The sequence below is a fragment of the Sabethes cyaneus genome, chromosome 3 (genome assembly GCF_943734655.1).
Source record: "Sabethes cyaneus chromosome 3, idSabCyanKW18_F2, whole genome shotgun sequence".
NCBI classification, from domain to species: domain Eukaryota; kingdom Metazoa; phylum Arthropoda; class Insecta; order Diptera; family Culicidae; genus Sabethes; species Sabethes cyaneus.
The window spans coordinates 85,936,784-86,051,568 of NC_071355.1; the positions used below are offsets into that span (position 1 = coordinate 85,936,784).

General features: G+C 39.4%; 7 protein-coding genes across 8 annotated transcripts; 4 read left to right on the top strand and 3 right to left on the bottom strand.

Annotated features, from left to right (window-relative positions):
• The first annotated feature begins 4,478 nt into the window (after positions 1–4,478).
• LOC128739830 (uncharacterized) lies at positions 4,479–6,028 on the top strand. Its single transcript, XM_053835331.1, has 3 exons — positions 4,479–4,528; positions 4,587–5,461; positions 5,516–6,028. The coding sequence occupies exons 2-3, from the start codon at positions 4,589–4,591 to the stop codon at positions 6,026–6,028; spliced, it is 1,386 nt and encodes a 461-aa protein (XP_053691306.1). The 5' UTR covers positions 4,479–4,528; positions 4,587–4,588.
• Positions 6,029–6,236: 208 nt separating this feature from the next.
• LOC128739831 (uncharacterized) lies at positions 6,237–18,522 on the bottom strand. Its single transcript, XM_053835332.1, has 5 exons — positions 18,190–18,522; positions 8,424–8,576; positions 7,930–8,362; positions 7,502–7,806; positions 6,237–7,441 (listed from the first exon to the last, which is right to left on the bottom strand). The coding sequence occupies exons 2-5, from the start codon at positions 8,533–8,535 to the stop codon at positions 6,237–6,239; spliced, it is 2,055 nt and encodes a 684-aa protein (XP_053691307.1). The 5' UTR covers positions 8,536–8,576; positions 18,190–18,522.
• A 2,567-nt stretch (positions 18,523–21,089) lies between these two features.
• Positions 21,090–32,109, top strand: LOC128743260 (zinc finger protein 567-like). Its single transcript, XM_053839805.1, has 5 exons — positions 21,090–21,833; positions 21,899–22,103; positions 22,181–22,240; positions 22,511–22,906; positions 31,949–32,109. The coding sequence occupies exons 1-5, from the start codon at positions 21,192–21,194 to the stop codon at positions 32,071–32,073; spliced, it is 1,428 nt and encodes a 475-aa protein (XP_053695780.1). The 5' UTR covers positions 21,090–21,191; the 3' UTR covers positions 32,074–32,109.
• A 1,324-nt stretch (positions 32,110–33,433) lies between these two features.
• Positions 33,434–35,190, top strand: LOC128739832 (zinc finger protein 714-like). The gene is made up of 5 exons (XM_053835333.1): positions 33,434–34,263; positions 34,329–34,533; positions 34,620–34,777; positions 34,843–34,901; positions 34,962–35,190. The coding sequence occupies exons 1-5, from the start codon at positions 33,487–33,489 to the stop codon at positions 35,188–35,190; spliced, it is 1,428 nt and encodes a 475-aa protein (XP_053691308.1). The 5' UTR covers positions 33,434–33,486.
• A 95-nt stretch (positions 35,191–35,285) lies between these two features.
• LOC128739833 (uncharacterized) lies at positions 35,286–35,893 on the bottom strand. The gene is made up of 3 exons (XM_053835334.1): positions 35,810–35,893; positions 35,563–35,754; positions 35,286–35,495 (listed from the first exon to the last, which is right to left on the bottom strand). The coding sequence occupies exons 1-3, from the start codon at positions 35,891–35,893 to the stop codon at positions 35,286–35,288; spliced, it is 486 nt and encodes a 161-aa protein (XP_053691309.1).
• Positions 35,894–41,238: 5,345 nt separating this feature from the next.
• Positions 41,239–47,814, bottom strand: LOC128741430 (thialysine N-epsilon-acetyltransferase). 2 transcript variants are annotated; one of them, XM_053837244.1, is made up of 4 exons: positions 47,520–47,814; positions 43,021–43,295; positions 42,753–42,961; positions 41,239–41,770 (listed from the first exon to the last, which is right to left on the bottom strand). In XM_053837244.1, the coding sequence occupies exons 2-4, from the start codon at positions 43,093–43,095 to the stop codon at positions 41,458–41,460; spliced, it is 597 nt and encodes a 198-aa protein (XP_053693219.1). In that variant the 5' UTR covers positions 43,096–43,295; positions 47,520–47,814; the 3' UTR covers positions 41,239–41,457. The 2 variants fall into 2 exon arrangements, with proteins under 2 accessions (XP_053693219.1, XP_053693218.1); XM_053837243.1 differs by lacking the exon at positions 47,520–47,814 and adding an exon at positions 43,433–46,335.
• Positions 47,815–48,203: 389 nt separating this feature from the next.
• LOC128741975 (box A-binding factor-like) lies at positions 48,204–104,706 on the top strand. Its single transcript, XM_053838127.1, has 8 exons — positions 48,204–48,310; positions 78,788–80,207; positions 92,319–92,532; positions 92,628–92,769; positions 98,394–98,485; positions 98,650–98,814; positions 98,951–99,155; positions 103,233–104,706. Exons 1-8 carry the CDS (start codon positions 48,289–48,291, stop codon positions 103,937–103,939), a joined length of 2,967 nt encoding a protein of 988 aa, XP_053694102.1. The 5' UTR covers positions 48,204–48,288; the 3' UTR covers positions 103,940–104,706.
• The last annotated feature ends 10,079 nt before the right edge of the window (positions 104,707–114,785 follow it).

Here is a 114,785-nt window from a genome sequence, read left to right on the forward strand (position 1 = left end):
ACCATGGTTTTTTTCTCAGTGTAGGCATACATTTTCTCCAAAATGAGTAGTTTTTGCTCAGTTTTATTTACTTGGATAAATGGGTGGAAACTACTCATTTTTGAGTAACCGGGCATTTTGTCAAAACAGAGTAGTTTCTACTCAGTTTAATTAACTAGAATAATGGGTGGAAACTACTCATTTTATTGAAGGAAATGGTTAGAAAATACTCATTTCGAATATGTTATTTCAATTAAAATATCTAATTTAGTATGATGTATTATTATGAATATTTATTTGTAATTAACCTTCGTAATGCATCGGAAAAAGTTTCACATTATTTGAACTTAAGTTTTGAGTTTGCCCTCATTCTACCGTTTTCAATCCGAATTTCGTTTTCTTTATTTCGTTTCAAAGATATGACCCAAAACTGGCACCTAAAGTAAGTTGACTAATACTAATCAAGCAAATAGTATTAGTAAGTACTAATCAAGCAAATGGAACAAATTTGTCCTGTGGGGGGTTTAGGAGGCAATACTTTTTGACGTAGGACTACGTCTTTGTTTACTATACTGGTAGCACTGGTAGTCAGATGCTATACATTAGTTGAATAAGCTACTTGTAAACAAAAATGTTTCTCGTGACGTGATTTTGCGGCTGCCGTGCGGGAATGGGATAAGCAATTGCAACAAAATATGTTGGAATGATAGCGTAAACCGAAGATATCAGATGGCTCTGCAACATGTAGGCTGACTGCCTTTTCCCTGAGAGGGCCAGGCTAAAATACTCAGCAGGTTGCTATAGGCATTTCCTTGCAGCATGGAGGATTTCGTCACTTCACAACTTAACTTATCAATTTAATAATTTTTGCAACAAGTATGAGTATGAGTTGCTATTAAAAAATGTGATGTGATTTCATTATTTTTTCGTGCATGAAAATCTTACGTAAGAAATGATTAAACTCCCTCCCCCCATCATGCCTGGAAACAAGCAGTTGTTTTACGATTCATTAATAAATTAATAAATTAAATAACTTATGTAGCCTAAAATCATCCCAAACTCGGGAACCGTATATTATACGACTCCAAAATGTTCCTATTGTACATCAGTCTCATTTCATCATTTGTTCCGGGATCGACGCTGAAGTCGCCATTAGTCAACATCAACAAAATATTCCCCAACTTACTTTAGACGCCAGTTTTGGGTCATATATTTTAAACGAGGCAAAGAAAACAAAATTCGGATTGAAAATGGATGAATGATAGCCAGCTCAAAACTTGGGTCGTTTTCACCCCAATGAATAATGCTCATGAACATGAGGACCACCTACCGGTAGTGTCGTATAAACATGGAGAAACGCTGGCAATGGCTATAGATTGGATAAATTCCAAGATTTTTGAGAAGTAGAAGCTACCAGAGGACTGGATGGAAGGAATGGTTTGTTCCATCTACAAAAAGGGCGATCGGTTCGACTGCTGCTAACCCTAGAAATGAGCGCAAATTCCGCCAATGATCAATTCCAAACAATTCCGGAGCAAAATTTGTGGTAATAACCAAGGTCAGGCTGCAATAGGCCAAGGATACAACATCTTATTCTGCTCCCTGAAAATAGAAAGACGTACCAACTACTAAAGATGTGTAAGAATAAAAAAACAAAAGTAGTAAAGTAGTTGCTTAATAAACCAATACATACATAAAGAAATGATGAGAGTGCATTCATTGCAAAGCTTGGTTAATAAATAATGCATATAAATTGTAACGTCGTGCAACCCCTCGATTGATACGCTGCTGTGCTGCTCTGTCGATTGACACTGATAAGCTGTCAGATAAATTTATCGGTATCATCAGTTCGGTTTATCAGTTACCTACAGCCAAATTGCAAGCATCTCTATAATCTATAATATAAGTTTCCTGAATATTAACTTACAGATTAAACCTAAAGGTATATATTCATTTACGATTCTCACTCAAATTAGTTATTGATAATTATTATAGGATAAAAAGTTAGTAAAAGGAAGTAAAAGGAGGTTCGTTCATTACAATTAATTATAATTGGTACGACATTGCGACCGTGAGTACAATTCAAGCTAAGTTGTAACACGTTTTTCTCTAACCAAAATTTATTACCGCTAATTGTTGAAGGTTGATTAGAAATATTGATTGGGCAGGATTTCATTCATTACACAGATTGTTGGAAAAGGTTTGATTCTATACCGAATTTGTAAGTAGAAATTAAGATAAATTGTGAACAAATTATTGAGTTAAAATAAATTTCAGCTTAAAGCTACATGCATTAAAAAAAGAGCATTGCTATTAAGATTCGGTGATAACAGACTTTAAGAAATTCGCTGCTTGCGCTTCATTAACCATGAGCAAAGTCCCCAGAGAAATCGACCCAATAGAATTGGAGGTTAATTGTGAAATATGCAAATCTCCCGACACTGAGGAGATGGTTGCTTGCGACACCTGTAATGCATGGTTCCATTTTGAATGTGTTGGTGTTGATGCCACAATTGAAAATCACCCCTGGAATTGCTGTAACTGTATAAATCAAAAACTTGGAAAACCGAAAACCCAGCGTAAAGATAAAATTCCTGTGGTTACAGTGACTAAAGCTACTACAGAGAATTCCGCGAAGCTTGATCCGGATGCACCGCAGATCGGCAGCAGGAATAGCAGCCGTCTACGAGCAGAAGAGGAATTAAAAATCATTCAAGAGCAGCAAAAATTGCAGGAACAACGTTTACAATTAGAACGTGAAACAATGGAAAGAAAATTAGAAATTGAAACCGAATACCGTATGAAAAAACTACAAATAAAAAATCAAGCGCTAGAACAACAGAGAAAAGTATTGCAAGCTATGTCTGCCAAAGGCAGCAGTCAAGCGAGTGTTCCCAAGTAACAATTTGGGTTTTATTGTACTCTTATGATGGCATTCAAGACCAAAATTGGTCTTGAAGACCACCGTAAGAGTACAATAAAACTCACATTGTTGCTTGGGTTATCACGTCTGTCGAAGGTCCAAGGAACGTAGTTCAGAAATGGCTAAGCGATATGGAGAAAGTTACCCAAAGTCCGCAAGCCCCCGAACCACCACTTTCATTCACAGACCCCGCACCGCAGCGGCAAAATAAGGCAATCACACCATCAGTTTTCCACGATAGTCGAAATGCTTCCTTTAAGTTATCACCAACACCGCCGTTCGTGCCTAACAGTGGTCCCACGAATCGACAGCTAGCTGCTCGGCAGGTGATGGGCAAAGATTTGCCCACGTTCTCGGGAAACCCGGCAGATTGGCCAATATGGTTTAGTAACTACGAACAATCGACTGAAACCTGTGGCTTCTCAAATGAGGAGAACTTGATCAGATTGCAAAGGAGCCTTAGAGGTAATGCCTTAGACAGTGTCCGTGGCCGATTGTTGCTTCCAGCCAGTGTGCCACATGTCATCGGAATGCTCCGCCGCCGATTTGGACGTCCTGAACAGGTGATACGTACTATGACTGATAGTGTAAGGGAACTGCCTCCGCTACAAACAGACAATCTGGAACATTTGATCGAATTTGGAACTGCCGTAGAAAACTTGGTGGAGCACATTAAAGCTGCGCATCAAGAGGCTCATTTATCAAACCCAACCCAAGCAACCAAAAGTCCGGTTAAAAGTATATTTTTTGCTTGATCAGCCATATGAAAGATCATGAAGAGAATTCTATGCAGCTGACATTTTAAGTAATTAACCGAACTTTCAAGTTTACATTCAATGTTAAAACTTCGTACAGCACGCTTTTCAGCTTGTGAAAGAGACTGTAAAGTTTACAAACGGTTCGGTTATGTTGCTGTTGAGAATGCTATTCAGCACAATAAAAGAGAAAAAAAAATTCAACAAGACTTCTTTTATTATTCGTTTTTTAGTTTCGTTAATTATAGCATGTCTACTTTTAGTTTCATATTATCAACCCTGCTCTGGTGAGGTGAAATGGCATTTATTTTTAATTAGGTCCTTTTTTTAAATTATTTAAGGGTAACACTTACCACGAGTCTCGAACCCAAGTCCTCCTGCTTTGAAAACGGAATACATACCTCTGATCCATGTGAACACTGTGCTATACCATTAGATTTTACTCGAAGTGTTGATTTCATACATTGGAACCTTTAGCGTGATGGGAAAGATTGATCAATAATATCGATAAATATCGATATGTGCGGAAACGAAACGAGCAATGCTGACATTCATTGCTTAACCATTATTGACCAATAATAATACATGTAATAAAAATTAAAAAAAATAGCAATATATTGTTAGAATACTAAAAGAAATCTACATTTCTCTACTTGAGCGATAAATATCTTATAATCAGTTGTTAATATGTACCATATCGATATAATCGATATAGGCTTGTCATCGATTAAATGTATGCTTTCTCATCCATAGTTTTCCCAGTTGTTTACCGCAAAAGTGCATCGAAAACGAAAAGCGTAAATTAAAAATTTGTAAATAGTTGCAATTTGCAATCAATCTCTCGGTTTATTCGGCTATAAATTATGATAAGGTATGAAAATTATTTACAAATTATTTAAAAGCTTTTTAGAATATTCGTCTTTTTGTAGGAATGCCATTCGCCGTTGTTGAAACGATCAACGCTAGAGGTTGTAAGGAGCTGTCGGTGGTTCCGTGTAACTGGCTGCGAACCTCAAGAAGCGGAAATATTGTTCTCTGGCCAAATGCAAAACGCATTGCAGACCAAGAAAAACTGCTCCATGATGAAAACAGTTTCCCGAAAAAATCATGGCTAAAGTACAAATGTACAGTGAAACGTAATGCCATCATGTCATATGCCGCAGCGAAACTCATGTTGGAAGAATTATCAGGAGAGTCATCATCCGACGTGAACCAGCTAATTCGACGAAAGAAAAAACAACACAACCATGACAAAGAAAGTTTTCAGAACATGTTTGTTATGGACAATACACAACATCAAAATGAATCAGCATCGGTTGATGAAATCTCTGACTCTGAGCCAACCGTAGGTGACCAATTTAACATCAACATTGGATCACAAAAATCATCTCCACAGGTTCCTGTCATTGTCGAGGTGACTGAAAATATGCAAAGCGAAATCTTTTCTCAACAAAAAACACCCCCTTCATCATCACCGACTGGCATTCAGAGAATTGAGTACGTAACATATGAAAATTTTCACGAACCTGATACATTGGTTGAAGCAGATAATCCTGTGCAAGAATGTATGAATGAAATTATCAAACTTCGGCAATACATTGAGCAGCGATTAGATCGACTGGAAAAGCGGTCGGCGGATATCTGCATACAAAATGAATTTATTCTGGACGCCCTCCGAAAGAACAGTTCCAGGGTGACCAACATTGAGGAGCCAATATCATTTTGTATTGATCCCATTGAGAACGAGCTACAATTAGCAGACCTGGAACTCAAGTTAGCGGATAAGGATTTCAAATCCAAAATGGTAAATATAATTAACTTTTGCCCATAAGTTGTTATTAATTTTTCATCTTTTAAGGTTAAATGGCTGCGGTTACATGCTAGTGGTGATTGTGCCGAAAATCGCATGTTAGGTGTACTTGATATCCTCTTCAGTAAGGAATTTCAAACGAAATGCACCTGGACTGGAGCTAGTCGGAAGGGGCCGAAAATTGCAATAATGCCAAATCGGAATATCCTTCAACTTTTCACACAGGTCGGAAGTGATGAATACGAAGTAGTCACTCAACAAAAACTAGCAAACTTCTTCATGAAGAAACTGAAAAACTCTCTTAAGCGCTTACTTGCTGCTGGCATGCGTAGAGGAACAAGGCACGTCAGACGTAAACAACGAAATGTTGCTGAAGTGGATGTTGTTGGTGATGTGTTAGTCGACGCGTCATCGAATAAAATGAATGGACAGGCTGATAAACAAGTGAACAGTTGCAGTGAGTCGGAATCAGAAGAATATGCTGGTTCTGTTGTTGATTCTTTGGATGCATTGGATTATGCGGAAATTCTCTCAAACGCCACTCCTGATTTCAGTGAATAAGCAGATACAAAAAACCATTTACTATATTAACGAAGACTTCATATATAAAGATTGGCAATTTAATTTTCACTGTTGTGTTAATAGGTACAATGCTTTTTATTTATATATTTATATGTACCATTGCTATACAGTGGCGTTTGACGGTGAAATGGATTTTGATCGATTTACTTTCTTCTAAGTTCTAAATAACAGAGCGTTAATTTTAATTTTATAAATTGTTTTGTTTAATTAGTGTATGTACTAAAGGAATAAATACATGATTACTACGACGTTCAATTGCAACTAATTTGCATTTAATGTCACTGCAGCTAAACTTAGAATAGGCACCAGATAAGTTACTGTTATTACTACAATATATATTTAGAAAGGATGAAGTAAATGGATAGGTGAAGTAATCATTTTTCTCTTTTACGATTTTGCCGATGATTTTCAGCTGGGGAGCTTCTGTAACATGGTCGAAACGCACAATTTGGTTCTTGTGGGTAAGAAACCAAGCGTTTCTCTCGGAATTGTTTAAGAAACAGTCTTCATTCACGTCGATGACTCTTTCTCCTCCACAAATTCTGACAGAAGGATAATTCTTCGGACGAGTTTTTGATTTTTGTGTGATGTAATATTCTTCAGAATTAATTTCGGAGAGCCTGTTGATGACTTGTTCGAGACCCTTCCATCCACTTCGAAGTAGGCATTTTATTCGCTGTAGGGCATTTTCGAAAGGATATGCTGCAATGGTAGATAACGGTCCGAAGCGTTCAACTTCATCAACAACATGTAGAAGATTGTGCACATTGCTAGTCAAAAACTGTTCGCCATATAGCTCCATATAACCAGTGACAAACTTTTCCAACATTTTCCTTGCAACATGCCAGTTTGATTCGTAGTTCTGTGAACACAACATCGTAATAGAGCAAAAAAAAAGTAGGAAGTGACGATATATGTCGTCAGGAAGAAACTCTTTGAGTACTACTATACTGGCGTAATGTAAGAAGCTGCTAAATTCAGAAGCTTTCCAAAATGACAAGAAGTCCATCCCTCGTAGCTTACGGTGAATTTCAGTAGGCAATTGAATGCCAGCTAAAATTTGCGATATTTCATTAGACTGCTGCGACGACAACTTCGATTTATAACCCAAAGATCCATCTCTCCATCCAAGAAGCAAACGTTTCATGACACCTAGATCGATCAAGTGCAAACGATCTCCAACGATAATGTCTTCAATCATATCCAAGCTTGGTATTTTAAGCAAAGGTGTACTCGACTTTTGATGGAGACTGTATGCATTTTGCCTAAAGTTTTGATCCGTTCGTTTTGCGCTATTAATGGAAGTGAACACGACTGTTCGGGATTCGTGTGAGTACTCGCCTTCGCCGACACACTTTAGACAGCCATTTTTTGAGTTGAAATTTGCGACGCCTGATAAAATATTTGTTCACTATTTAAAAAATCAAATTAATTTAAATCACGCAATCATACCTTTCAGAAATGCGCGTGCGGGTGAATCACAAATAAAACACCTGAGTTTAACGGTGATTTTGTGATTGTTGATAAATATTCCATGGTTTATCACATCAATCAGCTCTTCGACTAACTGTTTTAAGAATGTATCAAGATTAGTTGGTTTAGTTTTTCCATAAAATATGGCAACCGTCATTGGCGCGATTTCAGGCATTTCTGAAATATTGAATAGTATAGGCCAAAATTGCAATTTGCTACTCTTGAAGAGTGGAATTCCATCAATGTTTATGTTTATCGAGATGCTTAGGGATTGTTCTGTTTGTCTGAGGATGAAAAATTAAGCAAAGGATTTAAGTAAAAGTTATTTTATTTATTACCTTTTTAATGGGGCTTTCAACCGGTGGTGGGTTCACCCCAAAAAGGAAAAGTTATAAATGTTTTCTTACCGAAAAAAGTCACTCAAGCATTGCTTGATACCTTTGTACCAGTATTGTCCACCAGCGATTTCGACAATTTCGGTAGTTGCCTGCCGGGATGTCTTTAGCAAAGTTCTTGCAGACCGTGGTAGTTTGGTCCCGTTAGTTTTTCTTCTAATTATTTCCATAATTAGATTTATGGATGCGTGTGATTGATTCGTTTTGAGAGCCCAATACGTAATGCATTCGCTCAAATCCATTCGATCCAATACATCATTATGCTGATCGTTTTCAAATGATGAATATACATCTTCGAATGAATCTACGTTGCTCTGGAAAAATCCTTCTTTGTCGCTATCGTCATATTCGGGACTACTTTCTTCAGATAAAGGTGTATCTTCTGCAAAACTTGCTTCAAATTTCCTTTTGATCGGCATGCTTTTAGACGTAGAAAGTTGATCTTCTAAAATGCAACAAATAGGGGTAATGACAAAAGAAAAAAAATACTAATAAATTTATGCTACCTGTGTTCACAGCTCGGTTCGCAGCTATGTTTTCCGTCTCCCATTTAGCCAACAATTTGTTTCTGTGGTAATAAAATAAACCATTCTTTTTTATAATTTTAGAGAAATTCATTTTTTCGTCTTCTACTTTTCAACACACTTCTATTTTGAAACCTGCAAGATGAAAATTTCTATAAATAACCTAGTTTGACGTTTCTATATGATTTACAAGCTACAACGCTGATTAGTAGTCGAATTGAAAATTTGCCGTGAACTTTCACGCTGATGAAAAGGACGGTCGCTGCTTTCATTGAACTTCGTCAAGCAGAGTTCAAAACAAGTTTCTACGCCCTCAATGTGAACTTAAAAGTTGTATTAAAGAGAATTAAAAAATTGTTTTGAACTTTTTAGTTTCTAACAAATATTTAGCGGTACTTAAGTTCGGTTTATACGTATGGTGCCATATTAAGCAGCCATAAAGTTCTGCGGAACTAATAGTGAACCAAATGTAAACTTCTGAGTTCGTTTTTTAAGTAAAAATCGAACTTTTGGTTGCTTGGGAACATTATTGCAAGAGTTGGTTCGCAAGTTACCAACTAATCTTAAATTGCAATGGTCTGCGTATAAAAGTCAAACGGACGATGTTACGTTGTCTAAATTCGGTGAATTCATGTCCTCACTAGTTGAAATGGCCTGTGAGGTAGTCGATGATACAAGTGATCATTTACAATTATCTTCTAGCGGAAATAGAAAAAATAGATATCAAGATAAAGGATTTGTTCAAGCACACAGTCAAGAAACGAACATCGTCAATAATGAACCCGTGCCGGAGCAAAGACCGCCAAAAATGTGTGCAGTTTGCAGGAGAACTGGACACAAAGTGGCAGACTGTGAAGTCTTCCAATCATATACGTATGAAGACAAAATGAGAGCGGTACAACAGCATACGCTATGTAGAACCTGTTTAAATTATCATGGTAAATGGACATGTAAATCATGGAGAGGTTGCGCGGTAGCTGGTTGTCGTTTACGACACCACACACTGATTCATCCACCAATGACAAATAATCCTACACTTACTACTACGCATCAGGGAAAAAGAGCACATGGCCCACTGTTCCGCATTCTACCCGTTACCATCATTATGCCACAAAAACGTTTAAATATCTTCGCATTCATCGATGAAGGTTCATCGTTGACCTTGATAGAGAGGGCGATAGCTGATGAATTGGCCATCAAGGGACCTGTAGAACCATTACACCTTCAATGGACGGGGAATGTTAAACGAGACGAACCGAAATCTCAGCGTATCAATATAACTATTGCAGGTTCGAAAAAATCTAGTAACTTTAAACTGACTGATGTGCGAACAGTGTAAAACTTACTTCTTCCCAAGCAAACCCTGTCTTATCGAGAGCTAACAAAACAGTTTCCCCACCTCAAAGGCCTCCCGGTGGATGATTATGAAAATGTCCAACCAAAATTGCTCATTGGACTGCAAAACCTCCACTTAACTGTTCCCTTAAAAATCAGAGAAGGTTATAACGGAAATCCGATAGCTACTAAGTGTCGCCTCGGATGGAGTATTTACGGTGGCGATGCTGAGTCGTATTCACCGCGCACTGTATGCAATTTTCATTTTGACTATGCTGTCAACCCGGACCAAGAGCTGAACGATATCATTCGAGAATATCTTACATTAGACGAATCCGGAATTACATCGAAATATACGCACCCGGAATCGAATGAAGATAGAAGGGCCAAGCAGTTACTGAAAAATACAACAAGACGAATTTCGGGCGGATTTGAGACGGGACTTCTTTGGCGGGATGATAACGTTAATTTCCCAAACAGTTATCCTATGGCATTTGGTCGACTTCAGTCACTCGAAAGACGTCTAAGTCGAGATCCTTCTTTGTATGATCGCGTACGTCAACAAATTCAAGAATACCAGGAGAAAAAATATGCTCGTAGGTTAACTAGTGAAGACGCGCGAAGGGCAAAAAAAGAACGAATATGGTATCTACCCTTAGGCATTGTTACGAATCCAAAAAAGCCAGCAAAATTGCGGCTTATATGGGATGCAGCCGCAAAAGTAAACGGGATCTCATTAAACTCAGTCCTGCTTAAAGGACCAGATATGGTGACCTCATTGCCAGCCATTCTGTCGCGTTTTAGACAGTTTCCGGTGGCCTTAACGGGCGATATAAAAGAAATGTTTCATCGTGTCAAAATAATCGAAACTGATCAAAACTCGCAGCGTTTTTTATGGCGAAACTTTCCAAACGAGGAACCACAGATTTATATAATGCAGGTTGCCACATTTGGATCTACCTGTTCTCCGTGCTCCGCACAACACGTAAAAAATGTAAATGCCGAAGAATTCCTCGACCGCTACCCCCAAGCGGTGAAAGCAATAATTGAAAATCATTACGTCGATGATTATCTCGATAGTTTCAAAACGGTGAATGAGGCAATTCAGATAGGATGCCAGGTGAAAATGATCCACAAGGATGGAGGCTTTGAAATCCGGAACTTTTTATCAAATTCACATGCGGTTTTGGAAGGTATCGACGAAGCGGTTTTCCGCGAATGTAAAGAACTGAATCTAGAAACGACTAGTGGTACTGAATCTGTATTGGGCATGAAATGGCTGACTGAGGACGATTGTTTCACCTTTTCGATATCAACACACGCTGAACTACGACAAATTCTAATGGCCTTCCACGTACCTACCAAACGGGAAGTGCTTAAAGTCGTGATGAGTCTCTTTGATCCGTTGGGGTTGATTGCAAACGTCATTATTCATGGTAGAATACTAATGCAAAATATCTGGTCGTCAGGGGCTGAATGGGACGACAAAATCAATCTTGACCTTTTCGAACAATGGCGTCAATGGATTACGATAATTTCAACCTTAGAATGTCTGAAAATACCACGTTGTCTTTTCCCAGCCACTAATATCGATGATTTACACACTTTACAAGTTCATATCTTTGTCGACGCCAGCTCCAGTGCTTATTCCGCGGTAGGCTACTTTCGGATTGTAGGCAAACACGGTCCCCATGTGGCACTGGTGACCGCTAAAACAAAGGTAGCTCCATTAAAAGCAATAACTATACCAAAATTAGAACTATTAGCGGCTGTTCTTGGTACACGTTTGTTGAACAGTATATGTTCTGTGCACACCTTAACTATGATTAAACGCTTTTTGTGGACTGATTCCAGCACGGTGGTGGCGTGGATAAATTCAAAGCAACGAAAATTTAACAGCTACGTTGCCGTTCGCGTAGGAGAAATTCTTGCTACAACTAGTGCGGACGAATGGAGATGGATATCTACTAAAGACAATGTGGCAGACGATGCCACCCGATGGGGAAAGGGCCCGAACGTGACAATAAACAATCGGTGGTTCAACGGACCCGAGTTTTTGTATTTAGACGAAGCGAACTGGCCACAATCAATCTTGAAAGCTACTAACACGGAAGAACATCTCATGATACACCAACACACGTTATCAGAGCCTCTAATTGAAGTGAACCGATTTAGTCGTTGGGAAAAATTGATGCGTGCACAAGCATATGTTCATCGGTTCATCGACAACATCATGAAAAAACATCGAAATATGTCAATTGAGAGAGGAAATATTCTACAAGAAGAGATTATTCGTGCGGAAAATTCGCTTTGGCGACAATCTCAGGCCGAAACTTTCTCTAATGAAATCGTAATATTGGAGAAATCTAAGGGGGAACCGCATATGAAACATCCAAATGTATCCAAATCGAGCAGCATCGCATCGCGTTGGCCGTATATGGATGTGAATGGAATTCTACGTATGAGAGGGCGTATAGATGCTGCTAGCTGGGCAAGTTTCGACGCAAAGTTTCCTGTTATTTTACATCGCAACCATTGGGTCACGTATCTGATTGCAGACTATTATCACAGGAAATATCGCCATGCAAATCGAGAAACCGTCATCAATGAAATTCGTCAGCGCTTCGAAATTCCCAAACTAAGAGCTTTGCTGGGAAAAATAGCAAAAATTTGCACATTTTGCAGAGTTCGATTGACTGTACCTCGACCACCGCCGTTGAGCCCCTTACCAGATGCTCGTCTAGCTACATTTGTCAGGCCGTTTACTTATGTGGGCATTGACTATTTTGGCCCTGTTTTAGTGCGTTTGGGAAGAAGCAATGCTAAGCGATGGATTGCTTTATTCACGTGCTTAACGGTACGGGCTATTCATTTAGAGGTAGTCCACAGCCTTACCACAGAATCATGCGTAATAGCTATCCGACGGTTCGTTTCACGGCGGGGTGCTCCTGTTGAGATATTTACAGATAATGGCACCAATTTTCAAGGAGCCAGCCGACAGTTGAAAGCTGAAATAGCTCAGAGAAACCGTACGATGGCCTCAATATTTACAAATGAAAATACTCGCTGGTCATTTAATCCCCCAGGTGCCCCTCACATGGGAGGGGTCTGGGAAAGGCTAGTTAGATCGGTAAAAAAAGCAGTAGAGGGATTGCAAATTGCAAACAGGAAACCAGATGATGAAACTTTGGAGACAATCATGTTGGAGGCGGAAGCGATGATCAACACACGGCCCCTCACGTACATTCCTTTGGAGTCCGCCGATCAAGAGTCATTGACTCCCAATCATTTTTTATTGGGTAGCTCTTCGGGTGTTAAACAACCTCCAGTCAATTTGATCGACTGCCGCGGAATGCTGAGAAACAACTGGAAACTTGTTCAATTTATAACTGGTGAACTATGGAGAAGATGGATTAAGGAATACACACCGGTCATCACCAAGCGATGCAAGTGGTTTAAAGAAGTGAGAGATATTGTAGTGGGGGATCTAGTACTAATAGTAGGCGAAAACACTAGGAATAAATGGACGAGAGGAAGGGTCGTTAAGGTGTTATTGGGAAAGGATGGCCGTGTTCGACAAGCAGTCGTGAAAACTACATCTGGATTGATAAGACGGGCGGTTACAAGCCTTGCTCTTCTCGACGTCGTAGATAATGGTGAACCGGAATCCCAAGGGCAGTCCGATGACAACGGTTCACGGGTGGGGGAGTGTAACGTCGTGCAACCCCTCGATTGATACGCTGCTGTGCTGCTCTGTCGATTGACACTGATAAGCTGTCAGATAAATTTATCGGTATCATCAGTTCGGTTTATCAGTTACCTACAGCCAAATTGCAAGCATCTCTATAATCTATAATATAAGTTTCCTGAATATTAACTTACAGATTAAACCTAAAGGTATATATTCATTTACGATTCTCACTCAAATTAGTTATTGATAATTATTATAGGATAAAAAGTTAGTAAAAGGAAGTAAAAGGAGGTTCGTTCATTACAATTAATTATAATTGGTACGACATTGCGACCGTGAGTACAATTCAAGCTAAGTTGTAACACGTTTTTCTCTAACCTAAATTTATTACCGCTAATAGAGGTTTTCCGTCAAAAATTTTTTTTTCGGTAAATGTTAGGTTTTGACTCTTAGAAATGATACCCACATGAAACTTTCTTAAATAGAGCCTCTAACTACTGTAAAAATGAAAAAATAAAATACTTATATTTCAACCCGTCACTTCTCGGATTTATTACATGCCTTTTTGTACCAGTGTCCTTTTTTTTCACCACTTCGAAACCATTTGTGCCACTCTTTACTCTTGTGGCAAGCAACACACGAAACGAAAAAGAAGGTAATCATTAGCTTTTCATTCGTGTTGTCCTTTTCGCTCAACCGCTGATACACATATGTCAAAATCTGTTGTGCAATGCTGCCAGAAAAACTAAAAATTTTGATAAACAGTGCTGCCGAAACGAATTTTTCAAAACTCAACATTCGTGATTTGGTGAAAAGAAATTCAACATTCTCGCAATTTGCATTGTTTAAAAAATCGTAGTAAATTCTAGAGTCAACGAAAAAAATATATTTTTGCACCATTGTCACTCGTATTGGGAGTACTTTCGAGAAAAAATAAGAAAAGGAGGGGTATAATCTGACGGAAAACCTCAATTGTTGAAGGTTGATTAGAAATATTGATTGGGCAGGATTTCATTCATTACACAGATTGTTGGAAAAGGTTTGATTCTATACCGAATTTGTAAGTAGAAATTAAGATAAATTGTGAACAAATTATTGAGTTAAAATAAATTTCAGCTTAAAGCTACATGCATTAAAAAAAGAGCATTGCTATTAAGATTCGGTGATAACATAAATTATTATTGATATTCGTGTGCAATAATTGATGTATTCGAAATTGATGCAAGATTACAGAGGTGGGCACTGCTAATCAGCTAACCGCGAACTAGCTAACGCATAGTGCGTTCGTCAGGTTTCAAATGGGTTAGTAGTTTTGTTAGCTTGGTATAATAGGTTTTTATAATCTTATGAACGCATAAGGTAAATGGTAAAAGATGGTAAATGGTTGGATAAAGCGCAAAACAGATCCCATAGTTGTGCTTAGCCTCCTATCCCTACGTCCACGTGATACCAGCCGAAATACGAGCTACCTCAGCGGAGATCCGGTAACCAACCCCGGTAGAAACAGAGGTCGTATACCAACGGGGAAGGAGGCACAGTGTTGTCTCGACACTTTAAGATGGCAACCCCATCACGAGACTTGGTAGCGTAGGCCTTAGTACCGTCTAGTAGTGTCTAAATCTAAAAAACTAAGAGTCAAGAAAATTGTACTCAGAACATTCGGCATAGACAAAGGCGACGAAATAAGGACATGCAATGGAATCTTGGTACTGCAACTGCAACTGGAACTGCAGATCGCTAAATTTCGTTCGGTGGCGACAGAGTGCTACTCGATCAGTTAGAACCCCGATATTTTAGCATCGTGGCACTGCAGGACTGTCGCAAAGGCGAAAAGGTATGCAGGGTCCGTGGCGGCAACGTGCAATTTTACCAGAGCGTCGGAGCGACCAACGAGCTGGGAACGGGCTTCGTAGTGATGGGCAAAATGGAGGATCATAAACATGTATTGTCCACACGAAGGTAGACCCGACGACGAGAAGGAAGCGCTCTATGCGCACCTCTAGGCAACGTACGAGAGCTGCTCACCACGGGACATCAAGATCGTCATCGGGGATATGAACGCCCAGGTCGGCAAGGAAGCAATGTTTAGACACAGAGAATAGACATTCAAGCAAAAGATCCCCACTAGGATAAAACTTATGTCAAATTAGTTGAGAAACTATAGAGATTTTGTCGCTAAAGACGCATAAAATTCTACAATAAACTCACAACAACTAGCTTCTGGCGCTATTGTCACGCTTATATATACTAGCGCCTGAGGAGCCAAAGGTTATCAGTGTGCAAATCAAAAGAGTCATTTAGTTGGGAAACTATAGTCTCTGTGCTATAGTGGTGGTGACGCTAGCACACGCTATGTCCGAAGGTACTTATTATTTAATTTACATACACTTCAGATTTCTCTTCACAGGATTCACAATCCCCCTTGCAGTGACATGCAGTGAAAAATGAGTATTTTCGAAAATCTGATAAGAATGGAGAAGCGTCACTGCAAGGGGGATTGATCAATCCGTACAAAACTTTGAGAAAATGAATGTGGGGTCGAAATGAGCAATTATCCCAAATTTGGTTGAAATCGGAGGTGGTGGAATACAACGGATATGATCACTAGAGAGGGGGTGACCCCTAAATGACCTTAAAAATTGAATTTTGCAAAAAACCTAAGATAAAATATTTTAAGACCTTCATTGAATTAATTGTTTTGACTAATACTAACATCCTGTGAAGAGAAATCTGTGGTGCATGCCGGTTAAATAATAAGTACCTTCGGACATAGCGTGTAGCATATTAGGTGTTTTAATTTGAAATTTTGTCCGAGAATTCCCGAAAAATTTGAGAGTCTAAAATTACTCGAGTTCGATTAGTTGTTGAGTTACGCAAAAATTTCTGTTTTATTTGCATGAGAGTCCTTATCTCCCTACCACAGGGGTAAGGGGTCTCAAACAATCATAAAAAAATCCTGCCTCCAAAACCCCCCAAATGCCAAATTTGGTTCCATTTGCTTGATTAGTTCTTGAGTTATGAGGAAATTTGTATTTCATTTATATAGGAGCCCCACCCCTCCTCAAGTTGGGAGGGGTCCCAATTCACCATAGGAAAAATTCTTGCCTCCAAAAACCTTCACATGCCAAATTTGGTTCCATTTGCTTGATTAGCTCTCGAGTTATGAGCAAATTTGTATTTCATTTGTATGGAAGCCCCCCCTCTTAAAGGGGAGAGAGGTCATAATTCCCCTTCTAAAGAGGGGAGGGGTCTCAATTCAGCATAGAAAATATCCTTGTCTCCAAAAACACCCACATGTCAAATTTTGGGGGGAGGGATCTCTAACCATCATAAGAATCTTCCCCGGCCCCAAAAACCCCTATATGCAAATTTTCACGTCGATCGATTCAGTAGTTTTCGATTCTATAAGGAACATACGGCCAGACAGACAGAAATCCATTTTTATAGGTATAGATTTGTATGGGAGCCCCCCCCCCCTCTTAGTGGGGTAAGAGATCTCTAACCATCATAAGAACCTTCCCTGGCACCAAAAACCTTTACATGCAAATTTTCACTCCGATCGGTTCAGTAGTTTCCGATTCTATAAGGAACATACGGGCAGACAGAAACCCATTTTTATAGGTATAGATTACCAACAAATGCATATTTAATTTTTATCGTAGAAGCCACTCAAAAATCAAAGCGCAGCCTTCACGGTTTAATTGGCTTTGTAAGCGAATATCGTTTGCCAGACACCCAAATAAGTAAAACTGTTTTTAGTAATCATTATAAAATAGATACGATAATAAGAAAACCGCTTAAATAAACAAGAGATAATTTGACAAAACAGATCTTAAAACATTTAAATCAATCAAAAACTGAATTGCTTTCCATCTGGTTCCTCTCTGACGTCACTGTTCTGGGGCAAATTAAGCAGTGTCGTTTGGCCGACTGGCATATAGGCAACACCTCGCGATATCCTCTGCAGCCTCAATTCTTCGCATTTCTACAAAACCGTCATCGCCAATTTAGCCAAAAAAATTCGCTGCTTCAGCATTCCCCTCCGCCGATACGACAGCGGCTTTCTTCTTCTGTTCGGCATTCTCGATTATGAAACGATCTTGTCAGCTTCCCGTTAGGCAACTTGTTACATTTATATCGCTTGGGTAAATTCATTGCCGAAAGTCAAATGAGTAACGGAAATGTGAATTGGCCAGGCTGAAGCCGACTTGCGTGTGTCGAGACGCACAATTAATTGGCTACGAGTAGCGCAGGATTAAGTACAATGGAGAGGAATTCTTGATGCGGCAAGAGCCACCGCGGCTCTCGGCTGGTAAAGAAAAAAGAAAGTTCTGGAAGCCTCCGATAAATTAAATATTTTCAAAATAATAACAAAAATAAGCATGAGATGGAAAAAATGATAAAATTGACCATTGGCGGTCGCGATGCGAGTAAATATAATTGATATAAATAGATAGTTGCATTATTTCCAAAAAAATCCTATACTTATTTAACTAAAGTTTATTTAGTGGAAGCTAATTGGAAGCGTTAACCCATTTAAAACCTAGTGAACATACTATTCGTTAGCTAATTCGCGGTTAGCTGATTAGCGGTGCACACCTCTGCAAAATTAAATTAGTAAAACATAAAAAGTCAAATTTAAAACTATACAATTTACGATTCTGCGTTTAGCACGCAGAACATCGTAGTTATGTGAAATAATTAAGTTCAAAACAATCTCACCGGCACTTACAATATGTTCTCTTGTCCGTTTCATCAGCAGCAGCACATCTATGAATTTGCTGCAGTCCAAAGCAGGTCAAGGTCATCTCCAACAGTAATTAAACAGTCAGCTCTAACCGCTCCAACTCGCGATTTGCACCGAACATCCACCAGCAGTATTTAAAAAGTTTGATGACTCGTGCATCTTGCGTTCACTTTTGTTCACAAAAATAAACCAGTAACTACTTTAAAAAACTTAAAAAAAAACAAACGAGAGCGAACAAGCGTTAAATCAACAACAAATTTTCGCGAAAAAATCTGATTGCGGCAACACTCAATTTTGAGTAGTTTTTGCACAGTGACAATATGCAATTCTACTCATTTTTTGACAGCCCCATACAACGATTAAAAAATGAGTAGTTTCAACTCAGTCACTGAGTAGCCCTGGCTAAGAGCATCCGTAACGGTGCGCTAGTATTTTAGTTGCTCTGGTGACTTTGAACAGCGCTGCTATATTTTTAGTCACTCGTTTTCGTACCGGTCGTTGCTATCGCGGTTGTTATTTTAGTTGTCATATTCCGTACCGGTAAAAACCATACAGCTGTTTTGGAACCAATTTGTAAACCAATGAAAATCAATCATAAATTTAAATAATTGACTATTTAGACATAATGAGGCGGACACAAGTAACAGGTATGGAAGCGGCGGAAATGGTACGTACGCGAGGGAACGAACTGAAAGACGACCGAATCGATCGGTCGGAAGGACGATTACTTCTCGAACAATCCTACATACAGTGCCGAGTAATTCCGCGACCTCTTTCGGACTCATGCATTATTCATGCGCATTGTGAAGGACGTAGAGAAGCTGCCAACCAAGCTGCCAACGCTTATTTCGTTTAGCGGCTGAACTCAAACAGAAGGTTACTGGAAAAAGGATGAATGCCCGAGCTCCCAGAGATGTCGGGATCGTTGAATTGCGGCTACTGGGAATGAAAAAATTGTCACCTTACTTATGTGTTTGTGTCCGCCGGTCCGGTAGAATAAAAGGATGAAATCAAAGATCTCCACTCTCGACCGACCCTCTACACTGTCCTTGCGCAATCCAGTAAGGTGCTTCTCTGCAGATTTCGTTCACTCCTTTCTTCATGGTGTGTCCGATCCGTTTCCCCATACTTCCCCGAATTTTTGTGGCTATCGGCCGTTAAATGATTTATTGTAGGTAACGACTAATAAACAACTACAGGTTTTGTGTTGTCTCCGCTGAGACGCATCACGTTTCGCAGGCATACAGCCAGTAGTACGAATTTATTGTTTGGGTTAAAAATTCGGGTTTTCAAATGTAGAGCGATTTGTACAACAAACGGATATCACCATTGGCGGTAGCGGTTTCTCGTTGTTCGGCTAGAGAGTTAGTCCAGGCTCTGCTCACCTACAATCTCGGTTAACATCTCTTTCTAGTTCGGTGTATCGTTGATGGATAGCTATCTTAGCTGATCAGGTTCACGCTCGCTCTTCCTCTACGTTTCGTCCGAAATCCACTACCTTCGAACGCTGCGCACTTTACCAAGGATTTCGTCACTGGTGCCTGGTGGTGATGAGGGCGTTCTTGTGGCCGTGATGTGTTTCATTTCTATGATAGCGCTCTCTTCCAGATGGGGGAGGGGACTCGAGCCACCATAGAAACATTTCTTGCCTTCAAACACCTCCACATGCCAAATTTGGTTTTATTTGCTTGATTAGTTCTCAAGTTATGCAGAAATTTATGTTTCATTTGTACGAGAGCCCTCCCCCCTTCCAGAAGAGAGAGGGGTCACGAACCATAATAGAAAAAAATCTGGCTCCAAAAATTTCCATATGCTAAATCTAGTTCCATTTGCTTGATCAGTTCCCAAGTTATGCAGAAATGTCTGTTTCATTTGCATGAGAAGCCCCCCCCCCCCCCCCCCCCGCTTCCACTGGGTGGGTTCTCAAGCCATCATAAGAACTTTTCCCGATCAAAAATGCATGCAAATTTTCACGTCGATCCGTTCAGTAGTTTCTGAGTCTGTAAGGTTCATACAGATTGCTATCCGAAAGCAATACTTGCATTAACAACAACAACAATATACTCCGAACCGCAGTTTTTAATAATCATTTGATCCACAATTTTCAATAATAATCCGCATTTGATAATTCTTTGGGTGGGATACACACTTAATCGGTTCGGTAAAATTTTACCGAAATCTAAACAGCAGAACGTTCGGTAAAATTTTTTATTGCACCAAACATTATTAATGATCTGTAAACGTCGATTGGCACCATCGAAATTTTTACCGAACGTTCAGCTGTTTAGATTTCGGTAAAATTTTACCGAATTCGGTACTTTTTGTTAAGTGTGTAGCAGCCTTCTCCAGCGCTGTTATCGGGTTGCTAAATTTGTGCACGCGCTGCTTCCCGAAAGCCCGGTTACTATTTTAGCAGCGCGTTTAGCAGCGACCGGTACGGTACAGAGTGATGACAGAGAGCTGCTAAATTGGGTTTAGCAGCGCACCGTTACGGATGCTCTAAGCGTGCAGGAAAGAATTTGAGATATGTCAAACCTTCAATGTTATAAACAGACGCATAGGCAGGGTTGCCACACGCACCAGATTATTCTGTGTTTAACAGATATTTGAAAGAAATCGCTTGTACAGAATCTGTATGTATAGAATACAGATTTTCGACAAATTACACAGATTAAACAGATTTTTGAGCTTTTACATGAGAGTGAAAGAGACGGAAATAGTCAGCAAAATGACTCTCTATCTCTTTCACTGCACTTTTTGCATTGGACAGATTTTTGCACAGATATTTTTCCTCGCCGTACAGATTGTCAGATCCAACAAAAAACACAGAATTATATGTGGCATCCCTGCGCATAGGCAAGATGGACCAACGATGGTCTTAGCCGTGCCGTCTCAGTGACAACACAAATAAAAAAAACAGACGCATAAATATCTGAAGATCAAAAAGTTCTTTGTTTTAGTTTAGTAGTGCAGAGAAATGGAAGTTGATGATGGAAAATGTTTTATTTGCACTGAGCAAACCGGAGATCATAGTCGAAGTCTTACGCAGCTGGTTACCAAATATTCTGGTACACTAGTTTTGAAAGTGTTCGAACGCTTTTTAGCCAGCGATTTGTCGGAGATTGTTCCGACGTTGATAGCTTCCGTTGTTTGTCAGGAATGTGTTGTGAAAATAAATGATTATGATGCGGCCTACACAAAAGCGCTGATCATCCAAAAGGAATTCACCGATCTGTTGAAGAAAAATGCGGTATTTGTTGGAAGAAATAATCACGGCGAAGTGATTTATTTTAAAGAAGAACCTGATACAGCTTGTCTAGATGAAATGCAAGATTACTCGCATACTCCAGACAAGGCAGAGGAAACGGATTTTCATGTTGAATACATAGATGAAACAGACACTTTCAGTCTTGGAGAGGAATATGTCGAAGAAGAACATTTGAATGAAGATATGTACGAGCAGGTATCATTGGATAATCCTGAGGAAGAAACCCATAGCGAGGACATAAGCAAACCTATTCCAGAGAAGACCACACATGTTGAGAAAAAACAAGCTTTGTCTGGTCCACAGAAATGTAGCGTCTATAAAGTAGATTTTAAAACCAAGAAAAAATTGAAGGTAATATTTCCTCTCCGAGAGCTAGTCCCGTATGTCTCATAGCAATAACAATCTGTTACTTTTAGATGCATATAGAAGAGCATCATCCGGATATCGCAAAAAACGGCAATAATCATAAGTGCGATATTTGTGGCTTAAAAGTCAAGACGAAGTCCAACCTTTTGTCGCATATGGCCAAACATGTTAGAAATAATAAATATACGTGCTCGTTTTGCGGGAGAAATTTTCAGAGTAATGGCGCACTAACGAAACATGTTCCCATGCACACAGGTATTTTTCGTATTACTATGGCTCTAAGCTTAATTTTTTTATATACTATAGCATGTCAGCATGTCATTTATTTTCAGCCGTAAATGATAGCGACGAGAATGTTCCATTAGAGAGCGGAAACCGTATTGAACAATTGGGTATGTTTATTTATTGATTCATTATTATTTTGTTATAGTAAATATAATAGGCCGTATGAATAAAACAGTTTACTATGCTTTTCCCGTTTAAATCGTATGGGAGTATTTGCTCTAACTCTTTTATTCATACGGCCTAATGTGATCCGACATGAATCTCTGCTCTGCTATTTTTTCGCAACATATCTCGCGTATTTTCCTATGCTTATGCTTACGCTACATATATCACGCATTTACCTGCAATCTAACTCAAATATCTTTATCATTTGGTAGTGAAACAACAGAGAGCTCTGTACCGAAAAATTTACCACATAGGCGAAATAATGATGGAAACGCAAAGAAAAATAAATAACATAGAAAATATGATATTAGACCAAAACAGAAATACAAATAGTGAAGTTAAATGGCCAATAACAACAATTGAAGGATTAAAGTTAATCGAGACTGAGATAAAAGCAAACAATATCCAGATGGAAAAGGCACTTAGGAAAAAAATGTCCATGGGGAGCAAACAGTCCTTATATGCTTTCGTCGCATACAGTTTTGAAGGATTACTTTTCCATAACACTCGTTGGACTTGGACGGGCAATGTACCAAATAATGTGATCCCGGGATCAGTGCCCAAATCAGAAGCAGCAAAACATCTGGCCGTTGTAGAACTTTTAAAAGGTAAGAATCAAAGAATCATTATAGAGATAAATATCTTGTTTATTTTTTTGACGTAGGCCGTCGTTGTATATGTAAAATATCCAGCAATTTTATATTAACTTATAATAAGTTTTTATACGCTTAATAGTGAAAATGTATGTGAAGTTTTAAGGTCAAATGTCGCTAACATGAAGGAAAGCGGGGGCAGACTGCAGTGATAGCTACTAGTAAAAGCTTTCCGATGCAGGATTCAGTGAATCGATGCCGATAACCTGCGTGCCTGTTGCCATCAGGTGTGTAAAACTGTCAAAATTTGGCAGACTAAACATCCATAGATGGCGACAATTCTGAAGTAGCCTACATGTCGAAAACAACAGCTAATAACAGTTAAACTATAGATAATAAAACTGTGTTTAACTGCTTTCTGATTAGTTTCAGTTGTTTTAAGATAAATCAACCAGAAAGTAGATACCAGAACCAAAAGTACCGAAACCAATGAGTGGGACATGGATAATGTATATGCAGTTTGACACCCACACCACCCTTCTGGTTGCCATTCATGCCAAAAGGGAAAGACCTCCGACCGGCGATGATATTTGCGATTAACGTGCTTTGGCTTTGGTGTTATTTGTAATCAAAACTGGGTTGATGGGCTCTTATGATTCATTTCTCGTTTATCGTGTTTATAAAATGCATACGCCCGTGTATGCGATTAAACAGACTGTTTTTGAACTTTCATTCTCATAGTCTAGCGTAAAGCTATTGAAAAACAGCGAAGATTCCAGAACTCAAGACTGGGCATAGTAGAAAGTTCGCAAGTATACAGCAAAGACGACACTGCTAACGCCATCTCTTATCTCAAGGAAGTTACTACTGCTCATAAGTGTTAGTGATCGCAACCATCTGAAAGAATGTATGCGTGTGATGTTGATGTATGATGCCATGCAATGATGTAATGATGTCAGTGTGGGTGTGATACTAGAGTGATGGCATATATACAACCTAAAAGTAACCACCGTCATTTGTAGAGGGCTTACTAATCCTGTCCGTCGAGATTTGACAGAATGCCCAGTCTTTCGTTCTGTAGTCTTGGAAAACAGGCTACTCTGCTGGTTGATTATGCGGGAAGTTACGTCAACTATGAAACCATTAGCAGAGTTGCTTTATTTTTCCAAATTTCTCAAATATTTTCGAACAAACACATGTTATTTTTGAGCATATATATTACATAGTGAAGAATGCGTACACACTTAACAAAAAGCACCGAATTCGGTAAAATTTTACCGAAATCTAAACAGCTGAACGTTCGGTAAAAATTTCGATAGTGCCAATCGACGTTTACAGATCATTAGTAATGTTTGGTGCAATAAAAAATTTTACCGAACGTTCAGCTGTTTAGATTTCGGTAAATTTTACCGAATCGTTTAAGTGTGTAGGACCGATAAAGCACATTTTGATCATTTTAGTTTTTACGTCAACTAGGAAATCATGGACAGTAGAGGTGTACATAAGGGGTCTTCCAAGCTTCACGCTTTGGCAAATATCCTAGCAGTAACACTAATATCGACGCTGACGATCCTCCAACTCCTAGGATGCCCCCCTTTATGGCTAATCCGATATCAGCTGCCTCGAACGCCCTGATATATTATCAGAACGTTGGCGGAATTAACACCTCTATTGCTGAGTACCAGTCAGCTTTCGCCGACGGCTGTTTTGACGTCTACGCCCTAACCAAAACCTGGATGAATCAAAATACATCGACAAGCCAGCTGTTTAATGACTCTTACTCCGTTTACCGGCAAGACCGATCGCCTTCGAATAGTCATAAAACCACTGGAGGTGGTGTTTTGTTAGCTGTTCGCTCTAGTTTTAAATCCCGTATAGTAAACCCCCCAGATTGTTCGAAAGTCGAACAATTGTGGGTCGCCATTGCCACTTTTGACGCAGCTATCTACCTTTGTGTAGTCTATATCCCTCCAGATCGGATTAACGAAGATAATCTAATCGATTGACATCTCGAGTCACTCAACTGGGTAGTTTCGCAATTGGAGCCTAGAGATAAAATTATAGTTTTTGTTGATTTCAACCTAAGCGCGATATCTTGGCAGCGTAATTCTTGCAGTTCTCTTTTTGCAAACACCTCTCGTTCCTCTATTGGTACAGCTGCAAAAAAACTACTTGATGCATATAGTACCGCTGGATTTAGACAGATATGCTCGATTGAAAACGAAAATCATCGTATTTTGGATCTGTGCTTCGTTAGTGATGAATTATGTGTAGACTGCACGGTTATGGAGGCTCCGGCACCACTAGTAAAATTCTGCAAGCATCATCCTCCCATACTAACGCAGCTAAAGATTAACCCACAACAACGCTTCCAGGACGTTTCTGAAAGCCTCTCATATGACTACAGAAAGGCTAATTTCAATGGCATGAACGATTTTCTGGCGCATGTTGATTGGGACGAAGTTCTTTGTGATTATGATGCCAGTCTCGCTGCGACGACGATTTCTAGCATCATTGCGTATGCTATCGACCAATTCGTACCCGTAAAATCTAAATACGTACCGGCTAAACCAGCCTCGACAAACGCCGATCTCAAGTGCCTCAAAACAGCTAAACATGCAGCCCTCGGACAATATAGCAAATACCGTACTGACGCGACGAGGATAAGATATGTAGCTGCAAACATTAATTACAAGCAACTCAACGACCGCCTGTACAACGCCTACCAGAATAATCTGCGACGCCGCCTGAAGGTAAACCCTAAAAGTTTCTGGCGATACGTGAATGAACAGCGTAAAGAATCAGGATTGCCCTCTACGATGTCCAATGGACAAATTGAAGCTGATTCAACCGTTGACATTGTCGATTTATTCCGTTCTCACTTCCCAAGCAACCAAAAGTTCGAATATTACTTGACACGCGAACTCGAAAGTACATAATTAGTTCAGATTCAGTTCCGTGGAACTTTCTTGCTGATTAGTAGTGTTTATCAAGTATACGTGGAACTAAATGCTTTAAGAAGTGCTGCGAGTACTTCATAGCTACTTCAAAGCTATTAGGATGCTACATGAAGTTCTGAAGTAACTTTAGTTGCTAACAAGTTCTGCGTGCTGCTTTTTTGTTTATATTTCTGGTGATCAAACCAGCAGAACCTGAAACTATTGGAGATTAATTATTTTTATTTCACTTGAATAAATTTAATCCTCGCACATTTCTAATTACAAATATAAATTAGAATGTAATGCTCTTCATTATTGTGTTGTGTTGTGTAGCATATGCTGTCGGTATCTCACTACTATAGTTAATTGCCTCTTTCCAAACTTTATGTTCTATAATTAACTCGCGCTGCATAAAGCTGCTGCAAGTTCTAAAATGAACTTTTACTTAACAACTCATTGGCAAAATTCACATCGCTTGTATACGGCAAAGGTGACGCAGTGGATCGGTATAGGTTCGCAACGCGGAACACCCGGGTTCAAACCCAACAGCAGGCAAATGCAACGAATATAGAAGTTAGGTAGAAATATAAAAATAGAACATAGAAGTGCTGCTAAATTTGTTTTTTCTTAGTTTTTGACAGTTTATTTCGAAGCTGCTTAGCGTTCTATGCAGTGGACCCAAGACAGCTTGAAAGTTCGGTTAATTACTTAAAAGTGACGCTGCTTAGCAAGTTATAGATTGATATACATAAAGCTGTTTAACCCTTGTTAGACACCATTATTCGAACTTTTGGTTACTTGGGAAGGGTTAAACAGCTTTATGTATATCAATCTATAACTTGCTAAGCAGCGTCACTTTTAAGTAATTAACCGAACTTTCAAGCTGTCTTGGGTCCACTGCATAGAACGCTAAGCAGCTTCGAAATAAACTGTCAAAAACTAAGAAAAAACAAATTTAGCAGCACTTCTATGTTCTATTTTTATATTTCTACCTAACTTCTATATTCGTTGCATTTGCCTGCTGTTGGGTTTGAACCCGGGTGTTCCGCGTTGCGAACCTATACCGATCCACTGCGTCACCTTTGCCGTATACAAGCGATGTGAATTTTGCCAATGAGTTGTTAAGTAAAAGTTCATTTTAGAACTTGCAGCAGCTTTATGCAGCGCGAGTTAATTATAGAACATAAAGTTTGGAAAGAGGCAATTAACTATAGTAGTGAGATACCGACAGCATATGCTACACAACACAACACAATAATGAAGAGCATTACATTCTAATTTATATTTGTAATTAGAAATGTGCGAGGATTAAATTTATTCAAGTGAAATAAAAATAATTAATCTCCAATAGTTTCAGGTTCTGCTGGTTTGATCACCAGAAATATAAACAAAAAAGCAGCACGCAGAACTTGTTAGCAACTAAAGTTACTTCAGAACTTCATGTAGCATCCTAATAGCTTTGAAGTAGCTATGAAGTACTCGCAGCACTTCTTAAAGCATTTAGTTCCACGTATACTTGATAAACACTACTAATCAGCAAGAAAGTTCCACGGAACTGAATCTGAACTAATTATGTACTTTCGAGTTCGCGTGTCAAGTAATATTCGAACTTTTGGTTGCTTGGGAATTGTTAGACACCATTATTCGAACTTTTGGTTACTTGGGTTTAGTAATGTTTTCATTGACGAATATCTCGAACCGCAGGATGTAGCTGTCGCCACTGAAAATGTTCCTCAACTTTCCGTTCCTGCGCTGCCGTTTGTTGTCTCCGCTGATATGGTCACATCAGCTGGAAAAGTATTAAAATCCTCCATGGGATATGGCCCTGACGGTATCCCTTCAATCATTTTGAAGCGCTGTTTGGAGACACTTGCTAAACCGCTTACAACAGTGTTCAACCTATCCTTGGCTACTGGCGTATTTCCAAACTGCTGGAAACAATCATATATTTTTCCTGTTTTTAAAAAAGGTTGCAAGCGAATCGTCTCGAACTATCGGGGCATAGCTGCATTAAGTGCCACGTCTAAATTGTTTGAACTGATAATTCTTCAAGAGCTTACTCAGAGATACAATCACTACATCTCGTCGGATCAGCACGGATTTATGCCCAAACGATCTACAACAACCAACTTGACCTGTTTCACCTCGTTTGTAATACGCCAAATAGAGAAGGGTCATCAAGTAGACGCTATATACACTGACCTATCCGCAGCATTTGATAAAATGAATCATCAAATCGCAATTGCTAAATTTGAACGACTTGGCATGAATGAACATATGCTTCTCTGGCTTCAATCATACCTTAGCGGACGAAGCATGTCTGTAAAAATCAGTGATCACATTTCATCGCCATTTCCAGTTTGTTCTGGTGTTCCACAAGGAAGCCACCTAGGGCCGTCTTTATTCCTATTGTACATGAACGATGTGAACTTTATCTTAAAATGCCTGAAACTCTCGTATGCTGACGATTTGAAAATTTACCATACGATACAGGAGCCTCAAGACACAGTCTTTCTGCAGAAACAGTTGGAAGTCTTCGCTGAATGGTGTCGAATCAATCGTTTATCGCTAAATATATCTAAGTGCTCGGTAATCTCATTTGGTCGAAAACGCTCACTTTTTCACTTTGACTATGCCATAGAAGGCGCACGTTTGCACCGTGAATCCACAGTTAAGGATTTGGGAATTCTGCTGGACACTAAAGTAACATTCAAGGTACATCTCATACGTAGTGACTAAAGCTTCTTCACAGCTGGGCTTCTTATTTCGCTTTGCGAAAAAATTCAGGGATATCTATTGCCTAAAAACATTATATTGCTCAATTGTACGACCTGTGCTGGAATATGCGTCGGTCGTCTGGTCCCCGTATTACCAAAATGAAACTCAACGCGTCGAGGCTATTCAGCGAAAATTCATCCGCTTTGCTTTACGTCATATTAGATGGACGGCTCCATTGAACCTACCCAGCTATAAAAGTTGTTGTATCCTCATCAACTTGGATTTACTAGAGGAGAGACGAAATGTGGCAAAAGCTTGGGCAAAAGCATGTTTTATTGATGATCTTCTGCAGGGTAATATTGATTCCTCTACACTGCTCAGCATACTGGATATCAATATACGTCGCCGTAGTCTTCGATCTCATTCGTTTCTCAACGTTACTCCAGCAAGAACAAATTATGGCTTACATGAGCCAGTACGTAGTATGTCTCGTATTTTCAACACTTGTTACTATGTATTTAATTTTAATGTATCGCGAGAAACAAATAAGTATAGTTTTAGACGTGTTTTATGTTGATTTCTGTTGTATATTTGCTTGTAGTATAATTTATCTGTAGTTGTGTAGTTAGCTCTGTCATTGGGGTAATGGTTTACCTGTTGACTTTCATAATAATAAATAAATAAATAAATAACATTATGCCAAGCATGTCTCTCATTGGCTTCTGAACTGATTTAAACATAATTGACATCGCATTGGCTTCTGAACTGATTTAAACATAATTGACATCGCAAAAAAAATCAGAACCTCACATCTCTAACCATATTTGATAATTTAAATTCAATCCGGTTAATTCAAATTGGTTGTTTCAACTCTAAACTTTAGGCGCAATAAGAAATTATTAATTTTTCCCTTCGATCCATCACTCAGGTCGAAGAAAGCAATGGCTAAAGTTATCACAGTTTTCAATTGGGTATTTTAGTGGTATATTTGGTATTTCCGCATATTCTGACGAGATATGATGCCATTCAATCGCTACATGAAGACTTTTCCGAATTTGACTAATGGAAGTAATGAAAAAACATTTTTTTATATTTGAAAAAAAAATTTGGAATAAGACGATAGCTTATAAGTAAACCACTTTTCTTTTTAGCTCGCCTTAGACAACACAGTGAATAGATACCCTATGGTCATCGAACGATACAGGTTTCATATGAGGGCTTTAAAAGCTCGGTTAAAATGAAAAGCTCTATCAGAGAGGTAGAAGAGAGGGAGAGAACTTCTGACATCAAGTCAATCAATCGGCTTGGTTGATATCTGTCAAACAGCAAATCATTCTAGTTTTGATTTTTATTAATTTTTTCATCGAATATTGACTTAATTGAAATAAAAAAAGAACTGCTAGATTCAGGAAACGACGGGCTATCAAATAAGATAGAAAAATTCACTTTTTTGGGAAAATTAAAATACCCAATTATCTAGTTTGTGTATTCATACCTGAAGACCCTAATCCTATATTCTGCTAGTTCAATTCTTATTCGGTCAGCGCAATTGTGCTGGGATTCAATTAACACTTGTATATAAACAAATATATGCATATATATGTACAATTCTCGGGTAATTTTTCAAATATACTTATGTGACAATGAGAGATTCTCTCCGTGTCTCCTTTCTTCCGTTATTTACAGCGATACTAATGCATTTTAACACATCAGCTTTACATGAATCGGTTGCCGGAGTCACTATAGTTAGCTAAATGTTTTGAAAATTGTCACACAGGCCTATTTAAAAATTACCCGAGAATTATTCCAATCTATAACTTTACTTCGTTGTTCTTATTGAACGCAAGGACGAAGGAAAAAGTCTCATTTTTCTGATCGCGCTTCAAAATAAACAACAAATTTTGCATAATAAATCTGGTTATACCGCATTAAATGATACTGTCTAGTTGACACAGATTTTTTGAATAATGTTCATATATGTCTTCTAAGTATAAAAACGTACACCATTCGGACAGCTGCAAATTCTTTTAATAATTTTGCGCAGTATTTTTGCAAGAAATAACACATACAGTGGACCCCCTGTTCGTTTGAACGATTTCTCATGCAAACTAACGGCAGCGGGGTGCTATCCTTATCTTAACGAACGGTGTTTGACAGTCGACTTAACGAAGGGCGCTATTTGCAGGAAATGCAGGAAATAGCGCCCGTCTGACAGATAAATTTGCTGCCAACCTTGTCGAGATGTGCTGAGGATGTTGGCAACAAAAACATGGCATCCATCGCAAGCCCCTGACTAACGGGGTTAGTTTTTAATTTGAACAACTGGTAACCCTAAGTATGCTGGAACTTGTGTGAACTGGCTGCCCTGCTCTTTGTTATTGTTTTGGTGGTTTGATTCAGTTGGCAGTTGCAAGCAGCAAATATTTCATTCTCCGATCGGATTTTTACCATAATCGTTGGGAAAACGCAATGTGAAATAGTTTAAATACGGTAGATCAGCAGAAACAAATCGTGTTTATATGCATTGTCTGGATAAGCAAATGTTGTCATATTGAGAATGACGTTTGAACCATTTTTAATTTGCACGTCGTGCAAACCAACGGGGTTCAAATTAAAAAGTGTTCAGATTAAAAACGGTCAAACGAACAGGGGTCCACGGTATTTGTTAAACAATGTTTACCTAAAGCATATTTAGATGCATGTCAATAATTTGGGGCAAAGCTTTTCGTTTTCAAGATAGAGTCCATAGAGTTTAAATTGTCTAAAAATAAAGTCAAAAAAGCATTCGGGAGGCTTACTATTAGTTGAAATAAATGTGCTTTCTCGCTTAACTACTGCCTTGTAGGGCCATATACATTCTTTATGATCTATTTCAATCTGTTGGGGTAAAATTAACCAAATTCTCAAATATTCCTGTATGAATCGACTGAAGTTTTTGAAGCGTCTTATTAGATATTTTTTTTTACACGAGCTCGTATTAAGTCAGTTTGATTAGAAATCGAATGATTTCTCATTATAGTTTTGAAATGGTTTCAAAAATTTTTTAATGAGGTTTAAATCTGGACAGAATGCTGTTGTTAAGCGAGAAAAAACGTTTAGTTTAACTTCTTTACAAAAATATTGCGCAAAATTATTAAAAAGAAATTCATGCTCTGCTATCCGAATACTTTTTTGGTTTTCTGTAAGTATTTGGTGTTTAATATTTTCGCAAATTGATATTTCAGTTCATGAGAACGCATTCTTTGTATATCAATATATTTCCAAGAGCAACTTTTTCATTTTGAAAGAGAAAAACTGAAAATCTAGAAGATTACGGAATAATAGAACCGATTATTACAATCTAAATATTATAACTGGACGATGCAGTCTGGTAGATACTAATAGAACTTTTTTTTTGCAGATTTAATACATGACTTGTTCCCAGACGAAACTAATGCTTCTATCGAAACTACTATGAAAAAAGTGTTAAATAATCATAATGAAGCTTTGAAAAAAAAATCAAACAAAAAATCGTTACGCGAATGATATATTAAATGTAAGACCCAATACATTCATTGTTGGTTGAACTGACTGGATGACTGAAAAATAATAAAAATACAGAAAAGTATTCAGTTATTTTTTTTTATTTTTAAAGATGACAATTTCCTATCGATTCAATAACAATAAAAGCCCAAAATAAACCGAATCGGTTCAAAATCGGTTCTATTAGACTATTAGGGCAGAAATCGAACAGAAATCTGGCAGAAAAATCAAAACAAAACCGTTAGGCGAAATTTCTGCCAGAATCGGTTGTTGCATTTCTGCTAGTTTTCACGGGTGACGACGGCCAGAAATCTGGTAGATGTCTGCCCGCTTACGAAAATTTCGGATGCCTGGCAGAAATCGAACAGAACCAGTCTTCATTTTTCGCTCGATTTTCTTTATGTCAAATGTGACACTTTGAGGCAGGAGAAAAGCGGTTCATCAGTTTTGCAGTTTCGTGCAAAAGGTAAGAGAATAATATGGAACATGATAAAGCAGGTATAATTTAATTGTTAACCTGTTTATTGCACGCTTCGTGCTGCTACAGTCCGCTGCTGCTACCCTTCAAAAAAGGAGGGAAAGCTGAATTGGTACAAAACCGGTTTTTATTCGAAACCTCTGGCAGAAATCGAACAGAAAAACCGAGGCGAAATTTCTGCCCGAATCGGATGTCTTTTCTGCTAGTTTTCACGGGTGACGGCGGCCAGAAATCCGGCAGAAAAAGTTTTTCGCTGCCAGATTTTTGTTCGATTTCTGCTAGGCGCACCTAAACGGGAATATGGATGCATTTTTTTCTCGAACGAGAATGGAAACTTGGGAGATAGTTAACAATAAGCCAATCGAAAAAATTAGCCAGAAAAAAACTGTCCTCCCCTTACTTCTGCCCTTTGTCGAAAAAAAGGTATCGACTTATATGTTTCAACGACATTAGAGTGACTATATACAGAGTGGCGCCAAGTCATCCCAAATGGCCTTGCCAGCGTTGAAAGAGATTTCGAAGGCTGCTCGCACTTACAGGAAATCTCGTGCCGAACTGTCTACGCGTGAGTGTTGACAAAAGCAAAAATACTTTCTTTTCTTTTTTTCTCACGCAAAACCCTGAACAATATCAGCAACGCTGGCAAGGCCAAATGTATGCAATGCGGTTTATCCTAGGTTTTTCTTTCTCTTTCCTGCATACGCGTTGGATAGGTTGTCTGCTCGATTGGAATGACACTGACAGATAATTATCATTCCAATTTTGACATTGTCGCCACTCTGTATATAGTCACTCTAAACGACATAACTGAGCATCCCTACATCCCTACACCATCAGGAAAAGAGTTTAAGATATGTCAAACGTTCAATGTTATAAACAGACGCATAAATATCTGAAAGATCAAAAAGTTCTTTCTTTTAATTTAGTAGTGCAGAGAAATGGAAGTTGTTGATGGAAAATGTTTTATTTGCGCTGAGCAATACGGAAATGATAGTCGAAGTATTATGCAGCTGGTTACCAAATATTCTGGTACCCTAGTATTGAAAGTGCTGGAACGCTTTTTAGACAGCGATTTGTCGGAGATTGTTCCGACGTTGATAGCTTCCGTTGTTTGTCAGGAATGTGTTGTGAAACTGAATGATTATGATGCGGCCTACACAAAAGCGCTGATTATCCAAAAGGAATTCACCGATTTGTTGAAGAAAAATGCGGTATTTGTTGGAAGAAATAGTCACGGCGAGGTGATGTATTTTAAAGAAGAACCTGATACAGCTTGTCTAGATTTTTTGGTGGAATGTGATCAAAACTTCGAGGAAAGTATAGAAAAGCCATCAAAATATAATATCATAGATACAAGTGATCGAGGAAAAGTTTCAATGAAATGTAATCTCTGTGGAGAAACCTTTCGTTCCATGCATGAAATGCAAGATCACTCGCATACTCCAGACAAGGCAGAGGAAGTGGATTTTCATGTTGAATACATAGATGAAACAGACACTTTTAGTCTTGGCGAGGAATATGTCGAAGAAGAACATTTGAATGAAGATATGTACGAGCAGGTACCATTGGATAATCCTGAAGAAGAAACCCATAGCGAGGACATAAGCAAACCTATTCCAGAGGAGACCATACATGTTGAGAAAAAACAAGCTTTGTCTGGTCTACAGAAATGTAGCGTCTGTAAAGTAGATTTTAAAACCAAGAAAAAAATGAAGGTAATATTTCCTTTCCGAGAGCTAGTCCCGTATGTCTCATAGCAAAAACAATCTGTTACTTTTAGATGCATATAGAAGAGCATCATCCGGATATCGCAAAAAACGGCAACAATCATAAGTGCGATATTTGTGGCTTAAAAGTCAAGACGAAGTCCAACCTTTTGTCGCATATGGCCAAACATGATAGAAATAATAAATTTACGTGCTCGTTTTGCGGGAGAAATTTTCAGAGTAATGGCGCGCTAACGAGACATCTTCCCATGCACACAGGTATTTTGCGTATTACTATGGCTCTAAGCTTAATTTTTTTTCTATGTTATAGACTTTTAACCAATAAACAAATTGTTCTATTTTAGGTGAAAAACCATACCAATGCGACAAATGCGGGAAACAGTTTTGTCATCAGTCTTCATTTACCATGCACAAATTGATGCACGATGACATTCGTGAGAAGAAATGTGAAATCTGTGGGTTTGCTCTGCGTAATAGCTCCCACTTAAAGCGGCACATGAGGGTAAAAGTGAACTAACAGCGAAGCTTATAATGATCACATTTTTTTAACAAATCTTTCGGTTCTAGATTCATTCCGGAGAAAGGCCTTTTGAGTGTCCGACATGTGGCCAGAGGTTTGCTCAGCGGTATTACTGGCGACAATTAATTTTGATAAACTGCACTAACATTTGTTTTTTTTTTATCAGATACAATATGACAGCTCATTTGAAGGCTCACCAGGGAATCTATCGTGAACAGTCGCGAATCTACAAATGTCCATTTTGTGATCAAGTTTTCCAACGAAAACTCAAACTGCAAGAACATTTGACGCGGCAACACAACACCGTGGTTGATTCTGTTTTACTCAAACCCTCGGAACGCCAGCAGTTGAAAAAATTAAGTATCGAGTACGACAAACCTATTGATAATAAATGATAAGTATACAAATTACGTTAAACATAAGCAATATGTAGGTAGTTTGTGGTCGCACTACTTTAATTACCGAAAATATTCGAAAAATGTTCACCAATTTAGGTTGCCGTTCGGTTTCTCATGTGACTGACTATGATTTGGCACTTATCTTCAGTTTCTTTTAAGCTTAGCACATTAAAAATTAAGTTCACCAAGTAAACTAATACCACCATGAATAGCGAAGTGTTGTACAAGCAGTTAAAACATCCATCGGAAAGTGGTTTGCTACAGCGAAGTCGTCCAAATAGTCCCATGAAGCCATGAATGGACTGTCAACGTAAAAGAAATATCTATGAATCATCTGTGCTAGAATAAATACCTAACTGCGATACGCACCAGCAAAAAGAGGGAAACACCTAATAGAGCCAGCATTATGTAATAGAGAATACCTAGAGTTGGGCCCACCTTTAAGATGTAACATATCTGGCAAATGTTGATAGTAATAAGAGTTAAATCAAAGATACTCTGCGTAAACATGTTGTTAGGATGGTATTTGTTTTTAGTTGGTGCCTTAGATGGTTCTTTTGTCTCCTGAAATTAAATTAAAAATGAATTTTATCTGTTTGGATAGCTTTCTGTTCACCAGTTTACTCACTTGTACAGGATCGCCTATCTCCATCTGGGGAATGGCCCTGTACGTCTCGTTGGTTGTCCAATCTGGTTCCATCCTGCTTCACTAGAGCTTAATAAACGTTTTATTCGAGTATAACTGAAATGAAGGTTAGTAGTTAAAAATGAATATCCAGGCAGCTAGCAGTTACAATACGGTGTACAAATCAGCAAGGTGACTGCTTCTTATCTGAGCGAAGCGGTATTTGGTATCTTTGTCTATTCGCGATTGGATTGAGAGTAAATGAAACAGGCGAGAAATGCAATTTTGACACGTCGTAGATAAAGCGACCATTTTTTATACTGGCTTTTTTACCGTTTGGAAAAATAAATCGTTTACAGATGTACCATATTATTTAAAGTATATCACTTTTTACAAAAATTTACTTACTAGAACATTTAAATTCAAGCTTTGTAAAATTTTACAAAATGTCTTAAGGAAATTGGATAAAATCCAACTAAAAATCACCTCTATTCTGCCTACCGATTGGTCCGGTGCGAATCAAAAATTTCGCCCTGGCCAGAATCAAACACGTAGATTGGAATTCAGAAAATTGTTGCTGATGTAATGTAATGTGCGATCGAAATGTAGAATCGAGGCGATAGGAGGTCTCACATTGCATTTTTTCATCAAGTTTGTGTCGGGGGAGTGAAAATAATATGCCAATTGAATTCAATAATATGACTATTTGATTGCAATTGCATTGACGGAGATGTTATTATTTTTGCAGTTCTCATGTGACGCCACTCTCCGGCGGCAGCAAGCTGGATTCCGTGCTGGCTGATTATATGTAGATCATATCACAACACTTCGCATTATATTGGAGCAACGGAGATCAACGAATTCCAGGACTCTCTTCTGCTGGTGTTCGTTGACTTCGAAAAGCCTTCGACCGACTCAACCACGAAAACATCTGGGACGCACTTAGTCGTAGAGTTCCAGATAAGCTAGTCCATCTCATCGAGGCTCAGTACGAGGCGTTCTCGTGCAAGGTTTTGCACGACGGCGTCTTGTCCGACCCCATAAGGGTTAGTGCTGGCGTGAGACAGGGCTGCATTTTATCACCGCTTCTGTTTCTCATCGTTTTGGATGAGATATTAGTTGGAGCAATTGACAGTAGACCCATTTCCAAGATTGCCTTGGAATCCTCTAACGATGGAGCAGCTAAATGACCTCGATCTAGCCGACGACATTGTCTTGCTCGCACAACGCCGAAACGATGTGCAGAGCAAGTTAGATGACCTCTCCAAGAGCTCAGCAGATCTCACAGGCAATGTTGCGAAAACTCAGTCTATGGTAGTGAACACTGACAATTCCAGTGCTGAACTTCACAGTAGTGGGACAACAAGTTGAGCAGATAGACGCCTTTCAATATCTGGGTAGCCAGACAACGCCCGATGGTGGTACCAAGACTGATATAGCCACACGGATCAGGAAGGCCAGAGGTGCCTTTGAGGGTCTTCGAAACATTTGGCGCTCAAACCAGATCACTCTACGTACGTAAACCCGAATCATTAATTCAAACGGTAAATCCGTACTGCTGTATGTCTGCGAAACGTGGTGCGTCTCAGCGGAGACAACGCAAAAACTGCAGGTATTCATTAACCGGTGCCTGCGATACATCATTCGTGCCTGGTGGCCTGATAACTGGATATCCAATGAGGAAGTCCATCGTCGGAGTCATCAACGGTCGATAGCCACTGAAATTCGCGAACGTAGGTGGAAGTGGATCGAACACACCTTGAGGAAAGGAGTGAACGAGGTCTGCAGAGAAGCACGCGACTGGAATCCACAAGGACAGCGTATAAGAGGCAGATCCAGAGGCTCATGGCGACGCAGCCTAGCCAACGACATCCAGGCTGTAGACGAGAACCTGTCCTGGAGACAGGTAAAAGCCATGGCGGGTAACCGTCAGCAGTGGAGATCTCTGATTTCATCCCTTTGTTCTGCTGGACCGGCGGACATGGACACATAAGTAAGTAAGTAAGTAAGTAAGTAATGTTGCAAATCGAGCGAGAAACCAACTATGCTCATTCACACGCGAGAAAGTATGAGAAGCATAGCATTCAACGCGTACATCCCTTACGTAAGCGTAGAACATATAGCCGACGTTGCTGTGTGCAGACATTCTGCTACCTGCACACTTGCGAATGCACAGATTCATATCACCTATATATACAAAACAGAGCGTGAGTATGTTTGTATGTTCCACCATAACTCCAGAACGCCTTGACCGATCTCCACCAAACTTAGCACATATGTTCCTTGATATAAGGAAATCAGCACTGGGGGGTTGATAAGAGGAGGGTCGTAACTGGTGGGGGGGAGGTTGGTCCATAACTTCGAAAGGAAAGGCCTGGACGGTTCTTCATCAAACTTGATTTATATGTTCCTTGACATAAGGGAATCAGTACTAAAGGGTTAACAAGAAGTGGAGGGGGTGGGGGTTCATAAATGGGGGGAGGCCATAACTCCGGAATACCAGGACAATTGTTCATCAAACTTGGCACACATGTTCCTTAGTACTTGGGAATCAGCACTGGGAAATTGACAAAATCGGGGGAATGCCTAACAAGGGGGGAGAGATCTAAATAAGTAAAAGGGGTTACGTTTCTGTTGCATTTGAACCGATTGCAGTTGTGCTACGGATTTTGAGAAAAGAGGGGGGTTGCACCGAGGAGGAATATATGGTAAATAAACCTTTGTTTCGTTTCCATTATAGCGATTTTCATTGAGCAAACCGATGCATAATTAGCTACGTGACAAAACAGGGACCTGATTGGGTAGGAACCAGCATGTAGGAGGACGAGGAACGTGAGTATGAATGTGTGTACCGCCATAGCTCCGGAACTTCTGGACTGTTCTTCATCAAACGTCGTTTGTCAAACACATGTTTTTTGGCATAAAAGAATCAGTACCGGGGGTTGCCAAAAGAGGGAGACGGTCTCTTACCAGGGGAGAGAAAGGTTCGAATAGGTAAAGGAGTGTGTATTGTAAGTTTCATTGAAAATTATTTATCGCGCAACTCAAAAATGAAATGCTCTTGCATAGTTGCCGGGTCGATTTTGGTATTATTGGAAGAAATTACACAGAAATCATAAAGTTTTAGTTACTTTTGACGACCCCGTTAGGTGAACAACATGCCTGTTTACAGCAATCTGGCAACAGTTCTAGCGCGGTATTTGCTTTAAGCGCGGTGTTTCCTTTAAACCGCGTTTAACTTTGGGCAAAGCACCCATGAGTGTGTTTTTCTTGCATTTGGAACGATAGCAGTTGTAAAAGTTGTTTTATTTCTGAAAAGGGGAATATGGTGGCATTAAAAAGGGGGAGATTCAAAAGCGTAAAAAAGGTTTTGTGTCGATTTATAGAGATTACCGAGAAAAAGACAGATTTACAAGTGCTTGGGGGACAACGTGAGAGGAACTGACAAAGAGATTAGACATATTCAAATGATAAAAAAGGGTTTTGTTTCTTGCATTATGTGAGTTTTCGTTACAAAAACAGATGTACAAGTGACTGAGTGACGAAGGGGCCCCGAGTAAGATCGGGCAATCATCTAGTCTTTCTCTATAGCATAACCGTGAGTGAAATAACTCGTTAGAAACCAACTACCCGTGAGGGCTAGTGGCGCACTGGGATACAGATTTTGCATTACTTTTTCTTTTCTTCTTCATCTTCGCCCTCGATTTTACTCACGGGTGGAAGTGCGAGCCCTCGTGAGTAATCGGTATCGGCAGCTCGGGCTGCAATGGCGAACGAGAGTGACGACCGTAGTGCCCATGGATGCATAGTTGACGTAAAAACCAAAATGACCAAAATGTACTTTTTCGGTCCTACGCACTCTTAACTATGTTGTTTACATGCCCAATACTCAAACAACATATGTTTGTTCGAAAATATTCGAGAAATTTAGAAAAATTGAACTACTCTGCTATTGGTTTCACGTAATGCTAATGGTTGACGTAATTCCCCGCATAATCAATCAGCATAGTAACCTATTTGTTTTTGAAGTTTTACGCCAAGTTATGTTAATAATCGTTCAAAAAACAATCTGTTTATTCGCATAAACTGGCGTTCGCATTTTTTAAACACAATAAATTAGGAATGAATCATAAAACCCCATCAGTCCTGTTTTGATTAATAAACTCTTCTAAATTGACAGATTATTCGATTGAAAGAATTTATAGCAAGGATTATATGGCTTTAAACGTTTTTCACGATAAAAATGCGTTTTCTCAACAATCATGGTGCTGGTCGTTACGTCGACCATGCATCCATGGGCAGCGTAGCTGTTAGCTAAATACCCACTTGAGAAAACTCGTCGCAACTGGTGACAATCATGGATGATGACACTTACGTAAAGGCGGACTTCCAGCGCTACTGTTCTTCACCGGCCAGCACAAGTTTGATGTGGAGGTCAAATCTGAGAAATACATGAAGTAAAAGCGGGTTTCCGTACAGTAGAAGCTGCAGCCAGATGTTGTATAGATCCTTATGTGTGGAGTTAAGGGTAAGGTGCGAGCATACGGTTATGGTATTGAAGTTGAATGAAATAAATATGCCAAAAACTTACTAATGGGTTATATTTTATTGTCCGCAAGTTTGAAAAGGATCGGTCAACTTGGTAATTTTCTACAGCGTTTTTTCCGTAATGCAAAATGATGTGGGACACCCTTCAAGGCCTTAAAATCGACATTTTTAACAAATGAGGGCCCATTAGATGGCCATTAGTGACCCATGCAAAATACACTAGAATTCCTATAATGGGCTTGGTCCTCATCCTATTGTAAACCGTAAAAGGACACCGGACATTCCAATTTGTTTTGAAAAATATGTAAAATATAGAGATTTGCAACATAAACTGACATTTTTAGACTTAATCGAAATTACTATAGTATTGTAAATTCTATCGGTTGGGCATAAAGCATTACCAGTCCAAAACAATTCATAGAATAAGACAAATCAAGCACTAAAGTGTCCACTGCTGGTTAATTTACCATATCTTTCAACCCATTTCTATTCAATTACCTAAACTGCTTTGAAATGAAGTTTAAAAAGTTGTTCTCTCATTTTTAATTTAATCCTCTAGTTCCCAACCCCGTTATTTACCCCGGCTTCAGAGAAATCATTTATACGCAGTGAAGTTGATACTTCATTATTTTATGTTAGTATATGCTCACATTTCTTTTATCTATTTGTATTACGTAACTTAAAACATCTATTTCTTGTGAGATTGAAAAAAAAATCGAAAAACCGAATTGAATATATTAAATTCTATGCTCTGATCATCTACATTATTTAACATTGTTATGCTGGACTGTTCCTGAAATGTCCTTACTAGTATGATCAGAATGATCAGAGAAAAATATTTATCTTTCAATTGACTTTAAATTTGTGAAATCAGTTTGTTTTTGGAATACAGATTTAAGATAGTATTGTGATATACTATAAATTCTATTAAAACTATTGTGGCGTCTTAAATAATGGAAGAAAAATTAGAAGTTTTTCGCTTTCAATTAATTGAGTTCGTAGTTATGAGGATGTTTATCTATTTCCTTAAGAGTTTCGACAGTTTCTATTCATTATATCATATCACATTGTTTGCCGTTGTGCACTGCCATTCAAGATTGACTCTTGATAAGTGCATCCATTTTTTCCCGTGACAAGCGGTAGAATTCCCATCGTTCGCTCTCGGTTAAATTTTCGGCGCCCATACGATTGTAGAATTGCTTTGCAGGATTCCAGGCTAGCACATGAAAGTCGAACCGGGCGCAATCATTTTCCCGCGCATGTCGAATCAGCGTTTTGAACAGCAACTCTCCGTAGCCTCGCTTGCGATAGTTTGGTTTTACGTATATGTCTTCTAGAAAAAAGGATTTACCCTGCCATGTCGAGTATGAGTAGAAGCAGATTGCGTACCCAATTAATCTGGTGCTGGGGAGAACAGAACATAATTAACGAGAAATTAGAAACTTAAACAGTCATAATTCAAACGTGGACAGAGGACCTAATTAAACAATGAAATTGATTAGGAATAAGATGTTTTGATTGCGTCCAGTCTTGGATTCTGAAGAGGCAGTCTGACGGCAAGCAAAATCATTGAATGTAACCCAACCAACCCAACGGTTTACACTTGTTAAATATGTTTAGTGATAAGATAAGCGCTTTTGACGAGGAATATGCTCGTTCGTCTCAGTTGTGTTCAACCCAAAGTCGTACAATATTTGTTATCACCAGCTGTGTGGTTTTCCATGCACTAAAGGTCCGAGGTCTCATCGAGGTTCGGTTCTACAGTCGTTAATGCTGATGAACAAACAGAGCGACGGACAGGACGAAATGGATGAACTTCATGTTAATGTTATAGCCTGCAGAGCAGAAGACTTTTATAACCGTAAGCAAACCAGTTCAGGCATGGATGAGTAAAAAATTCAACATCAAATTGATTGTTGGATTGCACATAGAATCACGGAAACCCTGTGATCTGTAAAATAGGTTAAATATGTAATATAATGTTACATTTCTCAAAGACTTCAAAAATTCGATACACTTTGAAATCTTAGTATACATCCAACATAGAAGATGCAGTGTAAAAGTTGTGGACAAAATGTCCTATTCTTATATGTTGATTCACCTTACCAACTGCCCAGAGTTGGTAATGCGTCATAACCATTCCCGTACGGTACCAACAGAGAAGAACGTCAAATGAGCAAGGCATGGAAATGAAAGTAGGTATAGAAAACAAATAAAGCGCTGCTGAAAAACAAGAAATTATAGCCGGTTCATGCATTATGAGACGAAAGGAGCCTTCTTATCAGTAATTTTTGTATTGCACGAACGAAGAGCACTGGTTGCTTGCCGCTGTTCGCTTGTTGGTAGAAAGCGCAAAGATTTATATATTTTATAAATAACATCTTACCAGGTCAAAAGTTCACCATTAGATGAGAATGACGTTATTTTTTCTTCATTATCCCCGGTTTGGACTTGTTCCGTCAGTTCGAGTACAAAGCTGTGAAATATTGGAACGGCAGGCGCAGATGCTCCATCATCATCAAATCCTCCATCACGTACCAGGTCTTGAACCGTTAGAGTTGGGCCGTCGGACATGCCTTCAAAATCGGCCAGTTCCTTCGTTAAAGACACTAAATATATTATACTGAAATAGCTTGGCTATAAACATCATTTACTTGTATCATCTCAATAATAGCACCTAGATCTTCCTTAACAGCTTTACGAACTGTTGCATTATCACAAAATGCCATCGTTTTCTTCTGGTAGATGATGTAGCGAACACAGGTTATTCACGACTGATTTGCTGGTGCTTGGATTGCTTTGCAAATTCATTTAGACAGAAAGTGTTTCTTGTTATTATCTGTATTTTACGTAGCGAACTTTTATCTAATCAATGAATTTACAGTTGTGTGAGGCTTTCTCGGTGTTAACCGGTCAGGAAATCATCAATCTGATAATGAGAGCAGATAGTAATAAACAAGAATGACTCCAAAAATAAGGCTTGACTTGTTATCATTTTGGCTTGCCCAATAGTTTTTGTGTTGAAACATTTATTTTGTCTAAAGGGGAGAATATTTTCAGCATTACCTAATTGTTTCGTTAGCTTAGTTCACTGGAAAGACTAATTTTTTCATATTTTTTTCGCTATTTTTTTTATTTATTGGCTAGTTTAAGTTTTCTCATTGATTTTCAATTTAATATTTGCTATTGGTTCGATATTGGGTAATCTCAATTTTTTATTGACCGTCCTAGTAGCCATCATCGCAAACACAATGATTGGTTTTCGAAGGGCCGTTTTGGGCAAAGATTGCATTATGGGCTAAACAGAATGCTGCGTTAACGCATCCGTCAGCGTCAATTTGACAGTTAATCCGTGAGAGTCACAAAACTACGAGCGTAGCCATGAAAAGATGAACATAGAGCGACATGTCATGACATACATAGTGCGTTAGCGGTTACGGCTTAAAGATTAAGGAAGCGGATAGAATACGAAATAAGATGGGAGATTATCTAAATAATGACTATCATTGTTAACGTCGTACATGGAATTAGAGTAATTTGTCAATTATTGCAAACTACCCAATTATTGTACCTTTTCTCGACGGTTTATTATGTTAAATATAATTTGATAATAACTAATTTCGCTATACAATTTCATTATCCATCGATCCATGATATAATTTTTATCAATTTTGTGTCCCAATTTCGCCTTCACCAAACGATTTTCTTGTCAAATTATTAAGTGAATAAATTTGGGGCTTTATAACACAAATTGCCGATTAATTTGTATCAATAATTGGAACAACGAATGACACTCCTACCAATTTTATTGCACAAGTCCTAGACCCTTTTTTCTACAACGCGCATTTGACAATTCACACGATGCGATCGAAAAACCCTTCTTTTTGCCGCTGGAGCATTTGTTCACAGGTAAAAAACGACACTCGACCCTTCTGGGCTTCAAATCGAATGCAGCTCAAGTTCTTTGTTTTGAATCCTCCAATTATTCCCAGCGCAGGCTTGACGGGTAACTCCTGATATTGAAGCAAGCTCTTTTAACCTTTGACACTTATCGAATAATGCCTGCAATTCCGCGTCTTTCCTTTACGCGGACGTTAACATTACCGTTAAATCATTCTCTTTGAAACGTTAGAACCAATCACGAGATGTTGTTTTACGTAGACAGCTTCTCCCTCAACTTTTTGAAGCACGACGGCTCGATTTTCAGTACAAATAGTTAACTCTTAGGCATCGCAGATGATTTTGACATCAAAACCTGGAGCTTAGCGATGGTGCAGCGGAGGTAATCTACGCCAAACTGCAAGCAGAGTCTAGAAGGATTGGGGTAAAAATTATTGCGTCAAGGATCAAATACAAGAGGCTCAAAGAAGGCAAACAAACGTGCGCTTTCCAAGGTGGGTAACCGTTGATGGCGATGAACTAGAATTGGTAGATGAGTTTGTATATTTGGGATCACTGGTGTCCACATACAACAACACTATTAGGGAGAGAAGCGGCGCATTCAAGCGGGAGTTTGGGCCTACTTTACCTTACCCAAAATGCTGGGGTATGAAATGGGGAAGGCAAATGAGGAAGCGTCCAACATAGCTCCAGCCATCCCAAGCCCTAACCTAGCGCCTCCACGTGGCCTTACCTGGTAATACTCTATTGAGTAGCCAAGCTAGGAGGTGCGATGATGGGTGGTTCCCGCCTGCCTGATCTCAAAACTGCGGGTTTGGATGACGGCTGAGCAACACGACCTTGTTAGTAGGTAAGCTTAACATAGGTTATTTTCATGATTTGTTTCGTTTTAGCTCATGGAGCAAGCACCTCCTACTGTACAGTGAAAACTCGGGCCGAAGAAAGTTTAAATAATGCTTATGGATACCAGAAGAAAAATTAAATTAATAATGGAAGCACTCATGTAAACTCAAATGATGCAACTCTATTCCATTCGAAGGACTGCTGGTGAGATTGTTCAGTTTTTGTCTATATATCTTCATATAATGTACATTCATATAACACATATTTTATTACATTGCCATATAGGGTATGTTGCTACATCGTCGTAATTGCCTATTGCCGTCCTATCCAACACAAATTATTAAAAATAACAGCATTTTTATAACACACAATGCAAAACTAGTTATTCCCTAATATTTTAGTCTGTTGTCTATCACAAGCGATTAATCAAAATGAGCTGAGATCTATTTAAATGCTTTTTATCATTAAAGAAGTCCTACCAGCCAAATTTCCTACGTTTTTTCGTGCGACGAAGAAGACAATGTCGACTAATCGTTTTAATTTTCGTCATTCACAAATGAAAATAACTCACGCAAGGCATTGTCGTTATTCTACAGCCAGGAAAACTTGGCTGACCTGCAGAAATTTTGTAGAATAATATTTGTCATGCCGTCCTACACAAATACATGCGCGTTAGCTTCGTAAACATTGTTGTGATTTTTAGTTCGGACGATGAAAAATTTTGATGGACGGATTTTAAAACGGTATGACGAATTTTAGAAATAAAGTCAGTTGCGTAATTTCAATAATATGCCTTAATAGTCGCTTTTCAGTGATTTCAAAGTTCGCGGATCGGAAGGTAAGTATGTTTTAGTCAAATCAGCACAAGAACTTTTGGAGTATTCATTAAATCCATCCAACAAATGATGAAAATTAGAATGGCTTTGCCGGGAATTAGAAAAAAAACCCGGGAATTAGAAAAAAACCCTACCATCATTATCGTATAGGGGAAGGAGCATCAGGGTATTGAATGAATCGAAGACTGGATGAGGGATGTGGTAACCAGTCCAAGTCATATAAGGTCGGAGAGGATTTTGACGCGCCCTTCTAGCACACAAATCATCACGCAAGATAAGTTTGCACGGCGAAGTTATGTATCTAGAAACCGGAAGTCTATGCTGGAAGGAGTGTCTTATATCCCGTGGAATCCTATAAGCGACATTGCTTATAGATTCACCCAACCCCTTTTGGTCCTTCACGAACAGCATTGACATGAAAGTTGCTAGGTAGATAAATTCTATATTTTATATCAACGGTTCTAAGAGGCTGCTACCCAGTTGACAGCCAGTTGAAAATTCACTTGGCTTCCAACGGGTTTGCGGTGTTGTCGCACCATAAATATAAACGATAAACAGCAAAATTCTATTCATCAATATTGTAGTTTATAATTAACTCTACAAATGTCTTATACTGCTTGGCAGAGACGGTACAGTCAAATGAATTAAAATCAAATTAAAGTGATCATGCCATGCTTGCTCATAATCGATGGAGGAGACGTTTGAGTTAAACCGTTAAAGTGCAAGTTTTTTTTCTACAAAGAGCATAGTGAACTTCAATTCACACTTTTGAATAATATTATTTAAGAGTTTTTGAATAACAAATTTGACACTTCTGCATGCAATTTCGCGTAAAATATCATTATCCATATAGAATTGAATTGATTTAAAATCTTTTAAATCATGTCATGATTTCAATTTCATAAGCTTCTCCTGATATTTTTTTCTGTTTCATAATGGCATTTTACTGTAATTACATACAGTAAATATCAGCCAACATCAGCTTTATCATTTGAGGTTCAGTTTTGAGCTTTTATTTATTGGCCAATTCTCCAACATACACACTTTTAAACTGGCTGCACGGATTCGAATGATATAGGACAACCTTGGCACCGGTTGAAATGTTGATTTTGCTAGGAAGAATCAGGAAATCGAACATGGGAGTGTGTACACCATGTATGAAATGGCACAGTTCATCGAAATAGATGATTCCTTTTCAATTAAATCTTTTTACGTCGACATTAAAACAAATTATGTAACTTTTAGTTGATTTTTTTCCCGATTCAGGACTTTAGCAACTGGCTCACTGAACACCGTTAGAAATATTGCATTGTGATTACACGTGATCTTTAAGCTTATTATCAGTCAACTTGAGGCAAAAAAAACTGTAATGAGCGGACGCCATTTTCTTCTTTCCACAATTTTTTTTCCACCGCATAGCATTCTTGTTTCGAGCACATTCGTGGCATAGAGGTTAAAAATACACTTCCATCACCATCAGACCCTGTTGTTTTGAGAGCTCATGGGAATCCTACGGGTCGGCGCAATTCAGCGTCCGGCAACGTGGTCGGTACGTGAACGCATATGCGTCGTACCACTCCATCCACTTCCTTCTCCGTTTGGTCATTTGCCGCGGTTCAGCATGTAGAATATTTCAAATTCATTCCAGCTCAAGCGACCGGATTCTTTTCTATACCGACCACTGTTTGTACACTTTTCTTTTCATCTTCCAATGCAACGCTAGATGTCGCTCACAAATTGTGGCAAATCGCTCGTCGTGTACGTATAGCAGCACTGAACCGAGCTAGTGCTGCCGCAATTAGTGATGGCTTTCCTGTGAGCTAAACTTCGCTGCCCCATACAGCCCCACGACCATTTCGGTCGCGAGTTAGTATTTCCCATGTCAGTTGTGTAGCGAGCCCGATCGACGCGACGACGTGACTGCCTGTTTGCGCGAAACGGTACGCGCCACCGTGTTCATCAGTCCGGAATTGAACAATCACTGAGCGTCTAGGAGCTCTCGAACGTCCGCCGTGCCTATTATATAGACGAAGTCAAAGGAACTGATTACAAATTTCTGCCTTTTTATCAAAATTGTTTGCCGCAAAGAAAACGTGTTTTTTATCTTTACATATATTGATAATAAATATCGCAGACCTCGGTACGCGTAGTGCAAGTTGGAATCGTCAGTCAAACACGGCAATTGTTTTCTATTTTAGACTGGCTGATAAATTTTATCGCGGTTTGCAGTTATTACCATTTGGACGTTTGTCGTTCCTCTGCATGTGTGTGCCTTAAACTAAAAAGTGTGCATCTTGATAACGTACCTGCAACGTAGGAGAGGGCTCTGAAAACGTCTCGAGAATGTCTGGTAAGAACTATTTTGGTAAGTCAATCACGCCAAGTAGTGTAGCAAAGTTCGTCGACTAAGCCGGCGGGAAAATCCGTTCACTTTACGTTTCTGTTTATAGATTTCGTTATCATTTCGGGTCATTCAAATGATTGTGTTATCTGGCTGGCATTATGATAATAATGCGCTGGCATAGTTCCATGCGGTGACTATGTGGTGTGGTAGGGGTAGGACCCATCTTACAGGAGCGATAGTGGCGCTTCTAGGGGCCAATACTAGGGTGATAACGGGATATCAGCAATCGGTTCTGAATTAAAAATATCAACCCCCGTCACACACTGACGTTGAGTAACATCGACATCTATACCCAAAACATGAAACGTACGGAATCTGCTGGTTATCGGTGCTTATCTGCTCGAACGAGTAAACCGGGGATGTTAAGTCTTATCGAAAAACGTGAGATTAGTGCTTGTTGAGCGTAGGTATATCACCTATCAGTGCGACCTTGCGAGGAATGTGACTATCATCTTGCACACACCCTGCAACTTGATAGCGTATCTCCAACGTACCGCTATATCTACGGTTCAATGGTTGCACTTGTTCTGGACTTTAAAAATATCACGTTGATAAGATATCTTGGAAAACACTAGCACTGCCACAAACACAGACGTCACTCACGTAGATGGATACATAAAACAAAGTCATAAAGTTTGTTTACTGTGTGGCAAATTGAGAAACCACGAGCTTTAGAACTGCACGGCGGTCTGATCAGTATGTGTAGGCACACCTTATGGAATAGAACCGTGCTTTGAAGACAATATTCGACTTTTTCGAATGAACTGCACACTTTATTTTGTTTGTTTGTTGGTAAAACGCTCCGTCACGACCAGTGCAATTTTCGGTATGATTTGGTTAGCCGTGAAAACACTGAATATTATAAAGAAGATGATGTTGCTATTGTGCTCAGTATAAATCTGTAACATCGCTAACAATTAGAAATCGTTTCCGAATTCTATTCGATTCGGTTCACAACAATGTTGTTCCGGTGTTTTGTAAGTGTCTTTGTTGATGAAGTGAAATTTATTCTTGGTTTCAACTAGGGCAGTCGAATCATAGTGGAATTAGTCACTACTGTAAATGAAACATTTAACCCAATTGATTCACGAAATACGAAATATTGACGAATTAACTATTTCACATAATAAATTGTCAATACCAGTAACTTAACCATAATAATTAAAATGCTGGTTGGTGGCAGTTCTCTAAATTATCGTACAGGATTGGGACAAAGGTCCGCAGAATTTTATAAAATCTTGCAAAAAGTCACAGTTAATAGATTCATAAATGAAAACAACATTGGAAAAAATCGAAGTCTACCGTTTTGAATCAAACTGCGAACATTTCTGAACAAAATACTTGTTAATATTCCCAATAGAATAAAATCTTATGCTTATCACGTAAAGAACATTTCAACAAACACGACTGTGTAATAGGCGTAAGATTTTATTCTATTAGCAGTACTACGAGCATTTTCAAGTGTTCGAGGTTTGAACCTGTTGGAATTTAAGTCAAAACGATATTTTTTCCCATGAAACTTAAGTGAAATATTTGATTTTCTTATACATCGCAAAGTTCCTTAATTAATTAAGCCCTACACTTTTTCAGCAAAAATAAAAAGCTGATAATTTCTGGAGAGTTTTGTTTCTGATCAACTAAGAAAAAGCCGCAGAGATGTATTCTTAATTTTGTCCCTCTGTCCCGCAACGATACGCTGAAAAAATGCAAACGCAGGAACTTACAGGGGGAGTATGGTATGCAGTTTTTACATAGCTTTATCACTCCGGAGAGGTTTGAGCATTAGATTCGAATCCAGGAATACTGTCATTGACGTTCCCGCTTTCACAGGTTTCGCCTCCATCTTCCGGTGGTAAAGTACTAGTTTCAGCTGGCTGAAAGTTAGCAAGACTTGTTATGTTTACACGGTTGTAATTTTGTTATATGTAACATCTAAGTTTTGAGCAAAAACAGGTCGATTAGATTTTTCCCAATCTTTCTTTGTTTCTTAGGCTCCAAATTGATATCTCAAACCTAGCCTTCTTGTCTAGAATCGAGAAAATGGGAAGAAATGGGTTCATATTACTTTGCAAATAATTTCCAACGGGTTGTTGTTTGTATGTTTATTTTATTAAAGCCACTTTACACTATTATTTATATTCGAATTTCCAATGGGGGAAAGCTTCAGATAAAAGTCGGAAAAATTATGTAATCTTAACCCTTAAACTCTTTGTTGCGGATGCGATGTTCAAGCGAAGTACAGGTCGGACTCGATATATATGATTCGATTATATACAATTTTAAACTCGATTATATATGGTGGTTTATTCACCCGAGAGCCGGGGTGGCTCTTACCGTATCAAGAATTCCTCTCCATTGTACTCGGTCCTGGGCTACTCGTCGCCAATTCATTGCGCGTCTCGACACACGCAAGTCGGCTTCAACCTGGTCGAGCCATCTAGCACGTTGAGCCCCTCTATTCCTGGTGCCGGTGGGGTTCTTGAAGAGAACGGATTTCACTACACAGTCGTCCGGCATCCTTGCGACGTGGCCGGTCCATCGTAGTCTCCCAACTTTCGCCAGGTGTACGATAGGAATCTCTCCAAGCAGTGTCTGTAGCTCGTGATTCATACGTCTCCGCCACTCCGCTTTCCGTCTGTACTCCGCCAAAAATAGTCCGCAACACCGTTCGTTCGAAAACGGCAAGTGCACGTATATCTTCCGTAAGTAAAGTTACTGTCTCAAGTCCGTAGAGGACTACCGGTCTGATTAGCGTTTTGTACATCGTCAGCTTTGTGCGGCGGCATATGCTCCTTGATCGAAACGTCTTGCGAAGGGAAAAGTAGGCTCGATTTCCAGCTTGAATGCGTCGTTGGATCTCCTTACTCGTATTATTGTCGGCGGTGACCAGATATCCCAAATATACGAACTCATCAACCACTTCCAGCTCATCACCGTCAATAGTCACTGTCCGTGGGAGGCAAACGTTACTATCTCGGGAGCCTCTTCCTACCATATATTTGGTTTTCAACGCATTAATTTGTAACCCTATTCTCCTAGCCTCCGTTTTTAGTCTGGCGTAGATTACCTCCGCCGTCCCACGGTTTCTAGTAATGATGTCGAGGTCGTCTGCAAAGGCTAGGAGTCGTTTCAATGCCCGCTCGCCGGATCACACCTTCAATAGCGATATTGAACAACATACAGGACAGTCCATCCCCTTGCCGTAATCCTCTGCGCGATTCGAAAGGGCTTGAGAGTGTCCCCGAAACGCGCACGTGGCACATCACTCGCTCCAGAGTAGCTTTGATCAGCCGCGTCAGTTTGTCCGGGAAACCGTACTCGTGCATTATCTGCCATAGCTGTTTGCGTTCAACGGTATCGTATGCTGCTCTGAAATCTACGTAAATATGATGCGTGGGCACGTTGTACTCTCGACATTTCTGAAGGATCTGTCGGAGAGTAAAAATTTGATCCGTAGTAGCACGGGCCCCTTATAAAGCCCGCCTGATACTGCCCTACGAATTCTCTTGCTATTGGGGATAGACGACGCAACGAATCTGGGAAGAGCACCTTGTAGGCGGCGTTGACCAGCGTAATGCCGCGGTAGTTACAGCAGTCTAGCCGGTCGCCCTTTTTGTAGATGGGACAGACTACGCCTTCCATCCACTCCTCCGGTAGTTTCCCTTCTTCCCAAATCCTTGAAATCAGCCAGTGAAGTGCCGTTACTAGCGGTTCTTGGCCATTTTTGAAGAGTTCTGCCGGGAGTCGGTCCTTCCCGGCGGCTCTATTATTCTTCAGCAGATCGATTTCTCGTCGGATCTCTTCGAGATCGGGAGCCGATACGCTGTTGTCGTTTGTAGGTACTCCAAGGTTAACTTCCATTGCGTCTCCTGCTGCTATATCGCCGTTGAGGTGTTCATCGAAGAACTGCTTCCACCTGTCGACCACCTCGCACTCGTTTGTGATAAGATCCCCTCCCTCGTCCCTACACATGTCAAGATTTGGTGTGTGGGTCTTGCGAGTTTGGTTCACCTTCTCGTAAAACTTGCGGGTATAATTAGCCCGGAATAGTTGTTCAAGCTCCTCACGATCTCTGTCCTCCTTCTGGCGCTTTTTCTTTCTCAGGATCGTGGTCAACTCATTCCTCGCTCGTCGATACTTGGCCAAATTCTCTCTCGTGGATAAGCTCAGATAGTTTTCCCAAGCTCTTTTTTTTCCTCTCTATCGCTTCTTGGCATTCCCCGTCAAACCTATCATTTCGTGCATTCGAGGTTTCCACATCTAGCACCGCGGTTGCGGCCTCGTTGACGGCCGAGCGTATCCTACTCCATCCGTTTTCGAGGGTCGAAGCATCTAGCTCCACAGAAGAAGGCAGAGCTTCATCCAGCACGCGCGCGTAGTTTTCGGCAGTTCGCGGGTTGTCTAGTTGCCGAATGTTCAGCCGAGGAGGGCGACTTTGTCGCGAGGTATAAACCGTCGATAGTTTTGAGCGCACATGTACTGCTACTAGGTAGTGGTCCGAGTCAATATCCGCACTCCGTAGGGAGTGTACGTTGGTGATGTTCGAGAAAAACCGTCCCTCGATGAGAATATGGTCGATTTGGTACGAGGTTCGTTGGCCAGGTGATCTCCAGGTGGCCTTGTGGATATCTTTGTGGGGAAAGAAAGTGCTTTTGATCACCAAGCCTCGGGAAGCCGCAAAGTTGATGCATCGTTGGCCGTTATCGTTCCTGTCGGTGTGCAGGCTATGGGGCCCGATCACCGGTCTATACATTGCTTCCCTGCCGATTTGGGCGTTCATGTCCCCGATGACGATCTTGATGTCCCGTGGTGAGCAGCAGTCGTACGTTGCCTCCAGCTGCGCATAGAACCCTTCCTTCTCGTCGTCGGGTCTACCTTCGTGTGGGCAATGTACGTTTATGATGGTGTAGTTGAAGAAACGGCCTTTTATCCTCAACACGCACATCCATTTTGCCCAACACTACGAAGCCCGTTCCCAGCTCGTTGGTCGCTCCACCACTCTGGGCTCTGCTGCCACGGATCCTCCACACCTTCTCGCCCTTGCGACAGATCTCCTGCAGCGCCACGATGCCAAACTTTCGGGGTTCTAGCTGATCGAGCAGCACCAACGAAATTTAGCGATCTGCAGTTCCAGGTACCAAGTCTCCATTCCATGTCCTTATTTCGTCGCCTTGGTCCATGCCGAATATTCCGAGAAGATATTTCTTGACTCTTGTAAGTTTTTTTTGTTTAAATAGGTAGCCGTACTAGGGCTTACGCTACCGAGTCTCGTGATAGGGCTGCCATCTTGCAGTGTCGAGACACACTATGCCTCCTCCCCTGTTGGTATACGACCTTAGTTTCCACCGGGGTTGATTACCCGATCTCTGGTAAGGTTGCTCGTATTCCAGCTGGTACCACGTGGAGGTAGGGGTAGGAGTTGCTAGATAAGAGTTTTACGCGTTATCCAACCATTTACCAACCTTTTCTATATTATATAAAGTCAAAAAAAAAAAAAAACAAAAATTTGCTCCGATTTTATTAAATCTCGCTCTATTTTATCTTTTTCAAAGATAATTAAGCCCGTAATTTTTTATTTGGTCCCTAGGGTGGCTCTTTCTGAATTAGGGTGGCTCAAAAAATGTGATTATTATCTTCCTTCCTTCATAACTTTTGAACCACTGGACCGATTTTCCCGAAGATTCTCGAACGTCCAACTGCGCTATCTCAACAGCAGGTTTGGTAATCAAGCCGTCCGCCAAATGAATAACTACTCGACGAACTTGACCTCCTGACCCTTTCGTCACCTCAAGAATTCTGCCACGTATCAAGCCATTCCGACTCTTCTCGTCGACCACTACGACGACATCGCCAGGTTTCAGAGCTTCCACTGGTTGGAACTACTTCGTACGCCGAGTCAGTGTGGGAAGATATTCAAGGATCCACCTTTGCCAAAATTTGTCCACCAAACTCTGAGCGATTTTCCAGGTATTACGCGGTGCGGAGTTGGTTGCGATGGGTGCTCGACGGGGACGTATGTAAGTGGCCTGGAATTTGCGATTCCTTCAGCTTCAATTAATACCGTCTCGAGGACTTCGTCACTTGGATGGTGGGCAAGCCGCAAGTGCGGCCTTTATGGAGCGTACTATACGCTCCCACAGCCCGCCCATGTGAGGAGCTGACGGTGGATTGAAATTCCAAGAGGTTGCGGCGTTTGTAAAGGTCACGGCGCAGGATTTATGGATCAGGTATTTCTGGTTTTCCAGCAGGTTGTTCGCTCCGACGAAATTCGTCCCATTGTCGGAGTAGAATGAACCAGGAGCTCCACGGCGTACAACGAACACACGCTTTAGTAGATAAACTATGTGCGATTTCCACGTGCACAGCTCTAGTGGAAAAACATGTAAAGAGGCACACCCATCGTTTCACTAGGCTGCGTGACTGTTTTACCAAGAGCGGTCCGAAATAGTCAATTCCGGTGTGGGTAAAAGGTCGAATAAAGGGTGTGAGTCGAACGCTGGGGAGTGATGCCATCTGCGGAGCTTCCGGTTTTGCTTTGTAGATCCTACAGTGTTGACAACTCATCGCCACTTGCTTCATCAAAGTATGGAGCCGATCCAGAATCTTTGACGCAGTTAATTGAGCACCGTTTCGTTGTAACAGTGCAAATAACGACGGTGGTAGCTGTCGATGAGTAGGAATGTTATTCGACGTTTTGACGGTAAGATCACGGGATACTTAGCTTCGAACGGCCTATCCTAGGCCATGGCGTCCTATGACGCGTTTAAGGTCCGCGTTGTTTGAGACAATCTTCGGGTTGAAGTCGCCCTTGTGGATTTGGATGTTCCTCTTCGGGAGGTTATCAACCACGCTGTTCAGCTGGCTGTAGAAACTCTCTTTCTCATGCAGGTCGGCAGCATCCGTTGACGCATAGCACTTGATTGCTGTAAGGTTTCTAACTCGTGTTCTGAATCTGGCAACGATTATTTTTTCGTTTATTGGTTCTCACTTCAACAGGGCCGCAAATGCCCATGGGCTCAGCAGGAATCCAGCTCCTCTTTTTTGAGTAGAATTTTCACCTCGTGTGCTAGAGTAGAGCAAGACTTGCCCAGATGATGTATTGTGTTCGCCAGTACCCGGCCAGCGGAACTCGCTTCGAACCAGGATTTCTAGCTTCAGGCTGCCAGCTTCCCTTGCAAACTAAACCAACTTGCTCTGCAGGGCAAGCATCAGTATATTCCCTGTTCCGATTCATATCGGTATTTACATGTTAAAGGTCGTTGCTAGTAGTACACATTGAAGTATTCTCTTATTTTCATTAACTTTATTTTGTTTTCGGGTATAGTAGTTTGTAGTAGTAGTAGTAGTAGTAGTAGTAGTAGTAGGGAAAAGCCACCATCATTTCAAGGACTTGCCAATGTATGTGGGTAGAATTACAGTGGATCCAAATTTGATTATCAAATGAATTTCAGACTAATGCTGTTACAGAAGGGTCAAAATGGATTGGGCGGACCCCCAAGCAGAGGCACTTGTGCGCAGGGCTGTCATTCGCTCACACTATGCGCCCAATGTTCCAATATTATGCCTAGTCGCACAGAGCGATTCGGCAACATACCTCTGCAGCTAATATGCACACAGCGTACGAGCGAAACACGATTGGGAGCGAATGACAGCACTCGGTGAAAATCGCCCAGTGAGTGATCATCCAAACAGCACTTGGTGCTGCCCTTTGCCACACTCCGTGCGGAATTAACGCAAAAAAATTGTTTTGTATTTACAAATTTTCTGCCCTTTTAAAAGTGAAAATACACGCTGCACTGAACAACTAATATGGTTTATGTTAAGTTAGTACGGATCAGGCGACGCAACAGTAAAAATGTTTTTTTTCAATCACACCACTTCAACTGACCCAGCGCAGGGTGTACAATCCAGCCGCGCAGAGTGCGGCTCTTGGTGTGGTAAAGCACGCAGCAAATTTATCACTCTGCGTTTGCGACTGCCTTTTCCTGGTGAGCGTAAAACACGAAAGAGCGTGTTTAGCAAAAGAGACACTGAAGGGAATTTGTGGGCGAACACACACCGCATGGCGAGTGTTGTGTTGTTTAAGAATGTGTGTCTTTTGGTCTTCGCTGAGGTTTATGCCACCTCTGCTTGTGCGCATTCCGGGGTTATAAGAGTCGCCTTCCAGCATTAGGATCCTTCCATGTAATAATCAATTTCGCTGTACCAACTTTAACCCACGTGATGATTTGTTTGTTTTGAATTGAGAAGTGCCATATTTGCTTCAGACCTTAAGGATACAGGTTGGCAATCCACTCCATCATCCAGCCTTCCACATTTATGATTTCAATAATAATACTGTTAATAATATGATATTAAGATGAAATGTGGTATATATAGGTAAAAATAGAACAATCTAACCAGCAGTCCTTCGTATGAAATAAAGTAGCGTCCTTTGAAGTTCCATAAGTGCTTCTAATAGTTAATTTAATTTTTCATTCTGGTATCCATGTGCAGTATTAAAACTCGTTTTAGCCAAAGTTTTTACTGTATAGCAGTAGATGCTTCATAAGCTAAAACGAAAAAAATAATTAAAATAACTCATTAGGCTTACCAATTAGCTAGGCCGTGTGGCTCCGCCGTCTGCCCAAAACCTCGGTTTTGAAGTCAGGCAGCCGGAAACCACCCAGCATCGCACCTCCTAGCTTGGCTACTCAATAGAGCATTACCAGGTATGGCCACGTGGAGGCGCTAGGTAGGGTCTTGGGATGGCTAGAGCTATATTGGACGCTCCTCATTTGCCCTCCCCATTTTATACCCTGTTTTCGGGTATAGTAGTTTGTTGGCCTAAAGTCCCTATCCCGCTAACGGGGCTGCCATCGTAGGCGGTAGCCACTATGCCCCCTTCCCTATTAGTGACGACAACCGAGGTTGAGTACCCCAGCCGATACCACGTGGAGGTAGGGACAGGAGTTTTTTTTCCTGTTGGGTACATTTTCCACTGCGACCAGTTAGGGACAGGAGTTAGTGAACAGAGGTTTTAGAATGCATATGTTCACCCTTTGCCAGACCTATCACAATGGAGATAACAAAATCAAAGCTGTACAGCGGAGATTTTTGTGCGCTTTGCCCTTCGACGCCTTCCATGGAGAGACACGGCTCCGGCTACGCTCCTGCGTAAGCCGCTGCCAACTCGTGAATATGGACACCCTAGCTGTCCGCCGCAACGATGTCCGTGCTATTTTCATGTCTGACGTGCTTATTGCTAAAACGAAATGCCCAGCTTTACTCACCAGTATCCGACTACTGGTACAACGCAGAATTTTTCGAAGCCCTGGGTTTTCCAGCCAGACAAATTAATTACGAGACCTATGGTAGTATAGTTGGACTTCACCGATTATTCAACAGAGTTGCCGAAGCGTTGGATTTTAAGTTGTTCAGTGAAGCTAATAATCGTAAATTTAAGGCAATTTTAATCACCGTAAAATGGGGTAACATTGATCACCGGGGTAACATTGATTTGTTTTTTGTATGCCAGAAGGGCATTGGGTTAAAAGGCCATTGCGACAGTCTTAATGATCGTCTTTTGTGGTAGAATAACATTGGTAACATTGATAAAATGGACCATTCGCATTAATAAGTGAAATAAACAACTTTCCTGACTAAAGTTTTTGGAGCGTCTTAGTAGAATACGAAACCTAAAAATTAAAAAAGAAGAAAACTTATCCAATTTAATTCTATATTTTATTCACGACAGATACGTATTTCGCCTACGACTTGCAGGCTTCCTCAGTGTCTGTTTTCGAAATTCGAATTTTTTTTTAACTTTGCTGAACTGATCAATATTAACTCCAATGATCAATGTTACCCGGTTTTACGGTAACATTAATTTCATAAGGACGTAAAATTAGCTAGTTGATAATATAAATAAATAAATAAATCTAAATTTGGTGCAGGTTACGTTGTGTTCAGCGTAATAACTAGTATTGTTGCCACGAACCCGGCAATGCTGGCGTTATTGACAATAGCCCTTCGGAACGTTCTGACTCGTCTTAACAGAACCGATGTCAATAAACCGTCAAGGGAAGTTGCGGAAGACGAGTGAAACTTAACTAACCTTAAACTACATTAATTGCTAAGATTCTGATGCTTATATAAAATTCGCTAATGATTATATAAAATTCGGATAAGTTGACGAGATAGTGCGGATTACCGCAGTTTCATATTGATTATAATTTGCTAAATGTGGGTTTGATACTCGAAAGTTGGATTCTTATAACTAATTAATTCTAATTCTACAACCTAAATTACATTCTACAATCGAGTTTGTGGAATCTACCTAACGATAAATTAAAGCCTACACTAAATTGTAAGTGATCACGTTTATATAACCTACATACAAATTTAAAGATTAATAATAATAAATATTCTAGCTTGAGCCGATATGGAACCAAGAGTTTCATCCGCTAAAAAGAAAGTGTAGTCCCCTTTCCATTGGAACAAGTATTGATAAAGTAAAGATGTTATTTAAAGCAATAACCATAATAAATTGAAAATAAAATCGGTAGTAGTATAATATAAAAACTAAAATAACACAGGTCTGCATCAAAAAAACTGCATAGGATTTTTCAACTGATTCTTGTAGATTTTTGTCCACTGAATTCAGAAAAAATAATAAAAATTGTCCATCACGTCACGTTTTCATGTAATACTTGTTGAATAATCTTGAACGTTGGTTTTAGACATAAAGCAACAGAAATATCCGGGAAGTAAATTACATTAAAAAATTGATTTTTACATCAGAATTGTATTTATTAATGTAAACCCTTCCATGTTTTGAAAAAAAAAAAAAACATATGCGATGGAGAAACTATGGAGAATATTATTTTAAAGCAAATTCGGTGCGCTCAAATACATTCACTTGCGCTAATTCGACTGTACTGCCTTATAGAAGCAAATTTGATAAAAGTCATGTATGAATCATTTGTAGAACTGAATGCAATCTACAATCTTTCTGAATAGAGTACTCCATTACTTTTGTATTTACGTGGTAATAGTATTGCAACTTTATCCTTAGCTCAAACAAACGTTCTATTTATATAACAAGGCTTAAAGGCTGTCTTTATTATAATTGGAAAAAATAATACACTACTCTATTCAACAAAATTGTAGATCATATTCAGCTCTACAAATGCTTCTTACATATCTTTTACAGATTTTGCTTCTGTGAGGCACAGCAGTTGAATTTGCGTAAGTGAGCGTACCTGAGTACATTAACCCAGTGTTGAAGGGCAAAAAAAGAGTAAAGATCAAAATTTCAGTCCAGTAGTATTTTTCCTGTAATCATTAGGTAAAAATTTACTGAAATAACAGAAAAAGATCTTATCTAGGTTTTTTAATACGAATCTGTGATAATAATTTTTCCATCTAATTTGTGACTTTTCCATATAAGAAGCATAATTTGCAAAAAATCTGTACGTGATGGAGAAAAACGGAAATCAATTTTGGATTCAGCACCCCAAAAAACATAGGATTCACCCAAAATATCTCATGCATCTGAAAAATTTTTTATTTTTGCAGACCTGTGTAATATATAAAGTAATCACTTTTTGATTACTGGTTGTTTGCAAGTAGGTAGGGTAAATGAGGTATTTTGGCCCATGCGTTACGCGCTCTTTATTTTGGCCAACGGCAAAATCAAATGGAGTGAGCCAAAATAGACACCGCGTAACGCAAGGCCAAAATACCTCATTTACCCTATAACTGACACTAATGAAATATCACAGTAGTAATCACAAAAATAATTTTTCAGATTAAATTTTTATTCCTTTTTACTGTATTAAGTATATTGATTAATGAATATTATAGTTATCTAATGTTGAATGATTGGTTACTTATTCATTGTGACGAATTTCAGTTGTGCGACATGCAAACAACTTTTGTACCGTCCATATTTGGATGTTTGTTCACAGTGCATCTAGATAAAAACAACGGCAATGAAGCTTAACGGATTATCCTGCACCGATAACCGGACAAAGTTTTCTTCCGTATGATAGTTTTTTGAAAGGCTTATAATCACGTGCTAAACGCCCCCTTAATATGTTTGGGCAAGTAAGCTTACGCATGTCAACAACTGGACGAACGCTTCTGTTCTGTTCATTCTCATATGTCAATACGTGAACAATGTGATAACCCTTTCGTACACTCACTGTGGGATTATACATAGTAGGTACTAGACGGCGCATGTGCTTAAAGTGGCTTGCAGATTGCTATGAAGAGAATGCAATGGACTTTTGCAATGGAAGCCAGATGTGCCAACCGCACGGAGGGTGTAATAAATTTTCTCCGATTCCAAATCCTATCAAGCGGTACGACCCCTCTGATTTGTTTTCTCTAGGACCGTCCAGCGATTTCATGTTGTGGCACCATATCAGCGTGATACTTTTCGACGAATGGCGCATGTGCGCCACAAGTTATATATTCACGATCATATATGTACGCCCCTTCGTGGTACGTTTGATGGTGTACAGCGGGAGCATATTTTTTTTTATTTTAAAGGAACTGAAATCTTAAGCAAAATAATCATTTGTTTGGGTACGATATCATGACTCATAATTTTTCCTAGAAGCTTCTTGCAACCAACATGGTAGGCTAAAAATGTACAGCATCACGACAACAAGCATGGCGCAAAGCATGGCTTTGTGAAAGAAATGAATCACAGGACATGGATACTGGAAGGTTAGTAATTTTGGTGATAACACTGTTGACTGTTTGAAAAAATACAAGCCGATGACGTTATTTTAGAAAAAAAGGTCCTTTACTCTTGTCATGCTGTGATTATTAATTGCCTTTGGTATGCATGACAAAATAAGTTATTCATGCTTTGTATGCAAAACATAGCCAAACAAGCCAATTTTATACAAGATTTATGATTCGCAAACATCAAATAACTATGAATGTTTTAAAATCCGTTTTGTGTTTCGTTCTTTACTTATTTTACTAGTTTACTAGTCTAGTGATGGAGGAATATCTCGTAATTGTGGAAGCTGTGATTCATGTGGTGTTTGAACAGCACAAGGGATCATTCAATAATGACGTCCACGGTTTATAGGGGGAGGGATTTAGACAAATGTGACATCCATAAAAAAAAAAAAGAAAGTAGAATAGGGTACACAAAAAATATATTATTCAGTCATTCACACTCATGAATTTATTTTGATTTTCGAACATATCTTACTTCAGAAATTCGTAGCGGGGCCCTTCACACATGAAGTGACTTGTTTCATTTGTTGAACAGAACCTTTCAAGCATGCTTCAATTGAACTGGTGATTGTTTCAGCTGACGGTGATTGAAAGCTAGGCACGATTTACCATTGTTAATTAGTTTAATTATATCATGCGATACATTGTAAGAAATTTGTTTATCAATTTCAGTACATTTGGATTGAAAGTTTCCAGCCTTCTATTAAATATTTTATTTGATTGAAGTCTATTTTGAAGCGAAGCGGTGTTAGGGTATGTTGCTACATCGTCGTAATTGCCTATTCCCGTCCTATCCAACACAAATTATTAAAAATATCAGCATTTTTATGACACACAATGCTTAACTAGATATTCCCTAATATTTTAGTTAGTTATCTATCATACGCAATCAATCAAAGTGAGCGGAGATCTATTTAAATGCTTTTTATCATTAAAGAAGTCCTACCAGCCAAATTTCCTACGTTTTTTCGTGCGACGAAGAAGACAATGTCGACTAATCGTGCTAATTTCCGTCATTCATAAATGAAAATAACTCACGCAAGGCATTGTCGTTATTCTACAGCCAGGAAAACTTGCCTGACCTGCAGAAATTTTGTAGAATAACGTTTGTCATGCCGTCCTACACAAATACATGCGCGTTAGCTTCGTAAACATTGTTGTGATTTTTAGTTCGGACGATGAAAAATTTTGTTGGACGGATTTTAAAACGGTACGACGAATTTTAGCAATAAAGTCAGTTGCGTAATTTCAATAATATGCTTTAATAGTCGCTTTTCAGTGATTTCAAAGTTCACGGATCGGAAGGTAAGTGTGTTTTAGTCAAATCAGTACAAGAACTTTTGGTGTATTCACTAAATCCATCCAGCAAATGATGAAAATTAGAATGGCTTTCCTTATTACGACGGGAATTAGAAAAAGACCCTACTTAAATTAAAACTAAAGTTTCATTGCTTCATTGATGAGTGACGATTTGTAATTGAAGATCAAGTTGTCGGTGTCTTGGTTCGTAGTTCATTATTTTATTTAAAATATTATAAGCAAGTCAGAAATTCGATGCAAAAAATATGTTAAAAAATCCGCAAAAGTCTACTTGCCAGGTGGACAAAAATAGCAAATCAAACGTGTATTCTTCTTGTAGTTTCATTAAAAAAATAGCCCTGATGCTCAGTTTATTCGGAAAAATTGGGAAACCTAAAATTCAGTTTTTCGGACAATATATGCGATACATATTTTTGATATTTTCTGAATTGATCGGGTTATTTCGGTTCAGTGCATGTACCGTATAACAGCGTACTGTTATGATGAAAGATATCATGTTGGGCGTATGTTGGGCGAGCGACCTTCAAAGTCGTTCTTGTTCTCGGATAGTTTTCGTTATCGATGCACGCGAGTAGTTAAGTGACTCTATACTGTTCTTTATACAGATGAAAAAAACAATGCTTGATAACTTTCGCTATCAATATATTGGGTTTGTAAAAGAAGAGTCAGGTATCCCAATATGTCTTGATGATATTTTAAAACAATATGTCGTGTGCGGACATGAATCAGTAACCCAGATAACACAAAATCGTAATAGAAAGTTCACATTAAATCGTTTTCATGTCAATTTCACATTGGAATTGTATAATGATTAGAGTATGTTAAACCGAAGTGAACAATAAATTGTTTTGCAGTCGTGCGTATCTTCATATACAATTCATGACTGTGAATTATAAAGCAGGATAGACAATTGCAATATTTAATTACACCTTAATCATATATTCAGGAGTATTTAGTTGCGTGTTATAAAAATTGCGCAAAATAGAATTACAAATAGTTGTCAAAATTTTCGCACGTATATCGCCTCCACTTTGGTACATATATGTTCTTATATGGCGTGAAATATAACTTTTTCATTCAGATATGATTTCGTATACCTCAGTTGCAATCGAGATATACAAACCAAATGGTTTACTGGGAACTCATTTATCGGGATAGACGAAGCAGTTTACGATATTTGTAGCACGAACTCGATTGAAATAATCGAATATCCGAGTTAGCCGGTGCTAAGAGACTTCGCGAGATTTTTAACGAAACCACATCGAAACCGCGCGTAGCTTTCCACAGATTACATTACTAAATAGATGGAACTTATCACCCGCATTCGGACGTGGCCGGTGTCGGTATAAATCACACGGGTAGTAACCTATACTCATAGGGTACGGGAGGGTATTTCCAGCCAATTAGGCGGTAGCCTGAACAATATTCAGGAATTACGTTGAAACTATATTTATTCGAGACAATATTTTTATACCAGTTGATAGAATAATATTTACTGAATATCGGCGTGTATTTTGGTCTGAATAAAACGCTACTGAATTTGAGTTATAGTCGCGAGAAATGATGAAGTCGCTGAGGCTAAATTGAGCCCATTTTCTATAGTGGTGTCTGTGTCTTTTAAATCCGACCGGCGGAAATAGCCAGCACAGGGATTAAATGCTTTTCAAAAACAGATCAAAAGGGAGACCGATGGATAACGTGTCGGTATAGCCTTATACAGGCTCTTTGAAGATAACTAGTTTTGCAGTGACAACAGCTTGCTGCTGGCGCTAGTGTATCATTGAATCGTGCATATACATTAGCACCAGAAGTAAGTGGTTGTGTCACTCAAATACTAGCTATGTCAACACGATAGAATAGTTTCAGGAGTAACTGCCTCACACATTGGTAGTAGTGTAAATAAAGCACCATATGCTGAAATTAAAAACAAAATGCTGCAAGTGCTAGTGAATGAAAATTGATTTATATTTTCAAATCAGAAGGGAATTTTTGTGTTCTTCCGTGATGAAAAGAGGTAGAATTGTTCTGTGACATCATATTCACAGCTGTTTAGTTGCTAGAATAAGTAAACGTGATCATAATTGTGTGTTTTCCAAACCATCCTCAAGAGCGGATACGCGTAAGCGATTGCTGCTGATTTTTTCAGCCTGATTACGTGCCAGTGGAAAAATAGTGGTTTTGATGTTTATTGAACAAAATTTAGCAAATTACTTACATTTTTATGAAAATAGTTATAACACATTAAATCTTATGAGTGCTACATTCGTTTCAGTATTGTTATATAGCGTCAATATTTTTATTTGGGAAAGCGCAGCAAAAAAAGTAATGTATGCCGAATTTAGTAGCGTGCTGGGAATACCCTCCCGTACCCTACTTATGCTTAAAAAGTTTATCGGGAAAACACGCGAGACATATGTATTTCCGATATTTTCTGATTTTTCTAATTATTTTGCTCAGTGATTTATTGTACTATGATTGATAATCCAGGTATCCAATGTTTTAAATTTTTTCCATAAATTATACAACCCAGCCTCGCTGCTTTCTATTTAAAAGGCCTACAGGACTCTTCCACTGATCTACGATTGATACCGATGATATCGACGTCATCCGCAAAACCCAGAAGCAAGTGAGATTTCGTGATGATAGTTCCGTTCCTTTCAACCGTTCCTTTGCTCTTCGTTTTGCACCTTCCAAGGCAATGTTGAATAGTAAGTTAAAGAGTGCATCCCCTAGCTTCAGTCCATCCAACGTCACGAGAGCGATTGAGGTCTCATCCACTATTCTAACGTTTCATTTTGGCCTATCCCAGCGGCCAGCGTGGTACGAATCAACGCTATTAGTTTCGTCAGAAAACCATGTTCTAACATTATTTGCTACAGCTCATTTCGTTTGACTGAGTCGTACGTCGCATTAAAGTCAACAAACAGATGATGAGTCTGCAAGTTATACGAATACCAGCTTGGTACTCGTCGACGAAGGACTCCGCTAAAGGTTTCAGTCTACAAAAAAGGATAGGAGAGCACCTTATTGGCAGAATTGAGCAATGTTATGCTTCAATAAAGGGTTTCCTACATCAAATTGCATCACGGAAAAAACGCAGTTGAAATTTATCTAGTTGACCGATCCTTTCTAACTTTAAAGACAATAAAATATAACCCAATATTTTTTGGCATATTCATTTCATTCAACTTTAATACCATAACCATATACTCGCACCTTACGCTTAACTCCACTCATAAGGTTCTGTACAACATCTGGCTGTAGCTTCTTCTGTACGGAAACCCACCATTCTTCATGTTTTCCTCAGATTTGACTTCCTTGCGGTGCTTCCGTAGTGCCTGGCTCATAATAGCCCAGTATTTTCGAAGGGCCTTCCGGTGCATTGGGAGGGTACGAAAGTGACCCCGTTGGCTTCGTACCACTTCAGGACATCCTTTGAATAGTGGCACGAAGCTAGATCCGGCAAGAAGATCGTAGGGCCCACGTGTTGCTTCAACAGAGGAAGCAGACGCTTCTGTAGACACTCCTTCAGGTAGAGCTGCCTGTCTGAGAAGTGCCGACTGTCTATCAAAACGCGGTCGATCTGTGATTCTGTCTGATTTGGTGACCTCCAGGTGTACTTGTGATGGATTCTGTGCTGGAAAAAGGTACTACGTACGGCCATATTCTTGGAGGCGGCAAAGTCGATAAGTCTTAGGCCCATTTCATTGGTCCGCTGGTGTGCACTGAACCTTCCAATCCTTCCAATCTATCCTTTTAGTGACGCTAAATTGGAATTGCGGGTAATTCCTATAAAGGTAAATCAACATCCATAAATCATTCAAATTTTCATTTAATAATGTTTGATATTGAAATGCCTACAAATCTAGTCTACTTGGAACATAACGCAGACGATCTTGTCTTGATTCATAACATCAGCGATGTTTGGCTGTGACGATGACGATGTTCATCATCTGTTTAACATACTAGGTACTAACATTTTAAATACCATTTTTACCACATTTTAAATACGCAATGGCATTCAACAGGATTTTATTAATGAATAACTTTGAAAATTATGAAATCGCCTTTTATATTATACGGAAAGAAACAACCAATTACTATATTAATTGGTTTATGTAACACATTTGGCAGAACATTTGGCAAACACATATGACTAAGTTTAGTGCTTAAATATTTACCTTAGAATTTTTACTGTAGCAAAGTTACAGCCGAACGAAGATCTACAGTCAACCAAAAAAGTATTCGGACAGTAGCGCATAAAATTTTCTTTTAGTAATTTTGCACAGTATTTTTGCAAAGAATGGTAACACATATTTTTTAAAACAATGTTTAACTAAAGCATATTTAGATGCACAACAAAAATTCGGGGAAAAGCTTTCCGTTTTGAAGATAGGGTACATATAGTTTGAATTCCTCAAAAATGCAGCCAAAAAGTATTCGGACACTTAACTATTAGTTGAAACAAATGTCCTTTCTCGCTCATCTACTACCTCGTAGGACCATTTACAATCTTGATGACCTGTTTTAATCTGTTTGGGATAAAATTAACAATTTTTCAAATATCCCTCTGTGAATTGCTGACCATTTTTTTACAAGAGCTCGGTTTAGGTCATTGTGATAAGAAATCGAATGATTTCTCATTTAGAAATAAAATTATCTAAAAAGATGTTCAAAAGGGTTCAAATCTAGACTGAATGCTGATGTTTCGATAGCTCTAGGACAATTGTATGGTGCCTACCGCTTATAATTATCGACAGTATGTTTAGTTTCAACATCCCGGTACAATATGTATGTACCGCACAATTACAATTTTGCTTTAATTTCACCTAAAATTGTTCAGATAATTGAGTTTACACTTAGTTCTATCCAAAAATATATATCTTTGCTACCTCGGAGCTTTCCAAGCATCCCAACAAGGTATGACACTAACCGCATTGCTCGTTTACTTGCTGACGAGTGATTTTTCGCTTGTAACCCTTCTCTTTTAGTTATTCTTGCATAAGGGTTGTTGATGTCATACCTTGTTGGGGTGCTTGGAAAGCTCCGAGGCACCAAAGATATATATTTTTGGATAGAACTAAATGTAAACTCAACTATCTGAATAATTTTAGGTGAGATTAAAGCAAAATTGTAATTGTGTGGTACATGCATATTGTACCGGGATGTTGAATCTAAACATACTGTCGATAATTGTAAGCGGTAGGCACCATATAATTGTCCTAGAGCTATCGAAACATCAGCATTCAGTCTAGATTTGAACCCTTTTGAACATCTTTTTAGATAATCTCATTTCTAAATGAGAAATCATTCGATTTCTTATCACAATGACTTAAACCGAGCTCTTGTAAAAAAATGGTCAGCAATTCACAGAGGGATATTTGAAAAATTGTTAATTTTATCCCAAACAGAATAAAACAGGTCATCAAGAATGTAAATGGTCCTACAAGGTAGTAGTTGAGCGAGAAAGGACATTTGTTTCAACTAATAGTTAACTGTCCGAATACTTTTTTGGCTGCATTTTTGAGGAATTCAAACTGTATGTACCCTATCTTCAAAACGGAAAGCTTTTCCCCCGAATTTTTGTTGTGCATCTAAATATGCTTTAGTTAAACATTGTTTTAAAAAATATGTGTTACCATTCTTTGCAAAAATACTGTGCAAAATTTCTAAAAGAAAATTTTATGCGCTGCTGTCCGAATACTTTTTTGGTTGACTGTATGAGCACAATGTCTACCGACAAAGTCCGATGAAATTGATATATCCCAAGCTCAAGTGTTTATTTCTCAAGTTCCAAGTGTGGTCGGTTCGCTTTTGTTTCCCGATGCAGAATATGAATGTGACCCTTGATGTGACCATATTATACGAGCATTGTCAAAATATTTTTCCAGCAATGCTTTCGAGACGCGTGTCGCTAACATGGTCACCACAATATTTGCTCTTTCTCTTCTGCATTGCTTTCCTGTCTCTGTGAGCTCTGTGTGTTTTTTACTGCCTGCGGGTGGCAAGCTCTGCGACAGCGACTGACCGGAAATGTGATGGATCGAAAGTATTCCAATTATGTGAACTATGTGATCACTTCCTAAGACGCAAGCAAAACGAAATTATATTGCAGCAGTGTGATGTCGAGAACAAATAATTTATGGCAATAAAAGTAACCACCTAATTAAGAGGTTTTCGCTAGGAAAGCAAATTCTAAATGTTTAGTATCCTTCGCTCTGAAAACTAAATATTGACGGTTATTATTCGGTTTACTTTATTTTTGTTTGTCTAGGACTTTGGCACCATTCGCCCAGTTTGTTACCACCAAGGTAAACATCTTTTGAAAAGTGAACAAAACGAGACCAAAATTCTCCATAGCCCTATTAGCAATTCCCATAAAACTCATTGAATAAGCTTTTATTTTTTGTTGTCAAATGTTTGAGACCATCTTTTCTTTCTTTTTGTTTTTCGAATATGAAAATGTGAATGTGAATAAAATGTGAATTTACGACCTGTAATGTTTACGGAAATTACAGATAATTGGAAAATATAAATTACAACTGTTGTTCATTCAAAAAAAATTTCACGGTTGGTGCGAGGGCTCGTTTTAAAATATTTTGTGTACTACAATCAAGAACTACAACACAAGAATCAATAAATTTTGTTGATGAGTTGTTCAACTGAATTATTCATCTCTTTCACGATTGAAATTTATAAAAATAAATACACCACGAAGATAGCGAAATATCTTAAAACGGTATTCGAAATATATTTTGGCTTCAGATGATTTTGTCGTTTTTCTTTGGAAATAAAAAATAAACACAAAAAAACACAACTGATAATGGATCATAAACAATCTCCAATCACATTTTAACACTTTTGAAGTACAACACATATGGCACGAACAAACATACATAGATCTTTCTTCGCTTCATAACCGTCGGGCGGCTGCGCTGACCATGTTTAATGTCCTTTTAACGACAATTTAAAGAGATACGCATTAAGAGGAGATGCGCTCGCGTTGCTATGGAAAACTTCCTATCCCAGCTGAGCGTATCGCAAGGCAATAACTAACCGTAAAACCACGCAGCATGTAATTCAACCAGAAAATTATCGAATCTGTTTGTCGGTCATAAATCTTTCCTGTTTTGCTATGTAACATGCGCTCGGAATGCACTTGTTTCGTACCCAAGATTTCCACTTCAGGAACGTTTGTTTTTCTTCGGACCTTACTATACTTACACCCAATTCACCACAAAAAACGTGCTTAATTTTTTCCTGAACCGTTCGCCTGTTTGGCATGTTTACCGAGTCATAAACAACGTATCCTTACCATACGAAATGAAATTGGACCCATCGCTACAGGCTTGTTGTAATTACGGTGAAAGGACTGCGTCAACCTGACACTGGAGAAAGTGTGAGAAACTATCAGGACATCGCAAGACAACGTTTTAAGCACTATCCAGGGATTTTCTGGAACATTGATTAATTGTCTCTATTTGGAGGCATCCGTAAAGTATTAACCGCATCGGATAAGGCTCGTTCGCTAACCAAAGGATGACAAATTAAAACTAATGTTCGGGATAATTACAAGTTTAGAGTCTTGTTCACACGATTAACTTCTAAGATTTGTTTGTTGCCTGCTTTTTGTCATTGAGTACTTGCTCTAAAACAAGCAATAAAAGAGCATATATCATTACTACGAATTGGATCGCTCAATTCAATAGAACTTTCTGCAAAAAATATTAGTGCGAGCGAGTACTTTTCGAATTTTAGCTTTATGCGAAAGAGATGGCTTGCTGATGCAATTGATGAATTGTTGTTAAAAAACTTTTTTCAGCTGAAAAAAATCGGAATGATTACAGCATTTCTAAGCATTTGGGACAAGTTAGCATTATATCAGTAAACTTTATGACTGCTTAAGAAGGCACGTTGATGATTTAAATTGCATTCCGTCTGATTAAAGTTAGTTTTAGTGCCTCAATTTTTAATGTAAAAAATCAAAAGTTGAGCTTAATAATGGTGCCGCTTAGTAGCAACAGCTAGAAGAACTAAAGTGAACAAGAAGCTTAGTATTCTGATATCCCCTACTTTCAACCCATTGTTAATAAAGAGAAACAATCAGTGATCTGCTTAGACTGGTTAAAATATGTTCCCTACCCTATTTGTGTTTCGATCATTTGGAGTGCTGTGATAATATTGATACTCTCAGATATTATTCAAAAACCTAGAAGTGGACAACAATTAGGTGGTGTGCAATAATTGGCAAACTACCCTATAAGATTTTATTTCCAGCAGCGTATACCTATACCTATATACTCGTAAAACTCTCAACAAGAATGTCCTAAGGATAGTGGCCGAAGGAAGCTGTAGAAAATGTAAACGATTAATGTGTATAACGACAGGTAGCATTAGTCGAAAGTAATTACCTGATAACCTTATCTTCTTTCAAGTGGTTGAACCGTACCACCATTATGCATGATACTGAGGTAAAGAAAAATGGCCGAACTAGTACCTGCCTACCTGCATAAATGGATTGATTTTACTCTCCTGGTTGTTTTTTTAAACTGCACTTAAAATTAAAAAGGAGGAAACTTATCCAATTTAATTCTACTATGTATATTTTATTCACGACAGATACGCATTTCGCCTACGACTTGCAGGCTTCCTCAGTGTCTGTTTTCGAACTTTCGAAAGTTCGAAAACAGACACTGAGGAAGCCAGTAAGTCGTAGGCGAAATACGTATCTGTCGTGAATAAAATATACATAGTAGAATTAAATTGGATAAGTTTTCTTCTTTTTTAATTTTAGGTTTCGTATTCTACTAAGACGCTCCAAAAACTTCAGTAAACTGCACTATTAAAATTAATGTGAAAGGGGACAGCTATTATCGGTTCCACCTGTCGTTCGTGAAATTGTGTTGGAAACGGGTCGTCAAAATATTATACCAATAGGAGACGCCGTGCTTTTCATAGTTTCGAATACAACATATTATTAAAATGATTACCAACATTACCAACACACATATTTTTTTATGCGGCACTTTATATAAACTCATATTATTTGCGTTCACGACATGTTATATATGTAGCATAACAATATACATTTATCAGATTTCTTAAAAATACAATAAAACTTGCTTTCAGGGGAACACTAAGCAGAACAGGTAATTAAATGCTAAATTCTGCCTACTATTGCGTAGGTTTTTTTCCTGCAGTTACAATTTTGCGTTTGCAACAAATATGAATCACTAAACTTGATTAGACACGAATGCACCGAAAGGTAAAGTGACTGACATACAGCATAGAAGAAAATCCTTTGAAATACATAGTTGTATACATATATTTTGCTTGTACAATAAATATATTTTGCCAAGACACCGAACGTCAAAAGTACGGGAATTCATTTTTCGTGCGAGGTGTAGTACATTGGAATTATTTACCTAACAATCTAACTAAAGTTGAGTCTTACGCGGAATTTAAGAGAGGGTGTATAGAGCATTTCATTTGATTGGTTTTTTGGATTAAGTAATTTAGAAATTTAGTTTTTGGTCAAGAAATTCGTTACCATGTATTGATTTTATGTGACGCCTGTTCTACTGCAATATTATCAACGTAACATGAAAAAGACGTAGGTCTTAAGTTACAAGATATGAATAAAAATAAATAAATAACAACCCCTGTTATACCGTTCAGATTCAAATTTCGGACGACTTCTAACTTTGGACACTTTAGTATAAAGTGCATATGAACATTTGAAATTAAATTAAAAGGAAACTATTCCAATAAAATTCTACTATCTACACTTATTCGCAACAGTAGGTGTTAGTGTCTGTAGTTCGAAAAAAACTCTGATGAAGCCTGCAAGCAGGGATGCCACATATAATTCTGTGTTTTTTGTTGGAAAAATCTGACAATCTGTACGGCGAGGAAAAATATCTGTGCAAAAATCTGTCCAATGCAAAACAATGAGAGTGAAAGAGATATAGAGTCATTTTGCTGACTATTTCCGTCTCTTTCACTCTCATGTAAGAGCTCAAAAATCTATTTAATCTGTGTAATTTGGCGAAAATCTGTATTCTATGCATACAGATTCTGTACAGGCGATTTCTTTCAAATATCTGTTAAACACAGAATAATCGGAAAATGATTTGGGACAGCACTTTATAGGCGGCATTGAGAACGGTGATCGCTCGATAGTTCTCACAGTCTAACTTGTCGCCCTTTTTATAGATCGGGCAGATAACCCCATCTTTCCACTCCTCCGGTAGCTGTTCCGTATCCCAAATTCTAACAATTAGTCGGTGTAGACAAACGCCCAGATTTTCTGGTCCATTTTAATAAGCTCCGCTCCGATGCCATCTTTTCCAGCTGACTTGTTATTCTTTAGCTGCATGATGGCCTCCTTAACTTCGCCTATCGTTGGGGCTGGCACCACTTCCCCGTTTGTTGCACCGTCGAAATCGCTTTCCCCGCCGCCATGGCTCTCCGCCTGGGCGCCATTCAGGTGTTCGTCGAAGTGCTGCTTCCACCTATCGGTCACCTCACGATCGTCCGTCAGAATACTGCCAGTCTTATCCCGACACATTTCGGCTCGCGGCATAAAGCCTTTGCGGGATCCGTTCAGTTTCTGGTAGAATTTTCGCGTTTCCTGAGAACGATGCAGCTGCTCCAACTCTGCATATTCCTGCTCTTCCAGGTTGCGCTTTTTCTCCCGAAAGATTTGGTTTCGCTGCATCTTCTTCTGTTTGTGTCTTTCCACGTTCTGTCGTGTGGCACTGCGCATCTTGGCCGCCCGCGCAGCGTTCTCCTCATCCATCACCCGCCTACATTCATCGTCAAACCAATCGTTCCGCTGATTCCGGGCCACATGCCCGATGGAGCTCTCTGCTACACTGCTGATGGCTGTTTTGATAGTGTTCCAACAGTCCTCGAGAGGGTTTCGTCCAGCTCGTCCTCTTCCGGCAGCGCAGCTTCGAGTGAATGCGCGTAGTTTGCGGCGACGTCTGGCTGCTTCAGCCGTGCGAGATCTAACCGAGGCTGGCGTCGGTACCGAATGTTGTTCACAACGGAGAGTCTTGGGCGCATCTTAACCATCACTAGGTAGTGGTCCAAGTCAACGTTAGCGCTTTGATAGGATCTGACGTCGATAATGTCTGAGAAGTGCCGACTGTCGATCAAAACGTGGTCGATCTGTGATTCTGTCTGATTTGGTGACCTCCAGGTGTACTTATGATGGATTCTGTGCTGGAAAAAGGTACTACGTACGGCCATATTCTTGGAGGCGGCAAAGTCGATAAGTCTTAGGCCCATTTCATTGGTCCGCTGGTGTGCACTTAACCTTCCAATCACCGGTTTGTATTCCTCCTCCTGGCCGACCTGAGCATTGAAATCCCCGATGACGATCTTGATATCATGTTTCGGGCAGCGGTCGTATTAACTCTCCAACTGGACGTAGAACTCACCCTTGTCGTCATCGGTACTTCTGAGGTGATGGCTGTGCACGTTGATGATGCTTATTTTGAAGAATCGGCCCTTGATTCTCAACCTGCACATTCGAGGATTGATTGGCCACCACCCAATCACCCGTTTCCGCATCTCGCCTATCACTATGAAAGCTATACCCAGCTCGTGTGTATTGCCGCAGCTCTGGTAGATGGTGTGTTCATCTCTGAACGTACGTACCGTTGAGCTCTTCCAGCACACCTCCTGCAGCGCTACGACGTCGAACTTGCGGCTCTTCAATACGTCGGAGAGCACTCGAGTGCTCCCTAGGAAGTTGATAGATCGGCAGTTCCACGTCCCGAGTTTCCAATCCATAGTCCTTTTTCGTCGCGTGGGTCTATTCCGATTGTTCCAGTAAGAATTTATTTGTTCTTCGTTCTGTGCTTTAGTATTTTTCGTGGTGACGGCTTGCAAAGCCTGCTACACCAACCCCCTGTTTCGCCGGAGGGCCAACGAAGCTCGAAAGAGCCCTCCTTTCCTGTTAACATACGACCTTGGCTTCCACCGGGGTTGGTTACCCGATATCCACCAAGGTTGCTCGGATCCCGGCTGGTACCACGAGGAGGTAGGAACAGGAGTTGCTGAATAAGAGGCTATGAACCACTGTAGGGTCTATTTTATGCCTACACGTGCACAAGGCACTGACGGTACGCATTATTCAGCCGTTTAGTTTCATCTAAAGTTGTGTTATTACCCATATATTTCATCAATTAACACTTAAATACATGTATGGCCAAAACAGGTGCTATGGCTAAAACCTGTGCTTCTGCTCTATATATTTTCATGCACAGAATTTTTGATTCAAACAAAAAAACTGCTTTTGAAATTTACTGAATCAGTGACGACGCGCTGTTTGAACATTATAAAATATGTATCAACTAACTATGTAAGTATGGATTAAAATGTTTTTACGTGTGAAAAGCCAAAGCATACTGCTAGGCGGATAGAAAAGGCAAGTGTTCAGTAAACAATATAAGTTCACCTAATTAAGTTTTGATGCACGATGTTCTTAGTTTGCTTCTGAAAAAGTTTGAAAAGACCATAAAAGTGTCCGTAGTTTAAATAAACACTAACCGCTTTATTAAAATGCTTTCATAAAAATCACGATTATCGCCATTCTCAACATTTTTCAGTGGAAATAAATAAATTTTCATGCTGCTGAATTGCTTAATAATATAAAATTATAATACCTTCGAATGTTTTGCTTGGGACAAAGTTGCAGCATAGCTTAAGGATCCGAAATTTGAATCAGAATGGTACACATTAGCGAAGTATCGCCATCCGGGGTGAGATTGTGCCACGGGGGTGAGATTGGGCCAAAAACCAAAAATGTTTATTTGTGAAAATTTATTATATCTATAGAAACAGGTGACCTAAATTCAAAATGATGATGAAAATAACAGATTTATTCATAACTTAGAATGGAACACAGATAATATTAGCAAACTATTTAGCCTAAACAGGGTTTCAAAGTTCGCGATCAAAAATACTCGGAAATAACGCTTGTAAAAAATGTCCCCCATAAATCAACCCAAACAAGAAATCGCATCAACTTGCTATTTTGAAGGTATATAAACTAATCATTTACAATGTATTGAAAGGTTATTATGCGTTGGATAAGTTTTGATTACGAAAATAATATTTTTCGAAACTTTGTACTTTTCGAGCTTCACGGGGGTGAGATTGTGCCAAGCCATAATGATCGATCCAATTTGTGGATTTAACATTCACAACAAAAATACGTCAGTATACACCAGTACACTCACATTCTTTACTATTGAGCACAATATTTTGAAAGATTAGATTGCATAATCAATTTTGGAGCATAGCTCTGCTAAATATTTAAACTAATTTTTACTTTTTCTCTAGAAATTTCAGATGCTTTGAATAAACACTCTAATATAAGGACGGGGGAGGGGGTTGGGAGGGGCTACATGTTCTGCGGCCGCGGGTTCTCGAACGAAGTAATGGTTACTTTTGTTACATGATCAAATAGGTATGCACCCTTAGGATACACCCCTTCATATATCTCCCCCTTGTTAACCCTAGAAACGCTACTGGCTATATAAAGGCTGTCCATTGACTACGAACTCCTTTTTAGTTATTTCAGACCTCCCCGGATTATTTTCGTTCATACTTTTTGTATGATGCGTTGTTTTTGGCCGACCCCCTGCCCCTCTGATAGTCCACTTAGTTCATGGACGGCCCCATATGAACTACTTTATACTGATATTTATATGTATTATTTATAAACATGCTAACGTTCACTGTTTAGGTTTTTAGCTTAACTTTAAGTTTTTGGCACAATGTCACCCCCTAGAAGGGGTGAGATTGTGCCAAAGTTCATGCACTTCCAGTAAAATTAGGTTTCATTGTAACTAAACCATCTCTACGGTAGTTGTTAATTGAATAATTTAGTACATATTGACAGGATTGAAATCAACTTAGTTCCTAAATTGTGTGTATACTGAGCTAAAGAACTAAAACATATGCTTTTTTGGCACAATCTCGCCCCGGATGACGGTAACTGTTTTTATTGCCAACTGTTCGCCTATGTTGAATGGATTTATCAACAGTATATGTTTTCACTACACTTTCAATGAAACGACAAATATGCGCATCCATACAGAATTATAATTATACCAAACACTACAGCTGTAGCGCACTTTTCCAACACAGATATCAAATTCGCCTAGGTTTAATAATCACACCGTAAAAAAATTGCGATCTGTTGGGACAAGAGACTTTGTCATTTTTTCTGGCACATTTCCCTAACACAAACATCAAATTGGACTAGGTTTAATCGCATTCGTAAATATTTTTGTTGGAACGAGGTAGCTTTATCACATCAAATTGGTTTAGGTTCAATCGCGCTGTTCTCCGTTTAACGTTTTTTTTATAACTACGTACGGTGCTGCACTATAAAATCGCGAGGTAGCATTTCAATAAGCCAGGAAATATTCTTTTCTTCCTCCTACCGGTATCGTTTCGGTACTCCGTGTTCTGGTTTTCTGCCACTTCCACTTGCCACTCGTATGGTATCAAATTTTGGAATTCTACAACCACGATTTCAGAACTAAATATCAATAGATTAGGCATATGAAATATGAAATCGCTTTGACGTATGGCCAAAAGCGGCAGAGCGAAAGTTTTTGGCCTCCGATGACTAAACATCCTTTTTTTACATAAAAAAGACTTCTTTACGTTTATCATATGACCGATATGGTTTGAGAAATAATCCATTATACCATATGGAAAAACCCAACGAAAAATAAATAATTTTAAATAATAAGTGTTATGTACTGAAAGTTCTTCTCATACTATGCTGGTAATAGGTTATGTGGGAAATTACGACAGGCCTTTTGCTTTTGCGTATGCAACGCGTTAAGCGTTAACCTGCACACACACACATACCTTACAAAAAAATCCGAAACTGAGTCGAATGGTATTTTTTAACAGCCCGCTGGGTTTTCTTTAAATATTCGGTTTTCTGGGTGATTTCGATACACTCAAGTCTCTTTTTACACGGTTTATTTTTATGATTTTTGAATTACCGCGATTTTTTATGACGATTTTTGAATTAACGCGGTTTTTTACATCATTTTTCGAATTAACACGGGTTTTTCAGCGATTTTAAAATTCGAATGGCTTTTTCGGTTATTTTTGAATTAACGCGGTTTTTTACGACGATTTTTGAATTAATGCGGTTTTTATAACATTTTTCGAATTAACGCGGTTTTTTTTACAACATTTTTCGAATTAACGCGGTTTTTTTAAACGGTTTTTTTTCCACGGCACGTATCCCCCCTGTAAAAAAAGACTTGAGTGTACCTTTATACTATTTAGTTGTATAGTAGAAAAGCAAAACATTATAATGATAATGAAATTTGAGCCCAAAAGAATGAGATAACTGTTATATAATAGTGCAAAAGTAGGGGTTTTATAGCAAAGTTGTTGCAAAATTATAATGGAAAAAAAATCTGTAATAGAAATGTCACAAGTTGAATGAAAAGTGACCATTTGACCATTGTTCTCTATGCTCTAATTCTGCTACACTTTAACAATTTGAAAACGATCGTTGATCTCGAATTATAACCGTATAAACGCCCAGATTATAACCTCCATCGGGAATCGCCATTGACAATCACTGCCGTGCGGTAGTTTTAATTGGTTTTATATAAAATTTAGCTCTCGCTCGTAACAAAGACAACAAAAACACGTCTATGTTTTCTTTTCGCCTTTTCGCACCAACATTGTAACTCTCTGTCACTCACAAGCAAAGTGGGCGGAGCTACACTGGGTTGTGTACCCACTACCCGTAAGTGGGAAACAGATACGTACTCGTATGTGTGCACCACTACTACGAATCTACTTCTTAGCAGTACGTAACGGAACCTCGAATGAACTCATGCTGAGTGTCTGCCAGGCAGTAAACCGAATGAATCACGCTCGACGGAGCGCTCAATGGTAGTGGGTAGGCAACAGCTACTTCATTGAGTCATTCTAGCATGGTAATGACGATGTAGGCACGTAAGACAAAAGCATTCTTGCGTTGCTGCACGGAAAGAGGTAGAGTGAGAGATAACGGGCGAGGAAACCCTTTGTCGTCGATGGGTGGTGTTTTCCGATTCTCCTTCGGCTGTTCATTTGTTTGTCCCGAACGAAAAACGGACCTGCGTTGGTTTAGAGCGAAGTGACGACTGACCTTAGAACTTTATGTTTTGTTTTGCTTTGTGCTATGCGGACTGACAGAACTGTAGACACATAAGAAGCGGTAAAGTTTGTCGATCAAGTTGCGTCCTGTTCTGGCTTATGTCTGGATGATTTCTTTTTTTTTGCTGAGCTGTTACTCTTTCGTACTTTCTTATGTTCGTTTGTATTTCGTTCTAGACGGGACCGATGCGACGTATGATGTGGCTGTGGCTGCCTTCAAGTTACCAGTTGTTGTGTCACCGCAAACCAGTACACAGCATAGTGATAACAGCGGTAGCAATTCAGTTAGACATCGGCAGCAGAGTGATCATTCTACCATCAATAGTGGCTCGAGCATCTCGAGGGAAAATTCGGAAGAAGTTAGTGAAAGTGAAAACATTGTTAGTAAACATTCCGATAGCGGTCCGGTCTGTGGTGCCGCTAGAGATAAGACCGGTACGTTATCAACGCAACTTACGAACGGCGGTGTAGGTGGTAGCAGCCACACAAGTGAATCTATGATTTTCTCATCGATAAGAAGTGGCGAGGAGCATGTAAACACTCCTTCGGTGATTACATCCAGTTCTAAGCAGTTACAGGAGAGTGCTCAGAAGAATGAAGCATTGACCAGTGCCAACCAACAGCTGACGTCTCCGCCACGATACTCCACCTTGCAGCCCGTTCTCTCGGTTAGTCCGAATTTGTACCAACACGGAAGTTACTTTAGCTATCCTGGCCAGACAGATCCTTCCTTCAACAGTTGGCCGTACGACTTGTCTTACAAAACAAGTGATCCCATACGTCATCCGCATCACGAACCACAGCCGGGAAACGAAGAACGCAGTTTGAGCCACCATCACCAACACCAGCAAAGGGACGTCTACGGTGATTCCAGCAATCATCATTCGCACGATCCGCAGAACCAGCAGCAGCAGCATTCGAATTTAAGCATTAATTCCATTAGTAGCGAGTCGTCAGCCATGAGGAGCAGTTTGTTAACGATGTGTCCGACATTCGGCTCCTCCTTGGGGCAGCATATTAGCGAGGATTTGCACCACCAAGCAAACCATCCTCATCAGCACAATTCGGCGATAGATGAGGTAATTGCCGATACCTTGAAGGACGAAAACTGCGCAATCGTAGATCATTATCTTACTCTTGGTGGTGCGGCTGGCATGGTGCATCCTGGTTCGGATTTGGGTGGCGATTCTCCCCAACATCATCACAGCGACCTGCATGATTTGAAAGACTATAGTGCTGCAGTTTATCATAACAATAATGACAAAAGTGTGATTAACTTCAACCATCATCACCATCATCATCAGCTGCAGCAGCAGCAGCAACAGCAACAGAACGCACACAATGGCAACAGCAGCGGAGGCGAATCGCGAAGTCCCTCGGGTTATTCGCACGATGAACTAGACGGCAGTTTGGCGAGCTTTACTCAGTTGATCAACGTACCTCGCGGGAGTGATACCACCTCGACGTCGGTGTCTGTGGCGGCAGTCGCGGCCGCAACCATGTACCAATCATCACCGGTTCACGACCATGCGAGTGCAGCGCTGATGCAGCACGGAACGAGCATCTACGATACCTTGCAAGGCGGCGTTCCTAGCAGGTGAGTGGACATTCTTCTGTTCGGCTATTAAGGGCGCAACATGAGCCCAGCGTTCGATACGTGACGCTTTATTTAGATTTTATTACCGTGTCAAATGGTCAGTGGTGGTGGTAGCCTGAAATAAGTTGGAGCAGCTAATGTTACTTTCGAAATAGAGCAGTTAGTCGTAACAATAGCGAAGTTCGCGGGTTGAAAATTGTTTTATTTTTTTTGAGAGCGATCGTTTACCCGTGACTTCTGTTTCTAATGTAAGGTACTTCTGAAATGTGGTTGTTAAATGAAAAAAAATCTTCTGTTTAACTGTTTATTTTACAACCAACCTACTGTAAACTGATATTGTTTCAACATACGTTAAACATACTACAGTGGGATTCCGAATTTGGCATTGCTCGATTTTGGCATGCCTCGATTTTGGCAACAAAATTATCCGTTTTTGGCAACACAGAATATTTCACTTCAAAAAATATGCTTAAATATCAGTCTATTTCCTAATACATGACGAAAAATTGATGCCTACAGTGTGTTCATGAAAAAAAGTTTGCAGTTATACACCCATATTCTGTATTTCGAACGAGTTGAAATATTTCGATCGACTTGGCAAATATTTCGTTCGAGTTGTTTTTTATATTTCAGCCGCTGTATTTCCGAACGGAATGTCAGTTTCGAACGAAACATAAACCCGTTCGAAATGCAGAATAGGGGTGATAGAATGTTTCGAACAATATTTCTATTGCCGTAGGACTACGTCTTACCGCAGGTTGGCGAAAACTTATTTGCACCGGACGGATAGGTCTTGACGGACTTTTTAAACATAAAATGGTTGCAATCGTTGAATAATGACATTTAGTCAACTTCTAATTTCCAGCGTCTAGTTAGCTTCGAGGTACAATGCTGGTCTAACAAATCATACGTCTGCTGTTCGAATTTCGGCTGGGCGGTGTTGCAAGAGTCAGTAGGATCGCAGCACTAGTCCCGTAATTGTCCTGTACTCTAGTAACCGGCTGCGAAGTGTGTCGGTAAGGAAGGGTCAAATCTTAAAACGTTTATTTATAGTCCAAGTTTCCAAGGGAAGAGGTCCAATGGGATTTTTGTAGTAATGTTCGGAATGTTTCTCACCCAGAAAGCACTCTAATAATTGTTTGGATATCTTTTTTTACAACTACTCTCGGGAGAAATCCGATTGTTTATTTGTTGTATGATAAATCTTCATCAATTTTCCACGTCGCACATTAATTTTTAAATGAGTCATGCATTTATACACGTTTGTATTTTAGAGTATAGTGCTTGTTTCATGCTTCTAAAGTTAGTATATCATCAAGCATATTTTGGCATCAACTTTAATACGATTGACGTCCATGTTTAATTCTATTTGTCCACATAATCTAGGAAAGGTAAATAGTTTGAAAGAGAAATGCTGATGTGTCAGTAAGGGTGGCCTTCCGCGTAAAAGTATAATATCGAAAGTGAAAATTGCACGGACCTACATGTTGATAACTCGACTCTTACTAACACACCGGGTTTCCTGCTTTTAGACTCCCGAGGATTACTGTTTAATAGTAAAAGTGTCTTGGGGATTCCAACTTTGTATTTTCGTACCATAATCCTGGTTCTATAGGGAAGGCATGAATATGAATTCTTACCCTACTTCATACCGTTCTTCATCCTGCTCCACCTCGGCACTAACACTATTTGCACTTCCGATTTCCCAGTCATCAATCCTGTACGTATCTCATTTTGGAAGTGTTATTGGTGAGTCTCAATCTCGCTGCTTCCAATTTCAAAGACCTAAAGGCTTCATAAACTGCTATTCGGTTGATTTCGATGATGTCAAAGACGTCATCCGCAAAACCAAGAACCATGTAAAATGTTCATGATATAAGTGTTTGTTCTTTCCACGTGCTTCGTGCTGCAAATTCAAAAGGCAATGTTGAATAGCAGGTTAGAGAGTTCATCTCCCTGCTTTAGCCCATGGAACGTCATGAAAACGGAAGTCTCACCCACTACTCTGACGCAAAGTTTTGCCCCTTCTAGCGCCGTACGAATCAACTTAACTAGCTTCGTCAGCAACACCATGTCCTAGCATTATCTGCGACAGCTCATTTCGTTTGAGTCAATAGTACACCGCCTTAAAGTCAACAAACAGACAATGAGTCTGCAAATTGAGTTTCCAGAATCTGCCTAGTAACAGACGCAGGGTAAATATTTGATTCGTGGAGCGATCCTTCTAACGAAAATCGGCATAGTACTCACCGATGAAGAATTCTGCTAACGGTCTTAATCTGCAGAGTAAGGGAGAGCACCTTGCAGGCAGATTTGCGCAATGTTATGCCTCGATAGTTTTGAAATTTGCGTCGGAGTTTTTTTTCCAAAAAATAGGACAAATGGGGCCATTCAATCGTTCTTTCTGCATTTGTTCATCCGCCCAGAACCTGACAATGATCTGGTAGATTGTTTCGTGCAACCGCTCGTTTTTTTGCTTTTAGAAGTTTAGCCGGGAGACCGTTCTTCTCAGCAGCCTTGCCGATTTTTAGCTTACTAATCGCCTTCCAGTTGTCCTTGTGGTACGATGCTGCCCTAATTAGTCAGTCGTCGCATTTTAGAGTATCAGCTGGGAGAGGCTGTTGGAGTCAATCGGATCGTAGCACTAGCCCTGCAATTGCCCTGTACTCTAACGGCTGGTTTCGAAGTCTGTCGAATAATATGCTCCTGTGTTGGTCGCTCCACAGCTTGACCATTGGTAATGATTCTTATTCGGTTTCCGCAATTATCTATCTATCTGGTTTGGCAATTACATCGTGCGTCGTTTCTGGCGAATCACTCCTCTGCGCCGACGACTTCAGGCTCCACGCAGTCTTGGTTGTTTAAGCGAAGAGTTTTTCCACGGTTTGAGCCTTCTTTATCTTTTCTGACTACGAAACCGACCCAAGTAATATTTGTAATTTTATTACACTCCTATCGCAGTTTTCATGACCAAGTTTGGTCATTAGAATCGTTATAAATGCGTAATAAAACTTCAATTGTTACTTCACGTTTTGTTTTTTTACCACCACTAGAGATGTGGTACGTGGTCACCGAAATTTCTGAACAGCAGCGACTTTCACCCCCAACCGGTGCCCAAGTAACAATTTTAAAGCCACTTGGTTTTACTTGAATTTAATAAAGATTTTAATGCGGTATTAAACATTAACCATTACGGTTGCTTGGTAAACCGCAATAAATCTATTAGTATGGTAACACCTTGACTGATCAGATTTATTGCTGGTATTTTGAAGAATATTAGAATTCAATACTGAAATCAGTTTTTATGCGTGGCCATATTACCATATTTTGGTTTAGCTTGCAATCAAAAATTATTATCAAAATTATATTATTATAACTTATCATTCGTCGGTTTTTCTGTCACAGGAAGCAACCAAAATGATTTTGCTAGAAATTGAGATTGACTAACTGAACTATTTTGTTAAAACAACAAGTTTTCACAACGGTGGTGAATGCCCTCTGGGAACCACTCTAATAAAAAAAAGTTTTTACAAATTGCAAAATTTCGATGGCGCATTGATTCACCCATTATGTCAATATGCGCGATAAAATTTAATGCGCATATGCTGCAGACCAACGGCGACTGCTAAAATTTATTAAATAGGGTATGTTGCTACATCGTCGTAATTGCCTATTCCCGTCCTATCCAACACAAATTATTAAAAATATCAGCATTTTTATGACACACAATGCAAAACTAGTTATTCCCTAATATTTTAGTTTGTTGTCTATCACATGCGATCAATCAAAGTGAGCTGAGATCTATTTAAATGCTTTTTATCATTAAAGAAGTCCTACCAAAAATAGACACGCGATTCTGCGTTTCATAATTGTTCATAACAGATTATTATCTACTAGGGTAGATGCTCCAGTAATGGAGGGATTATGCCAGGGGATAGTATTTAAAGACAATTAGAATGCTCAATTTACCAGTTTCCAATTGAACTATATGATTAAATGGTGCGCCATAATGTTGGCTTTATATACATACCAGAATTATACCATTCTGTTGGTTAATATGTTTAAAATATTGCTTTTACTGACATTAGTCTGTGCTCCTAAATAGTGGCAATGTTCCTATAATAGTGGAAAATTTGCCTATAATAGTGGAATTTTATTTACCGCCCTTAGTAACGCTTGCAGTGTGTATGGTAGCTGGTGGATAACAACGTAGGCTTGTTTAAATGCTATGGTTTGTTATGAATTTCGTAAGTAATTGCACCGTTTTGGTCTACTCAAAAGGAATTTGTAATTTCTGCACCAACATCTTAAATTTTAACTATATACGTTAGATAAAACTGTTCACAAATATACATTTAGCAATCGAAAATTGATATTCTATCGAAATCATACTAAAATCCGCCAAAATTAAGAAATGTTTCGAGTTTCCACTATTACTGGTACACCCACAACCACTGGTACATTTACCCTACTAGCAACTCTGTTCTCGTCGTGAAAGTACTGAAATCATTAATGCAACTGGACTCTGACGACCTTCACCTTAAGAAAGCACTTTGGGGACACTTGGTCAACTCATCGCTTATAATAATGTAAAACCATCCGCTTAGATTGCTTCAAATAGGTTTAGTACCCTAAGAGTTGGAATTAAATGGAAGTGCTTCTTCTTTCTCCATCGAATTTGTTTATGTTAACAGCACACAAATCTATTGAAATGAGGGTCCCATCATCATTGCTCTTATACTTCCCATTCATGAGTATGTACACGAAACTCAACTTCGTCGGTTTTACAAAGCACATTCGGGGATAGTTCAAGTGAGTTACTCACAGTCAATGTTTACAACTCAGAACTACCATCAACCCGCAGAGTGCCGTCATTATAGAATGCAAGCCGGGGGGATTGCAATAAAATTCTACACCTTAGGTCAGCATGTTGCGTGGTCCGATTCACCAATTCAGATTGTCGTCGAATGTAAATAACTCAAACTAGTGAGGCAGACGACACGGACAGACCGTGAGGAGCTTAATTTCTTGGAATACGGAGCTGCGGAAAGAGAATGTGTTCTATTGTGTGCGAGCAAATGAATGTATGTGGAACTATTTTTCGGAGTATGTTTTAGACGGGTGTTCTAACATAGTTAAAATAAGCCAAATTTTTATAGTCGTTTTACTCTACGTTTCTTTTTGTGAATGAGCGCTTCCACAAAACAATTTTTAAGATACAATAAACATTCTGCGTGTACTCGATTATAGAATGTTTCATCGCTCTGTTTTCAATTGATGGTTTTATTGTTTAAGTGGATTGTGCAAAACTATTCTCAAAATTAGTATGTTATGTTATTATCATCAAATCTTTGAATAACTTATGCTAGTATACAATTAAAAAATACCCTAACGAATCAGGAGAACTTTCAGTGTAGGTTTTAGTAAACTTCCCTAATGATATGAGATGTATAACTTCATGTTTGGATCGTGTGATCTGCAATGATTGATCTGATCGTCCCTGCAATGGATCATCGCTTTCGATGATCCGACGAACTCGCAACGTTCTGTCTGCGTGCGCACAGATGAGTCGTACAATTTCTTCTCGGATGAACTGCTATGCAAAGTGGTACCGCGATAAGACAACAGATCTTCTGTGGTGGATTTTTTCTTCTTCTCTCTGGACTCGAGGTGCACAACAGATGGGTGGGATCTGCACCGCACGGCACTGTTGTTCCTTATTGTTCTTGGGTGACCTTCGCTGTCGGTCACCGATGATAGCCCGTGGTCGTCGTGTCGATCTTGTTATGATTTCCACCCGTAGTCAAGAAATCAGACACTCTTGGAGGTTCTCTGCATTACTGAGTTGTTTGCGGATTTTTTAATTGGTTCTGATTTTTTTCGCGCACGGTCACGTCTTCCCGTTCTGCTCGAATTGATCGCGGACCGACAACATACACATTGGAACGTGGGCATTTTTCTACTGTAAATTACTGGCTGATGTACAGTGTAAAGTGTATCGCAAGGCTCCGTTATATAGATCATTCATTTTTATGACCATAGTAACGAACCATTGAAGCGCGCATAAGCAGGTTCTGGTTTTTCTAGTGATTACTCGGGATTTGTTTGTTTTTCGAACAAGTTTGAGGTGGTTTTGTTTTCAGTGTCAATCTAAAAAAAGTCGGGAACATTATCTACCTTCAGATCGGCTTCCATTTGTTGACGAGAATTTGGGATGCTGTCAAAAGGGGCGTTTATATATAACCAACTACAAAGTCAGCAATCTGTTACTCGTACACAGTACGCCCAGTTTTCTGCAGGCCGAAATTTCAATGAATTTTTTTCTAGGGACCGACATAGGTATGTTACTTTATGCTACCTAAACCGATGGTGCGCACGTGCCTGTCGTCTCTTTTGGTTATCGTCAGACTTCGCCAACAGTATGTATTGCATAATAGCTGAAAAGTAAGAAAGTTTGTTGTTTTTTAGTGCAGCGACTGCAAATTCCAACAACACTGAGTGGTGATGATCGTCGCAATTCTGAAGTCAGTGGGACAAGTTTTATTTTCTCTGTTCGGACGATTTCTGTGCGGAGCGCAGGACGCGTTCTGCCATAAGGCACCCGTGGCTTTCCCTCGTCGTTCTGCGATCGAGTTATAAAGAATAACATTTCGTACATCGTATGGCGTACAGTTTATGGTGTTCAGGCACGAACGTCAAACAAAGAGTCACGTGCGAAATGGTTGTGGCCCAGTGGACAGGTACCGGGTTACGAGTGGTGACCGTTTTTGTACGAGACGCGACCAAATCATTACATCAGTTAGCGCATCGGTATCGTTTCGACCAGTTGTGATTTGCTCGTGGGATTCGGTGGAACGTTGGCGGGTTATTTCGAACCCAAAAGTACCGGGACAGGATTCGGTGACTCGTGGATTGCTAGAAGTGAATTGATGTTGAAAAAAAAGTTTTCAGTGCTGATTTTATTTTGTGTAAATTAAGATGAAGAACATTATTTATGTGAAGATTGTATTGTGATAATTATGGCATAATTTTATGCATTTGGAAGCACTGGACATTGAAGTGCAAATGGATTTTAGAATGTGAGTACAATCACTGGATAAGCTCCTAATCTGATATGATAATGTGATACAGATTCAGTTTGAATTTACTTTGAACTATAATTTGAACTAAAAATCGATTTTGTAAATACTAACAATACTAGGTGTATTGTTATTAGTTTAACCCTATGATCGGCGACTTCTACCATGGTTTTTCTTTCTGTGTTGAAGATTTCATATACAAAAATTTTATCTTCAAACTACGCCGTATCCTGTTGGTTTGAACGTAATTTTTTCTTGCATAACCTTAGATTAATTTATGGTGTATAAGCACTGAGATGCTCAAGCATCTCCATTTCTTGACTAAGGAGGGGTTTAAATTTTTATCAGAACATGCTCCTTACCCGAGAAATACAAATTTTGTGTTTTAGTTGCTTGGATAATTCTCATGTTTGGTTGAAATTGGTGTTCCATTTGTATAAGAGTCTCCCCCCCCCCCCTTCCAGAGGAAGGAGGAGTCCCGAACTACCATAGAAATTTTTCTTACCTTCAAAGCCCCTACATGACAAATTTGGTTCCGTTTGCTTGATTAGTTCTCGAGTTATGCAGAAATTTGTGCTTCCTTTGTAAGAGAGCCTTCTCTTCTAGAGGAGAGAAGGGTATTGAACTACCATATAAAACAACCCTGCCACTAAAAGCTTCCACATGCCAAATTTGGTTCCATTTGCTTGATTAGTTTTCGAATTATGCAGAAATTTGTGTTTCATTTGTGTGAGAGCCCCGTCCCCCTTTTCCAAAGGAGAAATGAGTCTTGAACCTTCCTCGCCCCAAAAACTTTTGCATACAAATTTTCATGCTAATCGGTTTAGTAGTTTCCGAATCTATGAGGCTTATACAGACAGACAGACAGAAATTCATTTTTATAGGTATTTTCAAAAATTTCAAATTCGCAAAATTTCTTTACATTGCACGAAGATTCACTGTTTCAAGAAGATGCAATTTAGTTTTTAGTTGAGAAACTTTGAAACCCTCTCATTCGTTGTTTGCTCCTAAACGGTAAATCTCGGGATTGGGCAGAATACCTTGTAGTGATGAGGGATTTTTATGAAAATCTGGGGAACAAGTTGTGGCTGGAATTTAATAAAGATTGTATTCTTTGAGAGAAAACTGTAAATTTAGTTTTCAGATGGATTAATTTTTTTTGGTAGCGCTGCCGCTTGGCCAAACTTATACTTTGTCGGATCACATGAATAAGTTCTTTTGAAAATATAAAAATAGAGTATAAATTCAATATTTACGGAGTACAGGCAAAAAAATAAGTAGATTTGACAAATAATAGTCTATTTTGAAAACAAAGGGTCCCCGTTAGTCAAAGAGAGGTCAATCAGGCACCAAGATCTATGGTTCAAGAGTTACGCGAAATCGGCGGCGAATACTAAAACCATAAGCTTGAAAATTGAAGTTGGATGAGAATGTACTAAGTGTATTTGTTAAACAAGTATAAGGAATCGTAAAACAAGTGCGAGTAGAAGTAGCAGTGGAAGCAGGCTTAAGCTTGGACTTTTGGTTGAGCTGGATTTGGACCTTAACTTGGACGTGAACTTGGATTTGGACTGGGCTTGGACTTGTACTTGGACTTGAACTTGGACTTGGGCTTGGACTTGGACTTGGGTTTGGACTTGGACTTAGATCGAGAACGAATACGATGAGACGATGGAACTAACGTTGAGACAAGACGATAACGCACACATTCTTCAGTGAATGCCAAATCTGGAATATTCCATTCTTGCTTAGAAATAACACACCACCTGAAATAGCATCACCTGGTGCAGTCTTCGCGCTGCGCAGAGCAGCTTGCTATAAATTTAGCTTTGCTATAAATTTACTTGTACACTATCTGATAACAGGGCTAGCGCATGTGAGCGGCGTTCTCGCACAGCGAATGTTGTTTGAGTCTTGGCTTAAGTGAACATTTGAAATGATCGTTTTTATTGGCGATGGAATGAGACTTCAGTGTTACGTCTGGTAATCTGTGGAGCAGGGTTTTTACATTTGTACATTTTTATATTGAAACCCCGAAGCAACACTCGAGCGCTGCGGTGTGGCCAACATGCTTTTTTGATAAATGAAGTTTTGTATGGACGATGGAATTAATGCGAATGTCTTATCTGGTTGTCTGTGGAATAAATAGAAAAAAAAAACAATATGTAAAAATCGATGTAAAAGAGCAAAATAAAATAGATTTTAAAAAAATAAGTTGAAATCAAATGTTTATTCATACAAGGAAGTAGTTGATGCCATCTGTCCATAATGCTGTACAAAAAACATTTGGCCATAGGAACCGAAATTAGAGATATAAAGTTATTTTCAAAAAGAAAATTTATCTAAGAAGCACGCAATTTTGAGAATTTGTACTGTATTCCAGGTTTGTTTCCTTCTCAATTATTTTTATAACTAATACTGATTCAAAGGTCAAAAACTGTAATCACAGACAAACAGACATAACACTCACAGAGGAAGAAATCCGTTTCCGAAATAATGAATAAACTCATGAAATCATGAAGTTTGAGATGCTGTTAAAACATGACTAAACTACCGTATCGGGCAGCTCATGATAATAGTTCATAACCTTGCGTTGTGTTGTACTGCAAGGAGTTCGTATTATCATGATTATTATTCATGGTGTATTTTCCTAAAACATGAAATTATGAGTCATTTTGCTCATTTTGGAGATAAGATTTATAGTATAGTAAGTATAGTATACTCTCCCAATCGACGCACGCTGTAACAGTCATTTCCAAAATATTGTTGGTTGGGAATGTCTCCGTATTCGTCAAAGTGGCTCTCTTTAACGAACGGACGGGAATGCTCCGGAGGAAATATTTGTTTGTTCGAGGGATACTCCTGTTGTAAGTTAATCTTTGGGAATGTCGGTCACAGGTGATGCTAATGTTTAGGCAAAATATGCGTGACGATAATTTTTGTTGATCATTTCTCTTCCCAGAGTGTTGTCTGTTTGTCCGTGCTGATGGTTTGAAAATTTTTTAGTAGAAAATTTCAGAACATTGCTTTGTGGTGAATTTTATCAATTAATTTTACTATCATTTTTTAGTATAATATGTACAAAAAGGTATAGAAAGTGTCTTTAGTTGCGTCATTTCAAACGAAAATTTAAGATTTATACTTTCACATAAACCATAGGATTATTACAGTGGAATTTCGATTTGGCATCCCTCGAATTTGGCACGGGCCGCTTTTCCAACAAAATTATTCGTTTTTGGCAGCACAAAATATTTCACTTCTAAAAACATGCTTAAACATCAATCAATTTTCGCATCATGTTCAAAATAACTAAAAATGATGACGTCAGTATGTGCATGAATAAAATTGTGGTTGTGAAATATTTCGAATGTTAATATTTTTATTAATATCTTGCTGCAGGTTGTGAAAACAAACTTGAGTCGTGAAGCGTTGGTCTGATAGTTCTCGTTGGGCTTTTTAGGTATAAAATACTTTTACTTGTAACTTTGGCAGGATGTTGTACAATTAATCAATGATAATTCTCTTCTTGGTAGTAAAAAAGTAAAGCCTAGGTGTTATATTCCGCTATCGAAACTTGACCTTCTGTTATTATACGACAGACTTCGCAGCCTGCTGTCAGAGTACAGGACAATTGCAGGGAGAGTTGCTACGATCCTATTGACTCTAACAGCCTCTCCCAGTCGGGATTCGAACATACGAGGACTGGCTTATTAGGCCAGCGTCATACCTCGAGGCCAGCTGGGAGCTTCTTGATAGTATTTTGATCGAAAGTAAGTAAAAAATATGTCAAAATAAAAAGTAAACACAATCAAGGCTGGAGTTCCCCAAGGTAGTAATGTGGGACTATTTGGTTTTAAACGATGCCTCTCTACTGTTTTAAGTCATATCTAGTTTATCCTGGATGTTTTTTATCGTATTTTTGATTAAAATATGATTTGTAGTTGTCTTGATAAGCTTATCCAAAATGCTAACGAAACTCAGCAACGTAATAGTGAATTCGTAGCTTCGCCCACACTCAGTTTTAATCAAACTGCTGTCGAAACATTTATGAATCACTATCCGTGAAACGGAAAAAAAGTTTGAATTGAAAGAGTCGGTTACTGTAGAGAAGCAAAGAAAAAGAACTTTGCTTTGCCTGCTTTATGCTGCCTAGATAACGTTGAAGTAAACTAACTTAGGTTCGAAAAATTTCATTATGTGGTTTATCTTTTAAATATTAAGTTCAAGCTTAAATATGAATGCATTCTGAAGAAGTGTGTTCTAACATTTAAATGTGTATTGATGAAAATAATAACTTAGAACCACACAAGATTTCGCCCAAAAGCTTCAAAACTCTGTTTTATTTATATGTAAACATCAATTCTTGAAACTGTTTATTTCCTAGAAACTTCTGCATTTACCAGGATAAACTTCACAGTCGTTAGAACAAACACAATCAGATGTAAAACTATAATATTTTCAACTAAAATCTATAAAATAAATGTCCCAAAACCGATATCAAATGGGATCAGACCCGTCAGTGCGGGGAAAATATGCGCACCAATTGGACAGGTGGTGTACTTCCTGGTGGAAACCACTTGTTCTGGAGTACATCATAATGCATCGCAGTCGAAAGCCGGTGTCAATTGGGCATCCGCGGGCACAACAGACACCAGCCGTTTCTGAACAGAGGATGTTTTTGTTTACAAATACTTCCACCTACTCCGGCTATAAACAAAATCGTCAAATGACGACGATCGTTGACTAAAGAGTAGCTGGGCTGGAGCTTCAGCTGTAGAATGCGCCAGCGCATAAACTCGGCGGAGGGAAAACGCGCGCGTTGACAATTCAGTAGCATTCAGGCCGGGCAAGAGGTCTCGATCGAATCGACTGAGTTGATGCAAGCAAACAGAAACAATCCGTTTATTTGATACTCGCTCAGCAGTATTTTGCTTGTTTGGTACAGAAGATGAAACTAAACAACTCTTTTTCGACGCTGGGAGAAAATCGCTAATGGTGGTCCGCAATAACGATTTTTTTTCTTTCCTTGCAGTCCCTCGTACAGTCGTTGCAACTTTCCTTCGGCGGCTTCGATGCAGTACTTCAATACTAGCCCCACGCATGATCCGGCGCATATGTGGTCTTCCGGAATAACCGACAGCGAATACCTGAAAGGAAGTTTACCGGCTTTCCAGCGCATCGTATCCAATACCAATGCCGCGCGAGCTAATAACTATAATTCCATTTCATCCAGCTATGGCCAACAGGTAGGTGAAATTCTGTTGCACGGCAAGGAGAATTTGAATTTTGTATTCTATGAGGAGGAAAATTTTGCTAATTCGAATGATATTTCGTTTCACAGACTGATGCCTGGCCCACACACTACGAGGTCAGCGCAATTGCATTCAGTGGTGCATCATCCGGAACGTCCGGAAATGGTCGACGGACGACGCCAACCTTGACACCAACGACTGCTTTTTCGGCAGCCGCCTCACTGACTGCAAGTAAGTATTGTAGCAGTACAGCTGTACTTTACTCTCAATCAGTCAAACAAGAACCATTAAGTAAATGCCCCATATCAACCGATCCGTAATAGCACCGAAGAAATTCTGGCGCTTATCACGAACGTAACTTACAATGCAACTTTCTCGCACAATACAATATTGTTATGCAAATTTCGGAAGAACTGGTGTAAAAACAAGGCGACCTCCTCGCCTATGGTGAGCTTTTCGCGATAGACGTGACCCAGAACGCGGTACCTATAAATAAGAGGCCATCGCCGCAAGCGAACAAGGATGGCCCGCGCGCGAGTTTCGCAGCGCAGTGGGGCCGAGTCTACCCGATAAGCTAAAGGTGCCTTTTCCACGGCAGCGGTTGCTAAACTTCGTGTTATCAGTTTGGCGTTTATTTACTTTGTAGAAAATTTCGAATTGGTCTGTCCCCAGGTAAGGCAAACGGTGGTAGCGATTTCGTGCCTGGCAGACATGTTAGTGGGTTGTGTAATGCGCCAAGGAAAGCATTTCTGGCGTGTCATAGTTATATAATATATTTTTTTGAATTTGTCTTGCATTTTTATGACAAAAAATGGGCTGAACTTTTACTAGTACTTCTGTGGGATAACAATCCACCAAGAAGCATTGAGTAAAAGTACTGCGTTAATGTTTAACGAGTGCCGCCACGTGGCTAATGTCAGAAAGTTTAAGAAAACATTGTTTCTTAAGTTTACTGCCGTTTGCCAAAACATTGACCAGCCGTTCCGAATACACACAAACGGTTGTTATGCGGGATGATTTCCACTGGGGACATTATTTTCGCTATCAATGTCAAGCAGCGACGTTACTTCCTCTTATTAGTCATACAGTGCACATTTAGACTTAGCACCAAACCGGAAATGTTCACTGTGGCAAAACACGAGCCTTGTAACCGTCAGGGAAAAAATAACTCAATGCGCACACGCATTTAACCATACACCATAGAGACAGGAAAGGACTTTCCGCTTGGTGTTCTCGTGTGTTTTTTGCGGGCTGTCGCCAGTCAAGAAAGTACAGCACATGAAGAAGGAAACCAATAAAAAAACAAAACGAAAAATACTTACGATTAGTCGCAGTGCAACTAATTACTTCTTCGGAACCCAGTGGCATTGCACCCGTTGACAATGGCAAAACATATGTGGTTTATTGTACAATTTGATTGAAACATAAAATCAGCATGGTGGTACACCGTTAGAAAGGGCGACATAAGCCGTCTTCAACCAGCAGGCTTGGTGTTGATACTCTAAAGAGAATTTAATATCATTTAATGTTGGCTTTAAGTTTTGTGATCTGTTTTCGAATTAGAATCCGTAAAATAATGATTAGCTTTTCGCCATCAATTTTCAACTTTGTTATGCTGCTTTTGTTTTTCTTTTAAGTTTTTTGTCCATTACCGAAATTTGCCTCGGGCCAACTGGCCTCGAGGTACGACACCGGGCTAACAAACCGGTCGTTTTATGTTCAAAAGTCGACTGGAAGAGGCTGTAAGAGTCAATATGATCGCAGCACTAGCTCCGCAATTATCAATCCTGTACTTTTACAGTTGGCTGCAAAGTTTGTCGTATCAAAAACCAGAAGGCTACGTTTCTAAAACAGATTGTACCACCTAGGCTTTCCGGAAATTGTAACAGGTTGTTCAGTCAGCCGAGGTGGCTCATACAGTCCACTGTTTCAAGCAGTCGTCTCCACTCAATTCGATCTTAGGCCACCCGTCGTCAGTTTTCCAGACGTCTCAGAAGTCGCAAATCGCTTTCGACCTGGCCATCTTGCACGCCCCCTTGCAGCTCCTCTGCTCCTGGTGCCGCGGCATACCGGTGGGGTTGTTGAAGAGAACTCTTTTCGTCGCACTGTCGTCCGGCATCTTTATGATGTGTCCGGCCCACCGTACATAGCTTACCGACTTTCGCAAGATGTACGATGGGAATCTCTCCAAGTTCGTGATTCATACGCTTCGAACTTAGTACTTCGCTAAATATCTTCCATAGCACCTTCCGCTCGAACACGACAAGAGCACGTATGTACTCCGTGAGCAGCTCTGTTGTCAGTTTCGTACGGCAGCGTATGCTTTTTGATCGTAGCGTTTTGCGAAGGACAAAGTGGGTCTGATTTCCCACTTGAAAGAGCCACCGATTCCAAACATGCGAACTCATCTACCACTTCTAGATTGTTGCCGCCAACGGTTACCATCCATGGTATGCGTGCGTTTGTTTTCTTTGAGCTTCTTTCTTTCATGTATTTGGCCTTCGACGCATTAATGTTTACCCCAATCCTCCTAGACGATTTTGAACTGCATGCAAGATAAACCGTCACCTTGTCTCAACCCTCGTTGCGTCTCGAATGGACACATCGCTGGATCCTATGTAACTCTGATCAGTCACATAAGTTTGTTTTGTGATGCGTGGGCACGTTGTACTCACGAGTCCCGCCATTTCTGCAATATCTGTCGGATGGTAAAAATTTGGTCCGCAGTTGCGCGTGCCACCATGAAGCCCGCCTGATAATTCCCTACGAATCCTTGTGCTATCAGTGACAAACGGCAAAACCTAATGTGGAAGCGTACCTTAAAGGTGGTGTTTACTAGCGTTATGTCACAACAACTGCAGTAGTCGTACAGATCACCCTTTTTGTAGATGGGATAAACCACTTCCATCTACTCATCCGGTTCTCCTCCTGCTAAATCTTCGAAAGTAGAGCCGTTGCCAGCGTTTCTCTGCCATGTTTGAAAAGCACTTCGGTCCTTACCAGCGGGCTTGTTAGTTTTCAGCATTCCAACTTTTCGTTGAGGTGTTCACCGAAGAACTGCTTCCACTTGTCGACCCCCTCGCGCTCGTTTGTGATTAGATTCTCGCCCTCGCCCCTACACATGTCAGGTTTCGGCGTGTAGCTTGTATAGTAGTTTGGTTCACCATCTCGTGAAACTTGCGTGTGTCATTAGCTCGGAATAGTTGTTCTAATTCTTCACGGTCTCTGTTCTCCTTTTGGCGCTTCTTACTCTTCAGGATCGTGGTCAACTGGTTCCTTGGTTGTCGGTATGTGGTGAAGTTCTCCCTAGTGACAATACTCAGATAATTTTTCCAAGCAATTTTTTTCTCTTCATCACTTGTTGGCAGTCCCCATCAAACCAATCACTTTGTATGCATCGTTGATCGTCTTGATGACCCGTAGTGAGCAGCTGTCGTGGGTTGCCTCCAACCTTGCGTACAACGCTTTCTTGATGATCGCCTCCCAATATATTATGCGATCCTGCATTCTGCCCAGCACTGCAAAGTCCGTTTCTAGTGTGCAATTGGGCATGTCTGCCGAAGACCTTTTAAACCTTCTCTTAAACCTTTGCGACAGATTTCCTGCAGAGTTTACGGGGTTCATGCTGTTCGAGCAGTACCCGATCGTCACCGGCGAAATCTAGCGATCTGCCGTTCCAAGTACTGAGTTAGTTCATTAGTCATCCTTGTTTCGTCGCCTGGGTCGTTGTCTTTCCGACGTTTCGACTGTATATTTTAGGCTTTTTCAAGAAATGAAATGTTTTACTTAACCTCGTATTTCTTATAACGACTTAGTAATGAAGTCTGAATTCGGCGGTTATAGAGATTGTATTTTACCATTCCTCGTATGGTTAAAATGTTTTGAAATATCGGCGGATCTCCTAACTTGGTAAATTGCAACAAATTACGAACCTCAATAGGTTGTTAATAGTGATCCTGCTATTATCTAATTTTCCGAACATTCCCCCTCCTTCTGTTGGAAGGGGGTCTTGAGGATACTACACACCTTTGTTACATTATTTTCTTCTACCAGTTTATACATCTATTGTAAAGTTTACTGTTATTAAGCGCTAGCTGTAACCCGCCTCGCGTCTAATTGAGAGCGAATCGGAGGTACGCTATGTAAAGCTAGCGTTATGTAACTCAATGAGATGCAACCATGTTACATTTGCTCAGATTGCATTCAAAATCTGGTATAATTGGTTTAAGTCTTTGCTTAATGTGGGCGATTCTAACCACGAAAATATGGCGCTCTTCCAGGGGCCTAGTTTTGGTTGCAGACAAGGCTCTTATATACATATATACATATATAGAAGATAGAAGATAAATAAAATGATCAGTTTTCGTTTTTCCTTAACACTAAAGATTAACGCAGAAGAACAAATACTGGTTTTAAAATATCTAGTTGAAATATCGGAAAGATTAAAAAAAACCTTTTTAATTTTTGTAATATACTGAAAAGGCAGAAGTTATATAAAATTAAGGATGATAAAAGAAGCAAGTAGTCTTCAAACTACTCAATTTGTAACCCCTGGGAGAAATTTTTTAAATTTTGGAATTATATTTTATTTCAATATAGTATTTCTACTAAGACTCTCGGATATTTTCTCTACTATTTTTATTATTTCGTATCTGTTCGAAGATGCTCCATCGTACGGTCCGGCCTTTGCTATCGTGGCGACAAAATAAAACAAAGCGGGGCGGATTCGGTGTGCTCTTATCAGCGAAGCAAAAAAGTAACTTTCGAACGGTTCCTGGCGTACATGTACGGGAACTGGAGGCGTTTAACATATCTAGAGGGGGCGTATGTTGGTGGGAAATTTCTACGGTGCTTTACGGTCGGTTGCAAATGTTGAATAGGTTAGGTGTGTGGTGTAAAAAAATATAAATGTAGGCTTCGCGAATTTGCGAAGCGCAAATGTTGTTCTGCAGAAAGTGGACGAATATTAGAAAAAGAAATCGGACCGGGTGGTTTCATAAGCTGTAAATATATATTAACCGTAGTCATGAAGCATAAAAGCTGTCGAACGTTGAGCTATATAATATTATGTACATAATTGTCGCATTTTCCAACCTAAAGAACTGAAATTGAATCATTGTATCATCATTGTTTGTGTCTTTCCTTTCAAAAGTGGGCATAGAAGCGGACTTGTTTACCGAGGGACGAGAATGTGTCAATTGCGGTGCGATTCAGACCCCGCTCTGGCGTCGGGACGGAACAGGACACTATTTGTGCAATGCATGCGGCCTCTATCACAAGATGAACGGGATGAATCGGCCGTTGGTCAAACAGCCCAGACGCTTGGTAAAAGAACCTGTAAACAAATGCAACATTTCTTATCTTAGTCTACAAAAAAAACTCATCCTCATTTCGTAACTTTTTTTTGCTATTGGTTCTTGATTGTGCGTCAGAGGAAAAGATGAAGCTTTGTGGTATATATATTTTACAGCATTTTTGAACCCCGCCCGGCCGATTTTATGTGTTTTTGTTTTTCTTCCCGAAACAGCGTAGTAGTAGTGCTTAGTTTGGATTTTCGTAGATACCTTAGATAGCAGCGTTTCGTGTTTCATGTTTAAACAGTAAACATTATCTTTCCACTGAGTTTCAGAAACAAACCTTATGCTAATATTTTGCTCAGCAAAAAAAGGTGTTTGGCAGTCGATGTATCATTTGAGTGCAGATCTTTGTCATACATTTCTGCACCACGGAATGCTTAATGCTTACTGTCGGAACACCAAAACGCGTTACGAAGTTTTTGTAGGAGAATCTCAAAACATATCGATTGTGGCGCGAACGCAAACTAATTCTGTTTGTTATAAAAATTGTTATTGCAGTGGCCGCTGAACAGGGCGGGGATCACTATAAGAGCTATGGCTACAATTCATTGACAACTCGCACCACTGAGGAGAAGCAAAGCCGAAGACTGGTAGGTTTATCCCGAGACGATGGCTACACAAGCTGACTCTTTTTCTCTACCCTCTGCATTCAAACTCATGTTTCATTAGTTATTGAATCACCTGTAACGTGCTGAATGTGCGTAACAAGCTCAAAACTCTCAATTTGACCCACTTTTGCTCTATACCATGACAGAGTTCAGCGCGACGCGTCGGACTGCAATGCTCAAACTGTGACACCAAAACTACTTCGCTCTGGAGACGCAATCAGGTCGGCGAGCCGGTGTGCAACGCGTGCGGTCTCTACTACAAGTTGCACAACGTCAACCGACCGTTGACGATGAAGAAGGACAACATTCAGGTAAACGGTTACTCTATATTAGTTCCAACTATTCTCCCATGCATGCACAACTAAGAACAACGAAGCCTGCCTGAGAATGTTTGGTTCCGCATTCGATTAGACCTGGTCGCTACATTTATATCCATTTTGGTTTTAGTCACGCAAACGCAAACCGAAGGGCAGCAAAAATACCGACGGAGCAGCATCGTCTAACTCGAAGAGCAGCAATAGCAACAGCAGTGGCACCAACAATAACACCAACAACAACAATAGCAACAATAACAATAATAGCACCACTACCAGCAGTAATAATAACTCGAGCAGCACCGCGAGCTCGTCCGTGTTGGGAAACTCCCTATCCGGTAAGTAAACCTTTAGGCACTGTTCTAAACACGTGTGAATGTAGCATGCTTACACCAGTTTGCTGCAATAATCATTGAAATTTAAAACGGCGTTAATGGCTTTCTATTATAAAGAGTATTATTTCGAAGATTTGAATGAGTTTAATTTTTTTAATATCATACAATTTTGGTTTTGTTAAAAAATTTATGATATAAGTCAACAAATATTTTTCTTCCTAAATGTGATTTTGATATTAATCAGGAGCTAATTTGTATTTAAATTATTTTTTTAGTAAACAAGGATTTCTTCGTAAACAGCAAAGACAATTATAAGACAATTGCCAAATGCAATAAAATCTACAGCCGTTAATCAAATCAAAGAATGCTATTTATTGATGAGCTACAAATAGCTTTCAAATGGCAATGGAAAACTAAAAATTAGCAACACCGTATTCGTTGAGTTTTGTACACTTTTTTATTACTGGGTTCGCCATAGAGCTGCCCGAGTTCATGGTTCATACTGTGTCTTCATTTTCCGTTTTTCTGTAAGCCTCATTTTTAGAAAATCCCCTGTGGGACACAGTACTGCGTACCACTCAAAACATGCTACAATTGGCAATCGGAATTCTGTTACAGAATCTTATGTTGCGTATTTATTCGTAACCAGCTATTATAGTACAGGACAATTGCGGAGCTGGTGCTTTGATTCTGTTGACTTTTACAAGCCTCTCCTAAGCGAGAGTACACGCCGACTGGCTTGTTGGCTTGTTGTACTAGATGGCGTGTCATCCGTTGTACCCTTCAGTTTCCACAAGTATTTGCGGTCGATAGTATCATATGCTGTTTTGAAATAGATGAACAGATGATGCGTGGGGGCTCTGTATTCATGGCCTTTTAGGAAGATTTATCTAGATTTGGAACTTCCTCAAATCTGTTCGCAATTGGTGAAAGACGGTGGAATATTTAAAAAAAGCCTTGGGTTTATACCGTCTTTAGATATTACCCTTCTTTATTGACAGACTTCGCAGCCGGCTGTTAGAATACAGGAAAATTACGGGGCCAGTGCAACGATCCTGCTAACTCTATCTAGCAAGCACCGCCTAGCCGAGATTCGACCATACGACGACTGGCTTGTTAGACCAGCATCGTACCTCGAAGCTAACTGGGCGGTCGGTGGAATATTTAGGCGGGATTCAAAATAGTGACCGCACGATACTTCACAGTCAGCCTTTCTTATCATCGGACAAATAACTCCATCCATCCACACCCTCGGTAGCCGTTCTGTATGCAACATTTTTGAAATAAGTCTACGCAGATAAGTGATCAGCTTTTTTGGGCCCATCTTAATAAGCTCCGCTTCGATGCCGCCCTTCCCAACCGACTTATTTTGTTTAGGTCGATTGATTTCCTTCTTAATTTCGCCCATCGTTAGGGCAGGTAGCTCTTCAAAATTGTTGCGCCGACCAAACTGCTCCGTTCAGGTGTTCGTCGAAGTGCGGCTTCTACCTTTTGGTTATTTTATGATCATCCGTCATGATAATACCATATTCCGACTTTCGGCGAAAGCACAAAGCGTTGGTGAAATCAGTGTGTTTCAGGTGCAGGTGCATGCAGCTGCTCCAGCTGCGTCTACATCTTCTCTTTCAGAAATGCTTTTTCTCGCGAAAGATTTGGGTTTGCTGAATCTTCTTCTGTCTGCGACTTTCCACGTTCTAACGAGTACACTGCGCATCTTTGCGCTGATTTCATTGCATGAGTTCGAGAATGTTCGCTACTTTGCTGTTAATGGACGCTTAGATGGTATTACAGCGGTTCTTGAGACGGACTTCGGAAGAATTTTTCTCTTCTGGCAGTGTAGTTTTGAGCGCATACGGGCGACGTCAGGCAAGCTGGTAAAAAAGTAAAGCCTTGCGTTATGAACGTCTTTAAACTTGTGATCGGCAGACTTCGCAGCCGGTTATAAGAGTACAGCACAATTACGGGGTTAGTGCAACGGTTCTAAGGAACCCAGCAGCAGCCTAGCTGAGATTCGAACAAGAGACGACTAGCTTGTTAGATCAGCTTCGTACCGGGAAGCTAACTGGGCGGTTCCGCATTCGATTAGACTTGGTCATAAGCTGGCATCGGTACCGAATACTGTTCACAACGGACAGTTTAGGGGACAGCATCTTAACCATCGCTGTCTGAGTTGGTGACCTCCAGGAGTACTTGTGTAGAAATTTTTGATCAAAGAAGGTACTATGTTCCTTGGAGACGGCAAGGTCGAAAAGTCTTTGACACATTTCGTCGGTTAGCTGCTGTATGCTGAACCTTCCAATTATCGGTTTTTATGTCACATCTTGACCGACCTAAGCGTTGAAATCCCCGATGTCGTGCTTTGAGCGGCGGCCGTATTCATGTTCCAACCGCGCGTAGAATTCCTCCTTGTTGCCTTCGGAACTTTCGAGGCCCTTGCTTCTAAATTATTTCACTTGATTGTTGATAGCGCTCATCAGCTAGCGCACACCTCCTTTAGTCATGGTTTTGGCCAGCCGGTTCCTCGAATTCTGCATCTGATCAATATTACTGGTGATTGCTTCCTACATCTCCAGTTTTGGCTTCATTATCACTCCCTACTTTTCTATTGAACAGACCTATGGACAATGTGAACAAACCTGTGTGTTTTCAAACAACAGAACGGTGTCAAAAGTTTGCATATGCGTTCACTGGGAGTCACTTCCTCAAAGCATAACTTGACTGTTTTTGAGTAAATTTAGCATCAAACTCTTGTTTTTCAATTGAAATACATTTGGACGCAATAGAGAATTAGATTCTTGAAGATGATTTCTTAGTTTTGATAGCTGCTTCCTTAAAATTAAGATGAAAATAAAGATTATTTCATGCTTAGTAAAACTATCAACAGATCGAGATGGAACTAACATATTTACTCATAAAAAAGTTAGAAGAAAGTTTCATTTAATTTTTAAATACTATAGTACTGTAGTCGCTCGAGAACAACACCTGGTGACTAAGAATAAATTGCTGCATGATCACCGCCCTGAACTGCACATATTATGAAAGCGGTGAGAATAACTTAAAATTAAGCTTAGCTTAAAATCATTTATTTCCCGTCCCTGGACTGACAAAGACTTGACCTTACATTTCGACGTAGTTTGACCTTCCGGTATTTTATTCAACAGACTTCACTGCCAACAGTTAGTTTACAGGATAATTGCGGGGCTAGTGTTATGATCCTACTGGCTCTAACATTCTCCTTCAGAGTAGAGATTCGAATTGTGTAATTGGTTAAACAACACGTCCAACTAGAGATTGAGAGCTGTGAGTTCGACTCTTATCTTCGCTTAACCGCTATTTTTAGTCTAAGGCCAAGATTTTCGGTTCATCTTACTTTAAACTTACTTACCTTAAACATTTACTCTGCCGGAAGAGAAAAAGTTAAGTGACCTACAGTAAATAAGAACTTATGTAATATATTTTCATTGTATGATAAACCTATTTTTTAATTATCTTATACAACTCGATTAATCTATTTTACGCCACGTATTACTTATTTCTATGCGTAAAGATGGAGTTCGAGTTGTTTATTATCGAATCAAAAAGCCTTAATCATCCTGTTTATTCAATCTTACCAAGCTTGTACAGTACGTAAATAAACATTTAGGTACTTATCATTTCGAACACCAGCATGCGTTTTGCGGTTCGATTAAAATTCCCCAACGGAAAACTCCACGTTGTTTTATTTTGCTCTGTTTGCTCTGCTGTTGGTATGTTGCATGCAACTTGTCATGAAGACGTCACGTTGCATACTTCACGGGGTTTACTGAATGACTCATTCGAGCCAAAAAAACTTTTTGTCGGTATCTGCCTTTCCTTATTTGCTTTTGTGAATCATCGTCTCATGCGGTTGAGAACAAACAGGTTAACTTTTGAAAAAGAAAGTACGTTATATGCTTACTGTTGGGAACCGGGGTTAAGTTGTAGAGAATAAAACATAAACCGGAGGATGTTGTTTTCAAAGAAATAAAACATTTATTTAATTACGTTTTCCCAAAATTCACAAGAAATTTAATACAATGATTTGATTCTTTTTACTTTTAGAACTGAAATCCTTGAAAGCTACGGTCGGTCACTCGGGAATAATTCAGTCAACTTCGACACACTCAAGCATCGGCAGCAGCGTGTCCCCAACGCATCAATCGCCGTCACCTGCACATCACAACCAGCTTTCGCCGATTTCCTACACTGACCAAATACCTTCGCCTACCATTATCAGCAGTAATAACAACAATAATAACAGCAAGTATAACCATCAAAAGAGCGTCTTCATGATGCCACCGTACGGAACGTCGTTGCCCAATCCTAGCAACATGGCCAATCATCAAACGAATGCGTCATCGCTTAGCCCAATGGGCTACCATCTCAGCGGTAACGGACAGTCCAACGGCTCCATGATGAGTCCAAAGTTTCCTCAGAGCCCATCGGAATCACCGAGCAGCATGTATTACGATATGATGCACTCCGATGTGAATGGCGTCGATCAGCATGGTCTGGGATCGATTGTGAAAATGGAACCAATGGCAAACCACTACTCAGCTGCCTATCAGGCAATGCACCAACAGGTGGTCCAACAACATCATCACCATCAGCAGCAGCAGCACCAGCTTCAACAAATGCAACTGCAGCATCAGCAATTGCATCACCAGAGTCGAAGCCCGTCCGTTTCCGATGAGAACGAACAATCCCCGGAGTGTCTCGAAAACAAGCATAACATCACTCGGCCGACTGTGGTCTCCATGCCCAGCTAAGCTGCATAATGCAGCACGATGGGGGCGCACTGTGAAACATAAAAAGAAAAACAAACATTTCTGAATCTCATGCTCAGAAGCCAAATGCTGATAAAACCAAAAAGACTAATAAGAATAGCCAAACCAACATTTTCTCTTGTGATGATTCATCATGACAATATTATATGTTAATGTTCATATAGGCAGGTACTATTAAGAGGAGAAGCTTTATCTCTTTTCCAAATTCGTTTAGAATATAGTTTCATTTCGTTATAGCGTGGTAACTAATGTTGACGGTGAAGATTTAATTGTTTTGTAAATAGATCACCCATTGTAAAAAGGCTTACAGCATAAAAACGAGTGTGTCATCTAATCAACTGCTTCAGCCCAAAACTATTGTAAGCTCCAAAGTTTTTGTTTTAAAACGAAGTTTGGTTATACTGATTGTGAATACATACATACAACGTTCTTTTGATCACCGTTACCTTTGAGAAGAAGATTCTGCAACAGCACTTCTTGGTTTAGGTACAAATGTTGCAAGTAGTGTAAATGTATAGGTTTTAGTGCATGTGTGTACATAAGGAATAGCTCTCTGACTCCGAAATGAATACTTCAAAAACTTTCCATACCGGTAATTTAGATCGATCGAGCGCGAAAAGTTGCACTTGATCAGTCGAGAGAAAAGAGGTCAATTCTCAATGACAAGAACCGTTGTCGAAGAAGAAAAAACTATTGGTTAATTCACGTGTTCTTAAACATTAGTTTGTTAAAATTGCGTTTATTGTTAAATTAGGTCTAATTACTATGTAATAAATTTTTTATAGTTCAACTGGTTCAACTGGTTTTTATCACATGCCATCTTCGCGGTAGATTTTGATGATTGGATCCCAAGCTGATGGGGACTTATTGTTATTAAAAATTGAAATAAAAATTTGTAATGCTTTAGGTTTTCCGTTTTGTCCGGAAGATTTATAACTTTTGAGATACGATGTTGGCCTTACAATCCAGTCATCGTATGTTCAAATCCCGGACAGGAATCATCCCGGCATGGGTTGGTCAATATTCTGTCCTTATAATATGCAATTGTCCTGCACTTTATAATAATTGTCCGCGAATTCTGTTAAATAAAGATACAAATGGTCAAGTTCCGATCAGAATGTAGCGTCTGGACTTTTACTTTGAGTTTGAGACTAGCAGCTCTGCCAATATTCGGGCGATACTGATGGTAGCTCGCTCTGCCGGCCAAGGTGGTTCCTGGATGCATCTGTGTGAGTGAGTGCTAATATTCATACCGCCTTGCCAACATGATCGAACAAAAACGCGACACGATTTTGTCGTGAAACTCGACTGAGTTAACCGCAAAAAAGCTAATAACTCAACACCCAACAAGTGACATCTGAGCTTGCTTTGTTTTGGTTATTCATCGAGCCGCTATGCTGCCCGTTTTCCCTGCACTCGACACTCGACAGTAACTGGGTCGAGTCGAATTGCTCGACGTGACTTAATTTGGTTCCATTTGCTTGATTAGTTCTCTAGTTATGAGAATATTTGTATTTCATTTGTGTAGGAGGTCCCCTTCCTAAAGTGGGGAGGGGTCCTAATTCATCATAGGAAATATTCTTACCTCCAAAAACCTTCACATGTCAAATTTGGTTCCATTTGCCTGATCTGATCTTAAAGGGAAGAGGGGTCATAATTCCCCTCCTATAGAGGGGAGGGGTCTCAATTCACAATAGAAAAAAAATTTGCCTACAGAAACACCCACATGCTAAATTTTGTTCCATTTGCTTGATTAGTTCTCGAGTTATACAGAAATTTGTGTTTCATTTGTAAGGGAGCCCCCCCCCTCTTAGCGGGGAGAGGGGTCTCTAACCATCATAAGAACCTTCCCTGGCCCCAAAAACCCCTACATCAAAGGTTTACGCCGATCGGTTTAGTAGTTTTCGATTCTATAAGGAACATACCGACAGACAGACAGACGGACAGACAGAAATCCATTTTTATATATAAGATATACCGTTCTTCTTTACCCAAGATGCTCAAACAGCGCACTATGGCCAAAGACAAGCAAAAAACGGACGTGATTAAGATACGGCCTGCAAGTTGACAAAATATAGGTGATCTGATGTAAAGTTTTCTGGAGAATCGTGTGGTTTGGTATCGTCGGTTTGATAACGGGAGCTTAACCAATAAAATTGATGTGTTCTAAATAAATGGGATAAACCCAATTCGATTCTGTGGACTACTTTATACAAATTCATTGGGTTTCTAAGTTTTGTTTTCCCAAAGCCTTGCTTGATATAATCCAATAAGTGCAAAAAAGGTTAAAAATAGGAGAAAATGAGCAAAATGGGGCACTTCCCAATGACAAACAGGAAAGGGGTTGGCACCACGCGATTCTCTGGAATATTTTACATAAGATCACCTATATTTTGTCGCCCTGTAGGCCGTATCTTAATTGCGTCTGTTTTTGCTAATTTTTGCCCATAGTGCAGTGTCTGTCTCGGAACGTGCGGATAAATATGAAATTAATAGTTTTTTGAAACAATGGTTCTACAATTGATGGAGGGACTGTAGGGGAAAGTAATGAATGAATGAATGAATTTTTTGGGAATGGAGGGGAAAGAGTGGAAAGGAAAAGAGGGGGAGAGGAGGCAATAGGTAGCTACGCTTAAAAAGTTGTCGTTGTGACTCCTACCTTTTGTCCAATGCTGGAAGGTGCATGGGTCGAACCAAGCTATAATCAGAGATTATAACCGGATTTGAACCCACAATACCCGCCAGGGCGTGTGGCTCGCTGGTACCCGTGTACCTTTGAACCATAGAAGCGGTGGACAAAAGGAGACTGCGCAACCGCCCCTTATTAATGTAGCAACGTATCTGGTTTTTGGGTTATTTTTAGCCACAAATTCTGCCTCTTCCTCCTTCTACTGTAGAAACCACCGACCGAGAAGTTTTAATCTAACTTGTTTTTACTTTCAGGACGACGTCTCTTTCCCCTCCTTTGCCAAAAGATTTTCATTACTTTCACGGGGAAAGTTTCCCCTACCGTCCCTCCATCAATTGTAGAACCATCGTTTCAAAAAAATATTAATTTAATGCCTGACCGCATTTCAAGGTCAAAGACTAAAAACACGAGTTTGGTAAATATAAAATGCTGTATCCCGTGAGCTATACCTAAGATAGCAGACTCATCAGCGGGATGTAAAATCGAGACCCTAGTGAGATAGTATACTGAAACTCTCATTTACCACGAGCAACGAAAATTGAAATACCGAATGAATCAATTGGTATTGTACACGGCAAAAAAACAGAGAAACGATAAATGGATAACAATGGATCATTGTAGGTAGCTATTGCTCATGATTATCGCTAGATGGATACTAAAGCGCCACGTGTCATATTTAGAGTAAACTTTAAGGCTGATACAGATACACGTCATAATTTCTTGCCGTTACGTTGTTATTGACGGTTGCTAACGGTTAATCTGAATCGTTTTTTTTTGGGTGGACCAATCAGATTGAAATGCAGTTTGACAGTCGTTCACAGACGTTCGTCGAGTATGTTTGACAGAATATGTCTACGCTGGAGCCACCTGTGAGTTTTTTCAGCTTTTTTTAAAGATCCATTGGAAACTTGGTACCTGATATGTTCGAAATCTCCACGACCCCGCACGAGCTTGCTCGAGAGCTACATCGTTGCGTCGGTGGCCAAGTTCCTAAGTAGGCGAGTGCAGTAGACCCTATTGGAGATAGAAAGGAAAAATTTCCACGGATCCATTGAAACAATGAGGGGGAGGTAGTAGACCCGATGCGTGGAAGGCAGCTTAACAGCTGGTTCGATGCCGTATACCAAATGACAGATGAGAAAGATCAGACCAAATGCTCTAACGAAATGGCGGCAGCCTGGTCTAAGGAGCATTACCAGATGCTGTTTAATGTCGAGATAAACATGGAGCAGGTACAGGATAAGAGTTGTGAGATATGGCCAAGCTATGGAACCACCAACACCGGGGAGGTTAAGAAGGCAATCAGTGAGCTGAAAAACGGAAAGGCTGTTGGTTAGGACGGTATCCCGGCTGTACTTCTCAAAGCGGAGAGCGAGCGCTTGTACGAAGAAATCCGCCGGATTATTATGAGGATCTGGGAAAAAGAACACATTCTGGAGGACTGGTTGGATGACCTCATTTACCCTATTTTTAGAAAAGAACATCGAGTCGAGTGTAAAAACTATCGAGGCATTACATTCCTCAATTCTGCTTATAAGGTGCTATCTCGTATCTTGTTCTGTAGACTGAGACCGTTATAGCGGAGTCTTTCATCGGCGAATACTAAGCTGGTTTTTGAGAGGATCGGTTTACGATGGATCAGATGTTTACCCTGTGTCAGTTAGGCCATTAGAAATATTGACTGAAGTTTTTGGAGCGTCTTAGTAGAATACGAAACCGAAAAATAAAAAATAAGAAAACTTATCCAATTTACTTCTACTATGTGTATTTTATTCACGACAGATACGTATTTCGCCTACGACTTGCAGGCTTCCTCAGTGTCTGTTTTCGAACTAATAAATAAACTAATAAATGTCTGTTCGAAAACAGACACTGAGGAAGCCTGCAAGTCGTAGGCGAAATACGTATCTGTCGTGAATAAAATACACATAGTAGAATTAAATTGGATAAGTTTTTTTATTTTTTATTTTTACATTAGAAATATTTTAAAAAGTTTTTGTTCTTCCGGTGTTGGGCCACTGAAGGAGGAGGGGAGGAGCAAAAAAACAAAGATTTTTTAATGGAGCAAAAAAATATGGATTTGAAGCATTTTTACTCAAAGTTTAAACGCGAAAACCAAATCTATTCTTGCTTTTATTATATATGTTTTTATTTTCCATGCAAAAATCTACGACAAAAGACAAAAAACGAAAGAATTTTTTTTGTCGGAATTCTATTGTTCGATTTCTATTTTGTGCTAGAAGCGTTAACTCAACTCGTACACTCGTTTTCCGAGTTTTTCAGGCTGTAGAGCCTACACAAAATTAATTATATAAAAAAAATTAACTCATCTCAGACCGAGTTAACCCGGTCAGTACCGGCATAGTGGTTAGCATTCACGCCTCTCACGCGGAGGACCCGGGTTCAAATCCCAACCCCGCAGATTTCTCGAATGACATAAGCTGTTAAAATGACTATAATCTAACAAAAAAACCCATACCCTGCAATTTATTTTTTTACTCCCCTATTCTTCAAGCCAATTCCCAAGGGGAGGGGGGGGGGGGTCTATAAAAACTAAAAATAATTTGCATTAGCCTTATTAGACAAATTCTGGACGGTTTGTAGACTCCACATCTGTTTGTTTACTTTAAGGCGGCGTACGATTCAATCAAACAAAATGATTTACCTACAAAACTGTTAGGGTAGCGGATGAGACCTCAACCGAACAGCGAAACTATACGATCTCTTTTACCCTCATGAAAGTGCTCATATGTGAGTGTGCGTGAAGAATGGTTCTCTCTGTTTCTTGCACTCTTTAACAAATTCCTATCCCTGCTCCACGCATATACTAAACTTATCCAGGTGGCATCACCTTGCCTTCGTAGTCGCGTATGAGAAACTAAAGTTAGTTTATGTTAGAGTACTCCCAGTCTCTGTATTCGACTGGCCGTGGTAACTCAGTAGCTTGCTCATACTTGTCCTCATTAAACCAGCGATACACGTTTCACGTAATCAGTGAGTATCGTTGGTTTAATGATGCGAGTTATTGAGTGACATGGCCAGTGTTTCAAGTCAGTACTCTAGTTTATATTTCTTTTTATTTTTGGTCTGTTTATCATTTCGTGGATGTATTTCTCATTTGTGCCAGCCATTCTGCTGATTGTTTTGAATGAAAAAAGTTGTACTTTTTGCACAATGAATGAGGAAATGGCAAGCCTGGGGACTACCATCACGAAATATCACATGCCCAACAAACATTTCTGCTGTATAATTGCTTATTAAGCGCTTGAATCCCGAACATTGGCTGAATAACGGTTAAATAATCTACTGTTCAAATAAAATGTTTGTTGGGTGATTCTTGGTTTTGCGGACCACGTTGATGTCATGGGAATCAACTGTAGAGCAGTGGAAGAGTGTTTGAGATATACCATTAACAACGCCAAAATGAAGTATATGGTTACTGGCAGGGAACGTGGGAATCCAAAAGGTGCCGAGATGAAGCAGTAGAGGAATGCATATACCTTGGTACGTTCATATACCTTGGTACAAAATAGGTAGCCAGCTGAAGTCCCGTTGTTTGCAAATTCACGCAAAACTGGCGCTCTACATATCCTCTACATATAGAGTAATCCTCCGATGGCCCCTTACGGACACTAATGATGACGCTAAATGAAGCTCATCGACGAGTGCTTGGTGTATTTGAGCGTACAATTCTGCGATCTATACAGACTTGGTGGCAAAATGGAAATTTAGAGTATGGCGCAGAAGCCGTGTCAAGTATACAAATATACTGATATAGTGAAGGTGAAGGTAATACAATGTGGCAAGCCGTAGTGGGCTTAGCACGGTGCCAGAATGCCCGGCGAAAGAGTAGCCAAACTATTCAGTAAAGAACCAGAGAGAGGCCAAACCGAGAACGATGTATGTCCAGCTAGTGCTCGAGGGGATTGGAGAACGGTAGTCTAGGATCGACAGTACTGAAGAACCATAATTCATACGTCGATAAATGATCGTTGCCACTAAAGTAAAAGTAAAGTAAGGAAAAGTAAAGTAAAATAAGTAACACGCGTTTTTGAATTATTGATATGTAGGAAACGTTCAGCTTTGCAATAATTTTTCCAAAAACTTCATAGAAAAATTTTTTATTTGGTAGCAAAATTATCAAAATTGGTTTTCTATCACTAACTCAGAAAAAGGTAACCTAATCACCAAATAGAAAATACGTGTCTAAAACTTTCTAGAAAAGAATAGGTACACAAAATTTATATAAAATCGGGGCACTAGTAAATTTTGATAGAACTTTTGTTCATGCAATTACTAAAAAATAATTCACATTCAAAAAAAATTCAATTACCTGTAAGGTGCTTTGTAGTTATGTCAAATAATGGAGTATGTAAATAACCTTGTGTGACGAAATTGCTAAATCGTAGAGAAAAGGAAATCTCAATTGAAGCCCGACGTTTCCACCACACTCAAGCCTTTTTTTACACGGTTTGTTTTTTCGAATACTCAAGAACGGTGCAATTTAAGGGCCATTTACAAAATACGTGACGAATGTCGGGCCTCTCCCAAATGTTTTGAGAAATAAATGAATGATCTCTAAGTTGCTCCAATCTTAATAATCGAAAAAACTAACCGTGTAAAAAAGTACTTGAGTGTATTGCAGTACAGGGACACAAAGTATTTGCAATAGTAATGATCGGAATTAAATTTGCTGCTTTCACTGCATGTTCTTCGCACAAGTATATATGTGAACGCTCCGTTTACTAGTTATTTGAACTAGTTTGTTGAAATATTCAATATTTGAAATGTTCTGATTGGTTTACGGCAATTTGAAATCTGATAGTCATTATATAGAAAAGGTGATGATTGTAAACTTATTGAAGTGATGCGTAAGCACTGCATCAGTTGAATATGCCATTAATTATTTCACTAAGCAATAATACTATTCAAAATAGGCTCTTTATCAACGACCAACAAATAATGCATAATGCAGTGATATGCATTATGTCAGAAAAAAGATCCGTGGATGAATTTGATTTAGCTGGTCATTTCGTTGAACCAATTATCCTAATCAATAGTGATTCGAACACTGCGCATTGCTTAAATTTTCCTACACATACCGCATTATTTTAGTTCAATTTTTTTTTACAATTAATCCTCACCAAACCCCAACCCATTCGTAGTAAATACGAAAGATAAATACGTGAGTATGCTTCCAAATTTTTTTATGCCACCATAAACTAATGCGAGGAATCAGGATGGTAAGCAGAAGCGGGACCAGTCACCGGCAGGTAAGTAGAATTACGAACGCCACCTGGACTTTGGCTGTATGTGTTGATTGTGCTTGTGCAACAGGGTAAACTCTTTTTATCAGCTCTCCACCACGTAACACTATCTCAACAGTTGAAGATTGGGCGTGATATAGATAACACACGTACTTGATTTTTACTTTTTTGTAATTTCTAGCATAGTTGTACCATTGTCAGTGCATTTTATATGAAACTTATCTTTTCACTGTTTGGAACAGGGTTTAACAATCGAAATTACCGATCTCGATTTTATAATCTTCAGAATTATCGATAAGGTTGAACTTTGATTTACCGGAAATATATGCCAGGCACTCACTTAGCTACACGAATGATGTTGTAACATAATTTTCCAGCCGTATTTGAAACCAGTGAAGTGATTATTAATATATTAATTGTGATAGGGAAAATATTTCAACTGTACGGTAAGTATAACTAGTGTCGTGTATTGAATGAAAACTATTATGTCAACCAGGTTTAATTGATCAATATTCACTGAGAGGAAACAGCTTTTAAGCCACTTTATAAAGTTCTACGTTGAGCAACTTCTAATCGTGCCCTGTTCTCTGTTACGACTGGCGATATCTACTGAAATAGAAATTGAATTTCACCAGCACTGCCGAAGGAAGACTAAAAATATTGTAATGAATATCTATGATAATATTATAAGATAATAAGTTTGATAATGTTATTTACAGTAACTAAATCGTGGCGGACAACGTCTTTATCTGTTTGTTAAGGTGAAAACCGAGAAGATAAAATGCCCCATTTATCTATATATAATCACACTGATTGTCTATATCTCGGGCAAGTAGTCGACGCGCTAGCATGGCAAACATGTGAGGAAAAATAGAAAACCGATTTTTACTGATAACTTCAATTTGATATTCCAAGCTCAGACACTGTCTGCATGCAATGCATTCTGCGTCAGGACTTTGATGCAGGAAGTACAAAGCTTTCCTTTCATGACATAGGTACAGTTTCGTAGCTTGAGGAATGGAACCATGCAGCTCGTCTGGAACGCGGTAAAAAACCTTTCAAAAATAAAGACTTCTCAAGTAATGGTGCATCAGGATAGTGTTTTTTCCGAGGTTTAAATAATAATTTTTTTTAGAAACCATTTTCATAAAAGATTGGAACATGGAAAATTTGGCATTTTTATTAAAAAAATTTTAGTTTGCCAGTTCTGAATTTTTTTGACAGGATATCCGAAAAAATTAGAACATTTCCATTGTAGTTTTCTGTAAAAATAGATGATCTACAATGTTGTTTAAATATTTTCTTTTGTTCATAAATCCATGAAGTATGCTCGTGATAAAATTATATAAAGCTCTAGGACCATTTAACTCAAAGTTGTGTTGGCAGAAAAGCTAAAATATTTTCTCCATCTTGTTGCAAAAAATGTGCTAAATGCTCAAATTAAATAATAACTACTTTATCAAAATGAATTTGGGTTTACAAGTTTTAGGGGCATCCCCACTCTGAAAAGTCAAAAAATCTTTTTTTTTGTATGCATTTTGAGGCTCATACTTTCAGAAATGTTGTGCCAAAAGGATTTTCCAATAAATGATCTCGTTGAAAAGTTAGAGCAAAAACTATGGGGTCACCTCAAGAAAAGTAGCACAGACGTACGAAACTTTACATGCTTTTTTGCGAAACCATGTTTTTTCAACTGGTGACACGTGATCTTTGAATCTATTAAAAATGGATTATCTAAATGGTTACGTAGCCCTTTTTCGATATTTCAATATCTTTTATTTTATACTAAAACTAGCTGACCCGACAAACTTCGTATTGCCACAAATTAAACTGTGTTGTACATAAATCGTGAATTTCAGATGACCTTTGTCACAATCTCGAGCTTTGCAAGTTTTTGAGGAGTCCAGTGGTAGAAAACAACTTCCCCCATTGCTTAGCCTAATAGAATAAAGCGGATAGCATTTAAATATTCGCTATCATTACACTCAAGTACTTTTTTTACACGGTTTAGTTTTTTGAGTATTAAGAACGGGGTAACTTAGAGAGATCGCAGTAAACAGCGCGTGTGGACGGCAGCAAAATTTTTCGCTGTCAAAATTTTTCTTACAGTTTGTAAAACAATATTTAATAAAACGAATTATCGGTTCCGTACGAATTGGGAAGTTGGAAATAATCAAGCAGATTAGTTGTTAATATAATCAAACAGATTAGTTTTTCGGCCAGCGGCAGCAGATATAGAATTAGCATGTGCCTTGAAGATAGTGACAAACAAGTTACATGTTTGGATGTAGACGGAATTACTGGAGGCAACTGTTACTGGAAGCGGTCCGAATTTACGCTTGTGCATACGGTAGTAACTTTTGCGGTTTATGAAGTTCTGCCCCGGAGGCACCCAAAATCTAGCTTTCGAATAGGACTTTAAACTGTTTCAAGTTTAATCGAAAATGCTGTTCAGTGGCGGGATTTAATGGAATGGACGAAGAAACAAATGCCGGTGAGGTCGTTTCATAACTTCACTCGTTTATCTATTTGATTTTCCTGCATTCATATATTTTATTATTTCTAAATTTTATTCTTTTGCTAAGTAATTAAAATGATGCCAGGTAGACGGAATTTTTCAATTTTCAGAGAGCGAAAAAAGGCGCTATAACCTTGGCCTGTTGCAGCCAGACTATGGTTAATGCCATAAGTTCATCCCCGAGGGTCCGGAGTATCACTTAACCTTTATTAGCAAAGGTACTCCCAACGACTACAATTTGTAATCTGTAAATTAATCAATATCTTCAAGGGAAGCGTCTGGTACGGGAGGTCCACGCTTTCTTCCTTCCCCTTGATTTCAATGAGTTGAATGGAATTAAGTATCATTTTTAAT

Coding starts and splice junctions, on each gene's coding strand:
- LOC128739830 (XM_053835331.1), top strand. CDS start 4,589: ATGCCATTCGCCGTTGTTGAAACGATCAACGCTAGAGGTTGTAAGGAG. Junction 5,462..5,515: donor AGGATTTCAAATCCAAAATG/GTAAATATAATT, acceptor TCATCTTTTAAG/GTTAAATGGCTGCGGTTACA.
- LOC128739831 (XM_053835332.1), bottom strand. CDS start 8,535: ATGAATTTCTCTAAAATTATAAAAAAGAATGGTTTATTTTATTACCAC. Junction 8,363..8,423: donor GAACCGAGCTGTGAACACAG/GTAGCATAAATT, acceptor GTTGCATTTTAG/AAGATCAACTTTCTACGTCT. Junction 7,442..7,501: donor CGCACGCGCATTTCTGAAAG/GTATGATTGCGT, acceptor ATATTTTATCAG/GCGTCGCAAATTTCAACTCA.
- LOC128743260 (XM_053839805.1), top strand. CDS start 21,192: ATGGAAGTTGATGATGGAAAATGTTTTATTTGCACTGAGCAAACCGGA. Junction 21,834..21,898: donor AAACCAAGAAAAAATTGAAG/GTAATATTTCCT, acceptor TGTTACTTTTAG/ATGCATATAGAAGAGCATCA. Junction 22,241..22,510: donor AAACCGTATTGAACAATTGG/GTATGTTTATTT, acceptor ATCATTTGGTAG/TGAAACAACAGAGAGCTCTG.
- LOC128739832 (XM_053835333.1), top strand. CDS start 33,487: ATGGAAGTTGTTGATGGAAAATGTTTTATTTGCGCTGAGCAATACGGA. Junction 34,264..34,328: donor AAACCAAGAAAAAAATGAAG/GTAATATTTCCT, acceptor TGTTACTTTTAG/ATGCATATAGAAGAGCATCA. Junction 34,534..34,619: donor ACATCTTCCCATGCACACAG/GTATTTTGCGTA, acceptor GTTCTATTTTAG/GTGAAAAACCATACCAATGC.
- LOC128739833 (XM_053835334.1), bottom strand. CDS start 35,893: ATGGAACCAGATTGGACAACCAACGAGACGTACAGGGCCATTCCCCAG. Junction 35,755..35,809: donor CTGTACAAGTGAGTAAACTG/GTGAACAGAAAG, acceptor TAATTTCAGGAG/ACAAAAGAACCATCTAAGGC. Junction 35,496..35,562: donor GTGTTTCCCTCTTTTTGCTG/GTGCGTATCGCA, acceptor TTACGTTGACAG/TCCATTCATGGCTTCATGGG.
- LOC128741430 (XM_053837244.1), bottom strand. CDS start 43,095: ATGGCATTTTGTGATAATGCAACAGTTCGTAAAGCTGTTAAGGAAGAT. Junction 42,962..43,020: donor CTATTATTGAGATGATACAA/GTAAATGATGTT, acceptor TCTTTAACGAAG/GAACTGGCCGATTTTGAAGG. Junction 41,771..42,752: donor AATGGTGAACTTTTGACCTG/GTAAGATGTTAT, acceptor TGTTCTCCCCAG/CACCAGATTAATTGGGTACG.
- LOC128741975 (XM_053838127.1), top strand. CDS start 48,289: ATGTCTGGTAAGAACTATTTTG. Junction 48,311..78,787: donor GTCTGGTAAGAACTATTTTG/GTAAGTCAATCA, acceptor ATTTCGTTCTAG/ACGGGACCGATGCGACGTAT. Junction 80,208..92,318: donor CAAGGCGGCGTTCCTAGCAG/GTGAGTGGACAT, acceptor CTTTCCTTGCAG/TCCCTCGTACAGTCGTTGCA.